Source organism: Cnephaeus nilssonii (assembly GCF_951640355.1).
Source record: "Cnephaeus nilssonii genome assembly, chromosome: 5".
Lineage (NCBI taxonomy): Eukaryota > Metazoa > Chordata > Mammalia > Chiroptera > Vespertilionidae > Cnephaeus > Cnephaeus nilssonii.
The window spans coordinates 17651908-17787125 of record NC_137076.1 but is presented as its reverse complement, the minus strand read 5'-3'; the positions used below and the strand labels follow the sequence as shown (position 1 = coordinate 17787125).

The window sequence follows — 135218 nt, the reverse complement described above, 5'->3', positions numbered from 1 at the left end:
TTCCCAGGGCGGACATTTTGGAGTAGACCTGCCTTCTCTTTGCTCAAATACAGCTGAAAGCCCTGTATATGGGCATCTGTCTACATTTTACAACATTTCTATAAAAATCACACCCTACTTTGCCTTTATCCTCCAGGATCAAACTCCTTTTTCCAAAGCTCCATCATATTTCACATCCCAAGTCCCCTCAAGTTTTCCCTTCTTTCCCTCTATTTGCTTTGTCCCGGGATTCACCAGCAAGCAAGGCTCCTGACACATCTGTGGACATCAGGACTCACACCCTGGGTTGACCCCCGTGGTTTGTCTCATGGAGCAGAGGGGCACCAGCCCAGTGGAATAGTACTCAGCCATAAAAAGGACTGAAGCACTGAAACATGCTACAACATGATGAACCTCGGAACATCATGCCAAGTAAAAGAAGCCAGACACAAAAGACCACGTGTTGTCTGATCCCATTTATATGAAATGTCCAGAACAGGCCAATCCATAGAGACAGAAAGGGGAGTAGTGTTTGTCAGGGGCTGGGGAGGGAGGATGGGAAGTGACTGCTTATGGGAGTGAAGTCTCTTTTTTGGGTGATGGAATGTTCTGGAACTAGGTAGAGGTACTGGTTGTACAACATTGTGAATGTGTTAAATGCCACTGAATTGTTCACTTTAAAAAATGGGGAATTTGCCCTGGATAGTGTGCTCAGTGGTTGGAGCGTCTGCCCTCACACCGAAGGGTCTCAGGTTCGATTCCTGGTCAAGGGCATGTATCTGGGTTGCAGTTTTGCTCCCTGCCCCCAGGCAGGGCTTGTGTGGGAGGCAACCAGTCGATGTGTGGGTATGTTTCTCTCTCTCTCTCTCTCTCTCTCTCTCTCTCTCTCTCCCTTCCTCCTTCCACTCTCTGAAAAGCAATGGAAAAAGGATCCTCAGGTGGGGATTAAAAAAAGAGGCGAATTTTGTTATGTGAGTTTTACATCAGTGAGAAACTAAAAGGCTGGGGTGATCCTCATGGACGCCAGCAAGCACAGGTGTTAGCAATTCTGACATTTCTCTGGGCTCTTGTCAGCGAGGGGTTGCTACTTGGGCATTTATTGTTTCGCTGCATGGCTTTCCTCTGAATTCCTTTCACATACACTCTTCTCAGCTGATACTCTGGACAAGAAGAACATCCACATGCTACAAATAAGAAAATTGAGGCTCTAAGTGGCGAAATGAATTTGCAAGGTCATCCATGGCGGCCCTTCTATCGTGTCATGGGGTTTAGGTAAGGACTTGAGAACTTTATTTTTAGGAAGACAATTGGGCTGATAGAAAACCTCAATGACAGCTTCCCGGTGACACAGAATGGTGGAAATGGAACATCTGACATCTGTGAGCTTCATGGAGTGCTGGCACTGATTCTCAGAATCCTGGTAGCAGTACTACTATTCTCCCATTTTACAAGAGAGGAAACTGAGGCTTACAGAGGTGGATCACTTGCTCTAGGTCACACAGCACAGTGAGGACATGTAAAGGCTGAGGATTCAAACCCTCAAATTCTGTTTTGCTCTGAGCTTTCTCTGGGCAAAAGCAAGTCATCAAAACGTAAATGCTGAAATCTCCAAGTGGAACCTCACTCCTGGACCAGGAATTCCAGGAACTGTGAGACTGTGCTCCCAAGACAACCTGGGAAATCTCTGGAGAAAAACCAAGCAGAGGAAGGGCCAACTTGTGAGGTCCCCCTCCATGGGCCTGAGGGAAGTGGTTGGTGCCAGATTCATCATGGAGCTGCAATTCTTGAGAGTCAGTTCCCAGGGCTATGAGCATGGGGTTGGTGGGAAATAGGAATGACGTGTATGCATGTGCATGCATGTCTACATGTGTGCATGTATGTGTGTCTTTGAGCCAGCAGGTGCACATGTGCACATCTGTGTGCGCACATATTTGTATGCATGTCTGTGTGCGTCTTCGAGCCTACATGTGCACACATGTATCTTTGAGTATGTGCCTGTGTATGTGCACGGATGTGTGTATGCATGTGTGCATGCGTAGGTGTCTCTGTGTGTACATCCTTGAGCATACATGTGCATACACGCATCTTTGTGTCTGCAAGTGTGTATATACAAGTTTGTGTATCCATATCTGTGTCTTTGAGCCTGTGCATACACGTTTGTGTATGTGCGTGAATGTATGTGCATGCATAGCTGTATGTACACAAGCATGTGCTGCACGTGTGCACGTGCTTCAAAACCAGATGAGACCAATGGGAGATCCTTGAGAATACAGGTGTGGAGTCAGAGTGGCTTGGGCCTCAGTTTCTCCACTGGGAAATGGGCTGGCTTCTGCTGGATTCAAGGATTAATGTACAGAGAGGCCATTGACTATCAGAAGATGTCAGTTTATAGTCTGTGCTATAGGCTCTGAAGTTGACACCTGTCATCTCCTTTGATTCTGAAAGCAAACCCAAGGCTGAGTTTATCATCCACAATATTTTGTCATTCTAAAATCATAGAAGCAAAGATGTCAAACCACACAGAAATGTGTGAGGTAAATAGTGAAAATTCCACCCCTGGCCGTGGTTTGTGGTAGCGTGCTTCTCGGGGGCTATGGCTCCCATCATGTCCCAGGCAGGCACAGCTGGGAAAAACAGGAGCTTTGACAGGGTCAATCCCCCTACCCCCTGCTCCCAAGTTGGACTGCACAGGCATGCTGGGGAGGGAGAGCCCTTTGGCCCCAGAAATGACACTTCTAGGGCTTTATTTACAGTGTTGTAGGGTATAGGGACCAATCTTTAGAACATTTGTTAGATAAAGGACAGTCCATGGCAAAACAATTTTTTGAGGGGAAATTTTTAAGTAAAAAAAAAAAGCAACAGAGTAGCATGTGCAGTGTAGTTTGCATCTTTAAGGTCATATCTGAAATGTGCCTGCTGATAATCTACATGTAGGGACCTGAGACCTGGGTGCTGCAGGCCGGGTAAACAGAAGCCATTATCTGTACCTTTGGATTCTGGCCAGTTATTTATTCACAAATAGCACCTGAATATTTACTCACATGGAAAGACTGCTGAGACCTCCAGTCATGTGAGGAAGCGAGTCTCTAGGCAGCATGCATGATGTGTCATTATTTAAACAATTAATTTTTCTATTTAGTTTTCTTGATATGTGAGAATGGGAAACCTCTTTCATTCTGCATATATCTGGGTGTTTTTCTTTTCTTTTTTTAAATTTTATTTTTTTAGAGAGAGGGAGAGAGAGAAACATCAACCTATTGTTCCACCCATCCATGCACCCACTAGCTGACACTTCCATGTGCCCTGATCAGGCATAGAGCTCGCAACTGTGGTGCATAGGGATGAGCTGCCCACCGACTGAGCTACCTGGCTAGGGCTGAGGCTTTTTTTTGGCTTTTACAAAAAAAAAGTACTGGCATTGCTTGATCATGCATGTTTGCATATATTATGCATGCATGTATTATACACATGCATGTACATATGCACACACACATGCAAAAAGATACCTGTTTTTTTTCTTTATTGATTTTAGAGAGAAACATCAGTTTGTTACTTCATCTATCCATGCATTCATTGGTTCTGTTTTTTATTTTAAAAATGTTTATTTCTAACTAGAGGCCTGATGCATGAAATTCATGCAAGGGGCTTGGCCCTCACAGCCGCAGTGGCTGCCTCGGCCCTCACAGCCGCAGTGGCTGCCTCGGCCATCACAGCCTCGGCTTTGTCAGGAAGGTCGTTAGGTCATCTGGTCTAATTAGCATATTATGCTTTTATTATTATATATTACATATGTAATTTCTAAAAATTTTATTGTTGACAGTATTATAGATGTCTTATTGATTCTTTTTTTAAAAATATATTTTTATTGATTTCAGAGAGGAAGGGAGGAGAGAGGGATAGAAACATCAATGATGAGAGAGAGCCGAAACCGGTTTGGCTCAGTGGATAGAGCGTCGGCCTACGGACTCAAGGGTCCCAGGTTCGATTCCGGTCAAGGGCATGTACCTTGGTTGCGGGCACATCCCCAGCAGGGAGTGTGCAAGAGGCAGCTGATCGATGTTTCTCTCTCATCGATGTTTCTAACTCTCTATCCCTCTCTCTTCCTCTCTGTAAAAAATCAATAAAATATATTAAAAAAAACAAACAAAAAAAATTATATTAAAAAAAAAAATGATGAGAGAGAATCTTTTGTTGGCTGCCTCCGGCACGTCCCACACTGGGGATTGAGCCCACAACCCAGGCATGTGCCCTTGACTGGAATGGAACCTGGGGCCCTTCAGTCCGCAGGCTGACGCTCTTCCCACTGAGCCAAACTGCCTAGGGCTCATTGGTTCTTGTATGTGCCCTGACATGGGATTAAACCTCCAACCTTGACGTATCAGGACGCTCTAACCAACTGAGCTACCTGGCCAGGGCAACAAAGGCCTGCTTTAAAACTGAAGATTGGAGGCCACCAAGACCAAGATGGCCGGGAGACTTGCTGCTTTCCTCAAGAACACCTGGGCCAAGGAGCTGGTGCTGGTTGAGTTCTTCACCATTGGGGGCCTTGGTATTTTTCTGCCCCCTTCAACCCCTACACCAAGCACGAGGCCATCATCAATCAGGATACACCCTACAACTACCCAGTGCTAGTTGGAGATGATGGAAACATGCCTGACACCCCCAGCCATCCCCAGGACCCCTAGGGCCCAAGTTGGAGTGACTGAGAGCATCTCCACTGACAGGCCCCTCCCCTGTGGCCCCCAATAAAAATGTGACAACGGCAAAAAACAAAACAAAAAACCCACCCCAAAACAAAACTAAATATTAGAGCCTCTCCAGCAGCATGCTCTGCTCCTCACAGTGCCCTGGGGCATTCAGGAGGCTTCCTGGAGGCGAAGGTGGGGAGAAGGGAGAGGAGTGGGATACTTAGGTCCCAGTTAGCCCTAAATTACAGGGTAGCAGAGGAAATGGTACCTTCTGAACGGAAAGAAATCCTTCCCAGATGGCAGAGGGGAAAGTGAGGCCTGAGGTGGAATGACCAGCCGGAGGTCAAAGCCTGGGCCATCTCCCAGGCTGGAGACCCCCATACCCTATGCCCTTGTCTAAGTGATCACCAGTCTGCTGGTGAAAGGGAGCTGGGGGGCTACTGGAGAGCAATTCTGATTGCTGCTCATCCCCCACCTCCAGTCTTCCCAGAGTGGGTGGGGTTGTAGGTTTTGGGTGACTTTCTCAGGTCATGGCACTAAGGCCCATATCACACACCCACTTCCCAGGCTCTGGTGAAGATGAAGGCAAATGTCAGGGAGGTTCTGGGCTGACAGCAGCTCCCATCATTGTCAAATGGGCCCTCACCACTCCTGAGTGTCCTCCAAGACACAGTGGCGAGAAGGAAGACTCAGGGGCCCCATATCAGCTTCTTAAGGAGCCTTGTCTCATCTGTCCCCATTTGATTTGCTGACAGATCCCCTCCCCAACCATTCCCCACTTCCCTGGTGCCCTGGGTACGTCCGAAGCCTGCCTCCTGCCTGTGCCATGCTCAGGTGGAAGCCCCTGCAGGCCCATGTGTTCAGCCACCTGCTGTGATCTTTGCCCTCTCCCCCAACCTGAAGGGACAGGGGTAGCTGGAAGAGGAATCAGACACAGGCTGACAGCACAGAGGAACAGCAGGGAGCTTTGAAGACACCCACAGGCTGGCTTCTTGGTCAGGGGGTGGTCTAGCTGCACCTTGGTCTATCTCTGGCAGCTGGAACCCCAACCCTGGGAGTCGGCAAGGCCTTGCGGGGGGTGGGGGTGGAGGGCAGTCGGGGCAGCTAAGACAGGGCTCCCAAGTCACAACACCCTCTCAAAGGTAGGTTTCTGTTCCTAGCACTCCCCCCCTCCCCCAAGAGAGTCTGCCTGCTCCCCGATGTACTGGGTCCTGACCACTGCCTGCCCTCGTATCAGCACCTTCGGGGCTTTCCCAGTTACTGACCAGGCTCCCACCCTGGCAGGCAGAGGACATGCCCTGAGGCAGGGTGTTTATGATCTGGTTCCATGTAGGCACCACATCTACCATATACCCCAATGGCCTGATTTTATAAATACATCAATGGAGACCATGGAAGATCGGGTTCCTCTACATTTATTGCAACTGCTAAGTGATTAACATTCACAACTTCTTAGATTAAAAACAAAAACAAAACTTGCATTTTGTAACATCACAAACGTCTTCTAGGTTTTACCAAGGACCAAAAACACTAAAATTCTCTATTTGATTTCCAGTGATGGAAACAAGCCAGAGACAGTAAGCACCCAAAGTGGCGAGTTAGCACTTTCCGGATGCCTGTTGTCCTCACGGGAGAGACCCTGGAACTAGAATGACAGAAAAGACGCTGTGACTTTGACAAGGCCACACACCCGCACACGCACTCACAAGTTCCCTGCAGAGCATCCTTTGCTGAGAGAGCAAGATTGCACAGAGGGCCAGCACGCACTGGTCCCCGGCCAGCAGCTGGCAGAGGACACTCCACCATGCTCCACCCTGGCACCTGCGACGCCTCAATATTGACTCCACAGGAGAAATGTCACTTAAGTGCTCAGAAGACTTTGCAGGCTCAAGAAGTAGGTGTTTCCTTTAATACTTGCCAAAGGTTCATGTCCCCAGGACGAGGAGTGGCAGGAGGTTGTGGGGACAAGGCTCACATCCTGGGAATTCCTAAAGCATTTTACTTGTGAATAAAAGTGGAGAAAGCCAAGAATGAACACACTAGGCCAGAGCGAATATGACGTTCAGAGCTACGCTCCAAGAGAAAGAGAAATGTGCTGGGGGATGCCCGTCTCACTCAGGCCAACAGGTACTTTGTGACCAACGCCCTGTTCTCAGAATTCCGTCCTGTGGCCCAACCCATAGCCAACATGGAAGGCTGACGGAAGGACTGGGAAAGAGAGGAGTAGAAGATGAACTTCCACAGTGTGCATCTCCCAAAACACACCACCCTTGCAGGCTGGTTCACCTCTGCTGAAGGACCGCCAGCATTGCCATGGCCATAAAGATGTGCTGGATGCCAAAGCAATAGAAGTGACCAGAAGCAGGCAGAGATCTGGGGGCTATACCTGACATGTAGAGAGTTGGTACCAGGCAGGCGAGATGCCATGGTGAGCAGCAGGACAGACATAGATAAGACAGAACCACAGAAGCAGGACTATAATTGGGAGGTCTGTGCTCTGAGAATGCAAGGGTTTCTTGGCAGCCAACACAAGCAGCTGACAAGGTAACTCACTGCTGTGTTCCTCAAGCATGTACCATCAGAACGACCAAGTTATCTAGATTTTAGCACATATTTAAAACTTCCACACTGCTGTTTTAGGAAGAAGCGCCGAGATGATCACAGCCTGAGAATTTAACATGTAGTTGCAAAGCACAGGGAGAAGCTGGAAGGGGTGGCAGCCATACACCTCGAAAGAGCAAACAGCTGTGGAGCCCACCCCAAGAGGATCCTCCCCGTTCTGTAAAAGGGCCCTAACAAAACAATTATTTCCACCGCACACATGCAAAAAATGAAGAGTCTGGAAGAGTTTATCCCCACCCCTTTGTAGGAAACCTCATATGTGGTTTAAAAAGAAAACACGAACTGTAGCTTTCTTTGTGGCTTCTAAAGAGAATTAAAAATGTGGGGAAAGTTTCATCAGTGTCGTGACTACTCCCCACTGAATACAGCTGTATTATACCGTTGCTAATTTTTGTTAAGTCTCTTGGGATGCATTTAAGAGATGAGACTCCATAAATAACACATTCATGGAATCAAGTATCTCCACTTGTTCAGAGCTTCAGTGCTCCACCGACAGGCTGTGGTGCCAGAGTACAGATTACATCCCGTTTAAGTTCTGGAAACAATAAGAAGACACAATTGGTAATCATTTCAGCATCAAGTTTGCTAAGAGAACACTTCTGGAGAGCAACGTGCCAGGCCAGCACCACCTTCTGTGGGAACCGGGAAAGACTCGGAGAGGACTTGCTGCCCAAAGCAGTTGGAAGAAGAGGAAAGGCAAAAGCAGACTGGAAGTGGTGCATTCTTTTTTCTTTAAGAAAAAGAAAAGCCAGCAGAACCTCTGCATCAGAAACTGCAGAGACATTTGTTTTTTCATGTACACACCGAACTGACTTGGGCTCTGGCTCCAGGGTGGATCCGGGGCAGAGGTGGCGTTTTTAGAATAATTGTTGCTTCAAGGCTTATCTTTCTCACCAATGGTTTTCATCTATTTAAGGAGAGAACAATTTTGTTCAAAACTGAGTTGGACATTATGAGTGGGGAGGGAAACTAAAGAGAGAGGAGAAAGATGAGGATATTCATAGGGCCAAGACCCTTCGGAAGGAAAAGGATTTGAAGACCCCCAGAGAGGGAAATGGTCCTCTGCGGCCAGCTTCCAGGTCACCCTTACACTGGTGGGACACAGGCCGCTCCTGTGGCAGCCTGGGAGTCCTGAACTGAGGCCCCGCAAGCAGGCCACGGGCAGCTGTGCTTGGCGAGTGTGGTACTCACTCCTTCAGCCAACCTGGAAGGTGAGAGGGGGGGACAACATCCGCATCCAAAGACTCCTTTTGTTTCCCTCAAAGGTTTTTTTTTTTGAGGTCTGGTTTTGGAGTGTGGGGAACACCAACTTTTGTGGAGGAACCGTCGCTGCATATCAAAATGCCAGCTTAGGCAGGACGCCCAACGTTCCAGCTCATGCACCTACCTATTTGTTGGCTCGTTTGTGTCTGTACATCTGCATCATCCTCTGACGGAAGACGTCAAACGTGTCTTCCTTGTGCTCCTGCCCTTCGGCGCCCAACCCCTCCCCTTCGGAGGCTGTACCCCTAAGGAGCAAAATGGAGAGTTAGCCACACCTGTACCCAGACCTGGCCGCCAAGAGATTGGAAATGGCTTGAACAATCAGAATGGACAGAAGTATGTGGCGGCAAAGGAGAGGGAAAGTGCAGATGTGATCCCCATGGGAACAGGGCACTCACCTGTGCAGGTGCTCAGGAGCCTGGATTACAGCAGAAAGCCCGCCCCCCCCCCCCCCCACAGGTGCCAAACTTAGTTATCAATGAAATAAATGCTTGGATGTTAATGGACTTAACCAATTAACACGGTTGGCCCCTGGCAGGGTTGCATATGGGTTTCCAGAAAAGGAAATGTGCTTCTTGGTGTAACTACCTAGAATCACCACTCAGCTTTTATGACAATGTGGCCAAATGCCAGGGGCCAAGAAGCCATTTAAGAAATCTGCACAAGCACAGCAGGGAGCAGGGTGAACAATTAATTGCCTATGGAAATGTCTGCTTCTCATCTCATCTGCAGACTCCCTTCGCTAAAAACAAAAAATAAAACCACCTCCCCACCCACACACACACACCAAAAAACTGCCAACTTTAAACCATGTTCACCGTGAGGGGAACCAAGAATTGGGCTGCAGGTGGAAGGACTTAGGACCAGAATTCCAAAGGAAGCCTCTTCTAGGCACAGGCACACCACCTCACCTCCCTCCCCAGCCCCCAGTGCCTGATGCATACATGCCAACGGGCTCCCTGATGCCCTTCCCACAGGAGCCCAGGCCGTGGCCTTCCTTCCAGCCCATCTTCTGCAGCATCTGGAAGCCCAGGTTCTTGTCGGTCAGCTTTTGCTGAGTGAAGTCAAAGTCCTTGGGTTTCTAAGGAAAGAGCAGAGTGCAACATGTGGGTCACAGCAAAGTGTCCAGAGCGAGAGTCTCCAGCATGGCCCAGCGCGACACCCTGACTCCCCGGACACTCACCATCAAGCCATGGTCACCTTCCCAGTTCTCAACCTAGAAGGGACAAAACAACCTAGACAGGCACTAAGAGTTCAGTGACAGGAAGGGAAGTACACTCTGAGGTATGAAACAGAGTGTGTGTTTGTGTGTGTGTGTGTGTGTAAGTGTGTGCATGAGATACTGACTGAATCTGGGGGAGCCGGGAGGTGAGGGGGTCTTGACAGGATGATGGACCGAAGTCCACCTGCAGGGCATTGAAGGAGGGACGCAAAGGAGGGAGGAGCTTGATGTTGGCTGGGGCAGGAAGAAGGGACAAACAGCAGTGCAGGAGGGATAGTGCAGGCTGAAGGCCAGGGGAACGATGGGCAGGAGCTGCTAGCCCTGGGGGCGCCAGCTATCATCAGGAAATGACCTAAGAACAGAGGAGATGGAACCTGCCACTGACATGACAAGGGGTGCCTGTCATGCTCTCTCTCCCAGGCCCAGAAAAGAACAGCTGGGTGAATATGGTCAGGGCACATACCTGAGTTGTGGGTTCAATCCCTGGTCAGGGCACGTACGGAAGGCAACTGATCAATGTTTCTCTCTCACATTGATGCCTCTCTCTCTCTCTCTCTCTCTCTCTCTCTCTCTCCTTCTAGTTAAAGCATGTTGGGTGAGGATTAATAAAAATAAAATAAATTAAAAAAACCACATTATAGTCCACTAAATCTGAACCTCTTGAGGACCAAGACATTACTTGTTCATCTCTCCATTCCACTGCACATATCAAGCCTCAATTATCTGTTAAATGGACTACCCATGTATGTGCTTTGGACAAAGCTAAACATACTGTTTTAAAAAGCTGCTGAAGAGAAAAGGCCTTTGTTGTGCTTTGTACATTTACACCCAGGCTGAAGCATAAGTACAGCTTAATCACAAGCCACAGTGTCCTTTGAGACTCTGACAAATTCACACAAGGACTCACAAATAGTCACACCCACCTTCTTTTTGGACACAGGACGACCCCGAGGCCTGTCATAGGCGATACGAACTGGTTCGTGAACTGGAAGACAAAAGAAGTATATCTACATCCTAATACATATAAAGAGCTAGGTGGCATCATGACCGAACGGGCGACTGGCCACCATGAAGTGCATGGAGCACCTCTCAGTCCTCCCCTTTCCCGGCCCCCGAGCCGCTCACCATGGGGGGGGGGGGGGGTTGGCGGTGAGGCGGGACTGGGGACTGTTGAGCAGCAGTAGCGGCTGCTTCGAGGGGTTGGCTGTGAGCTTAGCGGAGCAGTCACCCAGGCAGCAGCGAGTTTCGCGGAGACTCGCGGAGCAGTTGAGGGGCTGCGAGCATCGTGGAGTGTCCCAGGGCAGGGAGCTTCATGTGGTGTCGCAGGGCGGCAGAGGCCATGCAATGGGGGCCAGGCTAGGCCTAGGGACCCTAACTGTGCACAATTTTGTGCACGCCGGGCCTCTAGTATATATACAAAAGCCTAAGCGACTGGCTATAGCTATGATGTGCACTGACCACCAGGGGGCAGACGCTCAACACAGGAGCTGCTGAGCTGCGGTCACTTGGCAATGGCGGTTCTCGGGTGACACTCCGAACCAGAAAGGAGGGAGCCTGATTCTGGGGTGTGTCACCTCAGAACTGCCCTCTTGCAACCCAGGACATCTTGGGGGATGTTTTTTTTTTTATTTCTTTATTGATTAAGGTGTCACATATTTGTCCTCATCCCCCCATTCCCATCCCACACCCCTCCCCACGGATGCACACCCCCCCCCCCTGTTGTCCTTAACCATTGGTTAGGCTCGTATGCATGCACACAAGTCCTTTGGTTGATCTCTCCCCCCTAACCCCACCCTCCCCTACCCTCCCTCTGAGGCCCGACAGTCCGATCGATGCCTCCTTGTTTCTGGGTCTGTTCTTGTTCATCAGTCTATGTTGTTCATCATTTCCCCTAGATGAGTGAGATCATGTGTCACTAGAAATATACTTATAAGAACCGAATGTGAGACGAGCAATAATAGTTATGCTGACAGGCAAATGAATCAGTCTGTAGTGAGTTTCTTTCTGGACCAACAGTTCTTTTGAGACCCAATTTCAATGTCCACCAGTTCCTTATGTGTACATGTCGGCACTGACTTTTCAGCTCTGGATGGTGGACAAATGGTGGTAATGCAGGTCCGACTCCCTCTGGTTTGGTCTCGCCCGGACCCAGGGGCGCGGCCTCACCCGGACTCAGGGGCACGTGGCCTCATCCGGACCCGGGACCCAGCATCACCCGGGCCCCGGGGCGCGTGGCCTCACCCGGACCCAGGTGTGCGCGGCCTCACCCGGACCCGGGATCCAGCCTCACCCAGACCCGGGGGCGCGTGGCCTCACCCGGTCCCCTCGGGGGATGTTTGAGAGCTGGTTTTGGCCCGATCCCTGTAGGCCAGGCCAAGGGACCCCACCAGTGCACAATCAGAGCCAGCGAGGGACCGCAGAAGGGCTCCAGGGTGTGTCCGGCCCATTTCGCCCAGTCCTAATCGGCTGAACCCCAGCAGCAAGCTAATCTACTGGTGGTCAGTGCGCATCATAGCAACTGGTTGAAAAGTCGGACACTTAGCATATTAGGCTTTTTTTATATAGGATATGTGCTTTCCCCATATTTGAGAGAAAATGAGGGCTCTACAATTTTGGCTAATAGCCTTTCTGCTGATAGAAGGTGTCTACGACGTGCACAAGGGCAGTTGCTTGGCTTAGCTCCTCTCAGGAACTGTGTAACCCTGGAGCACGGAGGCTGAACACAGGGGCTCAACTGAGGGCTCCTTGCTGTGGGAGAACCGCCTTAAAAATAAGATGCCCATGTTTATGATGAAGGACCAAACACATGGATCATCCTCCATGACTACAGGACTACACTTTGCTTCACAAATGAACTATGTGCAATGCTATGTATGCCCTCCAGCATCACTGTGACTATCCTACTTTTTAAAATATATATTTTATTGATTTTTTACAGAGAGGAAGGGCAAGAGATAGTTAGAAACATCAATGAGAGAGAAACATTGATCAGCTGCCTCCTGCACACCCCCCACTGGGGCTGTGCCCGCAACCAAGGTACATGCCCTTGACCGGAATTGAACCTGGGACCTTTCAGTCCACAGGCCGACGCTCTATCCACTGAGCCAAACCGGTTTCGGCATGACTATCCTACTTTAAAGAATTAAAGTCCACACAGAACTTTCCAACAAAAACAATTGTGCTTCTTATACAAAGCTCCAAATCACATTATTATTGTTATTATTTAGTGACGAAGGGGAGATCAGCAGGCCTTGTTTTGTCTCATCAGCCACTCAATTAAAAAACTGAGAGATTCCGAAATAGAAAAGGACTCCACTTTCCCCCAGGGAGGACATACTTAAGCATTGTGATATGCTACCAACACCTGCAGTAAGAGTTCAGTACAACAGTTAGCAATCCATTGCAATGCCAAAATTAACAAACACAAACCATGGGACTGTTCTATTAGTGGGAAACTATATTAACACTGCTGGGTGTAAATGTGACAGTCTCAAGAACATACAACAACACAGGTGACAAATGACAGGGCACTGTTTACCACCACCGCCACCTTACACACATGTATCGCAGCATCAGTCCCACACTTGAAGCACAGCCCAGGCTTGGCTGTGTGGACACTTGGATGGATAAGGCCATGAGGAGTAGCCTGGGCCATGATCAGCACATCAAAAGGCCACAAATAATAACATTCCACTTACTGAGCCTAGACAAGGCAAGGCCAGAAAACAATCAGTGGTTGCTGGGGGCCGGGTAGGAGAGGGGACTGTAGACACTTTCTGGGGACAGGTTCCAGCTCAACTACACTGGTGGGTTCATGCCTGTACACATTTAACAAAACTCCTCAAACTGTCCACTTAAAAGAGATGCATTTTATTGCTGGCAAATTGTACCTCAAGAAACTTAACACAGGAGAGCAGGAGATGACCTCCACAGAGCACATGGCTCCTGCTAATGGATGCATGAGACCAGCCCCGTCCCATGTCCTCCCACCTCACTGTCACAAAGCAAGTGTCACTACCCCCGGCCTTCCTTGGCTCAGAAGGCTGGGTACCCCTTCTCCCCCAAGGCCATGGGCAACAAACAGCTGAGATGACTCGGGCCAGTTCTCCCATAGTCAGGGCTAATCTGCTGGAATCAGCAATAAGGGAGACCCTGAGCAATATGTGGGATGCTAGAAGCCAAAGACTACTCGGCAGAGTCTCTTTAGAGTGCTATCATTAGACAAATGGAAAAAAAGTGAGTTTCACACAAACATTGGCAGTGGTATACAAAACTACTAGGACTGTTTTAGGTTAAAAAACACAAAACCAAAGAACTCTATATTGAGGAGGATTTGGGAGGTAATGTCCAGTTTGGTGGGTGGAATCAGAGGTGGAAAGGTAACGGGGCGGGGGTGGGGGGAGGCCCTGGTGCGCGTTCGAAATCCCGGCGGCGGCCACGGGAAGATGGCTGCTCAGCCATGGCGGCATCGCTCTCGGGGTTACAAATAACGTTATTTTGGAAGTTCCCTTCCTTGTTGGCATTGAAGGTTTACTCAAAGGCAGCACTTACAACCTTTTATTCTGTAGTTCCTGTGGGATTCCCATTGGTTTCCATCTGTATTCTACCCATGCTGCCCTGGGTGCATTGAAAGGTCCCTTCTGCCTTTCCAGTGACAAAATGGAATGCTATCTCTTAAAAACAAAAGCCATAGTAAATGCATCTGAGATGGATATTCACAACATGCCTCTACCAGAAAAGATTGCAGAGCTAAAAGAGAAGATAATACTAACGCATAATCACTTAGTTCACTGATGAAGATGCTGAAGGAAGTGACTCCTGACCAGTCCAACACAGAAAACTGATCTAGAACCAGAGCTTGAGTACCAGGGTCAGGCCTTACTGCCACCTTCAAAGACAGGTGCTGTTCAATCATTTCTTGAGAAAGATCAACTTTAAGAACGGACAGGAAATGTGGTTTATTATGTTTACATCTAGGCTGATTTTCCAAATGATTTGTGAAGCTGTTTATAGAAGATGAGAAATTAAGGAGCTCTCTGGCCAAGATTCATATCTATTTGACTTCTGAAATTATTTTAGCTCTCTTATCAGTTTCATAGTCATTTCTGAAAACACCTTTAACTGCATATTTAGGGATTAAGGGGCAATGTGCCATGAATGATCTTAAGAAATATATGGTAATAAAGTTGTACTTAATGTTGAAGAAAAAAAAAAAAGGCAACAGGGGTCATCGGGTTATCTTGTGGCTGAGGGTCAGCAAATTCTTCAAAACAGGCAGGTAATGTCTCTACCTGTTCCACAACCAAGTACCACTAACTCCTCTTCAAGTGCTAAGCAGAAGACTATGCAGGGCTCTGCACCGATGCTGGCACTCACCTTTGGGCTCTTGGATGAGACACAGCCTCTTGGGAGCCGGAATCATGCCGACCTTCAATGACTTGCTGCTGACCCTCTTCCGGGGAAAGCAGGCCTGGGCAGACGTGCCAGCAGGGCCATCCTCGGCTGCCTCGCTTGGAAGGCCATCAGTCGGGGGGCTGCCCTCGGAGCCCTCAGAAGTGGCAGCCCCTCCTGGAGCCCTGGAGGGCCCTCCAGGAGTGAGGGCCTCCTCCTCTTCATCTTCTTCCTCCTCATCCTCCTCTTCCTCTTCCTCCTCCTCCTCCTCAGGCATCACCTCTAGGCTCTCCAGCTCAACCTCCTGGTGAGGAGGCTCATTCGCAAACTCTCCTTCCCCTTCCACGGACTCTAGGGCGCTCTCGCTGGCATGGAGGTTCAGCGAAGGTGATGTAAAACAAATCGATGGGCACAGTTCAAATACCTTCTTTCTATAGAATTTGAAAGCTGAGCTATTTTGGTCTTGTAGAAACCTGGGAAAAAGATGATACACATTGGTTAACCAGACAGTTCTCTGAACATTCTTATTTGCTCAAACTGTCTGAATGGACCTGATGAAGCTGGGGGTGGGACCAGGGAGTGAATAACCGGACCTCTTTCTACCACCTATGGCTGGTGGTGCAGCTTTGCAGTGAGATAGAAAGTTTGAGGAACCAGAATGTGAAGCCTAATTGCTTTTCAGGGGAGGGAGGTGGAGGAACAAGGTATGCAGTGGTGACCAGGGAATGTGCTGGAACGAGCTCTGACACTCAGCCCGGATATCCAACCTGGCCTCACTCATCCCTTTCTAGTGAAGCCACTAACCCTCTGAACCTTTGAGCGCTCTCTATGACTCTAGGGTCCCTCTCACATTTCCAGGTACAAGATGGAGGAAGCGTGTCACCCACAGAAACGCCTGTCTTGTGTTCTGCACAGAATCTGTTTAAACATGGTGGCTATAAAGCCTCTCTGAGCCTTCAAGTTCGAGGACCACTTAGACATGTAGTCATAGCTGGGGGAGGGGGTTGGCTGGTGTGAAAAACCAAAACATGCATGAAGATACAAAATACACTTGGACCAAAGAAAAGACAGCCCTTGTTCTTGGACAGGACAACTCGACCTCATGAAGATGTCACTTCTTCCCTAGTTAACATATTAATGTTGAAAAGTATCTCAATAAAAGCATCATTTGTTTCTGGATCTGGACAAGATGATTCTAAAGTCCACACAGAAAAATAAATATGCAAAGACATCTGGAAGAACTCTGAACTAGCTCCACCAGATATTACAAGGTGTGTGATGCCTCTACAGTTAAAACAGCATGGTACTGTGATTAAGAGGTACAAATTGGTAGCTGCAAATTAGTCACAGGGATGTAAAGTACAGCATAGCACATATCATCAATAATATTGTAATAAATATGCATGGTGCTAGGTGGGTGCCAGAATTATTGGGGATCACTTTGTAAAATTATATAAATGTCTAATCCCTATGCTATATACCTGAAACTAATAAAATAATATTGAATGTCAACTGTAATAAAAATAAAAAAAAGCATGGTACTGGTCCATGAATAGATGGACAAACAGACCAAAAGAAGAGCTAGAAACACAGCATCTGATGAATGGGGCCTCTCAAACCATTCCACAAAAGAGTCTTTTCAACAAGTGGTGTTGGGACAACTGGGAAACTTTTAAGAAAAACATTTAAATTGGATTCATGCTGCAACCCCTGCTCCCAAATAACCCCACACAGATCGGGATATAAATGTAGAAACCAAGCCGTACAAGTTATGTCAGAAAGTACATAAATGTCTATAACCTGAGTGTGGGGAGGTTCTTTCTATGACTCAGTACTAGGGGTAATAAAAAGAAAAACAAATTGAGAAATCTGAACTTCTGAAGAACTACCCATAGGCAGAGTGAAAGATAAACATCAAAATAAGAAGGAAATATATACAATTACATCACAGATAAGAGCTCTTAAAAAAAAACAAGAAAAAAGAAGCCCAAAAAATCCAACAGAGGAAAGGGCAAAGATGAAGAACTTCTACCCTCCAAAAGACATTGCTGGAGCCTGGCCAGTGTGGCTCAGTGGTTGAGCGTCAACCTATGAACCAGGAGGTCATGGTTCGATTCCCGGTCAGGGCACATGGCTGGGTTGCGAGCTCGATTCCCAGTGGGAGGTGTATAAGAGGTAGATGATCAATGATTCTCTCTCATCAGTGATGTTTCTCTCTCTGAAATAAATTATATATATATATATATATATATATATATATATATATATATATATATATATATATATGTATATATGACATTGCTGGAATGAGAAGTCAAGTCAGACTGGGAGTAAATGTCTGCAAATCATATTTCTAATAAAGAACTTGTATGAAGAATATACAATGAAAAAAAAAAAGTCGCCCTAGCCAGTTTGGCTCACTAGATAGAGCGTTGGCTGTGGACTGAAGGGTCCCAGGTTCGATTCCAGTCAAGGGCACATGCCCGGGTTGCGGACTTGATCCCTAGTGGGAGGGCGTGCAGGAGGTAGCCAATCAATGATTCTCTCTCATCATTGATGTTTCTATCTCTCTATCCCTCTCCCTTTCTCTCTGAAATCAATAAAAAAAATTTTTTTAAAAAAAGTACACACAATGAGCCCAGCTGGTGTGCTCAGTGGCTGAGCGTAAACCTATGAATCAGGAGGCCTGGGTTGTGGGCTTGATCCCCAGTAGGGGGCATGCTGGAGGCAGCTGATCAATGATTCTCGTCATTGATGTTTCCATCTCTCTCCTTCCCACTCTGAAATTAATTTAAAAAAAATACACAATGAACTCTCAAAATTCATTACTAAGAAAATAAACAGCCCAATAAAAAAAAATGGGCCAAAGATCTGAAGAGACACTTAAAAGAGATATGGGAAGTACATGAGCACACTAGAAGATGCTCAGTATCATCAGTCCTCAGAAATGAGAATCACAGTGCGATACTCCTTCCCCCTCCCGTAACTGGGACAATAAAAAGACGGACACCAGCAAGTGCTAGTGAGGACAGGGAGGAAATGGAACTCTCACCCAAGCTGTTGAAAAGGCAAAATGATGGAGTCACTTGGAAAGGAAGTTTGGAAGTTTTCTCAAAAGTTAAATGTGGACCCACCATGGGAGCCAGCCTTTCCCCTCCTCGGTATTTATCTGAGAAATAAAGGCAGGTGTCCACAGAGGTCCTTATACATGAATGCTCACAGCAGCTTTATCTGTAATAATCCCAAAATGAAAACACCTCAAATACTGTCAAACAGGTGAACAGGTGAGTAACATACAGCGGTCCCACTTCTCTCAGCTAACCTATTATAATTTTTATTTTACTGCAAATGCTGTACTTATTTTAAAAGTTAAAAAAAAAATGCCCTGGCTGATAGTTCAGTTTGTTGGAATGTCATCCTGTACACTAAAATGTTGTGGGGTCTATTCCAGGTCATGACACATAACGAGGTTGTGGGTTTGAACACAGGTCAGGATGCATACAGGAGGCAATTAATCGATATTTTTCTCTCTCACGCTCTTAAAAAAAAAATCAATAAAAAGCATATTCTCCAGTATGAATTAAAAAATAAAATGTAGCCTGGCCGGTGTGGCTAAGTGGGTAAGTGTTGACCTATGAATCAGGAGGTCACAGTTTGATTCCTGGTCAGGGCACATGCCCAGGTTGTAGGCTCGATCCCCAATGGGAGGCATGCAAGAGGCAGCCGATCAATGATTCTCTCTCATCATAAGGCGAGGACAGCATGTTCTGAAAAACATTGCTCAAAAAAGGCTACACAGCCCTGACGGGTTTGGCTCAGCAGATAGAGCGTCGGCCTGCAGACTGAAGGGTCCCAGGTTTGATTCCAGTCAGGGGCATGTACCTTGGTTGTGGGCACATCCCCAGTGGGGGGTGTGCAGGAGGCAGCTGATCGATGTTTCTCTCTCATCAATGTTTCTGACTCTCTATCCCTCTCCCTTCCTCTCTGTAAAAAAATCAATAAAATATATTTTAAAAAAAAGGAAGGCAACCAATTGATGTCTCTCTCTCATTGATGTTTCTCTCTCTATCCCCACCTCCCTCCTTTCCACTCTTTCTAAAAAACAATGAAAAAAATATCCAAATCAATGAAAAAAAATATCCTCACATGAGAATTAACAAAACAAAACAAAACAAGGGCTTATGTAACACTCCCAGCTTCCCTGTACTGAGCTGTCCCCTCACTGGCTTTGCCAGGGCAAGATCCTACATGACACAGGCAGCCCCACTCTGAAGCCTGCAGGTGACCGTTCCTGAGGTCATCATGCCTGTAAAAGGCAGATCCAGGCAGAGTATTTGCAAAGCCATCAGTGCTCTAGGCAACTGGTCTGGGTCTCCCAAGAAGCAGAAGGTACCCTCAGTACAGTGCCCAGTCAAGGTCCAAAACAAGCTAGAAGAGCATGCTCGGTCATCTCTGGGTCCAAGAAATGCACTAGTTAATGTGAAGTTTTAAACTGCATTCTTTATTAGACTAAGGCACAGCTCTGCAGCACATTGGAGCAGGGCAGAGCCCCGGCAGACTGTAGGATACAATGTACACAGCAGGAAACCTACCTGCTCCCTATGCACTCCCCACTAGCTCTGAGGCGAGCCCATAGGGTTATGGTTCAGTAACAGGAACCCTGAAGGAGAGAATTTGTATCCCAGAGGCAGAGCTATTCCCTGACTGTGTGTGCTGAGTCTGAGAAATGGAGAGGATAATGGTGCACCTCCAAGCCCGAGGGTGCCAGGCTGTCGCTGCATGGAAGTGCTTGTTGCCCACACTTAGGCCAGGGACCACTATCACTCCATGAGCAGCAAATTCTCATCAGCCCACAGCAGCCAGTATGACCAGGGGGCAGTGCCCTCCTCCTCCTCAGGCCCTTGGGTGAGGATACACCCTCCCTCATTCCACCATTGTTCTGACTCTGCTCAGGTCCTGGGGACACTGCCCCTCTGCCCAGGGAGCTCTCTCTCTTCCCCGGGAAAACTCCAATTTGGCTTTCAAATCCAGTCCCTCTGGGGAGCTTCTCCCCATCCCCTCAATATCCCAGAACAGATGCTCCTCCCTCCAGCCCTGAGCTCAGCAGAAGTTACAATTTATCCCGCGTGACCTGAGGTGTTTGTCAGGCTACCTTTTGTGCTCTCAGGAGATCTGTGGGGTGAATACACTCAAACTAGAAGGGTGTGGTGGGTACATACCACAGGTCAGGGTTGTCGGTGCTGTTTTCTATGCTGAATTGTTCAATCTCTGGTCCCACCTGAGCAACAAATTTGGCCAGTTTCTCTGCAGTCTCCATAGTCTTCAAGTCAACTATAAAACAAAGCAACTGTCACACGTAAGAGCTGCCACTTCCCGTGTAGACATCATGGGGCTGTGGAGACTAATTACAAAGACAGCCCCTCATGTCCCCTCCTGCATATTTGCCTTTTGCCCTCTGACTCTGCAGCTCTGTCCAGCAGAGGTGGACTCTCCTCTCCCTTGAACTGGGACTGGTCCCAAGACTCCAACAGGTATGGCAGAAGTCCTAGGGCCTGATACCAACCTCAGGTGAACCAACCCCAGCAGGCTGCTGGGGGATGACAGGCACATGGCCCAGTCACCCAGATCACCTCAACCAGCTTCAGACAACCAGCTGCTGCCTACAAACACATGTGTAGGCCCATTCAGGCTTAGCTCCTGTGTGAAGCCACAGTTTGGAGCTGCTTGTTCTGTAGCAGCACTTGGGTAGATGGTTTTCCCCCCTCTATGTTCCCATCTAGTGCTGAGTGAGAAGCACTGGTCAGGGGGCAGGCCTGTTGCAGAAGCAGAAGGTAACAGCTAGAAGACACAGAAGGGGTACGTTGGTAACTTCAGAAGAAACTGCAGGTCAGCTAATGCTGAGGAGGGAACATAGAGGCCTAGGGGAAGAGGCAGAACAAGAACAGCGCAGCCCTGTGGAATGTAATCAGGGCAAGAACAGAGAGAAATGGATCAAGGAGTTCAAAGCCCCAGGCACAGGCACACAGCATAACCTGGTGGTCAGCAGTAGGGAAGCAGTCACTGGGCAGTAACCCTCAGGACAGGAAGAGTGCAACCGAGCTCTCAGGCTGCCCCCTTGAGGAAGCAAAAGGAGAGAAAGCACCATCTCATACACCCATCCTCGCCAGGTCACCATTGCTATTGCCCACTGCCCACTGCCCAAACCACTGAGGCCATCCCAACTCTGCAGAGACCCCTAGAGATTGGATATTCAGGACTGGGGCTCAGAGGAGGGAGACACGAGTGAACACCCACCATCAGCAGACAAGCAGGGAGAGGAGCTCTGAGGGGCTTCAGATATGTCCACTCCCGCTGGCTTGGGGGATGGGCCTGCAGCTTCTGAGCTCAGGTCCTGAGGAGAGGGCCCGGCGGAGTCTGGTGAGCAGTCCTTGGCAGCATCCTTTCCATCTGGCTGGGGCGGCTTTCCCTGCAAGGAGCCTGGAGCTTGCCGGATGTGGTGTTTCAGCCTGGTGCCCGAGGAGAGGAGGGTCTGGGTCCCGATGGTTGCTCTCCTCACCTTCCAACCCTGGAGCCCTGGAGCTCGGAGCAGCCCCCGCCGTCGCCCTGGGAGGAGCCTCTTCTTGAGGCTCTGGACTGCCCGGGCGTACAGCATGGCCCGGACTGCACACTCTGCAGCCATTGGCTTCTGACCCACTCCTGGCGAGGTCTGGCTTATCCGCTGTGCTTCTGCCAGTTTCAGCTTGTAATAGTTATACTCCAGACTACTGTCATCAGACAAAAACCTATATAACAAAACAGGCACAGCAGGACATTGCTAAAACACCAGCACGGTCACATCATTGCTGCAAATACACTTCTTTTTCTTTTATTAAGGTATTATATGTGTACATATCTTACCATTGCCCCCCTCCCAACTGCAAATACACTTCTGCAACACTTTTTCACACGATGGCTTCTCTACTGTTGAAGGTTCCAGTTGGCTCCACCAAGGATTCAGAGCTGGTCCCAAGTCACCCATTTTGTCCAGTGACTGCAGGGCAACCAGGAGCTTTGAGCAGTGGTAGAATCCTCCTCCATTTCTGTCATCAGCAGCCATGAAGGGCCTCATAGCTCCTGGAGGCTTAGCTACACAAAGCAGTTACCCTGGAGCCATGGAAGCATTTTGCTGCCAGCACACGACAGGCATTGCTCCTGGACTCCATTGAAATGGTGGGCGCTCAGTGACCTTTTAACTACATCATTTACTCTAATAAGCAAGTACTGTATTTATGATGAAAATTTTAATTTTAAAAAATCCTATTCATGTGAAGAGGCAATAAGGCAAAAGGAAGACAGCAATAAATCACAAATAGCTGCTGTGACATATCCCTCATTTTACACATATTCTTTGCATGTATATTGCAGCTCATTCTTAAGCCAGCACAGCAGGGATGCAGACTTCTAAGACTGAATGAGAGGGGACCACAGGGCAGGTCTGCAGCAGGGCTGGTGCTTGAACCCTGGTAAACCTGATTCACCCTAATGTTCTTCCTAGTGGTCAACACCACCACTCAAAATAAACACCTTATCCTTTGCTCTGGACACCATAAGAGCGACATAAATATTGCTGTGTGTTCTATGGCAGGGATTTGGAGGGCTGAATTTAAAGACCTACCAGTAAGCAGGGTCTTCCTTGAGAAGAGCTCTCTCTTTAGGAGACAAGCTGCCTCCAACGACACGTGTGACCAGCTGGTTGATGATGTCCACCACCTTGTGATCTGCTCGCTGGGGGACAGCTAGAACACACAAAAGGGCTTTTCTGAGAAACACTGGACCACATGATGCCTGGGAAGACCAGGACAGAGTCAGGGGCTTAGGATGGAGCCTAAGCAGGCACTAGCAACTGAAATTCTCACTCATGAGAGACCAGCTTTGAAAAGAGGAAAGCAGAGTGTTATTCTAAAAACCAATATATACAACTAGAGGCCCGGTGCACAAAATTCGTGCACAGGGGTGTGTGTCCCTCAGCCCAACCTGCACCCTCTCCAATCTGAGACATCCCTCTCACAATCCAGGACGGCTGGCTCCCAATTGCTCGCCTGCCTGCCTTCCTGATTGCCCCTAATCGCTTCTGCCTGCCAGCCTGATTGATGCCTAACTGCTCCCCTGCCAGCCTGTTTGCCCCTAACTGCCCTCCCCTGCAGGCCTGGTAACCCCTAACTGCCCTCCCCTGCAGGCCCGGTCCCCCCCAACTGCTCTCCCCTGCAGGCCCGGTAGCTCCCAACTTCCCTCCTCTGCCAGCCTGTCCTCCCGTGCAGGCTTGATCACCCACAACTGCCCTCCCTTGCAGGCCTGGTCCCTCCCAACTGCCCTCCCCTGCTGGCCTGATTTCTCCCAACTGCCCTCCCCTGCTGGCCATTTTGTGTCCACATGGGGGCAGCCATCTTGTGTGTTGGAGTGATGGTCAATTTGCATATTACTCTTTTATTAGATAGGTTAGAGTCCTGGTGCACAGGTGGGGGCCAGTTGGTTTGCCCTGAAGGGTGTCCCGGATCAGGGTGGGGGTTCCCTTGGGGAGTGGGGTGGCCTGGGTGAGGGGCCTGTGGTGGTTTGCAGGCCGGCCATGCCCCCTGGTGACCCAAGCGGAGGCCCTGGTATCTGGGACTTATTTATCTTCTATAATTGAAACTTTGTAGCCTTGAGCAGAGGCCAAGGCAAGCCAGGGCTGCCGAAGCTTGGCTTCCTCCATCGCCGGGGGCAACTCAAGCCTCCTGCTCTCTCCAGCTCCGTGGCTGCTGCCATTTTTATTGGGATTTATTTATCTTCTATAATTGAAACTTTGTAGCCTTTAGCGGAGGCCTGGGCCTGCCAGGGCAGCAGGGAAGCTTGGCTTCCTCCATTGCCGGGGAAACCCAAGCCTCCTGCTTGCTGCAGCTCCGTGGCCGCAGCCATCTTGGTTGGGTTAATTTGCATACTTGCTCCTGATTGGCTGGTGGACGTGGCTTGTGGTTGTAGTGGAGGTACAGTCAATTTGCATATTACTCTTTTATTAGATAGGTTATCCTCCCAAAAGCTGTAACAGCATAACCACCAGGACAGAAACAGTTACAGACTTACAACAACACTACAGAGTAATGTATGTATATGTCCTACAGAAGGAAATGGTATGCAGCACTCCATACCACTTGTGTATCATTTAACTTGAATGTTCACAATATTAAGGGGAAAATATAAAGATATAAAATGTATTTCAGTATAAAATATATAAAACATTTGTCTAAATTATGATTCCCAATAGTAAGGAGGGAAGAAAAGACACATAAATATGGAAACATAGAAAAAGAAAATATACCAGAAAGTTAACAGATGTTATCTATGGGTGGTAGATTTATCAGGATTTCATTTTTTGTGTGCTTTATCTACAAAATATAAACATACATGTGTTCTGTAACCAGAAAACATACATATCTAAGTTTACAAAGAAAAATTTCCCAATTAAAAAAGTCAATGGCCCCAAAATAGGTGTTCACAGAAATATTTGCTAAATGTATGAAAACATCTTTAAAGTGTGAACTTCTTCCAATATGGCTATAATTTACGATGTCACCAGTAACACAGAACATGTGTCCTCAAATAATAAGTTTGTGTAGTTTTCTGATATTTGCTAGTTTTAATAGGACAGAATGGTCTACTTGTTCACTCTTCAATAAAAGCTACCCCTGAACTGGAGGTTTTCATTTGTTCTGTGGAGTAACTGCACTGTCCTGTTCTTGCCTATGTCTGAGTTATAGCTTTAAGTTTATTTTAAACATCAGTGGGAGCTCCTACACAGAATAAATCAATCTTGCAACTGCTATGTTTTTGCAAGAATTTCCCTTTCGAAATTGTTTTCCTTTCTTTTTGTTATTGGCTCTCATTTTCTAGAACTGCTAATTGTATATGATTTTACAGAAAATTAAGAGTTCTAAAATCAGCAGCTTTCAGAAACAAATGCCAATAAGTTGGTCACTGCAACCATCTCTAGAGAAAATGACCATAGCAAGGGCCAGAAAGTGGGTCCCAGCAATCCTTTTCCTGAGAGTATATCCTTGTAAAGGAGGATTTAAAAATACAAATTAAAAGTAGTAATAATCAGCAATCTAACCAAAGATGTCCTCCCAGTGTTTCTAACAGACTGTAATGAAAACAGCGGTGGGGCAGTGCTGGTGCCGTCCACCAGCTGTCCAGACAGCCAAGGCTTACAGATGCCAATTACAAGGGGACCAAGCTCTGCTAAGCCTCAGAAGCCTGTAGTAAAAGGCAGCATGAGTCCAACATCAAGGGAAAGGTGAGATAATTTATGTTAAGTTAATATCACGATGCAGTGAGAGCTGTAAAAACACAGCAAGAGCTTTTGACAATCCTGTCAAAGAGTAGGTGGTAGCATTTTCAATACAGCAGGACTGCACCGGCAGACCCACCTGCCTACCAGCACCACGAGGGAACAGTGGTGAGCAACTTTAGGTTACGGGTGACTTTTTCCTCCAGCATTACTGTTACACTGACTTTCTGTTCCACCACTTGGGGGCTGTACAGAGGAAAGGGGCCTGCTTCTGGAAGGCTCCCTCTCTGGGAGTAGGAGTAGCCAAGCACCTGTGGTGGGACCTACCAGTGCTAGTGCAGTAGGTGCTCCACAAGTCTGTAGAGGAATGAAGAGATTCAGGAACAAATGGGTTGGGGCAATGGAAGTGGAAAACCATGTCAGGAGGAAAGAGGACATGACCACTACCTATGTGCATGAGCCCTGGGAGGTTTAGGCTTAGAGCAGTCATCCTGAGAGCTAAGGAGTAGGGACAAGGAACACCAAACAGCCAGTCATGTCTATTGCCTCCTTCCTGGCCTGCCCCCTCCCCTGTAAGCCAGCTGTTAACTGTAGATTATCAGGTGTACCTAAGTGATCTGTCAACCTCTAGCCAGTCTAGGAAAGCGAGTGGGTGACTCTGTCACCCGGATCAACCAGGTTGTCCATCCCTCAATGCAGCTCAAATACAGCCTCCCTTTGGCTTCCCTAACTCCCCAGGCTGGGACCTCCTACATCCCCTTTAATCCCAGCACTGGAGGGGCTGATTTTAGTGATTTCTTTCCCTCAGGAGTCTGGGGCCTTCTCAGAGACAGTGCCTAGCGTTTCCTTTTCCTTCTAGGAATACCTGAGGGGGGGTGGGTGGGGCTGTTTGAACAGAGCTGCTTAACCTTGGCTGCAGGATAGTAGAAACCCCCAGAACACGCAGGCAAAATTGTTAAAAATATATGTTGGTGGTGCTTTTTGTTAAACCTCACCTGAGGATGGAGATATATATATATATATATATATATATATATATATATATATATATATATATATATATGTATGTATATTTTTTTTGAGGATATATTTTAAAAAATATTTTTATTGATTTCAGAGAGGAAGGGAGAGGGAGAGAGATAGAAACATCAATGATGAAAGAAAATCATTGATCAGCTGCGCTCCTGCACGCTCGCCCCTGGGGATCGAGCGCACAACCCAGGCATGTGCCCTGATTGGGAATTGAACCGTGACCTCCTGCTTCATAGGTCAACACTCAACCACTGAGCCATGGTGGCTGGGCTGAGGATATTTTTTCCATTGCTTTTCTTTTTCTCTTTTTGTTAATCCTCACCTGAGGATATTTTTCCATTGATTTTTTTTTTTTTTAGGGAGAGTGGAAGAGAGAGGGAAAGACAGAAAGAAATATCAATGTGAGAGAAACACATCAATTAGTTGCCTCCTGCAAGAGCCCTGACCAGGGCACGGGCTGGGGAGGAGCCTACAACCCAAGTAAGTGCCCTTGACCGGAACTGAATCCGGGACCCTTTGGTCAGCAAGCCGATGCTCTATCCACTGAGCCAAACCAGCTAGGGCTCCATTGCTTTTCAGAGGGTGTGAAAAGGAGGAAATGTGTGTTGGGGGGAGAGAAACGTTGATGTGAGAGACACATTGACTGGTTGCCTTCCGCATGTGCTGACTGGGAGTGGGGAGCAAACCAAAAAAAACCCCAGGTACCTGTCCTTGACCAGGAATCGAACCTGTGACCCTTTGTTGCACGGGCTGACACTATAACCACTGAGCACTCTGGCAAGGGCTGTATGTGCATTTTTCATGGTAAGGGCTGTGGCTTTTCATCAGATTCCCAAAGGAGTATCTAAAGACTCCTGTGTAAGTTGAACATTCCTCATACATGCTCATGGACTGAATGCAGACAGACATGTATACTAGCCAATGCAAGTTTTCTGCTAAAATTCTGATTTGTTTGCAGTTGGCTAAAGAATTTCTTGTAAAATCTCAGAGAATAAGAGATATTACAAAAAAAAAACAACACGCCACCATGAGCTGTGCCTGGTGTGCTCAGTGGTTGGAGCACTGGCCCGAGCACCACAGGGTCACAGGTTCAATTCCCAGTCAAGGGCACATGCCTGGCAAGTTCATCCCCAGTGGTGCGTGCAGAAGGCAATCAATTGATGTGTCTCTCCCTCTCTCCCCCTCTTCCACTCTCTAAAAAAATCAATGGAAAAAATATCCCCGGGTGAATATTACAAAGAACCCAAACTACCCCCCAAAAAAACCCATACAAAAAAACCCAACACCCATGAAAAAGAAACAAATCACAACAAATAGAAACATTTGCTGCTTTCCTTACCATCACTTAGACCACTCAGAGCTTTGGCCTGAATTTCAGGTTCGGTAGGAGGAACCGTTTTCTCATCTTGAGTTGGCGCCGGTTCAGCTTTCTTGACCTGGAGTGGACACCCACTGTTGACCAGCCAGGCCTTCAGATGATCTATGTACTCTCTCCCAAACAGAGTGGAGTCTTCAAAGTTGGGAAATGCGGCAGGGGAGGGCGCTATATCTTGAAGGCCGACAGCTTCTAAGATTTTCTCTTGCCGGAAAGAAGAGGCCAAGGAGAACGTCTGTCCCAAAAGGGCTAAAGACTTCCGGCAGAGAGAATTGGTGGTCTCTAGGGCAACGGCCAAGTCCAGGGGGTTACTAAGGGTCTTCATTTTGACACTCAGCTCGTAGGCATTGCAGGCCATGAGCAGGGGCGTGACACTCTTTAGAAGCCGGTCTTGAAGCCTCATTATGTACTTGTCAAAGGGCTTTATGATTTCAAAAAAGCAATTTTTGGTCTTCACAGCACCTTTGTCTAAAAGCATGTTTAAAAACTCATTATCAACTCTGGGTGTTTTCAAAGCAGAGTGCTTTAAAAATTTGATAGTAAAAAAGCAAAAATCTCTGTGCTCTGGTTTTAAGGAGCATTTAAATGAGGCAAGCATTTTAGCACAGGTTTCAGTTTCAAGTTCAAAGAGAGTCTGGAAAAGCTGGGAAAATTTAACATCATCTTTTATGGTGTGAAATCCTGCCCATTTGATTATTTCTATCCCAAATCTTGAAAAAACATCAGACTTATCTATGAGGTCAAAACTCATTTTTCTTCTTGGGAGACGAATGTCCTTTAGATTGAGCCCCAGAGGGATCTTCTGAGGGGGGAATTGGATATCTTCTGTCCCTGGGTTTGCACCTAGGGTCACATCAGAACTTGGGGTGGTTTTCTGGATTTGATTAGTGCCCTGAGTTTTGGGAGTGATGCGATTTATAGTGGGTACTTTTTTTGTGCTCACATTCCTCAGTGTGACAAGCTTCCCAACCCCCCCTTTAGGTGTAAGCAGGCCCTGAGACTCCCCCTTTCCTAGGAGGGCACCCTCCTGATCAATGATGTTTAGACCTCGGCCTCTGCCCTGGACTTGGCCACTGGCCCTGAGCACAGAGTCTGCCTCCCCTGGACGGTCCACGTCATAATCCCGACTCTCTTTCTCCAAACACTCTTTCTCAATCAGCCTGGAGGACCCAAAGTCCCCTAGTAGTGCAGAAGGACCAAAATTATACTCCTGTGACCAAGACGATTCTTGAGAAACTGGGTGGCCAAGGTCTTGTTCCCAAGAGCCACGAAGTGTAAATTTCCAGTCTGGAGAACGGAAATGTCCCAATTTCCGGTGGCCAAAGACCTGATCTCGGGAATCAGGGTGGGGAAATTCCAGATCCCGGCCACAGTCTTTGCGAAAGTAGTTGTCTTCATTTACAGAAGGATTGTTTGACCTGAAGGAAGGTCCTGGGAATACATCACCTCTCAGGCCTTCTCTCCCAGCATCTCGAGAGTGAGCTACAGATCCGCCCAGAGTGTATCTGCTGTCACTGTGAATGTCATCATACATATCTGCTCTGACTCTTGGCAGTGTCCTTATAAGATCTGAAATAAACAATCCAAAAGGAAACACAAAGGTACTTTAGACCAGAAGGTACAAATGGACAGTCCATAGACTACCAACCAGCTGGAGTGCTTTATCTGCCTGAGTGCATTTTCAAAATTCTTATTTGTTGCCATTATTTAAAATGTGTGTGGTTTTCCTTAAACCTGGAATTACTACTTTTTATTCAAAAAGAGACCTACAAGCACTGGGCCTGCATCTATCCTGACGATACTGCATCAAGGCTGGGTAGCAGTGCCCCTTAATCACTCAGGTCTCCTGATCTTGCTCAGCAGGCATCTGGTTTACAAGCCCTTTTTTAGACTCAAGGAAGGGTGTTTGGCCCTCAAATAACCTGGCTTTTAAAAATATATATTTTTATTGATTTCGGAGAGGAAGGGAGAGGGAGAGAGAGATAGAAACATCAATGATGAGAGAGAATCATTGATTGGTTGCCTCCTGCACACCCCCTACTAGGGATGGAGCCTGCAACCTGGGCATGTGCCCTTGACCAGAATCGAAGCTGGGACCCTTTAGTCCGCAGGCCGACACTCTATCCACTGAACCAAACCAGCCAGGGCAACCTTGATTTTTTTTTACTGTAACGGGGACACTTGTGTATTTCTACCTCTATCATGAAGCACACAGGCTTTTTAGAGGTTGCCACCCTCCTTGCCTTCTAGTAGGAACTCTTGGCCCATACTGCCACTGAGGCAAAAGCCATGTCTGACACTGTACCCTCTACAGCAGACTGGGCCAGAGCTGAGTATCTGACCCAAAGCTGGCAGATACACTCCCTCTGAAAGGTTCACTGGGCCAATGATCCTCTGAAAAAAACAGAGGCTAAAGCAGATAAGAAAGAAGGCAGAAGCTAAACAAGCCATCAAGAGAGGCCACAATGGGAAGTGAATAATATGTGATTTTGTCCTCCCCCGTGTGTAGAAATTAGGCAAATAGGACTCTATATTTGCATTTGCTTATTCATGTACAAAGAACTCTCTAAGAAGGTAGGAACATAAGCAAACTATGAGCCTCAGGGAAACTTTGCACAGATCGCCTTTCTAACTTTTTTTTTAAATATGTTTATTGATTTCAGAGAGAAAGAGAGAGGGAGAGAAAGAAACATCAATGATGAGAATCATGGATTGGCTGCCTCCTGCACGCCCTACACCAAGGATCGAGACTGCAACCTGGGCATGTGCCCTGACTAGGAATTGAACCATGACCTCCTGGTTCATAGGTCAATGCTCAACCATTGAGCCGCGCTGGCCAGGCTCTTTCTAACTTTTAAATCAGAATCTATTACCTAGTCAAAAGTCAAATGAAAAGAAAAGGGAGAGAGAGATGCCATGAGGTAATGGGGTGAAACCGAAGGAAGCAAAATTTTTTTTTTTTAAATATATTTTACTGATTTTTTACAGAGAGGAAGGGAGAGGGATAGAGAGCTAGAAACAATGATGAGAGAGAAACACCGATCAGCTGCCTCCTGCACACCCCCTACTGGGGATGTGCCCACAACCAAGGTACATGCCCTTGACCGGAATCGAACCTGGGACCCCCTTCAGTCCACAGGCCGACGCGCTATCCACTGAGCCAAACCGGTTTTGGCCAAATCTTTAAAAAAATATATATTTTATTGATTTTGTACAGAGAGGAAGGGAGAGGGATAGAGAGTTAGAAACATCAATGAGAGAGAAACATCGAGCAGCTGCCTCTTGCACACCTCCTACTGGGGATGTGCTCACAACCAAGGTATATGCCCTTGACCGGAATCGAACCCGGGACCTTTTAGTCTGCAGGCCGACACTCTATTCACTGAGCCAAACTGGTTAGGGTGGAAGCCAAATCTTTATACAAATCTAAGTTTATTTGGTCAGCAGTACTTACTGAGCACCTACTGTGTGTGGGCACTGCTTTAGGCACTGAAGTTAACAATATACCGGGGATGCTTGGCATGAGGGGTCACACTGTGGGGGAGCCTTCTAGGCAGAGGGAGTGTAGGGACAAATCCCTGATGTATGATCAGCAGGGAATGAATATACCAGAGGGAACGAAGGGCAAAGTGGTAAGAAGGCAGCTCCTAAACTCTGTTGCATATTGGAGTCCCTTTGGGACCCCCAGGCATCCTAATTTAATTAACTAACTAGCAGGGGTGTGTGACCTGGACATCAGGGTTTTTTAAAGATCCCCAGATGATTCTAACATGCAGCAAATTTAGGGAGATACCGATGGAAGGAAGGTACAAGATCAAGTCTGGCCCTAAAAGGGATGCTGGAATAGTTTGAGTAAGATGGAAAGCCACAGATAGGCTCAGAGCAAAGGAATGATCTCACTGGCTACTGTGAAGGCAATAGACCAAAAGGGAAGAAAGTCAATGTCGATGTTCCAGCAAGGAGTCCACTGGGATGATCTAAGTCAGTGATGGCGAACCTATGACACGCGTGTCAGCACTGACACGCGTAGCCATTTCTGATGACACGCAGCCGCTGAGGCGGCCGCATGCCGAGGATGAAACATTTGCTGCTCCTGAGGATGAAACATTTGCGAAATAATGTTTTTCCCTCAAAGTGACACACTACCCGAGTTATGCTCAGTTATTTGGCGAAGTTTGACACACCAAGCTCAAAAGGTTGCCCATCACTGATCTAGGTATTAATGACTACTGATGATGTGATGAGGGAGGTAGCATTAGAGGTAGAGTGGTGGCTGGTTTCTGCACAACAGGATTTTCTGATGCACTGTAAACCAAGGCATTGGAAAAGTGCAGAGTAGAACAGGGACAGAGAAAGTCCAACTGAACCATCTAGCATCCTGCTTGGTTACTAGTTCATCCCTTCCCAAACTTTCTTGAGGTAACAATATATGTATTGGTGTTTGAGTCTCTAGATAAAGATACCAAGATTTATGTCTCTGTATACAGTGTGTCCCCCAAAAACGTATAGAGACATAAATCTGACAAAATCAGCTGATAGCTCGATTTCAAAAATGAAGTGTATCTTAATAAACACTGCCTTTATAATTATATAAAGTGTGTGTATATTTTTTGGGGGGGCATCCTATATACATATACATGCACATATAAGTACATATAGGTATATGTCTCTGTGTGTATATATATATATAACACATAAGTATTCTGGATTACATATTGCTAAAAGAATTGAAGGATGCACAGACTACTACAAATGTAGTTACTTCTGAGGGTTAAGAAATCAGCTAAAAAGACTTTTACATTTTACTCTTAACCATTTCTCAAGTCTTTCAATATTTTATAACAGGTATGTTTCTGTGCACTACTCATATAATTTTTGAAAACCAATCAATTGGTTTCTCCAGGTCCAAAGCATGTAACAATTATCCTTACTGCAAGCACTTTAGACTCACTCAACCAATGCTAAGAAACCCTCCTCCATGCCAAGGCTGGCTCAGGGCTGGTGCAGCAGCAAACAGCACAGGCCCAGCGATGAGGCCTGAAGGAGGCCAGCCCATAACAGAGGAGTGAGCACACAGTATACTTGGGGCCGGGAAGGGCAACCAAATCAACCTCAAGTCCTGCTGGGGCTTCCTGAGGAAGGCATGCTGGAGGGAATCAACCAGCAGAGCTGGGATGAGGAGGGAATCAAAGCACAGAGAGGTGGCACAGTATCACTGAAACAAAGCCCAAGGCAAAGAGTAAGGGTTGGGAGCCTCGTGCATGGTAGTGAGGGACCTCCATGTCATCCTGTAATCTGTGTGGGCACCGTTGTTGATTCTGCTGGCATAGTATTTCAAAATTTTCCAAAGGGAAACATTTTCAGGCAGGGCCTATTCTCAGCAGCTCCACAACCCCTTGCACCACCCTGCAGTCTTTTGAGGATGTAACCCCAAAGTGGGAAGCCCCGAGAGTCCAAACAGGGCCTTGGCCCAGCAAGGTTGGCATTAATAGATCTGTAGTCAGGGCAGATTTGAGAGGAATGAAGCCAGAAGCTGAGAGACCGTTCAGTAGGAGATTATTGAAATAATCCAAGCCAGAACTGGTAAGAGCTCAAACCTGAGCAGTGGTGGTGGGGATGGAGCCAGAAGATTGATTCAACAGCCTTTCTTTAGGTGAGGGAGGCTTTCTGGGGAGAAGCTCCTGGTAATGATAATACCTTCTTCTACACAGTGATTTAACATGCAGATCCAGAGAAAACTTCATTTCCCCTTAACAAATAGGAATATAGGGATTGAAATCCTCCTGCTCTGACCCTAAAATGCCTCCTTACCTGCCCCCCACCTCCCCCATTGGTTCCCAATCAAGCACTTTAATTTACCTTGAGCTTTAAATTGCAGAGCTTCACCTACAGCTTCACCACTGGGGTCCATGTGATACCTGTTAGCTTTTTCTTGTAGCACGGCATCAAAAGTCTCCTGTGCAATTCGCCTTGTAGCCATGTTTCTCTGACCTGCAGTAGAGGGAAAAAGACACTAAGAATGACAACTAATGCTCAGAGAGCCGGCTCTCTATGCCACCTCATCTTCAAAGTAAGGAGGCAGTAATCCATAATCCAGCCAGGTACAGCAGAGGAAGGTTATATTATTTCTAGGGGCCTCTGCTCTCAGGAAGCTCACAGGTGTGTGTTGACTGAAAAGGAGCAAGACAAGCATGGTGATCTTGGACAAGTTATTTTGTGTCTCTAAGACCATTTCCTCAGAATCCTTCGAAAGCTCTCTGAAAAAAAATCCTTATCGCCTGGGGTTGCTGGAGTTCTGCAAGAAGCAACACGCATAACTGAAGATAACAGTAGGGGCGTGGGAGCATAACCCTCTCACATGGTAGTTAGGAAAGATGTGACTGTTCCCATCTTCCAAATAGAGCCAAGAGGCTCTAAGGGCCAACGACCCTCCAGAGAGAAGCCTCCCGCAGGGATCCCTGTCTAGTAACAATGAGCTCGTGACAGTTGTAGGGAAGGAACTCCCATGACCTCATTTACTTGCAACAACCCAATGAAGTGGGTCCCGTTATGAATGACATTAAACAGAAGAGGAAATGGGAGCCTTAAGCTAAGTGACTCACCCAAGGTCAACCATCCAGGGCTGAAACCTGGCAAACAACACTAGTAGTTGGGGACAAAGCCTGAAGAGTAAATAGAAAAAGACTAAGAAGCAACACGGAGGAATCCCGTGGCGGCCCGTCCTTAACCACCAAGATATTCCTTCCACCTTGAAACCTCCAACCCAAGACCCAAGCCTGCGCCTGCCTTGCAGTCTTCCTTATACCCATCGCCTCCTTTTCCATCCTTTAGCCCTTTTCCTAGGGCGCCCCTTGTTCTCTACTGGCCAAGGGAAGGGTCTTCGGGCCAGGCGGCCCGGGACCAAATCAAGCGACCTAACCTTTCTATACCTCCGTTTTGACCAGCTGTGGAATGGGCAGCTAATGATGGGGGTTGCTGTAGGGATTGAACCCGTTAAAAATGGCAAAGGGCCGTATACAGCGCCCTGCCTCCGTGATCGCCATTCGCGAAAGGCCGCTTCGGGCTCGGGTGGAATGAATGAGCGAGGAAACGAATGAACCCCTTCGGGTGCGGTCCGCCTGCTCCCGGCCTCCGAGGGCGAAGAAAAGGGGGCCTCGGGCCCCGGAGGCCGCAGACCGTCCCACCAGGCCGACCCGTCCGGGACGCGGCCGTCGTGCAGCCCGAGGGCCGAGCCCGCGGCGCAATCGGGGGCGACACGGGGCCCGCTTCGGGCCGAGCCCGAGCCCCCAGACCCCGGGGCCCACCCACCGACAACGCGCGGGGCCGGGCCTCACCCCGAGCCCACCGAGTGCGGAGTCGCCCCCGCCGACGCCAGAGATTCAGCCACCACCTTCGCCACCGCCCCCGCCGCCGCCGCCGCGCGAGGCGGGGACATGCAAATGAGCCAACGGTCCCTGCAGCGCCGCGCCGCGCAGGCGCAGGTCCACCCCGCGCCCTGGTGCGCAAGCGCAGGTGGCCACTGCCGCGCCTTCTCGTACAGGCGCGCTACCTGCTTCTTCTGGGCGGAGGCTCCGAAGGCGAAAAACTTCCTCGCAGGGGGCGCCGATAACAGAGACCAACCTGGAAAAAGCGGCAGAGACTCCGCCGCCGCACACCTGTTTGCCTTTTTGGCTTTACTTGCGCTCGCAGTCACCCTTGGTCAATCTGGGTGCGGGTCGCTTAGCTGGGGAAGGCCGAGGAGAGGCGGCGCCAGCGAGCCTGCGCGCTTACGGCGGCCAGAAGGGGCCAGAGGCGGTGCCGCCCGTGACAGACGCGAGCCCCACCTTTCCCACGTGGCCGCGAAGACAGGGTGAGAAGCTGCAGCCGCTGAGACCCCCTCGCGCGCGGGGCGGGGAGTGGGCGCCGCAGGGTCGGGCTGGTGACTGTGGACAGTCCTTGAGGACTTGCTTTTGGAGAATGACTCTTACAGAAGCCGCCGGGGGACAAAACTGCCCCCTTCCCTGGCCTCCGAGGGTTCAGGCCTGTGTACTGAGTGCCCGCTGGTACCCGGCTCCGTCCTAGACAGTGAGAAAAAGGTGAAGAATAAGATGGATTGGGCCCAGCTTTCCTGGAGCTTAAATTTCATTGGGGAGGAGGCTAGACAGTAGGAGCAAATAAATAAATGAACCATGTCGCTCTTGATACAGATAATATTCAAATAATAAAAGAGATGCGAAAGGAGGTGGAGGCTGCTAACCAGAGTGATTATGAAGGATGTCCCTTGGATAGCTGGGAATAATGAGAAAGAGGCAGGAAGCACAGGTGAGGAGGTCTAGGTAGGAAAAGAGCTGGTAAAGAGACTGGGTTTTGTTTTCCGAGGGTTGGGACACCACTGCAGGATTTTGATCAGGTAAGAAGGTGGTCTCTTTATGGAGATAGATGCTCAGGGTATGGCTGGGAGGAAGCAGGCCAGGCCACCCATTGGGAAGGATAGTGCCTGAATAAGGGTGGGTGTAAAGGGTGGAGGAAGATGAATCATTCAAAGTCTCTGATCTTTCCATGTACCATTTTCTTGAGCAGAGCTCTGCCTGTCAGATAGGATCTTGTTATTTCTCTTCCTCCCCCCCACCCTCCCCCAACACCTTGGACCCTCTCTTGGCCCTGGCTTTTCCCCAGGTGACTCTCAGATGACCATCCTCAGGCACCATCTTTCTCATTCGTTCTAGATTGATACTTTTGTGCCCCACCCAGCCTGGTGCTGGACCTAGGAGATCCCATAGGATCTCAGAGATGGTCCCAGAGCCAGACACTGATCTCCCAGCTCAGGGCTGGGCAGAGGGAGGTTTGTGGGGTGAGGTGGGGTGGGGGATGCAGAGCAAGGTCAGAGGGCACAGGCTCTATCTGAGTAGCTAGGGAAGGCTCCCAGGGGGAGGTGGCCTGGAAGGGCTGGTGGAGATGCAGGAGGGACAAGTTCCTAAAGGGTACCCGAGCCAAGAGGGTTCTTAGCTTCGCACAAAAAATAATTCAAGATACGAGCCAGTCAAGAGGTTAGAGTGGAAGCCATTTTATTGAGCAGAGAGGACAAGCAAGAAGAGCTACTCCACAGGCAGGGTGGTGGACTCTCCTTAAAAGAGAAGGAAGAGAGACCCCCAACTGTCTCTAGAGGTTGAGCTTATATGTTTGTAGTTTCTATGGAAAATACTGGTATGGGGAAATAAAGAGTGGAAAAACAGGATTAACTTTAACCTTCACAAGGTATATTTTGTGGTCTGTTTTTCTTTTATGGTATGGCTAAATGATAATGTATGGGTGAGTAGATATTAACCAGTCTTCGCAGGAATTTTTTGTTCCAGCGGCTCCTTGTGGTCTGCTTGCATCTCTGGTCAGCCAAGTTCTGTCAAACAACATGTAGGAGGCCCCTGACTTAACTTTGACTTTAGTTAATTTATGAAGTTCTCGTGTACCTCTCCTATATTAGAAGTTCCTTAGACTAGAGGACCAGGTGAAGGAAAGATGTTATGAGGCAGGATAGATAGCATGATGGCCAGGCCTTTTACTGCCTGTATGACCAATGGTGGGTTCTTCCCTCTCTAAGATTCAGATTCCTCATCTGTAAAGTATGCATCCTCCACCCACCCACCCCTTTTAAAATTATTTTGAGAAAGGAAGGGGACAGAGAAACATCAATTTGTTGTCCCACATATTTATGCATTCATTGATTAATTCTTGTATGCGCCCTGACTGGGGCTCGAACCCCTAATCTCGGAACGATGTTTTAACCAGTTGACCTACCTGGCCAGGGCAGTGTGCATTCCCTTTTACAACTGTGCCTTTGTGACAGGGTGGCTACTCACCGCAGGGTCTGAAGCATGATCAGTGTGATGGAAGCAGTGTCGAATGGCAGAGTCAGGAGTGGCAGGCACCAGCTTGGAAGTTTCTGGTTTCTTGGAGCTGACCATAGAACACCATCACCAGCCTGGACTTGCCACTGAGAAACTATCTCAAAACAGAAAATCCTTATTGTTTTCCTTCACTTTTGACTTTAGCAACCCCTGAACAGACTACTTGTTCTGGGGCAGAAAGGAGTGGGAACTATCTGCAAGGGAGGGAAACAAGGTGGGCTATTTGATGCCCTTCCACTCCCTACATCCACAAATAAATTGGCTACATTACCTCTTAAGCAACAAAGGAAAGGAACTAATAAGTAACATTTATTAAGCTCTTACTCTATGCCAGATCCTGTTCTAAGTGCTTTTTAAGAATTGACTGGTTGAATTTTTACTATAGCCCTATGAGGTAGATTCTGCATTTATCCCTGTATCACCCATGAGGGAATTGAAGAAGGAGGTTACATGGAGGGTTTGGGATTTGAGTGCTACCCCCTGCCGGCCCCAGAGCCAGTCTTCCTTCCCGCTGGCGTGTCTGCACAAACAGAATATTCACATCCTGTGCCACCTCTGTAAAAAGGAGCATGGGCTAGAGTGGCCTGTTTCCACAGAGCCCAATTTGCCCTTGGATTTTTGCCACAATCCAGTACCACTGTCCTAGTGCCCCGTATCTTTGTCCTCCTAACACACTTTCTGTGTTGTGTGATTCTAGATTGGACCTGTGATCAGAAACAAATTGTTTTAAAAGACCGTATTAAGGCAATTGAGGAATTCGATCAGGGATTGTTAGATCTAGAGCTGTGCTGTTTAATAAGGCAGCACCGCATCACTTAAAGCTATTTACATTAAAATGAATTACAAATAAGTAAAGGTACACGTTCAGTTTCTCAGTTGCACTAGCTACATTTCAACTGTTCAATCCCACATGGACTGCACAGATATATAACTGTCATTGCACAGAGTTCCACTGGATGCGTGGTCAGATTCAGGTCAGTTTTTGGCAGGATGACTTCACAGATGCATTTCGTCTGGGCAGGAGGTAGGTGGTGTTGGGTTTTTCTTTTGATATGAAATCATGCAGTGACACATATACTGTGCACCTGATGTCAGGTTCCTCATCAGTTTTACACCTCATAGTTTTGCAGCCTTCAGGGATCATTGTCTAGCTCTGTTCTGTTTGGTTGATTAGCTGAGATTCAGTTATAAGGCAGAACTTTCCTTCATCCTCTCTTTATAACTTGGTACCCACTTGTATGAGTGAAGCAGGATAAATGCTGAATTCTTGCCAGTTTACAGAAGAATGAGCTGGTTTTGTTTTAGTACTATTATGAATGCACAGATTTTGATTTTGATATCTATTGAGCTTTTAAATTTTTATTATTATTATATTTTAATCCTCATCTGAGGAGTGAGGGTATTTTTTCCATTGATTTTTTTATAGAGTGAAAAGGAGGGGATAGAGGAGGAGAGAAAGAGAGATAGAGAAAGAGAGAGAGAGAGAGAGAGAGAGAGAGAGAGAGAGAGAGAGAGAGGAACATTGATGTGAGAGAGAGGTATGCACCCTTGACAGGAAATTGAACCTGAGACCCTCTGGTGAGTAGGCTGACACTTTAACCATTGAGCACACTGGCCAGGGCTGGACTTTTTTTTTTTTTTTAATGCTCACTTGTCTCATCTTTAGCTAGTGGGCACCGCTTAGGGTTTGCTCTCAAGTCCTTTAACATGACTTCTTTATTTTATTTTATTCTTTTTTAAAATATGGAACACTTGACAAATTTGCATGTCATCCTTGCATAGGGGCCATGCTAGTCTTCTCTGTATCATTCCAATTTTAGTGAGTGTGCTGCTGAAGTGAGCACTGACATGACTTCTTTTATATATATATATTTTAAATATATTTTTATTGATTTTTTACAGAGAGGAAGGGAGAGAGATAGAGAGCTAGAAACATCGATCATCTGCCTCCTGCACACCTCCCACTGGGGATGTGCCTGCAACCAAGGTACATGCCCCTGACCAGAATCGAACCTGGGACCCCTCAGTCCACAGGCTGACGCCTCTATCCACTGAGCCAAACTGGCTTTGGCTGACATGACTTCTTTAGAAGCTTCCTTACATTCTGCTCTCACAAGATGCTCCTGGTTCCCTGGCCTATTTCCTGCCCAGAACTGGAATCAGCCATTTCTCCAGGAGTCCTGGTTATGGTAGTTTGTGTTTAGAGTGCTTATTGCTGCTGTGGTGTCATTTCCTCTAGGCATTTTCAGTTGATATAACTATAAAAATGGGGGGGGGGTTACTTAAAGGAATATATATCATAAGTTTGTATTGATACTTCCAGTTCAAATTTTAAAATTCTGAGGGTTTTTTTTTTTAGAATTAAAAAAAAAATATATATTTTTAATAAATCTTTATTGTTCAGATTATTACAGGTGTTCCTCTCCCCCCCTCCCATAGCTCCCCTCCACCTGATTCCCCACCCTACCCCATACCCTGACTCCCCGCCACTGTCTTCATCCATAGGTGTAAGATTTTTGTCCAATCTCTTTCTGCACCCCTCAGACCCCCTTCCCCCTGAGAATTGTCCGTCCCCTCCCTTTCTATGTCCCTGATTCTATTATATTCAGCAGTCCATTCTGTTCTACAGATTTTTTATTCACTTGATTTTTAGATTAACTTGTTGGTAGGTATGTGTTTGATGTCTTTTTGTTGTTCATAATTTTTACCTTTACCTTTTTTTTTCTTCTTCCTCTTCTTAAAGAATACCCTTCAGCATTTCATGTAATCCTGGTTTGGTGGTTGATGAACTCCTTTAGCTTTTTCTTATCTGTGAAGCTCTTCATCTGACCTTCAATTCTGAATGACAGCTTTGCTGGGTAGAATAATCTTGGTTGTAGGTTCTTGCTGTTCATCACTTTGAATGTTTCTTGCCACTCCCATCTGCCTGCATAGTTTCTGTTGAGAAATCAGCTGACAGTCATAAGGGTGCTCCCTTGTAGGTAACTAACTGTTTTTCTCTTGCTGCTTTTAATATTCTCTCTTTGTCTTTTGCCCTTGGCATTTTAATTATGATGTGTCTTGGTGTGGTCCTCTTTGGATTCCTCTTGTTTGGGGTTCTGTGCGCTTCCTGAACTTGTAAGTCTATTTCTTTCACCAGGTGGGGGAAGTTTTCTGTCATTATTTCTTCATATAGGTTTTCAGTATCTTGCTCTCTCTCTTCTTCTAGCACCCCAAAAATTCGGATGTTGGTATGCTTAAAGCCGTCCCAGAGGCTCCTTACGCTATCCTCACATTTTTGGGTTCTTCTTTCTTTCCGCCTCTCTGGTTGGGTGTTTTTTGCTTCCTCATATTCCAGATCTTTGAATTGACTCTTGGGGTACGGTGATCTACAGTTGAGTTTCTGTATATTCTTTATTTCAGACAGTGTATGCTTAATTTCTGACTGGTCCTTTTCCAGTTTTTTGGTATTCTTATTAAGGTCCTTGAAGGTCTCTTCAAGTTTCTCAGCAGTTTTTAGAAGATTCTTGAGTAACCTTATAAATGTGGTTCTGAACACTGTGTTGTCCAGTAGTTTACTTTCCTCCATCTCTCCTATTCATGACATGCTTTGGTGTCTCCGCATTTTGGCTGCCTCCCTGTGTTGATGGAGTGGTTTTGTGTGGTCGGTGACCTATAGGGGCCGGTAGCTCAGCTTTCCCAATCACCCTAGGTGGTCACTCTTGGTACACCCCTTTGTGGGCTGTGTGCAAAGTCTTGGTGTAGTTAAGCCTTGATTGCTGTTGGTGTCACTGGGAGGAATTGACCTCCAGGCCAATTGGCTGTGAGGACCCGCTGTGTCTATAATGGAAGCACTGCTGCGCTGGAGACACGCTTATGGTACAGGGCTTGTTTGAGTGGGGCTTTGGTGCTCACTGAGTTCGCCTCCCGAATGTGTCACTTATGGATGTGAGGAGTTGAAATCTGGTGTCTCACACTGACCACTAGGTATACTGGCTTCTGGAACTCCAATGGAGTGCAGTTCAGCTGCTGTCTGAGGCCACCCTGCAGGAGCTACAGCGAGAACTGCTGTCCTCTCCTCCCTGCTTGGAGCTTGGAAGCTTTGGAGCTGTCTGTACCGGGTTGCAAGTTTACTAGTTTAAACTGCAATAGAGAAGGCCATTCATATGCAAAAGCCGCTGCTAGGAGCTTGGGTGTGTTTGTAGATTGTGTGGGGCGGAGTCTCAGGGCGTCACTAGGCTAGGGCGTGGCAAACAGCGATGGCTGGCAGTGAGCCACCTCCAACCGCATCCCGTGTCTAGCGCCCGGCACCGCCAACAATTCTACCTCCATGCAGCTCTGCTAGCAAGCCACCCTCACTCTCTGATCCGATGGCAGACAGCCCAGTCTCTCCCCAGAAACTGGATTTCAGAGAGATTGGGGGCTTGTCTCTCTTCGGATTGAAGAAAGCAACGTCCACCTCCAGCTGGGCTCCGCCGCCAGCCCGTTTCGCACGCGCACTCCCCTGTGCCTCAGTTTTTCAGCGTTTGTGCCCTGATTGCTCCCGTCTCTTTCGGTCTAGTTGTAGAGGTTCCGCTCAGCCAGCTTTCCCGTGGTTCTGGGTGATAGACGTTCTGTCTTTTAGTTGTAGTTTTGGAAATTGTTGTGGACGGCAGCAGCCCAGATGTTTATCTACGCCGCCATCTTGGATCTCCTTCTTTGATTTTCTTATTTTAGAATCTTTTTTCTTTTATGCTGGCACCTACTGACATAAACCTTATTACTTATTTGCTACACCTACAATAGTTTCATAACATTAATAATGTAGATTTTCTTTTGTATTTTATACTATCCTTAGCTTATCTATATATATAAAAAGGCAGTGACTGTAACGACGGAAGGCTCCACTGAACACCGGAAGTCAGTCCTGCAGTCAGTGCTGGGTTGCCTTGGTGACCCAGCACTGACTGCTGAGGAGGCTGCGGATCAGGCCCAGAGAGAGGCCTGGAGAGAGAAGCAGGGTCTGATCCATAGCCTCCATAGCAGCTGTTGAACAGCCCTTGCCTCTCTCTTTCTCTCTGGGCCTGGCCAGCAGCGTGCCTCTCTTCCTCTCCAGGCCTCCGTGTGGGGGCTGCTGATCAGCCCCGCCTCTCTGATCAGGTCCGGAGATAGACCCGGAGACGCTGACTGGCATAGAAACCGACCAATCAGAACCAAGTCTGGGTGAATTGTGAGGAGCCAATGGCTGCCTAGAAGGCAGAGTTTTTGACACTGACTGGCACAGAAACCGACCAGTCAAAACCAAATCTGGGTGAACGAGGAGCCAATGGCTGCCTAGGAGGCGGAGCTTTTGACACTGACTGGCATAGAAACCGACCAGTCAGAACCTAATCTGGGTGAACTGCGAAGGCAGAACCTAAGGTGGGGGCTGAGGAGGGGTTTTAAGGCAGTTGGTGGTGAGATCAGGCCGGCAGGGGAGGGCCATTGGGGCGAGATCAGGTTGGCAGGGGAGGGCAGTTAGGGGTGATCAAACAGGCAGAGGCAGTTAGGGGCGATCAGGCCGGCAGGGGAGAGCAGTTGGGGGTGAGATCAGGCCGGCAGGGGAGGGCACTTGGGGGCAAGATCAGGCTGGCAGGGGAGGGCAGTTGGGAGCGACCAGGCCTGCAGGGGAGGGCAGTTGTGGGGGAACCAGGCCGGCAAGGGAGGACAATTAGGGGTGACCAGGCCAGCAGGGGAGGACAGTTAGGGGTGACCAGGCTGGCAAGGGAGGGAAGTTAGGGGTGACTGGGCCAGCAGGGGAGGGCAGTTGGGGGGGGACTAGGCCTGCAGGGGAGGGCAGCTGGAGGGGGACCAGTCTGGCAGGGGAGGGCAGTTAGGGGCAATTGGGCTGGCAGGGAAGCAGTTAAACATCAATCAGGCTGGCAGGGGAGTGGTTAGGGGGTGATCAGGCTGGCAGGCAGAAGTGGTTAGGGGCAATCAGGCAGGCAGGCATGTGAGCGGTTGGGAGCCAGCAGTCCTGGATTGTGAGAGGGATGTCCGATTGCTCTCGAGGGGTCTCAGATTGGAGAGGGTGCAGGCTGGGCTGAGGGACACCCCCCTGCCCCATGCACGAATTTCGTGCACCGAGCCTCTAGTATATATATAAAAAGCCAATGTTCCCAACGACTGGAACGACCAAATGACCAGTCGCCATGAGGTGGCATTGACCACTTCTCGGTCCCTTCTCTTCCCCCGCCGGCCTGTGAGTGGGGGCAGGGCAGGACTGGTGACTGGTGAGCGGGTTGAACTGCTGACCTCTTGGTCCCTTCCCCCAGCCCGCAGGCTCCAATGGATCAGCGATGGTGAATGGGGGAATTGGGGTGGGTGGCGGGAGGACTGGCTGGCTGTCAGACCTTTGGGATCACCAGCTCATCCCTGGCTGCTTGGGGGCTCAGGCCTGTGGGAAAGTGGGTGCCATCAACTTCACCTCCATGTGTGTGTGCCAGGCCAACCGCTGATGGAACGCGCTGCCAGCTCGGGGCCGCTCACGCTGGGGTGGGTAGGTTGTGGGCCCACCCTGCAGCCTCTGTCAGTGCTTCAAGCCCCAGCAGCAGTGGCAGTGGTGGTGGCAGTGGTGGCGCCTGTGTGAGTGGCCCAAGCAGGCAGTACATTCCATCAGCGGCCGGCCAAGCACATGCGCATGGAGGTGAAGTCTCCAGTGCCTGCTTTCCTGCAGGCCTGAGCCCCAGAGCAGCCAGGATGAGCTGGTGATCCCAGTGGCCTGATAGCCCAGCAGCAGAGGCGGCGTTCAGCCTGGGGACTGGCGAGTGGGCAGAAGATGGCCCTCATTGCAGGAGGCTAGGCCTAGGGACCTTACCCACATGATTTAATCATGCACTGGGCCTCTAGTATACTAATAAGAATGTACGGTCATATCACTGTGTTTTAAAATTACATGAAGTGGTCTGATCAGCACAGGTACACTCTTAGATTTATGGGCTTCATTTTATTCTTGCTTTTTTCGGATTGCTTTTATTTTTATTGGTTTATCTCTTTTTCTAACCACATGAAACATTTATATGGGTTCCAAATTCGAACCTGTAAGACAAGGCAAATTCAGAGAGAACAATCCAGCTTCTAGTACTGTCCTCAGCAACCTTTTCTCTGCCTCTCTTTTCAAGTAACTATTTCTATTAGTTTTTTATTTAGTTTTCCTCTTTGTTATTAATTTTTATTTAAAAACCTTATTAGAATAACAGTAATTATTATAACAATACTGGAAGCCCAGTGCATGAAATTCGGTAGCTGCAGGCTACCGGCCGGGTACTCCCTCCCTTCCACCCGGAGGCCTCTGTCCAACTAGTTGAGCCACACTGGCCAGGGCAACATTCTCCCTTTCTTATAAAGTACTAGAGGCCCGGTGCACAAAATTCATGCACTGGGGTGGGGTCCCTCAGCCTGGCCTGTGCCCTCTAGCAATTCGGGAGCCCTCAGGGATGTGTGCCTGCCAGCTTAGAGTGGGTCTAAGTTGGCAGTCGGACATCCCTTTTGCTGTCCGGGACCCTTCCTTACTGCTTGGCTCCTGTTCCTTAGCGCTGCCACGGATGCAGGAGAGGCTCCTACCACTGCTGCTGTGCTCGCCAGCCGTGAGCCTGACTTCTGGCCGAGTGGTGCTCCCCCTGTGGGAGCAGACTGACCACCAGGGGGCAGCTCCTGCATTGAGCATCTGCCCCTTGGTGGTCAGTGCGCATCATAGCGGCCAGTCGTTCTGGTCGTTCCACTGTAACGGTCACTTAGGCTTTTATTATATAGGTATATAGTAAACTACTTGCCCTCTTCTGCACTTTTAGAAGTTCTAGGGGTGTTGGGATATCACCCTATCCTGTGATCCAGGTTGTAAAATTTTTTTCCAGATGTTCGTATGGCTGCAGCCCCAGTAGATACTCCTTAAATGGTGGCCAGGCTCCCAACTGCCCTCTTGCCCTCAAAGAAGCTTTCTTCTCACCTTAACTTCTCAGCTCAGGAGCATCTGTTGGGTGCCTACAGCCCATGAGGAAGGGATGAAGATGGCCACCAAGCGCATCACCCAGGAGACTTTTGATGCAGCTGTTCGTGAGAACATCGAGGAGTTTGAGATGGGGCCAGAGGAAGCAGTGACAGAGGCTGTGGAGCAGTTTGAATCACAAGGTAGGGTGGTATGGCTCGGTCACAGTGCTAATCCAGCTCTTTCCCTGACAGTCCCTTCTGGTCCACTGCTCTTAATGTGTGAGAGTGCTGTCCTGCTGTGGCCCCACCTCACCTGACATGGCAGCCCTGGGCCCCGTACCCTCTCCAAGTTCTGACCTGGGCAGGCTGGCTACCTGCTTCCACCTCCCTGGGTGCCTAACCTCTACTTGCCTGGGCCTTACCCAGACATCTGCAGGGCTGGATACTTCAAGGTGGGCCTCATTTTAATTGTTACTTGTGTGAAGAGGCTTTTCCTGACCAGGTCCCAAGAAACAGGGCCACCTGCCTCCCCGCACCCTGGCTTGAGCTCAAGAAGGCATAAGTGGGTGTCAATCACCTACCTACCTATAGAAACAGGTGTCATGCTCAAACCAGGCAACAGAGGGGAGTGGTTTCAAAAAGGGTTATTTAGCCCAGCCAGCTGTGGCTCAGTGGTTGAGCATCGACCTATGAACCAGAAAGTTTGACTCCCAGTCAGGGCACATGCCTGGGCTGTGGGCTCCATTCCCAGTGTGCGAGGCAGCTCATCAATGATTCTTTCTCATCATTGATGTTTCTATCTCTCTCTCCCTCTCCCATCCTCTCTGAAATCAATTTAAAAAAAATATTAAAACAAAACGGGTTGTTTGTAGTGGCGTGGTTGGGAGTTAGGAGACCCTATAGGCCACGGTAGGAAGCTCTCCCACCCTAGGACAGGCCATGGTCGGGGGCGAGGGTCATTTGACAAAGGGTGAGTCAGGGAGTTGGAAATGAACGCCAGCCCTATCACTCCAGACCAAGAGTCGGATTCCCCACTGGCCAAACCCAGTGAGATGCCAGAGGGCAAGGGAGACCAGGTATTCAGCCTCAGAGGTCAGAGGCTGGTCCTGGGCACAGAGTGGGATATAGTCACTGAATAATGGCTGGAGGAGTACCCAGAAGTATCCTTCCAATGAGGGCAGGGATATAGCCCAGGTGAGGAATAATAGGAGCCCCAAGGGAGAAGGATGTGGGATCCCCTCCCCTCTTAGCCCACCAGGCAGAATGTGCCTCTCGCTGCAGTGATGGCATGCAGCCTCACTACTGTTCTCCCATTGGCTGGACAGGGCTGAGGAGTAAAGACCCACCCCCTTCACCTCGCACCTCCATATGGACATGGCTGCTAAGTCTGGCCTCTGTGGGGAGGGGATGGATGGGGACCTACAGAGATCTCAGAAGTCCTCCTGAGTGGGTGGGACCAGCAGAAGGGACATGAGGTGTGATCCTGGCAGACCCGCCAGGATGATGGCTGTAACTTGTTTCCTCACTCCTCCACCCCCCTGCAGGGGTCGAACTGAGCAACATTATAAAGATGGCACCCAAAATCTCTGCAGATGGACTTCAGGAGCCTATACACGACATCCTGCAGGTAGGAGGGAGTGGCCCATGTGGGCAGGGCTGACCTTACGTGCCTGTTCCCATACACGTCACCTTGTAATAGTCTGTCAGAGGCACCTTTTCCCTGGTTTCCACTCGGCACATATAGGCTCTGAAGGTCAGGGAATGGCCAGTGTTTGCAGGTGGGCCTGAGTTTGCATCTAGGGCTCCCTGAGTCCATGTCTGAGAGTCTCTTGGGAGTGGAGGGCACCATGGAGGAACCTCTTTTTAGCTTTACCACCACCAAGTTTGCTCAGAGAGAGTGGGATAATAGTAAGGCTGTCATCTATGACTATTTACCAGAACATTACAGTCTTTCCCCTTAGCACTTAAACTGGCCTTAGAGTAGGTGGTATTGTTCCTGAATTACTGATGGGGAAATGGAGACTCAGAGCCTGCCCTGGCTCTCCAGCAACCCAAACAAGGAAGGTATAGTTTACAGTGGTTAAGTCTTTCCCTTAACGTCATCCATCAAACAGTGGTAAGCTGTTGTAAAACAACAGAAGGTTCTAGTGTTTATTGAGAACAGGCTGTGGACTCAGTGCTGTGCAAGGTGCTTTCTTTGTGCTATCTCAGTTATTCTCCCAAAGACAGCTGCAAGATTGGGATTATTATTCCCATTTTTCAGATGGTGAAATTGAGATCCAAAGAGAGTAAAATGACTCCTGGCAGCAAGGGAGTGTAGTGATAAAAGAAGAAATTGGAATAGCAGCCCTGGGTGTCATCCCAGCTCTGACTAAGGCAAGGTGCTTATTTCTCCCTTTCTCAGTCCTTACCATCACCTGCCTTATAGAGGTTTTGTGAAAATCATCTTGTTTCCTTTTGACTTTGCTAGTAAGGATGAATGTATTTTAAAATGAGCTTGTCTTCTGGCAGTTTTTATATTTGGTGTTTTATCTTTTTTTTCTTATTGATTTGTAGATGCCCTTTATATATGAAAGATCTCAGTAACAATGATCTCTAGTAGTCATTGAGTACTTTTGAAGTGCTCAGCATTGTGCTAAATGGTTAAAACTCAATCTGTGATTAGCCCATTTTGCTGATCAGGAATATGAAGCTTGCCAAGAATAAATGACTCACCTATGGTCACAGCCACTGAGGGGCAGAGCTGGGACCCAGACCCAGGTCCTTCTCCTGGGGAAGCCAAGCTCAGAGAATGGCTTGGAGGTCTACTACTAGCAGTGTAGGAAACTACTTGTTTGTTTGTAGCCTTTGCTCTTTTATTATTCTTAATTTCAGTTTTAAAATTTTATTCTTCATTACAGAAGAAGAATGTGAATATGTTCTTGGCATAAAAGTCAAGCAAGCTCTAGCTGGTTTGGCTCAGTGGATAGAGTGTTGGCCTGTGGACTGAAGGGTCCCAGGTTCGATTCCAGTCAAGGGCACATGCCTGGGTTGTGGGCTTGATCCCCAGTGGGGACGTACAGGAGGCAGACGGTCTATGATTCTCTCATCACTGATGTTTCTCTCTCTCCCTCTCCCTCCATCTCTGAAATCAATAAAAATAAACAAGTATAAAAAAGTCAAGCAATACTCAAGCATTTATAGTAAAATCTGAAAGTCCCTGTCCTATATATCCTACCAGCTTCCTTCTCACCCTTTCCTGTGAGTGGTGCCACACATTGGGGTTCGAATCTCCTAGCCTTGTTCTCACCTTGCAACTTAACCAAACCCTTCTCACATGCCATGGCGCCATTGAGCTGTGCTTGTGTGTTGTGGTTCTGATGCATGAAAAATGCTTATCTGTGGAGGGATAAAAAGTCAACTTTGTGCTGCCTGTTGGAATGAATCTTCTAGAGTTATGAAGTTTGTTACAAAGAGATTTGTAGAAATAAAATCAAGATGAAGGATTGGAACTCTCTGAGTAGAAAGTGAGCCCGGCTAGTTTTATGTGTGGGGAGTTGCAGAATAAATCAGTCACAGAGAGAATGACCCCATGGTTGGTGGGCAGAGCCGTCACCACATTGAATTGTCACATATGGAACACAACAGACTCTGCCACCTTTACATTAGCAGTTGTCTGCTCAGCCAGCCTGCAGGGTGTTGGGGTTGCAGGCAGCACCTAGGAATCAAGAAGACAACCAACCCCCTTAGCCAGCTGACTCAGAGACAGTGTTATAAGATCCAGGACAAGAAGAGATTTCTAGTAAATTTAATGGATATCAGTGTACAGATATTGATCATTTTCTTTTCCTCTCTTACCTGACTAAATATAGAGTAATTGTAATTCCAGTATTATGTGTTCTCAATGGCATTTGTGTCATATGCTTTTCAAGTTTCTTGTAGGGTTTCTGCTAAATGCCACAACCTCTGTTTTTGTAGTAAAATATACATAAAAATCTACCATTTAACCATTTCTTATTACACAGTTCAGTGGCATTAAGTACATTCACATCATTGTGCAGACATCACCACCATCCATGTCCAGAAATTATCTTCCCAAACTGAAATTGTCCTCCTTAAGCACTAACTCCCCATACTCACCTCCCCTAGCCATGGCCATTGGCACCCACCATTCTACTTTCTGTCTCTGAATTTGACTACTTGTGGAACTTTGTGTAAGTGGAATTTTGCAGTATTTGTCCTTTTGTGTCTGGCTTATTTCACAGAGCATAAAGTCAAGATTATGTTATAGCATGTGTCAGAATTTTCTTTTCTTAAAATTTATATTTTTATTGATTTCAGAGAGGAAGGGAGAAGGAGAGAGAGATAGAAACATCAATGATGAGAGATAATCATTGATTGGCTGCCTTCTGCATGCCCCACACTTGAGATTGAGCCTACAACCTGGGCATGTGCCCCGATCATAGGTTGATGCTCAACCACTGAGCCACACCAGTCAGGCAGAATTGCCTTCCTTTTTATGGCTGAACTAGAGGCCCGGTGCACGAAATTCATGCACGGGGGCGGGGGGTGTCCCTCAGCCCAGCTTGCACCCTCTCCAATCTGGGACCCCTCGAGGGATGTCCAACTGCCCGTTTAGGCCCGATCCCACCAGACATCCCTCTGACAATCCAGGACTGTTGGCTCCCAACTGATCGCCTGCCTGCCTTCCTGATTGCCCCTAACCGCTTCTGCCTGCCAGCCTGATCACCCCCGATCCCACCAGACATCCCTCTGACAATCCAGGACTGTTGGCTCCCAACTGATCGCCTGCCTGCCTTCCTGATTGCCCCTAACCACTTCTGCCTGCCAGCCTGATCACCCCCTAACCACTCCCATGCCAGCCTGATTGATGTCTAACTGCTCCCCTGCCAGCCTGTTTGCCCCCAACTTTCCTCCTCTGACGGCCTGGTCACCCCTAACTGTCCTCCTCTGCAGGGTTGATCGCCTCCAACTGCCCTCCCTTGCAGGCCTGGTCCCTCTCAACTGCCTTCCCTTGCAGGCCTGGTCCCTCCCAATTGCCCTCTCCTGCTGGCCATCTTGTGGTGGCCATCTTGTGTCCACATGGGGGCAGGATCTTTGACCACATAGGGGCAGCTATCTTGATCTTGTGTGTTGGAGTGATGGTCAATCTGCATATTACTCTTTTATTAGATAGGATAGAGGCCTGGTGCACGGGTGGGGACCAGCTGGTTTGCCCTGAAGGGTGTCCTGGATCAGGGTGGGGTTCCCTTGGGGTGTGGAGAGGCCTGGGCCAGGGGCCTGTGGTGGTTTGCAGGCCAGCCACGCCCCTGGCGACCCAAGCAGAGGCAGTGGAGGCCTGGGCCTGCCAGAGTGTGTGGAAAGCTTGGCTTCCTCTGTTGCCGGGGAAACCCAAGCCTCCCTTCTGGTAGCCATCTTGGTTGGGGTTAATTTGCATACTCACCCTGATTGGCTGGTGGGCGTGTCTTATGTAGCTGAGTGATGGTTAATTTGGATATTACTCTTTTATTAGAGAGGATAACATTCCATTGTATGGGTGGACCACATTTTGTTTATTCATTCATCCATTGATGGACACTTGAGTTGCTTCCATCTTTTGATTATTTTGAATAATGCTGCTATGAATTTGGATATGAAACATATCTTTAAGACCCTGCTTTAATTCTTTTGTGTATATACCCAGAATCAAACCGTGACCTCCTGGTTCATAGGCAGACACTCAACCACTGAGCCACGCTGGCCAGGGCTGTATTATTTATTTTATTTTTCTTGATTTCAGAGAAAAAGGGAGAGAGAGAAACATCAATGATGAGAGAGAATCATTGATTGGCTGCCTCCTGCATGCCCTCTCCTGGAGACTGAGGCCACAACATGGGCATGTGCCTTGACTGGGAATCCAACTGACCTCTTGATTCATAGGTCAACCCTCAACCACTGAGCCACACCTACCGGTTGTGGCTCATCTACTGATTGTCACTTGGGCTGCTTCCAAATCTTGGCTATTGTAAATAATGTTGCATTGAACATGGGGGTCCATCTATTCTTTCCAATTATTGTTTTAGGTTTCTTCAGGTAAATTCCCAGAAGTGTTATTGCTGTGTCATAAGGCAGTTCCATTTTTTTTTTTTTTTTGAGGTAACTCCATACTGCTTTCCATAGTGGTTCCATCAATCTGCATTCCTACCAACAGTGCACAAGGGTTCCCTTTTCTCCACATCCTCACCAACACTTGTTTGTTGATTTATTGATGATAGTCATTTTGACAGGTGTGTATGGGTTTGTCTTAAGGCTCCTGTTCAGGCAGGCACTGAGGTCATGGAGTTGAATTGCAGCTAGACTATTCTGTCCTGTTCAGATTTTTTTTTAAAATTATTTTCCCCCAGGTGCTTAGAGTTGAATTTGAGTGAATCAGCTGTGTGTACAGTATGGTTTTATTTGGCAGATGCTCAGTAAATATTTGTGGAGTGAATAAGAGAGATAAACAGGAGACATGGTGTGGGCATTGGAGAGCTGGCCATTGGAGGGTGTATCAGTTAGTTATGGCTTATAACAAACAACAGCCATTTTATTGTTTCTTATGATTTTACTGGGTTGACTGAGTTCAGTTGGACAGTTCTGTTTGTTTTGCTTGGGACCTCACATGCAGTGGCAGCCATGGCTGGGATGTTTGATACGTCTGCACTGGTATGTGTGGCTCCTTGCAAGGACCCTGAGAGGCCTGGACCTTGACTTCTCTGTGGCCTATGAAACTCAAGGCTCCTAAAAGCACAGGCATAGAAGCTGACATGGCTGGAACTGGCCCCACAGAACTTCCAGTGTAGGCCCAGACCTCAGGGGTACAGCACTGTCACTATGGCCCTCTTTAGACTGAGATGATACTGAGGTTTCTCCCATGTTTTCTAGATCCTGGAAGACCTGCGGAAGTCTGTGGCCTGCTATTACCCCCAGGAGGTGTCAGCACAACTTACCCGCTTTTGTGAGCAATGCAAGCAGCACAAGGCCTGCCGCTTTCTGGCCGCTCAGAAGGGTGCCTACCCCATTCTACTTGCTGTCTGGAAGCTGGCTGCAACGGGTGACCAGGGACTTCTGCTCCAGGCTCTCAACGCCCTATCAGCACTGATCAATGGCCAGCCCGACCTCTTGGATACCCAGGGCCTAAAGCTGCTGGTGGCCACTCTGGACCAGAATGCCGATGTGGCTGATCTGATTTGCTCTGGGATCCGCTGCATACGCCATGCCTGCCTGAAACATGAGCAGAATCGGCAGAGTCTGGTGAAGGCTGGTGTGCTGCCCCTATTAACTGGTGCCATTGTCAGGCACAGCGGCTGTGCCGACGTGGTCAGGGAGGCCTCTTGGGCCCTCCGCATCATGACTTTTGATGATGACATTCGTGTGCCCTTTGGCAACTCCCATGACCACGCTAAGATGATCGTGCAGGAGAACGGAGGCTTGAAGGTACTCATTGAGGCTGCCAAAGGTAGGAACAGGTGTGGTAAGAGTTAGAGTCAGGGCCTATAGCTGCTTCAGGCATAGCATGGCTGGCTCTAGGCTCCACTTGGGTCTCTTGGCTTCATCCTACCTGCATGGTAGCCCTTATGGAACAGTATCCTTACTCCTAGTTGTTCCAGGAGAGCCAGCACTCTTTGGCCAGGACCAAGTCCTGTGGGCATGTCTAAAGCCATTTGGGGAAGGGACTCAGCTCTGTCCAACCAGATTGAGAGTGGGGAAGAGCTCCCCAAAGGGAAAACAAGGGTGTTTCCCAAAGATGGAAGTATTGCTGGCATTCACTATGGGCAGTTCACACTTTGGATCACACTTGGCCACAAATTCTTGTGCACATATGTGTTCCTAACTCCAGGGTAACCATGAGCCCATCATGGGAGGTTGCAACACTGACATTCATACCTCAAAGCACCAGCTCCCATCCACTGCACCCACCAAAAAAGGCCTGACAGGTCTGGTGTACTGAAGGTGCTAGAAAAATGAGTTCCCTTTCCCCACTGGCTCTTGTCTTGTCTGCCAGAGAGATGGGCCTGCCTCAGTCTCCCCTCCAAACCCCTGGAGAGAGTGGAAACAGGTCTTAATCATCTTGGAAGTCAGGCTGCTTTTTTGAGGGGTCATTTGCATTTTCCTGTTTATTTACAGGAGCTCATTTTTGTCAGGGTTCTATCAGAGAGACACAACCAGTAGGATATGTGGGTATATAAAGAGTTATTGCAAGGAGTTGGCTAATGTGGGGCTTTCGAGTCTGAAATCCGTGGGGCAGGAACCGACACCACACTCCACAGGGGTGCTTTTTCCTACTCAGGAAGACCTCAGTTTCTCTGGTAAGGTCTTCAGCTGATTAGACCATCCAGGGTCCACTCCTTTACTTAAAGGCAGATGGATATCACCATGTCTAGAGAACACCTTCAGGGCACATCAGATTAGCGCTCATGGAGTCACTGGGGCACACGAACTCACTATCACATTAATTCTGCATAGATTATGGCTCTCCACCCCTTCCCCAGGAGAGGCCTCAGTGCAGCCTCCTCCCTGTGCCTCTGAGCTTGGTCTTCACAACTGTTCAGTTCTACAGTCAACTCTATCCATATGTCTCTCTACAGTTTATGGGTTTCCTGTTATACTTAGAAAGGTCATTCCCACCTCAAGATCATAAAAAATAGCCTCGATGTTTTATTATGGCATTATTATGGTGTGTTTTATTTTTAGGTATTACCATCAGTTGGTCTGGAATTTAGCTGGGGCACAGTGAAGAGGTGGGGGGAGCAGGGCATCCAGTGTCTTACACAGCAGCCAGCAGGGGGCACTGCAGGTCCATACTGCCCATGGTGTTCACTGGGGCTCTCCTGGTTTAGGAAGCCACCCTGCCAGGCAGAGAGAGGGTGGATCAGAATTCGAACCAGGACTGCTGGCTCAGAGCTGTGGCTGGTCCTCTGCTCCTTCCTCATCCCCACAGTTCCTCTCCCTCTCTCTCTGCAGCATTCCATGACAACCCCAGCGTCCTGAGTGAGCTCTGCAGCACTTTGTCCCATCTGACTGTTCGCAACGAGTTCTGTCAAGAGGTCGTAGACCTCGGGGGCCTTGGCATCCTGGTGGCCCTATTGGCCAACGGCAACAACCATCAGGTGGGCATCCAGAGCTGTCTTAAAGTGCAACGTCCCCTCACCCTGATTTCAGTTTGACATTGTTCTCCATGCCTGGGAAAGTCTTCAGCCTCTCAGGGAACTTGTCCCTTTGGGCTCCTGCCAACCATACAAGCCTGTATGAGGACAGGCCTGGCCTGTCTGCTGATTCCAAAACCAAAATGTGTTTCTACTTCTCATTGACCCATAGGTGGGAAATAAAGTTTTGGGGCAGACAAACCCACCCCACCCTTCCTACTGTCCTCTAGTACCTTTACTAGTATATTTTCTACCAGGAGTAGGAGGGACAGGAGTGGGTGTTGCCAGGGCTAACCCAGACCTCAGCTCAGCTGTGTGATACTTGAGTGAGGCCCACTCCTCACTTCCTGGGCTTTCCTCTCTGTTAGGGACCCCTGACCATCGTTAATTCAACCCCCTCACCACATGTCCAGCCTAGGGCCAGGGATCCTGGCTGCTACCAGCAATGATCTTGCTGTCTCTGACCCAGTCAGTGACAGCAGCCAGTCAAGTCAATCACTGCAGCCAAGGCCAAGGAGACCTGGTATTCTGATTGCTGAGCTGAGCCATTGCTTTCTCTGTGGGGGTTAGGGGAGGTATCAAAGTCATTGGAACAACAAGATCTACTTCCCCTGCCTTTTCTATACAGTGAGTAGTAACACAGCTGTTACATGCCGCCTTTGTGCCCCAGGGCAGCCCTAGCTATGGTTCAGACTGCTGAACAGCCCCAGACCTACCCTCAAGACCCCCTCCCACAATACAGCAACTTAGGAGTTAGCACCTGGTGCAGCAGGAGGGGGGCTGGCTACACCAGGGTGTGACCCCCTTGTGCCCTCCATATAGGACCTTGTGAAGCAAGTGCTGAGTGCCCTGAAGGCCATTGCAGGCAATGATGATGTGAAGGATGCCATTGTCCGTGCAGGTGGGACAGAGTCCATTGTGGCTGCCATGACCCGGCACCTGGCCAGCCCTCAGGTACCTCCAAGGGGCTCATGAGGTGGGACTGTGGATCTGGAATCCCAGCTCAGTCACTATATTTGTGTGATGCTCTTTCCATTTCCTCAACTAGAGATGAGGGAGGGGTAGGGGTAGGGAGAATGAGGGTGGGCAAGGGGTGGGATCAATCAGGCAAGGTTAGGGTAGAGGGGGGTTTGGTGAGTGAGAACCAGGGTAAGCAGAGTGGGAAGGGGGACAGAAGAGCTTGGTTGATGTTTTTGTCCCCCTGTTACTGTTCCTGCTATTGCTGGTCCGGCACACGCCTGGACTGATAGTGGTCTGTTCAGGTGGGGTCTTAGGACACTCACCTGGGAAGTGGGTGATGGCAGGGGTCTGTTGGCCTGGTCTCAGCCATTCCTGTGACCCGTCCTGCAGGTATGCGAGCAGAGCTGTGCAGCCCTGTGTGTCCTGGCCCTGCGCAAGCCAGAGAACAGCCGGATCATTGTGGAGGGCGGTGGTGCTTTGGCTGCACTGGAGGCGATGAAGGCACACCCGAAGGAGGTCGGTGTGCAGGTGGGTACGGAGGAAGTAGGAGAGGCAGAAGCCCGGCATGCAGGTGAGGGGCCAGATGGAGGCCCTCCCAGTCCCTGTCCCCATTCCCATCATGGTCCAAGCCTTGTAGGTTCCTATTCCTTCCCAGCTCCTATAGTTCTGCAGCTACATGCCATCCTCCAGAGTATATTGTTCCTGCTCCTTTATTCTGTTTGATCTTTCCTTATAGGCTCTTTATTGGAATCTGGGGAGGAGGAGGGGATGGGGGAGAGCAGATGGGGCTCTGCTGGGATTTGGGGTGGTTCTGCCCGCCTCACTGGGGAGTCTTCAGGGCTGAACTATGCATGGAGCCATGCGTACACTGTGGCCTGAAACCCACACTCTTTTTGCAGCCCCTGGTTCTCCCACCTCTCACATGCACCCCAGCACTGGGGCCTCCTCATGATCCTTAGCTACCCCAGGCTGTGGTTCCTATAGGGCCTTGCTCTCCTGGTCCTTCCAGGTCAACATGCCCTTGTCCTTTTCTGACCACCCTGGCTAGGAGCCCCCACACTTCACATACTCATCCACTGGTGGTAGAAGCCTTGTTGGGGTGCTTCTAGATATCCACACATGGCAGATATGCAGGGTATACTGAAGGAGTACCAATGTAATTGACAGATGGGCTCTGTGCACACCCCCTCTTTATCTTGCTGCCCTCTTCCTCTGTGACCCCTGCCAGACTCTGTGAGACTGAAGATCCATACCTGAGGGATCAGCCCCACCTGCTGAGCATTTGGCCACCCTGGGAAATGGGGGATTAGCTATGCCTTGGGCTGTGGAGATGAAGTGAAGGGATGCATCTGGCCTGATGAGTCATAGCATAGCACCCACCAAATGCTGGTTGTGGTCATCGTTGTGTTATGAGGATAACCCCAAGGTCAGAGTGGATCCTACCCTGGGACCTCAAGCACCAGCCTACAGCCTTCATCTTCTGCTCTCCCTTCTAGAAACAGGCCTGCATGCTGATCCGAAACCTAGTGGCCCGCAGCCAGGCCTTCTCACAGCTCATCCTGGATCTGGGGGCCGAAGCACTCATTGTGCAGGCCCGTGTTGCTCACCAAGATTGCGAGGACGTGGCCAAGGCAGCCCTGCGGGACCTGGGGTGCCGTGTAGAGCTCCGAGAGCTGTGGACCGGCCAGAAGGGCAACCTGGCACCATGACCCAGCCTCCTTCTAGATTGCGACTCTGGGTGAGTCGTGTGACTCAGGAAATGGGGAGATCCATGTCCTGCCACTCTGCCTCCCAGATTCCTCCCCCAACTCAGTGAGAGCTTCTTTCTGATGGGTACCAGCTACAAGCTTGGGAGTGCAAAGGGAGCACTGCTAAGGCATCTGCACTGGGTCTTGTGCTCCCATCACCAGCCAACAGTGTTGGTATTACCCATCCCGCCCCCTCCCCCAAGCCCTTTCCTACCAGAAGGACCTTCTCAGCATTGCTTGGGGTGAAGGGCTATCTGAAATTTGGCAGACACACCAGCCAGTCTCAGAGTGGGGCAGGGATCTCACTCCTGCCTCTTCAAGTCAATTCTTGCCTTGATCCTGTTTTTTCTCACCTGTAAATGGGTCGAAGACACCTTGTTCTCCTGGCAAGAGGGCAGGGACTGAGGCTGGTCCAACTCTGGGGCCCCAGGCCAGCCATTTCTGTGTGGTAATAAAAAGACCTTGCTTGCCCTGGACTGTGTGGCTCAGTTGGATGAGTGTCGTCCCATACACCAAAAGGTAGCTGGTTCAATTTCCTGCCCAGTAGGTGTGTGTCTTTTATCGATAATGTTTCACTCTCTCTCCCTCTCCCTTCCTCTCTCAAATAAATAATAAAATATATATATATATATATATATATATATATATATATATATATATATATATATATATTTTTTTTTTTTTTTTTTTTTAAAAAAGACCATTGGTTGAAAAATGGCGGACTCTCTTCCAAGGTCCTTATGCAGGGGTATGGGGCTTTGCAGCCAGTGGTCTCAGATAATGGGAGAGTGGACGTTTGGGCAGGCCATGGGGTTGCTGAGGAAAGTGAAGTTTTGAGAACAGCTTGGGATATAGGATCTGATGTTGCTTTCAGACAGGCATGTTGCTGGGGCCACAGTTGGCATGAGCCTGGGGTTTGCAGGCACCTAGGTTGCTGCTTCTGAGTGTACATCTCCTTGGGGAGCTGAATTGCTTAGCATCCAACCCCCACTCAACTATGTGGCCTGCAGTAAGTGATGTAACCTCTCTGAGCTTTGATTTGATCCTCCATAAAACAGGGAGTGTGTGTATGGGGAGGCGCGGGGGCGGGGGGGGGGGATAGAGAGCTCACCTTCGATGTTGGAGCAGAGCTGAGACATGGGAGGTGCCTGATTGTCTTAGCTTCACCTTGGTCACCCAGGAGGATACTCTTGTACTCCCCCTCCTGACCACATTGAGATCCTTGCTTGCTAAGTGGCTTGGGCAGCCTTCCTTCTCTCTCTGAATCTGTTTCCCCATCTGTAGGATGGACATCACTTTTGGTACCCCGATGCCCACTACATCTCCCAAGTGTTCTTGGGTCCCCAGGCACTGGTGCCTGGCAGACCCCAGCTTTCTCTGTAGTCACACTCAGGGGGCATCTTGTGGTCATCTGGCAGCTCATGCATTCCTAATGGCCTGGTTAGGGTCAGAGTAACCTCAAGACCCTGGTGGGCTCGGAATACACTCTCTACTGGTCATTCACTTCCCTTAGCCTGAGGAGGGACTCATTTCCACTCTTAACATCAGTTCAAGCCCTTTTCCCAGAAGGCTCCTGGTTTCCATGGAAATCGGCTAATACAAATAGCTGTGAGGTCAGTACCCTGGCTCCACCTCCCTGTGGTGTCCAAGTCTCCCCTGCCCCCAGCTGGGCGAACCCTGCCTGCTCAATTAGGCTGACATGACCCTCTGCCCCAGTACCCTGCCCTAATCTCCCCTCACCAGGGACTTGGCAAGGGTGTAGGAGAAGGATCCCTGCCTGCTCTAGGTTGCCCTGACTTTGATTTCTGGTTCAGCCAAATGTGTGACCTTGGAACAGTCCTTCTGTTACCAGCAAGACAAGACTTCAGTTCTTATCTACTTGAAGGAAAGATTTCAAGCAAGAGACACAGTGCAGCAAAGCAAGCAAGAATTTGTTGGCTGCAGCAAAAACACACTCAGGACAGTGAAACAACGAAGGACATAGTAGAAGCAACAGGAGAGTCTAGGCTGGCTGCTTTGGCTCACTGGGAAGTCAGAGAAAAGGGGGCCTTGGAGACAAGTTCAGGGAGTTTGCCCAGGACGAGCTGCTGCTGCCCACTGCTACCCTGGTTGCAAGTCTTGTGGGGTCCCTCAGAGTTTAGGGAATATGTGCCTGTGGAGGAAGGAGAGGGGGAAGGGAATGGCACAGGCATGCTCCCCTTGGGGAGAGCATGGGTTGGGTCCTTTGCATTGATGGTATTTATCTCTTGCAGGTGGGAATCTTAGGGGAGGTCTCAGGGGAGGCATTCATCAGCTTTCCAGGTGTGCTTTTTCAGGGTCCTGGTCACCACTGATTGGTTGGCGCCTGGGCAGGGCATCAATAGTCAGTGCAGCTGGTCCTGAGACAGCCATGGTGTCAGGTGTCTGATTTTGCTGCCATTGTGAGCTGTGAGCTGAAATACAACTGAGGCCTAGATGTTATCTTTAGGGAGGAAAAGGTCAGGGGGTCTAAACCCCATGACTAGCCACATGCTAGGGAAGGAAAGGTTACCCTGGGGGTGAGGTTATTATTTTCCTAGTTTTGCCCCTTGCTAGGCACCCAGGGCTTTTGGTCTTGGTGACCTTCTGTACCTGGTCCATTATCCTTGCTCTGCTCATGTCTGTCTAAATGACTATAACACTGTGACCTTGGGGAGTCCTCAGGCCCTGTAACCCTTATGTTACTTCATCTGTCACATGGTCAGGAGTGGGGTAGGGGTGAGTGGGAGGGTGGATGCTGCCAGCCAGTTTCTGAGGAAACCTGAGTGCTGCCCTGTGATTCCTGCCCCACATCAGCTCTCAATCTGCTCATGGCTCCCCATTGGCCTCACCATAAAACCAAACTGCACTCCAGGTCCTGCCCACTCCCACCCTCATCTTCCTCATGCTCTCCTTTAATCATGATTCCAGCCACACCAGCCTCTTCACCTCAGGGCCTTTGCCCTCCTTTTGGAGTACCCTTCCCTCTGTCCTCTCCCTTTCCCAGTCCCATCACCCCTTGTGCTATGCCTCTGACCTCTGACGCTATCTGAGGTCCTCTTGTTTGTATGTTTTCCTGTTTGTCTGCCTCCCACTCTGTGTGGGTAGGCTCCTGTTTTCCCCACTCTGCTCCAGCTTGCTGTAAACGTTTCTGAACATATACCGGAGTAAATTAATAAGTACATAGGGTGGTTGGAGAGAAGGCCTCCCGCACAGCCCATGGCCTACCCCTGGGCTCTTTGCCAGCTTTTCTATAGCTGCAGGCCTCTTCGGGGATGGGTGGCTCCCGTTTATCAGTTCTTCCCACCTTAGCCAGAGGAAATGGTTGTCTTCAGGGGGTGCACTTAGGGACTGTTTAGATGTCCTCAGCCTGGTTATCCCATGTCCAGCTGAAGACCCCACATTTCCCAGAAGTTGGCCATGCCTAGATTCTAGTCCCTGCACTGCCACCTTGGCCTTGGTTAGCCTTGGCCAACTCAACTGAAAATGGACTGTCACAGCACTGGGCCATAGCTCCCTGCAAGGCCCAGCACAGCACCCTCCCGCCCCAAGGAGTACTCCCTGACCTTGTTGATGACATCAAAACGTGGGCTGAGGGGAACATGACTGCAAGGGAGGTGCCAGCACATTTGGGCTGTGCCTCTGTTGCTGGGTGCTCTTGGATGAGTGGCTAGGACTCTCAGAGCCTCTGGGAGACTGAGATTGCCTTGAGACCAGTCAGGCTTGGCTGTAGTCACTGTTGTGTCCCTCCAGCCAGGGAAGGGCCTAGGGTCCTTGGTTGCAAACATCTCTGAGAGGCATAGCCTGTGAACCCCATTTTTCCAGATGAGAAATAGACTCACTGGCATTTGGGGGGCTGAAACAGGATGAGAACACAGCTCGGCCTGCCTCTGCCACTCCTCTGTTGCCAGTGTTGCTAACCTGACCTTGGGCAAATGGCTCTCTGGTCTCGGTTGATTAAGCCTTGTCCCTAAGCCTAGTTCATTGCTGGTGTGAGAGATGATTCCCGGGATCCCAGAGAAGTAGAGGGAACTAGGGGACAAAGAGGGAGTGGCCTGCGCAGGGCCAACCAGGCCAGCTCAGAAGAGCTAGGATCCTGAGCAAGCTGGCCAGTCACAACCAAGGTGCCCATGGTGGGGTATCTATCAGTTGCTGGTGCCAAGGGGCTTTGCCTGTCATTGTTGGAAGGGTAGAGGAAGGTTGGCTGGTGCCAGCTTGCTGACAAGCAAACAGAAGCCAGAGCACAGCCAGTGTTTCTGGCACTAGAAGGAGCAGTTGGGTGCTAGGATGCTGCCTGACCCTTGCCTCAGTTGGCACTGTCCCTGGGGAGTACCATGGGACTTTCCAGGAGCTTGCTGCTTCCCTCACAGGGCTTGGCAGATGGAGACTGTGGGTGAGGACTCCTTCAGCATTAATATCTCCCTCTTCGGGTGGCAGATTACACTCATAGTTGGTCTATATCCACATTCCATAAAGTGCTATTTATAAAAAAGGAAACAGTCCCTAAGAACAATTTGTCCATCACAGATGATCAATGAGTTCTCACTGCAGACCAATGCATTTGAGTTTTACTTCCATTCAATTCATTAATGCTGCCATCAACCCTGGGAGTTAGTTGGAAAAACTGAGACAGGGAGTTTGAGTCACTTGCTAAAGATCCTGTGGCCAGCAAGTCAAAAAAAACAGGGATCAAACCCAGCCCTGCACCCTTCCAGCAAGGAACATTTGTTACATGAGGCTAGGTTTTCTTGTCTGCAAAGTGGACACTGTCACCCCCGATCTGGAAGTCATGTGACATGGTGTTTGGGAAGGCCTGGCAAGGACCTGACACTTCAGTAGGTGTTCGGCAGACTCTGGTTTCTCCTTTTCTCTGGAGGGCAGAATGGAGACCATGGTCTTGAAGTTTCAGGGAAGCTAAACACAGCTAGGAGGTATGGAAGGGGAGGGGAGGCAGGGATATCATGGGACTAGCATAAGTCAGATGGTGGTCTTGGGCTAGTGACTTCCTATAGTATGAGCCCCAGTCATTTCCTCCAAGAGACGTCATGGATTAAGCACTTACCAGCGGCTAGTACAACCCTGGAATGTGAACCCTTATTAACCTTTTGCACTCGGATGTCGAGTGTGACTCGACACAGCATCGGTAGCAGCTCGTATGTCGAGCCACACTCGACATGTAGTTTCACCGCGGGGGGAAGGGGGATTTTTGTCTATTTTTCCAGTATCTTTTCTTGTTTTCATTAGCATGAAAGGACAAGTAAAATGTAAATGCCGTCTCAACTGATGCCAAAAAAGAAAAAATGAAAAACCGATAACGCATGTGAAATTTATTAGGAAACTAGTACATGATCTTGTTGGAGAATTCAGAGATGGTACACTAACTTCCAGGGGTAGATTATTATCCACTAACTTAGAGCAAAGTTTAGATGGAAAGCTCCATATAATCACACCTCACCCTAACAAAAAACACAAAGATTGTGTTGTTTGTTCTAACAGAAAAATCAAAGGAGGAAGAAGAGGGACGATTTATATTTGCGAAACATGTGAATGTAAACCAGGTCTTCATGTGGGTGAATGTTTCAAAAAATATCACACCATGAAAAATTATAGAGATTAAAATTACTCTTTGAATGTATCAATAATTTGAAATATAAAAAAATCCAAATAAATAAGTTTGTATGAAAAGAAACTCCAGTTTTTTATTCTACTGCCGTGCTTTGTAAAATCTGGGGTATTTAAAAAGTTAAATCCTGAGTAGAATAAAGGAATCGAGAAAAAAGCAAGCGAGTGCAAAGGGTTAAAGCTTAGCTCAGCCTTGCTCCCGCCCAGGACTCCTGGTTCTGAACTGAATTCCCACCAACCCCAACCTGAACCTGGTGTAATAAGAGCCAGTATCTGGGAACATTTGTAACCCTCTCTCTCCTGGAGATTAAGGGAATCAAAGAACAGGTGGGCTTGGGGGAGGTGCCAGTGACAGCAGAGCACTGGATGACAGATGGCTCCCTAAACTGCTGGTGTTTGGCTGCAAAGAATTCCATGAACCACACCTCACAGAGAAGCTGAGGCTCACAGTCCTGTTGTGACCTCTTGTGGGTCAAAAGCATTCACCAGAGGATCAAGGCAAGGGCTGGAATATAAATTCTCCAGGTGTAAGAATCATTGTCCCAATGAGGAAACAGGCTCAAAGTGCCCAAGGTTGTGCGGTGGGTGAGTCAGTGGTTGAACAGGAATTGGAACCCAGGTCTCTCAGGCATCCAGAGCTATTCTTTTGACACTGCCTTATCCTCTTCCAAAAAGCAGACTGCTGGGTTCACACCCAGATCCAGCCACCGAAGTGCGTTGTGGTGTTGGGCAAGGAGCTTGACCTCTGTATGCTCTGTAAAAGGGGGGCAGTGGTAGCTTTAAACTCACGGGATTGTGGTTAAGATTTACAAAGGTTTATAGCAGGGAAGAGGCCAGACTGAGATGCCATTGGATCGAGGGACAGAAAGCTGAACTCGGAAAAGTCCAACACTTCCAGAAAACCACAAAGCGCACGAGTAGGATTCCACTTCTTTCCACGTCTTCACACCAACCAGGAGCCGCAGAATGCCAGCCTCAGTGAACTCCAGCGAGTTCCCCCTCTCCCTGTCGTTTGCAGCGGAATAATAGGGATTGATTATCCACGAGTCCTTCCGCCAAGATGGCCCAAGTTCACTCCACGGTCTCTGGGGACTTCATGTGGGGCTTAGGAGGGCACCTCTAGCCGCCATGCTCCGGGCCTGACTGCACCTTGCACACTCGAGCTCCGCCCGTGGCACACCGCCCACGGCCCCTGCGGCTGGCCACCCGCCCTACCCTTCGGCTTCGCAGCCAATCCTCGTCGCCCTCCAGGCTACTCCCTCAGTTTCACTGGAGCCAGTTGCTCCAGCCACCTCGGAGCCCCGCTCTTGTTCCCCAGCGATTGGTCGTCAGGGCTGCTTGTCTTCCGCCAGTGCTCCAATTCTCGCCAGCCTCCAGGCCCTCACCACCCAGCACCTCTGCCGGGCGGGACCACCCTTGACACTCCGAGTCTCTCACAACAGTCCCGCCTGTACCCCCGCAGCGATTGGCTTTAGGGGTTGCCCGTCTGCTTTATGCCCACCAATCATTGCCATCTCCAGCTCTGATTGGTCATCGCACAGCCAATCGGGGCGCGTCATGGACCCCTCCCGCAGCGCGCGCAGGAGGGGTACGCGAGGCGGAGTTGTGGTGACTGGAGGCGGCAGCGGCGGCGGTGACAGCGACGCCTCCCAGCCGGTGAGCGGGCGCGGGGGGCGCGCGGCGGCGCAGGCATCGGAGGTCAGGGCGAGGCACGGCCCAGTCATGGGTCCTGGGGCGGGGGTGGAAGAGGTGGGGAATGACCGCGTCACGGGGGCAAGGAGAGGACCAAGCTCCCCCCCCCCCCCCCCAGCGTCTGGTGTGCTCTGGGAGCCCCCATAGCCGGATCTGACACCCTCACCGTCAGCCCACGCACACCTGACACCGCGTCAGTTCTCATTGAGTCCCTCCCTCCCCATACACCTGAGCCTGTCCGCCTCGCTGACATTCTCCGGGACCGCGTCCCCAGGCGCCCAGAACAGTTAGGTCTATATGCAACTGAGTCTGTGCTCCCACTTACGGTCCCCCTCACATACCTGACCGCGCCCCCACCCATGGACACCTCCCACATCTCCTGAGACTGTATCTTTTGATAATGCCGCACACCCGGAGCTGTCTCCTCCTACACTCCACCCTACCCCGCCTCCACAACTGGGCCTGCACTCCCGCACCAACACCTGAGCCTGTGACCCCAAACTCAGGGCCCTCCACTAACATCTGGGCCCGTTGGTATCCCTTCACTGACTTTGCTGACATCCAGGTCTGTGCCCCTCTCGCTGCCCTTCCCTTGAGCAACTTTGGTCAGGGCCCTCAGGCCCCCCCATCCCCCCCCACACACACTACCTGCCCTGTGCCCCTAAGCAATACTCCAGTGGCTTCACACCCCCAGTCAGTGCACCTGCAGGTACTTTCTTCTACATGCTCCTGTGATTGCCTCCCTCTATAATCCTCAAAACACCGCCCCCCCCAACATTCCAAACCTTGAAATCTGAGGATCACTGCACCCCCCTCCCAAGAAAAGCCCACCCACATACTGTCTTTTCATTTATGGTAGTCTATTAAGTGATTTATGGACTTAGAATAATCCCATCCCAGACAAAACCAGAATTACTCCCATTTTAATTTAATTTAACAAACCTAAAGTGACTTGAATTGGGGAGGCAGAGCCCACCCCTTCCTGAGCATGCTAATCCTTCTCTGTGGACTTCCACCATTTTTGCCCATCTGTTGTGTTTATTTCTGAAGGGTTGGCAGGGGAGGGGACCCCCACCCTCTCTGCAGCTGTTCTCCAGGCGTCATGACTTTGGGTCCAGAAAGACTGAGCTGGAAGGGTAGCCACTGGTTGCTGCTGGAAAATGAGTCTGCCAGCCCTGGGTTGGGGATGGGGTGCTGGGTGTGGCTTCAATACCTGGGGTGCTGCCTCTAGCAAGGTCACTTGGAAGGAAGTTGCAGGGCCTCTGGCCCCCACTCTTGCAGACTGAAGCCCCTCCTTGACCCAAGGGAGCTCCTTGGACCCTTAAAGCCGATGCATCCAGAGTAAGCCAACACTCTTCAGAGTGAGAGAGCTAATGTTACAGTTAGAGCTAAACTGCTCAACTGGAATCTGGTGTGGTGCTGGGGATAATGATTTTTCTGGAACTTTTCAATCCTGGGAGTATGATTTGCCTGTGTGCAGCAGAGGCGACCAAGCCTTTGTTGTTAAAAAAAGCAATAAGGTGCCCTTTCCTGTAAGGCTTGCATAGAGCCTCTTACACGACCACTCCATCCCCCCTTTGACTGGGTCCCACCCTTTCTCTCCCTGCAAAGATGTTGCTGGAATGTTCCAGAGGGTCATGTCACTTTCACCTTCTCCTGAAACTGAAGCTATTGGAGTTTTCTGTTCAAATTCAAAAGGAGTCATTTAAAATGTGTGTATGTGTATATGTAGATGTTATAAACAGATATAAATGTCATATACATTTAATTACAAAATTTTTAAAATTAATTTCAGAGACAGGGGAAGGGGGGGAAAGAGAGAGAGAGAAAGAAAGATCAATGTGAGAGAGGCATATCAATTGGTTGCCTCCCAAACATGCCCTAATCTGGGATTGAGCCTGCACCAGATGTGTGCCCTGACCGGGAACTGAACCTGGACCTTCTGATGCACGGGACAATGCTCCAACCAACTGAGCCACACCGACCAGGGTCATATACACACATTTATATATACATATACTGTACACACATTCTCTCTCTCTCTCTCTCTCTCTCTCTCTATATATATATATATATATATATATATACACACACACATACACACACACACACACACACAAATATATATATACTAGAGGCCCAGTGCATTAATTTGTGCACAGGTGAGGGCCAGCTGGGCTGGGGCTGGTGGGGGCGGGGGGCCACGGGTGGTTGATGGGCCAGCCCCGTCCCCTGGTCGAGCTCTGGTCAAACACCCGGTCGAGGGGACAATTTGCATATTACCCTTTTATTATATAGGATATATATATAAACTAGCGAGGTAATTCATGTACATGGTAAAAAAAAAAATCAAACAGTTGTAAAGGGCATACAGTAAAATAGGCAGGTCTTCCCATACCTGAACCCCATCCCCTTTCAGAGGCACCATGGTTAATTTCTTCTGTTTCCTTCAGAGATAGTCTATGTTGGGGGCGGGCAGGGGAAGGAGGGGGGAGTATATCCTCTGCCCCTTTCAAACCACTGGTAAATTTGCATCCGATTTTATCAAATGGGTATGTTGATTATATATCCAGTTGTTTTTTTTACCAAGTTGTCACTCATATTTTTTTTTACAAACCAAGCTGCACTGAACAAATAGACTCATGTGTGAGCGAATATGTAGTGAACGTGTGTGGTGCAGGCACTTTGAAACCTCTGACTTCATGGAGCTTACATTCAATGCAACAACTTCCTAGGAGTGGCAGGCCAAAGGGCATGTCCATTAAAATGGTTAATGTTCCTCCAGAGATGTCCAGTCTCTCAGCTGTAAAGTTGGAATGCCTGTTTTCTCCTCTAGTAGCCTGGGTGTTGTGTGTGTGTGTGTGTGTGTGTGTGTGTGTGTGTGTGTGTGTGTGTGTTTATCAAGTATTCTGTCTCCAATCTGATAGGTAAAAAATAGCCCAAAAGATCCTTTGGAATGTTGCTTCTTTGCTTCCTGTACATCTCTTAGGGATTATGGCCCATGTGGTGGTAATTAAACGACAGATTTCTGTTTCTCTTTCACAGTCAGAGTATAATTCAATCCAAAACATATTTAAGTTCCTACTCTGCAAAGCTCTGAAGGAAATCTTGTGCTTGATGGGGCATCGCCTGGAGTCCCAGGAGGGCACATCCTGAGATGTTGGCACAAGGTACCTTGACAAGCATGAGGTACCTTGACAAGAACAGTTGGCTAGAATAACTGTGTAACTGTTGCTAATTTTTTTTTCCACTTGGATCCAGCAAAAGAATGAAGACATCAGATGAGATTGAGAGAAGTCAAATGCTAAATCTATTTGGGAAGCTGTCTCAAGGTTCAGTTGTTGGCAATTGCCCATTATTGGCGCCTGGTGGAGGGTGTCATCAGACTGAGGTCAGGCCTTTTCCCACATGCTACCTTATTTTTTGTTCTTTTCTATTTTGGCAGTTGGACAACAGAGGGAACACTGTGATGATCAAAGATATTAGCTTCTTTGAGTTTTATTCGGGCTTGTTTGGGTTTTATTATTGCTTAATAAAAAGTATATAGTGTACACATGGAAAGAACCAAGGTAGAAAGAATAATGAAACTAACACTCAGCTCAAGAATTAGAGTGACTCCCTGTGTCCCGCAGCCCCTCCCTGGTCACTGTGTCACTGTGCTATTTTTAAAATACACTTGTCAACGTCTTGTTTTTTTTCTTCTTCACTGAGTACCTTTTGCTGCAGCTGAGTGCTGGGACTTCAGGGTCTCAACAGAGTTCCCCAGAAGCCAAGTTTTATGCTGAATCTCTGCCAGGAGAGTGCCCTTGAGGTCCAGAGAGGAGAGCAGTGACCTCAGGGCCAGACACAGGTCACTAGCGAAGGGACAAGCCAGCATTGGCTGGTTTGGTCTCAGAGACTCTGCCATGTTTCCTGGGGAACTGTAACAAATTACCACAAAATAGGTAGCTTAAAGCAACAGAAATTTATTCCGTCATAGTTGTAGAGGTCAGAAGGCCAAAATCAAGGTGTTGGCAGGGGCTATAGACTGAATTTGTGTCTTCCCTTAAAATTCATATGTTGTCGCTCTAGCTGGTTTGGCTCAAGGGTCTCAGGTTCGATTCCGGTCAAGGGCACGTGCCCGGTTGTGGGCTTGTTCCCCAGTAGGGGGTGTGCAGGAGGCAGCCAATCAATGATTCTCTCTCAGCATTGATGTTTCTAAGTCTCTTTTCCTCTCTCTTCCTCTCTGAAATAAACAAAAATATATTTTAAAAAGCAAAATAGCCGAGACCGGTTTGGCTCAGTGGATAGAGCGTCAGCCTGTGGACTGAAAGGTCCCGGGTTCGATTCCGGTAGAGGGCATGTGCCTTGGTTGCGGGCACATCCCCAGTGGGGGGGTGTGCAGGAGGCAGCTGATCGATGTTTCTCTCTCAACGATGTTTCTGGCTCTCTGTCCCTCTCCCTTCCTCTCTGTAAAAAATCAATAAAATATATTAAAAAATAAAAATAAAAAATAAAATAAAATTCATATGTTGAGCCTGGCTGGTATGGTTCAGTGGTTGAGCTTTGACTTATGAACCAGGAGGTCATGATTTGATTCCCAGTCAGGGAACATGCATGGGTTGCTGGCTCAATCCCCAATGTGGGACATGCAGGAAGTGGCCAATCTATGATTCTCTCTCATGATTGATGTTCCTATCCCTCTCTCCCTCTCCCTTCCTCTCTGAAATCAATCTATATATATAAAAGCCTAAGCAACCAAATAACCTAACAACCACCAGGGGGCAGACGGCTCAACGCAGGAGCTACCCCCTGGTGGTCAGTGCGCTCCCACAGCCAACCTCCCATGGCTGGCCAGCCTCCCACAGTCCCTCTCCCCAACCCGCTGGCCGGCTGGCTGGCTGGCCCTGATCAGCCCCAATCACCGGCCACACTGAGGGACCCCACCCGTGCACAAATTTGTGCACTGCGCCTCTAGTAAAAAGATATTTTAAAAAATTCATATGTTGAAACCTAATCTCAATACGATGGAATCAGGAGGTAATTAGGTGATGAGGATTAGTGGCCTTATAAAAGGGACCCCAGAGAGTACTCTAGACCCTTCTACCATGTCAGGACCCAGTGAGAAGACAGCCACTGTCTGTCAGAGCCTTGATTTTGGACTTCTAGCCTCCATAACTATGAGAAATACATTTCTGTTGTTTATAAGCCCTGTGCTATTCTGTTACATAAGCCCAAACAGGTTAAGACAGCAGGGTTGGTTCCTACTGAGGGCCCTGAGGGAATCCATCCTGGCTTCTGGCTGCTGCTCACAACCCTCGGGTTTTTTAGCTTGCAGCCCTATCACCTTGATCTCTGCCTCCATATCCACAGGCCTTCTTTCTTGTGTGTTTGTGTATTCTACTAAGGACACCAGTCATTGGCTTTAGGGCCCACCCTGAATCCAGGATGATCTCATCTCAATATCCTTAATTATATCTGCAAAGACCCTATTTCCAAATAAGGTCACCTTCTGAAATTCTGGGTGGATATGAACTTTGTGGGACCCAATTTAACCCCTACAGCTGTGAAGCCAGCATTTTCATCAGAGCGTTATCCGAGGAAGTGCTTGCCCAGCTGCCTCTGCTGTTTCCAGCAAGGTGAGGCCAGCAGGGTGGTAGTACATTCCCCAGCCCCCTCAGATGGCCCCTGTGGGCAGCCCCTGTGGGCTCCCTTGATCACCCAACTCACTTCCCTCAGGTGGGGGCATCTGCCCAGAGCTAATAAGGATCCGAAGAAGTGAATGAAAGTATACATCTCAGTTTTGCTCTTTGTCACCCCTTGGCAAGTACTTACTGGACTGATAGCTTGGTCCTAGGTCCTCCCAGTGTTACTGAAAGGAGACCAAGGCTTGAGGAGGCTTTTGCCCAGAGACACACAGGAGCCCAGACAGGTGTTGGTCGGTCTGAATCCAAGCAAGTAGCTGTAGCACTGTGCTTTCAGTTGCTGTTAAACACAGATGCTGCCATCAGTATGGCCTCCAGGAGTAGAACAAACTCAAAGCCTCATTCTACAATCTAAATATTTGTGTGCCAGGACTCGGGACAGGTGCAGAGGGAGCAGACACACTAGAGCTCAGAAGGGAAGGGTACGTGGATGTGGGTCAGACCCTCACTAAGTGGTTAGGGTACTGTAGTTGATTGGTCCTGATCAGAGGCTGTGGTACTAATTCAGGGGTCCAGGAAGGTTCCCCAAGATCTGAAGCCATTAAGGATTTCATTCGATGGCAAGGTGTTGTGAGCAGAGGGAATGAACAAGCCTGGACGTGTGACTCCCAGGAGAAAGCTAAGGGGTTGGGAAGCCCAAGGGGGTCCTGAGAGGGACGTGGTCTGTGATGCTGATGAGAGAGGCAGGAAAAGCCAGCGGAGGAGAGTGCTCAGGTTGAAGCCACTGTGGACGAGTGGTCAGCAGACCTAGGGCTCAGAACCTCTGATGGCCTGTGCCTTCCCAGCTGTGACTTGGGTACCTGGACTGGAGACCATGCTTGAGAAGGGTTTCAAGGCTCCATGATGAAATGTGCCCTGCAGATGTCAGAGCTGTTGCTCCCTCTCCAGGCCCTGTGCCTTTGCCGCAGGATGAATCGGGTTAGTGACAGCCATGCTGACCCAAGACCTACTAGGTCTTCGGTCTTTGTCAGCCCAGTGTGTCTCTCCCCCATCCTGTCTAAAGGGCTGATTCCTGGGCCTCACTCTGGTGGCTCTGACTTCAGTCTGGGATGGGGACTAGGAGTCCTGTACAGGTGTCCCCAGAGATTCTGGGACAGGCACTCCTGGAAACACCTGGTGGAATAGTTCAGTGCCGGGGGGGGAATGTGGGAGACCCTCCCCCTACCCTGTTGTTGGCAAATCCCTGTGGCCATGAGCGGGGAGGGGACAGGGTGGTGCTCCTGGCTTGCAGCACTGTGGGGAGGTGCTACCCACTGCTGCTCAGACTTCAGTCTGTGGCTGGTCTATCCTCGATCTGGCAAGGGGGTGCATAAGAGCCAGGCCTTAAAGAATGAGCAGGTTTGGGGGCTTCTCACGGCCCCTTTTCCTGGAGTACATTGGCCAGAGCCAAATGATGGCCAGGCCTGAATGTCAGTCAGAGATTGCACCACTGTTGTGCTGGGTAGTGAGGATGATGTGGTGGAGTGCTTGGTGGGGAACAGGCGCTTCCTTTTGATGGGCAGCGGGGCACCTCTGTCCACGTTTGTTCAACAGTTTGGAGAGATGAACCTGGAGGAGGGAGAGTTAGGGGGCTGGATTCCAGAGGTCGGTGCTCTGCTGGATGGTGAGAGCTGGGAGATTGGTGGTGTTTTGTGGGCTCCCTCCCAGCCCCACCTGACTCCTTATTAGGCAAAACAGTACTTACCGTATTTTCCGGCGTATAAGACGACTAGGCGTATAGAAGATTTTCCTGGGTTAAAAAGTCATCTTCTACGCTGGAAAATACGGTACTAATACCTGTGACCCACTCTAGCAGCACCAGCCTGGGAAGATAGTGACAGATTGGGAAACTGAGGTCCAGAGATGTTTAATCCAAAGTCACACACTGAAACCCGCCTTCTCACAACACCAGCATGGCATGGCAAGAAGCCTGGATGGGCTCCTGCTTGGGGGGTGAGGCAGATTGAGGAGGTGCCCTTCCCGGGGCGGGATGATGTCTACAGGCGTGTGTCTCTGCCTCCTTGCTAGGCATGAACACTGAGCACGACCCAGGCCCAGGCCTTCCTGGGACCCCCAGCCTAGCAGGGGAAGCAAATGAAAGTGGCAGGGAGCTATGTAGTGTTCGGTGAAGGACAGAACAACTAACTTTGGGGTGGTGCGGCCAGAATGTTTAGGATGGCTTTGAAGGATGCAGAGGAGTTTGCCAGGTATAAAGGGAGTCTAGCCAAAGCAGAACTTGGTATGTCCAGGGAATTAATTCATTCACCCAGCAAATAATTAAGTAGGTGTAAGTGCTATGCTAGGCTCTGTCTGTGTGGCAAGAACACAAGGCTTTTGGGGTTCGGCCATTACACAAGTGTACCCCCTTCGTACCATTGAGTGCCTCAGTTGTTTTAGGTTACTCCAAGTGCAGTTGGCAACAAGTGTGGCAGTACTCACTGAATGCAAAGACCAAGGACAGTGATTAACCTTAGAATGTTCCGGATCTTTTTGTATGTGGATGCTTGTGTGTCTGACTGTAGCACAGGGTTGCAGTGACCAGAGTTTGTGTGGAAGTGTATGCAGCCAGGAGAAACACACAGCAGCTGGCTGGGTTGGGGTTAACAAGGAGCAGCGGTTATGTAAGATGCTTCAGCTCTCCTAGGTGAAAGTTAATGCCCATTAACTGGAAAAAGGAAAGGCCTTTATCAACAGGCAGATAGGATGTTAATTGGTTTCTGTTTACCAAGACATTAAGGTATCTGTTCCACAGCTGCTTGTAAACTCCATCAACCGAGAAATTGCTCCCGTTTGTGCAAACATGTCCCAAGAGGTGTAGCACACTGCTGTGCACAGCTCCCGCCACACACTGGCATGAGCGGCGGCCTTGGGCAAGAAACTTCCAAGGAAGTCTGGCATGAATATGTGTGCACGTGTGTGCTTGTGTGTATCTTCGTGTACATACAGTCAAACCTCATTTCTCGAGTGTCTCCCATCTCAATTCAGTTCTTAGAAAAAAATAACTTGCCCTGACTGGTTTGGCTCAGTGGATAGAGCGTCGGCCTGAGGACTGAAGGGTACCAGGTTCGATTCGGGTCAAGGGCATGTACCTTGGTTGTGGGCACATCCCCACTGGGAGGTGTGCAGGAGGCAGCTGATCTATGTTTCTCTCTAATCGATGTTTCTGGCTCTCTATCTCTCTCCCTTCCTCTCTGTAAAAAATCAATAAAATATATTTAAAGAAAATAAAAGGAAAATTTTTAAAAAAAGAAAAGAAAAAATAAATCTCGGTTGTTGACCAGAGCTTCAATTTTTGACCTGACAACCCTTTCATGCTGATACCTCAGCATGACAAAAAGTGTTTCTCAGGCAACAAAGGAGAGAATGCTTTTGATGATTAGCACAATTTTAAAACATAAAGAGTGCTAATATTGCTAAGGGTGTGAAAGTGCTCACAAAACAACAAACACAGGCAATTGAATAGGTAGAAAAACTTGTTTATTGGATAAAGGAAAAGCAGTTAGCCCATGATAGCATTTTGAAGGTAGTGATATATGAAAAGTTCGTTTAAGGCTAGTAGGGATGGTTTGATAGATTTAAGAAAAGACGTGTTTATTTATAGATTAAACTATGCATTAGACATGTACTATATATAAGAAAGGTTAAAACAAAATAATTTGAGGGTCTGGAACAGATTAATTCAATTTACATTCTTTCTCATGGGGAAAAATGATTCGATTTTCGAACAGATTGCTTCTCGAACAGCCTTCTGGAACAAATTAAGTTCAAGAAACGAGGTTCTCCTGTATCAGGACAGTCATGCACAAGGAGTGGCTATAGCGGGGGGCTCACAGGCTGGGCTCCCCAAGATCCTGTGACCCCAGGTTCACAGTTTTTAGACAATGCTGTTGAGTCAGTTATATCGCTGAGGTAGTCCCCTACTCCACCCCACTTCACTTTGGATTTTCGTTTGACAGATGGAAAGATTGCCAGAACAGAAATACTGTGTGAAAATATAAATGTTCACTGGGGCTGGTCTGCACTTACCACCCACCTGTGGCAAGTGGGGGGGGGGGGGGCCGGTAGTGGCCCCATTGCACCTGGCCCTTTTTTATTTTAAATATATTTTTATTGATTTTAGAGATGAAGGGAGAGGGAGAAGGAGAGATAGAAGCATCAATGATAAGAGAGAATCATTGATCAGCTGCTCCCTGCACGCCCCACACTAGGGATCGAGCCCGCAACCTAGGCATGTGCCCTGGCCAGGAATCGAACCATGACCTCCTGCTTCATGGGTCAGCGCTCAACCACTGAGCAACACCAGCTGGGCTGGCCCCTGGTTCTTTTTTTTTTTTTTTAATTTCTTTATTGATTAAGGTGTCACATATTTGTCCTCATCCCCCCATTCCCATCCCACACCCCTCCCCATGGATGCCCCAACCCCCTGTTGAACTTAAGCATTGGTTAGGCTCATATGCATGCACACAAGACCTTTGGTTGATCTCTTCCCCCTCCCCCCACCCTCCCCTATCCTCCCTCTGAGGCCCGATAGTCCGATCGATGCCTCCTTGTTTCTGGTTCTGTTCTTGTTCATCAGTCTATGTTGTTCATCATTTCCCCTAGATGAGCGAAATCATGTGTCACTAGAGATATACTTATAAGAATTGAATGTGCGACGAGCAATAATAGTTATGCTGACAGGCAAATGAATCAGTCTGTAGTGAGTTTCTTTCTGGTCCAACAGTTCTTTTGAGACCCAATATCAATGTCCACCAGTTCCTTATGAGTACATGTCGGCACTGACCCCTCAGCTCTGGATGGTGGACAAATGTTGGTAATGCAGGTCCGACTCCCTCTGGTTTGGTCTCGGCCGGATCCAGGGGCACGGCTTCACCCGGATCCAGGGGCCCACGGCCTCACCTGGACCCAGGGGCGCGTTGTCCCCTGGTTCTTATCCACTACTGGGAAAGACACACCTGAATCCTAGTTCATGGTACTTGTCAAAGGTGCCCTGGAGAGTGTGATGAAGCTGAGCCCACTGGGGCCACAGGATGCTGTGTCTGTGCTTGGAAATGCTGCCTAGGGCTGGAGGAGGGTAAGGGTCAGGCTTCTGCAGGAAATGGAAACCCGTCCTGAACTGGCTGAATCAGAAAGGGGGCTTCATGGGCTCCGGGGTGGGGAAGCCCAGGTTCTTCCCACATGTTTGGTCCTTGGACATCCCCAGTCTACAGACATTGCCTCCCGCTCCAGGCCTTGGCTTTGCCCTCAGGCTGACCTACTTCCCCTCCCTGGGGGAAAAGGACTTACCTGGCCCAACCCTCTCCCCCCCCCCCCCCCCGCCAAAAAAAAAATCTCTTTGGATCCAGCACCCTGAACCCAGGAGTATGAGCCCATGATCTAGCCAGAGTCCCCAGGTTACCATGGAGTCAAGGGGAGGATAAGCCCCTCTTCTTCAAGGTGATAGAGGGCAGAGGAAGTGGGTGCCCAGGGTGCTGTTTCTAAGACGGGGGCTGGACATCCTCTACGAGTGTGGCCCACCTTCCAGCTTAAAAGCCCTCCAAACTTTCAGTCGTTGCCAAAACCATCAGCAGCGTTCTCCACAGGTGAGGAAGGTGAGTGAGAGCGACTAGGGCACATTGTTCCCCTGGTACCATTAGAGTTCCTTGGGAGTTAGGAACACAGTGCTCAGGGTCAGTGGGCCTGGGAGGGGCTGGGCAGGTATGGGTGGTTTTTTCTTGCTGTCTAAAATTATCTTTTAAAAATATAAATGTTTTTGCCCTAACCGGTTTGGCTCAGTGGATAGAACGTCGGCCTGTGGACTCAAGGGTCCCAGGTTCAGTTCCAGTCAAGGGCATGTACCTTGGTTGCGGGCACATCCCCAGTGGGGAGTGTGCAGGATGCAGCCGATCGATGTTTCTCTCTCATTGATGTTTCTAACTCTTTATCCCTCTCCCTTCCTCTCTGTAAAAAATCAATAAAATATATTTAAAAAAAATAAAAATAAATAAAAATAAAAATATATATGTTTTTTTATTTATTTTAGAGAGAGAGGAAGGAAGGAGAGAGAAAGAGAGAGAGAGAGAGAGAGAGAGATATCGATTGGCTGCCTCCTCCTGTACACAACCCATCCGGACTGAACCAGAAACCTGGGCATGTGCCCTGACCAGGAATGGAGCTTTTCGGTATAAGGACAATGCTCAACCAACTGAGCCACACTGGCCAGGGCTAAAAATTTCTTTATTACAGTATAATTTACATACAATAATCTGAATAACTCCTGAGTGTACAACTCAAGGAATTGTTACACGTGTTCACACATGTAACCAGACCAAGATACAGTGTGTTCTAAGCCTGCAACTGGCTCCTCCGCGCCCCTCCCTATTAACCATCAAAGGTAACCCCAGTCTGATCGTTATTGTCACTGCTGAGTTTGGGCTGTGTTTGAATTTTTTAAATTGTGATTGGATATATACAACACAAAATGTGCCATCTTAACCATTTTAAAGTGCACAGTTCAGTGGCATTAAGTACATTCACAGTGTAATACAACCATCACCATCATCACCATCCATCTCCATGACTTTTCATCTTGCAAAACTGAAACTGTTACCATTAAACACTAACTCCCATCCTCCTCCCCCAGCTTCTGGCACCCACCCTTCTACTTTCTTTTCCTTTTTTCCCAAACTCTAAGAGAAAGTTTACTTAGAAAGTGACAGGGGCCCTACCTGGTTTGGCTCAGTGGATAGAGTGTTGGCCTGAGGACTGAAGGGTCCCAGGTTTGATTCCAATCAGGGCACATGCCTGGGTTGTGGGCTCCATCCCCCCGCCCCAGTGGGGGGCGTGCAGGAGGCAGCCAATCAACGATTCTCATCATTGATGTTTCTATCTCTCCCTCTCCCTTCCTCTCTGAAATTAATAAAAAATATATATTTAAAAAATAAAAATAGAATGTGACAGGGGGTAGGGGAGGCTGGAGGAAGGTCTATGGGGGAAAAAAAGATATATGTACTACTATATGTAATACTTTAAACAATAAAATTTAAAAAGAAACACAAAAAATAAAAATAGAAAGTGACAGAGGTAGAAGAAATGGGCTCAGGAAACAAGTTACAGAGGCAAAAGAAGTGCCCTTAGAGCTTCAAGTTTCTATGAATCTGATTACTACTGTAGGAATCATACCGTATTTGTCCTTTTATGAATGGCTTATTTCACTCAGCATAACATCCTCAAGGTTCATCTGTGTTGTAACATGGGTCAAAGCTTCATTCCTTGTGTTAGTGTGTGTGTGTGTGTGTGTGTGTGTTTCACTTACTAGTAGATGGGGCCACTTAGATGGGGTCATTAGTCTTTTGTGTCCGGCTTCTTGCACGCAGAGTGATGTTTTCAAGGTTCATCAGCACTGCAGCATGAATCAGTGCTTCATTCCTTATATTATGGCTGGGTAATATTCCACTGTATGGATGGACCACATTTTGTTTATCTGTTTATCCACTGATGAGCATTTAGGCTGTTTCCACCTTTTGTGAGTATGACTGGCTGCAGTGAACCTGGTGTACAGGGATTTGTTAGAAGACTTGTCTTCAATTTTGGCATGTGCCCAGGAGCAGAATTGCTGGGTGATATGGTAACTCCACATTCCACCAGGAGCCTGCAGGCTGATTTGCATAGTGGCCGCCCTATCTGCATTCCTTGTGTCTGAGGACTCTGGGTTCTCTGGGCAGGTGTAGGCAGACCTTGGCAGGATGAGTCAAGAGAGCGTGGTCCTGTGTTTGGCTCCCTCACTTCAGGTGGTGCCACAAGGTCCACAGGAGCTGGTGAAGGGCAGAGCCAGCCTTGACCCTGTGACTGTGCCTCCCCAATTGTGCAAGGAGACATTTCCTTGACCAGTGAATAAGAGGAGGTCAGGGTGTGGCCTTCCACCACTACAACCATGAGGAACTATCGGGATGATCACTGTGACCTTCTTATCAGGGGATGATGAAGCAGGGGTGAGTGGGCGAGGGTAGCGACCCCTGGACAGGGCCCACATGGGTGGTTTTTAGAGTATGTTTAAGTAAACTTAGGTGCTTTGTATGTTTTGCTCTCATACCCTCCCTGGTGGTGCCATGGGACCAGGTGGTTCCAGAAGTGCTGACCACCTCGTCTCATTTGGGAAGTTCGGAAGGGGCGGGGAGCAAAGGCCACTCACCCCTTACAGGGTCATGAGGCCCTCACACAGGGGCCTACTGCTCCCGCATTGGTGCCATCTGAGCCTGCCCTCCTGGAAAACAGCCCCACCACCCGCAGGTCTCAGGCAGAGCTTGGGCGGACTCCGGAGCCCCTCCTTGAGACCTCACGCTCTGGCCCTCCCTGCCTTGCTGCACCCCTCCCCCACTGCAGCCCCAAAAGACTGACCCTTGCCTTCCTCAACCCACAGTCTCTCCCTGGTCAGCTAGCTCCAGCCCCAGGGCCTTTATACTTCTTGTCTCACTGCCAAACTCCCTGCCCACTCCCTGTTTATTGGGGCCTTGGCTCCAACACTTCCCCTCAGGGAGGCTGGCCCAGCCACCCAGTCTTGAGTCTGAACCCCCTTCAGATGGGCGTCTCCTTGTTTGCCTCCTTCATAGAGTGTTCACTCCCTGGATCGTCTTGCTTGCTGTATGAAGGCAGGCAAAGTATCTATTCACCTCTGTGCTCCTAGGGCCAGCAGGGCCTGGCATAGAGATTGTGAATGACCATCCTCCCTTAGGCCGCTGTGCTGGCATTTCATTGTTTACATTGACCTGGAATCGGCCTCCCTGTGACTCCCGTGAGCTGTCCACGGGGCCCTCACCCCAAAAAGCTGTACGTCTTCCTTGTGACAGCCTGTGTCAGTGTCCTGTGGCGACTGTAAAACAGACTGTCACACATGCGGAGACTGAGAGCAACACGGGTTTATATTTTCAGTTCTGGAGGTCAGACTCTGTAATGGGTGTGCAGGACCGTGCTCCTCCTAGAGACTACAGGGTTTAGTCTGTGTCCTGCCTGCTCCAGCTTCTAGAGGCACCGTTACAGTCTGGCCAGTGGCCCTTCCTCCACCTTCAAAGCCAGCACTTCACATCTCTGAAGTCTGCCTTGGTTCTCACTTTTTAAAATATCTATATTTTTATTGATTTCAGAGAGAGGAAGGGAAAGGGAGAGAGGGATAGAAACATCAATGATAAGAGAGAATCATCGATCGGCTGCCTCCTGCACACCCCACACTGGGGATCGAGCCCACTTGACCAGAATCGAACTATGACCTCCTGGTTCATAGCTCAACGCTCACCCACTGAGCCACATCAGCTGGGCAGTTGTCACATTTTTTCTGACCCTTCTGCCTCCCTCTCATGAGGACCTTATGATGACATTGAGGCCATCCTGATAATCCAGGACAGTTTCCCATCTCAGGATTTTTAACGTGATCACATCTGCAGAATCCCCTTTGCCATGTAAGATAGCATGTTCACAGGTCCCGGGGGTTAGGACAGACATCTTTGGAAGCCATTATTCAGCCCACCACAGCTCTCTAAATATTGGACCAAGGTGGTCCTTAGGGCTCCCTTTCCTAGACCGTTTCCCCCAGTGTCAGAACAAGAGGATTCCAGGACCTTCATAAAGCCCCCACTCGTGGACCTCCCAGCCTGGTCCTGCTAACGGTGCCATTCTTCCTGTGTAAGGTCCTCTCATCAGGAGTGAAGGAGTAAGTTCCGCTCAGTGGCCACTGCTCAGGCTCCAGGCCCTGAGTGCCCTTCAGAAGTCTGGGCTGTCACAAGAGGCGGGGCAGCACAGTGAATGGAGCAGCAAGGACCAGGATGCACAGCAGGAACATGTATCCCACCTTGAACTGCCACACCGCTGCGCTCACACCACCCTGTCCTCCGTACACAGTCAGGTTTCAGACCCCCAAGGCACACCGTCTACCCCCTTAAGCTCACCCAGACTCCTGTAGCTGCCGGGATCTTTTGGCTTTGATAGTGCCTTCAGGGGACCTCTGATTGCAGCTGGACCCTCACATCTGCCTCCCTTATCACTGGAGTTCCTTCAGGATAAGGAAAGTCACTCTCTCTATGCCAGGCCCTGCTGGCCCTAGGACCGTGGTCGGCAAACTGCGGCTCGCGAGCCACATGCGACTCTTTGGCCCCTTGAGTGTGGCTCTTCCACAAAATACCACGGCCTGGGCGAGTCTATTTTGAAGAAGTGGCGTTAGAAGAAGTTTAAGTTTTAAAAATGTGGCTCTCGAAAGAAATTTCAATCGTTGTACTGTTGACTAATGAGTTTGCCGACCACTGCCCTAGGAGCACAGAGGTGAATAGGTACTTTGCCTGTCTTCATACAGCAAGCAAGACAATCCAGGGAGTGAACACTCTATGAAGGCGGCAAACAAGGAGATGCCCATATGAAGGGGGTTCAGACTCAAGACTGGGTGGCTGATATGCTGTTGCGCTGTCCAGGGGCTGGGCTCTGTGCAGAAGGACGTAGCCATGATTTTGAAGCTTGGTTTTCTGGTGTATGTCAAGACTGGGATTCCCTCGGGTCTTGGTCTAGTCAAGCTTCTCCAAGTCTCATTGCCAAAATGGGAGATAAGCCAGCAGCACCCCGGTGGTTAGCGGCGATGGTTATCACCATAGCAGTCTCAGGCAAGGACTCTACGGCAAGGGCTTGCGCTGCCTCAGCAACCCCATCTCTGAAGCAGGGGTTAGGACTGGCTGGATCAGAGAACACAGGGCGGAGGGATTTAATAAACAATAGCTGCCATTGTGTAGAGCATCCCTCTTTACTCCTTCTTACCTCGTGTGCAGAACCAGAGAGAGGCCCCAGTGAAGGCCAAGGCCTGAGGCACTACACTTGCTGACCCCCAACACCCCACTCCAAGGAGAAGCCAGGGTCAGGGTGTACCTGCCAGGAGGAACACTGGTCACCTCACAAACCACGGCTGCTGGTGCGTTTCCTTGGCCCATCCTGCTAAGCCCCTGACTCGGACACACGGACTGGACGGAGAGGAGCCCAGTCACTGGGCCAGCCGCTCGAGAGCCGCAGGCACCTGGAATGTGTTTCTCTGAAGGCTTTGGCACATCCTAGAAGCTCCTGGATTTCTCAAGGCATTTCCCCCCCCCCAGTTTTTTTGGAAATAATTTTAGACTTATAGAAAAAAGACAAAAATAACTGAGAGTCTCTTTATGCACTTCATCTAGCTGAGCATCTGTGTCATCACATTAGTTATCTGAACCAGAAACTTCACACTGATGCAACACTGGGAACTCGTCTCCAGACCGAATTCGGATTTCCTGTTTCCCGCCCCCTCCCCACGGTTTGCCGTAGTGCTCCCATGCTGGCCCAGGCTCACGCTTCCACTTAGTCTTCTGTCTCCTCAGTCTCTCATCTGTGACGGTTCTCAGTCTTTCCTTGACCTTCACACCTTTGCTGAGAACTTCTCAGCCGTTTGTAGCTCCAGTGTGGTCTCGCCGATGTTTCCTCATTAGACTGAGACTGTGTTTTTGGCAGGAATCCCATAGAAGCGATGTTGTGTCCTTCCCAGTGCCCCCAACGTGCTGCTGTGGGATTTCCCCACTCATTTAGTTACCTGTGGAAATAAAGAAGGCCTCCCAACTGAGAGCAGAGCCTGCTGTCCGGAGTTCCCTAGAGCCACGGAGCTAGCTGCCACTCCTGCACTTGGCAGAGACTCAGGCAGGCAGGGCAGAGGGGGCTTTATGATGGAGAAGGGAAGTCTTAGGGTCCCTGTTGGAGGCTGTTGGTATGAGGAAGTCTATGTGATTGGTTAGGGGGTATATTTGGCGTTCTCTGGTGGGTCCTGAGTTGAAAGCAGGAACAAAAATTAGGGAGGCTTTAGTCACTGACCAAGTTCCAGCTGTTTTAGGCCGGTTGCTGCAGGGATGTGGTTTGCTCCCTGGCTGGTTGCTATAGAGGTAGCCGGGAGAAGTCCCACTGTCATGCATCGTCTGTCCTTTGTCCTTGTGTGTATTGTTTTTCTTACCTGAAGGATGGAGCATTTTTGCATTTTTTATTGAGATATAATTGACATATAACATTATGTTAGTTTTAGGTATACAACATAATCATTTTATATTTGTGTATACTGAGAAATTATTTCCACAATAGGTCAAGTTAAAATCCATCACTACACATAGGTACAGATTTTCTTGTGCTGAAGGTATTTTTAAGAAACAATCCCAGACCAGTGATCTAACCCTTGTCCCCACCCTAACCCCTCACATAAATCCAGTTCCCCCAGTTGTTCTGCATGAGCATGAACCACCCAAGACCATGCAGATGGCTCATTTCAGAGGACCCTCAGACCCTACCCGGTTTGGCTCAGTGGATAGAGCGTCAGTCTGTGGACTGAAGGTCCCAGGTTCAATTCCGGTCAAGGGCACATGCCTGGGTTGCGGGCTCAATCCCCAATAGGGGGCGTGCAGGAGGCAGCCAATCACTGATTTTCTCTTATCATTGATGTTTCTATCTTTCCCTCTCCCTTCCTCTCTGAAATCAGAGGACCCTCAGCTTTCACTCTGAATTGAAGAATGTGCAGTTCAACTTTAAAACAGATTTTCTTCTGGAGGGAGAGAGCCACAAGGCAGCACTATAGCCACCATGCTGTACATTACACCTGCAGGACTTATAACTAAAAGTTTGTGCCTTTCAACCCCCTATACCCATTTCACCCCCTCCCCCCATCTCTGGCAACCACCATCTGTTCTCTGTATCTATGAGCTTGGTGTTTTGTTTTGATTCCACATATAAATGAGATCATATAGTATTTGTTTGTCTGATTTAGGTCCATCCATGTTGTAAATGGCAAGATTTCCTTCTCTTTTATGATTGAACTATGGCCTGGTGCATGAAATTCATGCACGGGGGGTTGGGGAGAATGTTCCTCAGCTTGGCCTGCACCGTCTCACAATCCGAGACTGCTGGCTCCTAACTGCTCGCCTGCCTTCCTGATCGCCCCTAACCACTCTGCCTGCCTGCCTGATTGCCCCTAACCACTCGCCTGCCTGCCTGATTCCCCCTAACTGCTCACCTGCCTGCCTGATCGCCCCTAACCACCTCTGCCTCAGCCCCCCATCACCACAGCTTTGTCCAGAAGGACGTCTGGAATGACATCCGGAAGGTCGTTCGGCGGTCCAGTCTAATTAGCATATTACACTTTTATTATTATAGATAATATTCCCTTGTATATGGTATGTGTACCACATTTAAAAAAATTCATTCATCTGTCCATGGACATCTAAGTTGCTTCCATGTCTTGACTGTTGTGCTGCAATGAACATGGAGGTGCAGATATCTTTTTGTTAGTGTTTTTGTTTCCTTCAGATAAATACCCAGAAATGGAATTGCTGGATCATGTGGTATTTTTATTCTCAAGTTTTTGAAGAGCCTCCATACTGTTTTCTCCATAGTGGCTACCCCAATATATAATCCCACCCAACAGTGCTCAAGGGTTCCCTTTTCTCCACATCCTTATCTTTTTTGTTATATCATCTAACAAGTGTGAAGTGATACCTCACTGTAGTCTTATATATCCTCACTTGAGGATATGTTTTTATTGATTTTAGAGAGACAGAAAGGGAGGGAGAGAGAGAGAAAAAAAAATCAATCAGTTGCCTCCCCTATGAGCCCCGACTGGGATGGAACACACAACCTAGGTATGTGCCCTGACCAGGAATGAAACCTGCAACCTTTTGGTGTATGGGATGACGATCCAACTAATTGAGCCATCTGGCCAGGGCTGATATGTTTTTCTATTTATTTGCCTAATAATTAGTGATGTTGAGCACTTTCTCATTATCTATTGACTATTTGTATGTCTTCTTTGGGAAAATGTCTATTCAGATCCTCTGCCCATTTTAAAATCAGATTGTGTTTTTTGGTATTTGGGTTGTATGAGTTAAAGTTGTTTTTTAGGAGCAAACATTTACAACTGGCTTAATGTAATGTTCCATTTCCCCCTGACCAGATACTCTTTATAAAAATACATCTATGGATGTATTGAGCTATGGATGACTTGTTTTGAAAAAGCCAACTGTGGGTTTTGAAGCAAAACCAACGGTCTTGTGTTCCCTTCAAAATGATGCCTACAAGGTACCCTCTGGGTTTTGCCTCTTCCTAAAAGTCCTGGCCAGGTGTGCAATTCCTTGTCATGGAGCATCTAACCCTTGTCCCCAGGGCCCGGCCATGACTAGCTCCTCTCCCTCATGCTCTTCAGCCTCAGAGAACACAGGGCACTCGTGACCCCAGAGAGCATCTTTCTGCTGTGACAAGTGACACAAGAGGGCAACTTCTGGGCCCAGTACCTCCGAGATCCCGGGGACCTCTCCCAGTTCTGAAAGCTGCACCCTCATTCTAGAAGTTATTTTATGGTGCATACATATACTATATAATAAAAGCCTAATATGCTAAGTGTCTGGTCATCAGGTTGGCCATTCAGTCAATCAAAGCGTAATATGCTAATGATATGCTAAGGCCACTCAACTGCTCGCTATGACATGTACTGACCACCAGGGGGCACATGCTCTGACTGGTAGGTTAGCTTGCTATTGGGGTCTGGCTGATCGGGACTGAGTGAGACAGGCTGGACACACCCTGGAGCCCTCCCACAGTCCCTCCCCGGCTGGCCAACCTCCCGCATCCCTCCCGGGCCCTAATCACGCACCCGGTGGAGTCCCTCAGCCTGGCCTGTGCCCTCGCAATCTGGGACCCCTCGGGGGATGTCGGAGAGCCAGTTTCGGCCCTACGGCGGAACGACCAGTCACTATGATGTGCACTGACCACCAGGGGGCAGGCGGTCAATGCAGGAGCTGCCACTGGTGTTCAGTGCGCTCCTTCAGGGAGCCGGGCTCAGTGGCAGTGCTAAGGATGTCCAACTGTCAGCTTAGGCCTGCTCCCTGCCTAAGCCGTCAGTCGGACATCCCCCGAGGGCTCCCGGACTGTGAGAGGGCGCAGGCCGGGCTAAGGGACGCCCCCCCATCCCCAAGTGCACGAATTTTGTGCACCGGGCCTCTAGTATTAATATGTGATACAAAATATATAATGTTAAAAAACAAAATTCAACTTCAAATTTTAAAGATCTTATTAACTTTATTCAGATTCATGAATCAGGCAGCATCCCATCTAAAGAAGCCCTGAGGAGCTGTACAATTTTATAGGCAGAAGGAGTGGGACAAGGAGGTTAATAGCAAAGAGTAGATTGTTTGTGGAAAGATCACCTTCCCTAAGGGGATAGCAGGGGTGTATCAAGCAGATAACCTCACTAGTGCTGACCAGGTGATTCCAGATCGACTGGTTTAACATTCTACTCCTGGGAGAGGTTGACTGGTTGAACATTCTACTCCTGGGAAACTGAAAGTTAGATATTAAGTCTTAGTTTGGTGATTTGGGCTTAGCACAAGTGACTACATTTTGGGCCTGTTGTCTCTCTTTTTTTAAACAATAAAGTGATGAAGATCGCCTTTTTAATCACAGCCTATAGCACAGTAGTTTGAGTTTGCTGGTTGAGTTCCATTATTTTGACATAAATTTAGTTGGTTGTGATCAGCTTTATTGAAATTAAATAGAAGAGAGGATAAGGGGAAATGGCAGAGCAAATAGTACTTTTAAAAAGGTATCTTTTACTTTCTGAAACTTCGTTTTCTTTAGGGCATGCATGCATGAGTGTTTGTGAGTATAAGTGAATGTATGATGTAAAATGTATTTCCTAGTTTAAAATATTTCTTAAAATAAATAACTGTTGCCCAGCCAGTGTTGCTCAGTGGTTGAATGTCCACCTATGAACCAGGAGGTCACAGTTTGATTCCCAGTCAGGGCGCATGCCCTGGTTACATGCTCCATCTCCAGTAGGGGTTGTGCAGGAGACAGCCGATCAATGATTCTCTCTCATCATTGATGTTTCTCTCTCCCTCTCCCCTCCTGTCTCTGAAATGAATAAAAATATATTTTTAAAAGAGAAAAAAATTTTAAAAAGAAATAACTGTTCAGCTAATAAACATGAAAAATATTTTTAAAAAGAAAGAAATTCGGTATTACTAGAGACAAGGTATAATAAAACAAAAGGACATTAAGAAACTTCCTCTCCCAGTTGCCTACCTTGGTGCAGAACCCTGGGCTCTTGCTCTGGAGAGGGGGAGGGTAGCAGGTCCTGTAGGGACTGAAGGAAGTCGGCATGGGAGCAGGTGGCTCTGGCATGTGGATTGCTTGTGCCAACTGAGGACACTTACCATGTTCCAGGCCTCATCCTGGGCCACGTGGGCTGTTGGTCTCTATTTGACTGACGATGAGCTCTGGATGATGCTCCAGGAGCCCGTGTTCTTGAGCACAGATGTAGAGGCCCAACCTGGGGGGCTGGATACATGCAGAGAAGACCCAGCCAGGTATCCCCACACCAGCAGTAAAAGCGAGCGACCTGGTAACTATTCTGAACATGGATCCTGTGCAGGGCAGTAGGAGATACAGTTCAGTGAGGGGCACCTCCCTAGGGTAGGTGCGAATGAATTCAGAATTATGTGGCCTCTTAAGGGGAGGGGGCCAGTGGAGAGCATGGAGGGGGTCCCTGAATGCAGTAGGAGGGGCTTTGACCACAGAAGAGAGCTGTGTGTGTGTGTGGGGGGGGGGGTGGTATCCACACATGGCTGGTGTCCTCCCTCTGTTACTGAGGGAGTAGGCGTACAAGTTGACAATTATAAAAAGTCACGGGGAGCCCAGCTGGCGTGGCTCAGGGATTGAGCGTCAACCTATGTACCAGGAGGTCATGGTTTGATATTCCCGGTCAGGGCACATGCCCGGGTTGGAAGCTTAATCCCCTGTGTGGGGCGTGCAGGAGGCAGCCAATCAGTGATTCTCTCTCGTCGTTGATGTTTCTATCTCTCTCCCTCTCCCTTGCTCTCTGAAACCAATAAAAATATTTTTAAAAATAATAATAAATAAATAAATTAATTAATTAATAAAAATAAAAAGTCATGGGGACCCTTTTTACGAAGATGGCGCCGAAAGTGAAAAAGGAAGCCCCTACCCCTCCCAAGGCCAAAGCAAAGGCTTTGGAGCAAAGAAAGAAGTTCGAAAGGTGTCCATAGCCACACACAAAAAGATCAGCACGTCACCCATCTTCTGACAGCTAAAGACTGAGGCTCCGAAGGCAGCCCCAATATCCTCAAAAGAGCGCACCCAGGAGAAACAAGCTTGCCCACTATACCGTCATCAATTTCCCCGACTGCTGAGTCAGCCATGAAGAAGACAGAAGACAACAATATACTTGTGTTCATTCTGTGAAGAAGCTCTATGCCATTGACGTGGTGAAGGTCAACATCCTGATCAGGCCTGCTGGAGAGAAAAAGGCATATGTTCGACTGGCTCCTGACTATGATGATGCTATGGATGTTGCCAACAAAATTAGGATCATCTACACTGAGTCCAGCTGGCTAATTCTAAATATAAAAATTTTACACTGTAAACATAAATAAAAAATAAAAAAAAGTAATGGGAATGACAACTACAGTATAGGGCAGTGGTCGGCAAACTGCGGCTCGCGAGCCACATGCGGCTCTTTAGCCCCTTGAGTTTTTAGCAAAGGCCAGATTAGGAGTACCCTAATTAAGTTAATAACAGTGTACCTACCTATATAGTTTAAGTTTAAAACATTTGGCTCTCAAAAGAAATTTCAATCATTGTACTGTTGATATTTGGCTCTGTTGACTAATGAGTTTGCCGACCACGGGTATAGGCTAAAGAGGCAGATGACTCAGAGGCCAGTTTGTGACAATCAAATAAAATACTTTTGTAAATGATTAAGCCCTCAGCGGAGGGGACTGTGGCATTCTTTCCCTGCAGGGAGACAGCAGCAGGTCAGGAAGTCACACTCAGTTCTTTTTTTTAAATATATTTTATTGATTTTTTACAGAGAGGAAGGTAGAGGGATAGAGAGCTAGAAACATCGATGAGAGAGAAACATCGATCAGCTGCCTCCTGCACACCCCCCACTGGGGACGTGCCCGCAACCAAGGTACATGCCCTTGACCGGAATCGAACCTGGGACCTTTCAGTCCGCAGGCCGACGCTCTATCCACTGAGCCAAACCGGTTTCGGCAACACACTCAGTTCTTGCTTCAGGTGAATGGGGCATGAGGCAGCTGGGGAGGCCCTTTCTCATTGGGTTTCATGCCCCCTCTTGTTCCTCAGGACCGGGTCTCCGCTGTCCCCAGCAGCCTGGAATGGGTAATGGTGTGAAGGAAGGCGCGGTGCGATTGCGTGAGGATGCCGACACCGTCCTGCCCTCATCCGTCCCTTCAAAGGCAAGTACCTGCCCTCATGTGTTCTCATGGGTCCCTCTCCTGTGGGTGTGCACCCATCACAGATCACCCCCTACACACACACTGGTGTGGGGCTGCATCAGTGTGAGACCGTGGGTGGGGGAGATGCCGGCTGCCCCATTTGTGATGTGAATCCGGCCCCCAACCACTTGGCAAGAGCCAAAACCTTACCCAGATTTGGCTGGAACGTCCGAAGTTGTCCTGGAGCCCCTTTTCTCTCTCGGATTTGCAAACACAAAAGCATCGGCAAACCCAGGCTCATTTGTGAGGAGGGCCCTCGCGGCCGATCCTAGCTCTCGGGGCACGCACGGCTCAGGTGCCTGCGGGCAGGTCTCAAAGTTTACAAGCTCCAAGGCTGAGGTGGTGATCCTCCCAACCCTCCAGACCTTTCCCAAATTCCAGGTGGCCCTGCAGAGCGCCAGGCAGGTGGGAGGACTGGTTTGTGGGCCAGTGTGGTGGGCCACCATCCCCATACCATGTGGAGCATCCAGGGTAAGCCTACAGCAGGCATGCGTGTCCCTCCCAGTTTAGTGAACTTCCCAGCAGAGCACGAGGGAGACTCAGCCCCTGTACTTGCTGGTTGGATCCCAGCAAAAGGCCTGTCTGTTCCCAGCTCATGTCTGGATACCCAGTGCCCATCTTCTTCTGTGCCGGCCACGCATCTGACATCAGCCTTGGTCCACTTGGCCAGCCGATGTGGGCGCTCACCCTGTAAATCTGTTTCTTTGGTTAAGAAGCCCAGAGTCTTCTCGCAGTGCTCACGGCTCTTTGGATCTGTGATGGCCCTCGTTCTCCGTCAGAGTGCAGGATCCCTCCATACAATGGACAAGGACACATTGACCACTTGATGATGCCTGTGTTGAGCTCTTCAAAAAATAAGCTGCTGTGGTCAGTGAGAGCCCCTGGGCAGCATCTGCTGAGCCAGGAAGTGGACTTACAGAGCGTCAGGAGCCCCCGCGAGAGCAGGGCTTAAGAACACGTGTTCCAGAGCTGGCCTTGGGATTGTAAGAACCACAGATTACACAGGAAGTGACCTGCAGAGGGAGGCACAAAGGACACATCGGCTTCGCCTTCAGTGCCGACAGGCACATAAGCTGTTGTGGGGTGTTCCCTTGGCTCACAGCGGGGTGAGCAATTGCTCATTGGTTCACAGAGAGGAAACTGAGGCAGGGAGCAGCTGCTAGGAGTACCACTGAACCTTCTAGCACCTGACATTCACACCTCTCAAAGCCAGCGGGACCAGGCAACCAGAACCTTGCTGTGTGACCCAGAAAAGGCAGGGGTCCCAGTGACAGGCCTGTGTGAATCAAGGAGCAGATGGAACCCTCTGGGGAAGTTCTGCCTCAGAAACACAGGAGGAAACCACTTCTCTAGGCAGGTGGAGGGGGTGCCAGGGCGTTAAGGGGAAGGAGCTGGGCCATACAGGGCTGGGGCCGGGTTGCAGGGCACACAGCCCCTGGGAGCACCTGGGACACACAGAAGAGGATCTGGGAGTGGGACCTGGACCAGGAGACACCACTCAGCGTGTCAGAGATGAGGAAGGAGAGACCAGAGAGGCCATCCCTGGTCACTACAGTCAGGACAGAGTCCAGAATCAGGCCAGAAGTGTGGACAGACCCCGGGCCAGGCCCTTCACCCCTGGGCCACCGCTGAGCTGAGCAGACTTGGTGAGGGGTTGCCCTGAGCTCCACCATATCCATTCAGACCTAGGCTGCCAGTTTGACCCCCCAAATGCCCTCACAGTCTCCCCTGTTGCACCCTCTGTGGTCTCAGTCTCTGCCGCTCCATCTCGATTACTGCAGGAGCCACCTCTTCCCTGGTCATGGTGAAATGGCCTGTCCACTCTGTGCTTCTCCATGTCTCTCTGGGCAAAAGCCAGCCTCTTTGTGGCCCCCACCTGGATTGGCGACTGTGCACCTCTGTCTGAAGATTTAGTTCATGTCTTGCTCTCTCCGTAGGTCATGGGGGGTGGCCCTGAGGGGGCTGGTGGGGCTCATACATACCCCCACTCTGCACCGCATGTCTCCAGACCCCTCAGGGCACCTTGTCTTTGTGGGACTTCATGGATTCCTGGGGTCATTGAACGACCTGATCCTTGCCATTCTTGCTCATTGCTGACGAAGGAGAGATGAGGGCACCTCCAGTCCAGAACATTGCAGAGTGCTCACCGCAGTTGCTTGTGCGAGTCAGGTGGAGGAATATAGACTCCAACCTAGTGAGACTGCCCAGGACTCGGTTGGACATGGAAGGGAAGGAAGGCGGGAGAGAGGCTGCACAAGGAGGACTTGGAGAGCCTCTAGAAGACGGGGAAAGTGCTGGCCCTGAGGCTGCCATGGGAATGGCAGGCCAGCCACCGTCCCCATCTCCCTTGCCTTGGCTGAAGGGCCACAGACACCAGTCCCTGAAGTCCTGACAGAAAGATGTAGAAAGGGGACATACTGACACAGGCAGGGTCCTCTTGCCAGCACCCCCTGCCTGTCCCCCCACCACCACAAGGGCCCTCATGACTTTGCCCTGAAACACTACAATGCAAGACTCCGGCACACGTGGGTGGACAGAACCAAGGCTTACAGGATGGGTCAGGGGTGACTTCTGTTTGGAGTCAGTCCCATTGTGGCCCAGACAGGGCATCACCTCTCATGGATGGTCCCTGGCAGCGGGGAGGTTTTTCACCGCATCCTGTGAGGGCGCTGAGGCCTGGACCCACCTCTGCTTGTCCAGGGCCCGTGAGGGCCAGGACACTCACGCTGCTGTGCATGTCTCCGCCCTGGACCAGGGCAGGGGGGTGAGGGAGGGTGAGGAAAGGGGATCTTGGTGCCACCCCCCGGGGAGCAGACCTCTCCCTCCTTCTCTGACAACAGACGTGTGTTCATGTGTTTCTTGCAGAGCGATCACAGGCAAGTTCTCAGCTCCCTCTTTTCTGGGGCCCTGGCTGGCGCTCTTGCCAAAACGGCAGTAGCTCCCTTGGACCGAACCAAAATCATTTTCCAAGGTAAAAGCTGTCTGTCTGTCTGTCCCTCTGTGATAGAGATGCTGCCAGGCAGTCACCCTCTTCACAGCTCCCCGAACTGCACTGTGAGGTGGTGGCCTGGGGCGGCCAGCACACAGAACCACACACCAGGCAGCTTAGAACGGGAATTTATTCCCTCGCATTTCCAAGGCCAGAAGTCTGAACTAAGGTGCTGGCAGAGTTGGTTCCTTCTGGAGGCTCCAGGAGAAGAGCCCTTCTGGCCTTTCCCAGCTCTGGGGGCGCCAAGCATCCTTGGCTTGTGGCTGCATCGCTCCAGTGTCTGCCTTCCCTTCTTGCCTGTGTCCTCTCCTCTCATGAGGACACCGATCATTCGGTTAGGGCTGACCCCACTCCAATACAACCTCGGTTTAATTTAATGACATCTGCAAAGGCCTCATTTCCGCAAGGTCCCGGGGGTGAGGACATGGCCATGTCTTTTTGGGGAACACAGTTCAAGAAACCATCTCTCTCTCCTGAGGGTTAAACAGGCTCCGGGTCCCCTGAAGATGAGGCCTTTCCATCCTGTGCAGTGGCCAGTGCCTGCTCGGCACCAGGCAGGAGCGTGGCCACAACCTGAGACCCCCGTCCTTCAGCTGTTTTGAAAGAGAAGCCCTCCCCAATTCCTTGAGCTGGTACCTTAGCTTCTCTGTGCCTCGGTTTCCTTATCTAGACAACGAGGACGATAACATCAACCCCCTTTCCAGAGGCTGTGGAAAGAGCAGGCATGAGGGAGCTTCCCTGTGTTCCTTCCTCCGTGTCAGCTGCGTTTTTACCTGGTGAACCTGAAGTGTAGCGCCTGCAGGGACTGCTGTAACTCTGAAGGCAGTGCGCGTGCACACGTCCACGCAGACGAGAGTGCAGGGGTGTGCTGGAAACAAAGTAGAGGCTCAGGAAGTGAGGAGCGGGAGGCTACAAGACAGAGACCTCCCTGGCCTTGTCCTGGGGGAGTTGGATCCCCTGGACTGATCCCCACATGGCTAAGGACTGTGACACCTTCCTCAAAGGGGTTTGGTTGGGTGGGGATACTGTCAACCCTCCAGAGGCACGTCCTCCCACAGACCCCTGGGCAGTTCACCCCCACTTCCTGGGGACAGGTTGGCATGAGAGTGGCCGGGTACAGGGGATGAGGAGGTTCCTGGGAGGAGAGTGATCCTGCTCAGGACTCTACCGCCTCAGCCCTTTGGGGGGTAGGGAACATGCTCAGGGGCTGCTGTCATTTCCCAGCTTAGACCAGTTTCCTGCAGTAGGGGGTCATGCAGACTTGGGGGGGTCCTCTCCTTCGCATCTAATGGTCTGTTTTGTGTTGTTTTTTCCTCCCCCAGTATCTTCAAAAAGATTTTCTGCGAAGGTGAGCCACTAGGTCACCAACTCCTGGCTCTGGCTCTGGGACTGTCGCCAGCTGCCCTGCTGGGCTGGCAGGAGGCTGTGGAGGCCTGGGGGTGGGGGAAGTGGGGAGATGCTTTTCCCCTTTGGTTCCCCCCGAGGCTGGAGCCCAGGTGTCCTGGCACCCTGAGCACTGCCTGGATGCAGCCCACTGGGAATTGACAGGAGGGTGCCTGTCCTAGGGCCGGGGGTGAGGTGACTTGATGTTTTAAACCCATATTTTCACATTTATTTTTAAACATAGAGCAGGTGTTACTTAATAAAGAAAAGAAAACATTTTTAAAAGCTAGACTACCAGACAAACATCAACAAAACACCCTGTGTGGGGCTCTGAGCCTGCTTTGCAAAAACCTGGCGTTCCCCTCTCATTTTACAGTTCCCAGGGTGGAGGGCTGTGTGGGCAGAGAATGTAGGGGGTAGGTGGGGCCCCCAGGCACAGGGCTGGACAAAGAAGCAAGGAGCTCACGGAGCAGGGAGAGGAAAGGACCGTGGAGGTGTTGACCTTGCCCCCCTCTAGGAGGCCTTCCGGCTGCTCTACTTCACCTACCTCAACGAGGGCTTCTTCAGCCTGTGGCGCGGGAACTCGGCCACCATGGTGCGCGTGGTGCCCTATGCTGCCATCCAGTTCAGCGCACACGAGGAGTACAAGCGAGTCTTGGGCCGCTACTACGGCTTCCGTGGAGAGTGAGGCCCCCACCCCCCCTAACCCTCTCAATGCCCCTGTCCCCTGCGCTTCTGTCTTCCTTTCACATGCTCACCATGTTAGAACCCAGGTCCCTGCCATTCACCGATTGAACCGTCCACCGAGAGACTCCACCATCTCAGCTACCAGAAAGCCGACCCCCCTGTCCGTGGTTGCTCCGCACTGAGAGCTGTGGGCCTTGGGCTGGGCCTCCCTCCTGTGGGCCTTGGGGTCTCACCGTCTCTCCTCCCCCTCCCCCCTTTCAGAGCCCTGCCCCCTTGGCCTCGCCTCCTGGCAGGGGCACTCGCTGGAACCACAGCTGCTTCACTTACCTACCCCCTGGACCTGGTCCGAGCCCGCATGGCCGTGACCCCCAAGGAAATGTGAGTCCTACCATGGTGACCTTCCCCGGTGCCAGGAGCTCTGTGTCCATTGGGGCCCCCAGGTCGAATCCGTTCGTCGTATCCTTGGGTTTGGGTCTGGGCCTCTGTGTCCAGCCCACAGAGGAAGCTGTAGTGTCAGCACCCACCACATGGACTCTGCCTGGTGCACAGGGCAGGCCATTCTGCAGCTTCCAACACGTTCTCTAAGCCTGGGGGTCAGTTCTGCTTCCGTAAAACTTGAGCCTTCATTTTTAATTGGTCACAGACACATTAAAAACACGGGAACACTAGGCGAGGGCTGAGTCCACAGCCCACCCTCCGGTCCCTCTGTCCTGGCAGGTACAGCAACATCTTTCACGTTTTCATCCGCATCTCCCGGGAGGAGGGGCTGAAGACCCTCTACCATGGCTTCACGCCCACCGTGCTGGGGGTCATCCCCTATGCTGGGCTGAGCTTCTTCACCTATGAGACACTCAAGAGCCTGCACAGAGGTGAGGAGGGGGTGGGGCAGCACCCACGGGTCACACAGACCCCCAGGCACTAGGACCCCCAGGGGCAGGCAGGCTGGGGGCTCAGGGTCCAAATCAAGAGAAGACACGTGACGTCAGGAACCCAGGAAACGTGAGAGGAACCCAGACGTAGGACCTTTAATGCCCAGTTTTAGAGCAGCCTTGTAAAGGTCAGTGTGGCCCAGACTGTGGTGGCCACTTGTGCAGCACAGGCACCTGCACAAAGCCTGTGAGTGGCCTAGATGGAGGAGGAGTGCCTTCTTGTGTTTAACTTTGAGAAACTTGGAAAGTATAGGGAACATTATAACAACCCCCACCCCCCACAAGTGCCGGCGGCTTCCTCTCCGTGGTTGGGAATACTTGTGCACGTAATATGTGGCAGCAACAATCCCTCATCTGGTTTCCTGGTTATAAAAGGTAAGGAGCTGAGTCACCTTCCACACCTCTGGGTAGTGCAGCTCTGGCTCAGCCGGTATTGAGTCATCTAAGTAAGGGGAGGGGCATTTAAGCGGTTGGCAGATTTTCTGTGATCAGTGGACATCCAGGAGTGCCTCCTTGGTGGGCGGGGGATGGGGGGGGGCGTGCAAGACCCCGTTTTCAGTTTTATGCTGCACTTGCCTGGGCCCTGGCCCCACATTCACCCCAAGTGGTATTGTCAGTTTACTTAATGTTTTCCTAATGTGGTGAGTGAACAGTGTGTCTCCCGTTTTTAATTCCTAGTTATAAATGTACAACGCATGTTGGAGAACCCCTGTTGATGGGTTGCACATCCTCGGTCCCTTTGGACCCGGGAGGCAGTGCTGGGTGTTCACAGTTCTGCTGGCTCTCAGGCCCCTGCTCTCAGGCCCCTGCGCAGGACGAGCTGGGGAGGGGATGTGGGGGGAAGAGTCGAGGAAACCTTGATGTCTTTACTGGAGGGAAGACAAAAGTGATTCTCTGGGAGCTCATCCTGGGTCTTTGGAATCATGTGCTTTTCTGTCTTAAACAACAACAACTTTATTTCTCAATTTAATAAAAAGACCAGGAGGTGAGGAAGTGGTCCCAGGTGGGAAGGTGCCGGGGACCCCCGTCAGGTCCTGAAACACAGGGACGACACTGTGCGGGTGTTTGTGGGTGCAGGGTGCGCCTGTGGGTGCAGTGTGCGCTCCGGTGGCGCCCTCACAGCCCCTCCTGGCCCTCCCCGCAGAGTACAGCGGCCATCGGCAGCCCCACCCCTTCGAGCGCATGATCTTCGGGGCCTGCGCTGGCCTCATCGGGCAGTCGGCCTCGTACCCGCTGGACGTGGTGCGGAGGCGCATGCAGACGGCTGGCATCACAGGCCACCCACGCACCACCATCGCCCGCACACTGAGTACCATCGTGCGGGAGGAGGGCGTGGTGCATGGCCTCTACAAGGGCCTGAGCATGAACTGGCTCAAGGGCCCCATCGCCGTGGGCATCAGCTTCACCACCTTCGACCTCATGCAGATTCTGCTGCGGCGCCTGCAGAGCTAGGGGCCCGCACTTGGCCGCCCTCAGGACAGGGAGCCAAGCTCCAGCGCGCGGAGGACTGCTGACCCCTAACAGTTTGGAGCCTGGGGACTGAGGGGGCACTGGGCTCTGCCCCAGAGCCACGTGGGAATGCTTTGTGGGGGCCTGGGCTCAGTGCCCGTGGGTCCGCGAGGAACGCCAGAGGCCCTTGAAGTGCCGTGTTGGGGGCCATGAGCCCACAGCCTCTTCTCTTCCCTCCTCCCTGGAGCTGGCCCTGCTTCCCGGAAGTGCCCCTCCCCCCAAACGCCCTGACACAGGAGTGACCAGCGCCACCTCCTGGTGCTCTGTGCCCGTGGACCCGCTCCTGGTTCTAGTGACCCTGTCCCTACTAGGCTCAGAGCCAGGCTCCGCCTGCCCCTTATTGGCCCCGGCTATGCTCAATGCTCAGGGTGGAGTAGCCCGGGAGTGGGGAGAGGCCTGGCCTCACCTGTTCACATGGGACCAGTCTCCTGCTCAGCTGCGGCTACAAATGCAGCCTCTTGCCTGCCCTTCCCGCCCCCTCCCCGCTTTACTTACCAGGTGACATGACTCCTCAGCCCCCAGAGTCTTCTGCTGGTAAACAGCCTTCTCCAAGTGATCCTGATCCTGACTTCATGCCAGGGTGGGGCCCTGGAGCCAGTTTTACCCTCTGTTGCCCACCCTACAGCTGCACCCGTGGAGGCCGAGCCTCCGGCCCTGACCTTCTACCGACAGGCGCAGAGGCTTCTGGGGGGACCTATAGCATCTGTCACATCCTGGACTCCCCACCTGAGTGGGCGCTTGGCCTGGACATGGGGCAATTTAAGGCCTGCAGGGTTGTCTGATTTCCATGAGTGGAATGCATGGAGGTGGTTGGTAGCCTTTTTCTTCCCCAGTTGGGAGCCCGTGACAGTGTGTGGCGTGGGGTGGGCAGTTCAGAAGAGTAGTTACCACGGGGCACCCCCAGGGAGCCGGTCTCGAGAGAAATTCCCGCCTCCCCTGGGTATCACACGGACTCAGAAACACCCATTTCCTAATGACATTGGAAGGTGTTTGACTCTTTTGGTTTTAAAATTTGGCTGATCTTGGGTCTAGTCACAGTACACCCTCACCAGCCCCCTCTGGCTCCAGCCCCATCATGTGTGAAATGATCTGTGTGCTTGCTCCACACTCATTTCCAATCATGACCCATTTCTTACCTTCGCTCTGTCCCATGTCTGTCCTTGCCTTGGACCCGTGACCTGTGGTGTGCCCGTCCTTGCATGTGTCCACTGGCCGGCCCCCGTGTCATTCCCAGGCTCTGGTACCCAGGTACCCAAGCAGCCTGTGATCGCTGTCCTGTTGGGTGTTTCACCTCCTCTCCCAGCCTTGCCCAGCACTCAGGAGAGGCAGGGCATCCCTCACAGGGAGACAGCATGGGGGCTCAAGGGCCCCAGGCCAGAGAGAGCACCAGGGACTGGGGGTCCACCCCAGGTGGGTGAGACCAGGTGGCTGGTTGGGCGGCACCCTCCTTTGAGCTGCAGGCTGGGCAGGAGCAGGAGGGTCCTCCAGGTCCTACTGGCCCATGTGCCTCCCCAAGGTCGCTCCCAGCCCCGAGGGCCTTGGCAGCACCATACCCACTCCCCAACCCCACTCACAGCCGGGCTGGCACCCTCCGCGGTCACCCCCTCCCCACTGGCTGCCTGTCCTGGTCTGGAGTTATTTTGATGCCATGAAGAGACTTTGTTAATATATAATGTTTATATATTTTAAAGATTTGTGCCAAGAGAGTATATTTAATAAAAATTAAATTGACTTTTCCTCCTGCTCATGTCTCTTTTCTTAGGCTCTGACCCCCACCCACCACGAACCAAAAATAGGGTTGAGGTTATTTTGATAAATTTTTAAATAAAGTCATGAATAAAACTTTTTTTAAATGTAATTTTTATTCTTAATTCATACTGTGATTTTCTAGAAAATGCAAACTGCGTGAAAGGGTTTACCAAGTAGGTGGGTCTCCCAGCTCCTCTGCAGGGGCATCCCACTTACCAGTTTGTGTAACAGGGATGTCCTTCCAGACATCAGTCAGGATGGGCCGTGTCCTGCTCAGCAAGTGGGCCCCAGAGAAACCCTGAGGTTTCTCTCTCTTGCTCCCTGTCCTGTGCTGGGGGCTCCGGTCCACAGCTGGATGAAGCCTTGGACTCAACGTTGCCATCTTCAACTGCAGGAGGTGAGGGCACCAGAGGTCTGTCTCAGTGGCCATGGCATCCAGGGCACACCAACCAGAGGCAGGAAGTGGGAGCCTTGTGTGTAGGTGGTGAGCAACATGGTACTTACTTATTTACTACTTAACCCCATCTATTTATTCATTCCTGGGCCAGCTTCTTGCGGTGAGAAATAATGCTGTGACCGCCACCTTGGCTCCTGCACCCACAGGTGAGAATCTCCCAGGACGTGTCCCTGAGGGACCAGCCAGCTGTGGAGTCACCTCTTCCAGGTACAAAGTGCTCTCCAGTGCAGTTGTGTGAACTTTGGTACCCATAGGCATTGTGCAAGGTTCAGCCACAACCCAGCTGGCGGCCTCTGACTCCCCATTTGGGGGTGCCACGTGGTACCTCCTTGTGATTTAGTCACATCTTCCTGTGATCCTTGCAAGGTCAAGCATCTCTTCATGATTGTTGGTTATTTCCCTCCTCTTAATCATTCTGTACCCTGTAGACCAAGACACCGGCCTGGTAGAAAGGTGAGCTGTTCTCAAGTGACCTGAGCAGGAATCGTGTGTTTTGTGTTTTTATGCCCCAGCAAGGCGGCGATGGGCGTGACACAGACACACTGGAGAGAAGTGGCTGCAGCTTCTTCATGCAACTCCGCCCAGCCCCAGTGTGCCATGGGCCTCAAATGCCTCCGGTGAGGGGTGAGTCAAGGTTCCCAGACTTGGGTGAATCCTGGTGTTCTGCTTGGGGTGGGCAACATGATGGGTGTTGCTGTTCTGGCTCTTGGTGTGAAATACATCTAAAAAATACGCTGTGGGGCCCAGGAGAGTCAGGTGGGAATCCTGGGGGGAAGCTGAGGGAGGGAAGGACCCCACCTGAGGAATTGGGAAAAGCCCCCCAAGGCCTGGGAATTCCCTGCAGAGTGGGTGTCAGGCAGCAGCCCCAAGACTGGCACTGGGAAGCCATGTAGGGTGTTCAAGCAGATGAGGGAAGATGGAGGGGGGAGCTCAGGCAGGGAGCCAGGCTATCTGAGCAAGGGGATGGATGCAGGACCTGTAGCTGAGGTTCCAGAGAACTCTGGTGAGGAGTGGAACCAAGAGCACCCCAGGGCCCAGCCCGGGCACCTGCCTTCAACCTGGGAGACCAGACCCAGACTCAAGTCCCTGATTTGTATCTTCCTAAGAAATTGTCACATTCAGGTAACGTCTGATAATCCCTAATGTTCCCTTAAGATCTTATCTTTGCCGTGGTTGTGATTCTTCTGCCTACTCAGCTTGGTGTGTGTGTGTGTGTGTGTGTGTGTGTGTGTGTGTAATGGCATTGTGGGGAGCCCAGATCCTGGCTATTTTATCTTCAAGGCTGTCATGGACTGATGTCTCCCCTGTCTCCCTAAAGCCCTATGCTGAAACCTAGTGGTGTTAGGAGGTGGGACTTGGGGAGGTGCTTAGGGTCAGATGAAGTCATGAAGGTGGGGCCACCATGATGGAATTGGTGCCCTTCTAAGAGTCACACCAAAGAGCTGGCTCTCCTCTCCATCCTCCACTGTATGAGAAGTGGCATCTACTACCTAGAAGTGGGTCCTCTCCTGGCCAGGCCAGTGCCCTGATCTTGGACTTCCAGCCTCCAGAACAGTGAGAAATCAATTTCCTTTGCTTGTCAGCCCCTCGGGCTATGGCATTTTGTTATAACAGCCAGAATGGACAAAGCCACTGGCAGAGTGGTCCTTCTCTAAGTCATGGCCCATATCGCTTTCCCCAGCGCTGTCCTAGCAGTCTGCTTGGTAAGAATCTGGGTTTCTCTCTCAGGAGCTAGGTGCCCTTCAAAGCCCTCAGGCTCCCTAACTGAGGCAGCCCCTCAATTAGGGAATGGAGTCTGCCACAAACCCCTTTCTGGCTTCTGGGCAGAGCTGTGTGCAAGGGAACGAGCAGCTGTCGCCGAGCAGAGTGGTGGCAGGGGTGTGGGGTGTTGGGGTCAGGGTGGTTTTGAAGATGTTGCAGACAGATTTCTGAATAGGCTGGGTATGAGAAAGAGAACCGTAACAGAAAAATGAAGCTGATGTGCCTGAGGGGTAGTAGGGGAAGGTCAAGAGCACTGGACGTGCTGGCTGAGCTGCCCAAGACACTGAGGACCATAGAAATAAAATGGGACTTGCTGACAAACATCGAGAGCCCACAAGGAAGGATGGAGAGGAGGGGAGAGGGAGACAGGAGCCTGCAGGAGGGGAGAGCCATAGGGGAGGCCAGTGGTGGCCAGATAGTGCCTTGTGGGGAGGGGGCGGCGAGGGCAGGTGAAGGCTGGAGGACTTGACAGTGAGGCTGTTTCAGATGTCCGTGGCGCACCTCAGGTGCTGTTTCAGTTTGCAGCACCTTTTCTTTGCACTAGTTTTTTCCTTGGCTGACTTCTCTTGATTTGTTTTGGGGGGCTTCTTTTTTCTTTTTAATTCTCCTTTTCTTCAGGTGGTTTGGAAATTATACAGTCAATTTCTTGTGATGTAGGGTTTCTCAGCGCTACTGATGTCTGGAGCCAGGTTTTCTTTGTTGGGGACCATCCTGGGCACTGTGGGGTGCTGAGCAACATCCCTGGCCTCCACCCACCAGGTGCCATTAGCCTCTTCCCTCCCTCCAGCTGTGACATTCAAAAATGTCTCCTCCATTGACTGGTGTCACTCCGGGGCGGAATGATCCCCTCCTGGAGCAGCACCAATATGTGGTAATTGCCACTGATGAGTCAACAAAAACTAAAATACTTCTCCTCCTCCTGAAAACCCAGGATCTTTACCACCATCTTCCATCTTCCCTATTTCTCTCTCACCGGATTTCTTCTCCTTCTTACCTTCTTGGTGGGTGTGTGAAATGTGCACAGTCTGTAAATATCTGGTTTGATGCACGACAGCGAAGGCTGTAACTGTCGCTGGTTCTTCCGGCCTCGGCTGTCCCCCAGGTGCTGCACCCACTGTGCCTGCTGTGTGTCAGCCGCTGCCTTGCTTTTGTTTATGGTGTTTCCGCCTTCCTGTGTGCCCCTGGACCACATGGTGTTGAGCTCCAAAGCAGAGAGCATGCACAGCCATGGTGGGCAAGCAGGGGGCCAGGCATCCTAGGCGCCACTGCAGGAAGTGTGCCCAGTGGGCTCAGGGGCCACCAGGTGCCAGATGATGACTCCTGAGGTGCCAGGGGACAGTGTGGGTCCTGCAGCGCTGGGAGACGATGTTCCATTAACCTGAGGCATCCCAAGACACCCAGGGCTGGGCATGCGGCACCTGGAACCTTGCCTTGTTCCATGGAATGTTCTTCCTCTGTTTGCTTGGATCTCTTCTGCCTGAACTATTTTGAAGATCCTTCTTCTAAAACCAATCTTCTAATTTCCTCTTTGTTAGTTCTTGTTTTGTATATCTTTTATTTTTTTGTTCCTTCTGTAAGATTTCCACAATTTTATCTTCCATTTGCTTTTAATCTCCAAGAGCTCCAAAGAGAACAACAAAGGTTCGTCAGATGTTCCTTTTTAGCAGCATTGTTCTCATTTCATGAATCTCTTTTCTCTGAGAACATCCTGGACTGTTGTTTCTTTTATTGAATTTTTTTTGAAAGGAATGAAGAGGGAGATAGAGAAACATCCATGTGATAGAGAAACAATCGACTGGCTGCCTCTTGCATGCCCCCTACTAGGGATCCAGCCCGCAACCTGGGCCTGTGCCAGGAGCGGGAATTGAACCAGTAATCTTTTGGTGAATGAGACCGAAACTCAACCAACTAAACCACACCAGCCAGGGCATGGACTGCTTTTGTTTTGTAAGTTCCCTTCTCCCTGTAGAATCCATTTCCTGAAGTTGTCTTTTTTCTGTTTGGGTCTGTTTTCCACACTGGACATTCCTCAGATCCCTGGACAATCCTGGTTGTCGAGTCACAATGAAGAATAAGGGCTGAGACAAGCAGGCTGGAAGACCAAAGGAGTGTGGGGAACACATGGACTCACACCTGAGCTGGAGGCTGATGGGAACTCTGTGGTGCTAGTGTTATTAGGGCTTTCTTCTTGGACCAGCTGGATTCCCCAGAGGTCTTCAGTCTCATGCCTGGTAAGTTCTAGGATCTGCAGGCAGGATAGGGGTAGTGGCTCGCTCCATTTAGCATTCATTATGTATAGTCACCTAATCCCATTTGCCACCACATTCCCTACCACGCCTGGCTTCCCTCCCAGCAGTGGTGTCATGGAAGGAAATGAGCACCTGAGAACTTTCCAAACAACTCCCGGGCCAGCAGCCTCCGTCTCACCCCACCCTCAGCCTGGCCTATTGAGACCTGCTGGGGTCAGTGCCTCTGGAAGTTTCTATGGGTAAATCAAGCTGTTTCCTGGGCTTAGGGTTTGGCATCCATGAGTTTGGCATCCAATCATGGCTTCTCCCTTAATTACACCTTCTGGAACATACTGCAGCCTTGTACTTTAACTGGAGATTTGAGAAGGATCAAAATTGGATGATGCATTTAGTTTGCCTCAAGCCAGGTTTTATTTCTAAAATTTTTTAAAATATATTTTTATTGATTTCAGAGAGGAAGGGAGAGGGAGAGAGAGATAGAAACATCAATGATGAGAGAGACTCATTGATAGGTTGCCTCCTGCAAGTCCCCACAATGGGGATCAAGTCTGCAACCTGGGCATGTGCCCTGTTGGGGAATTGAACTGTGACCTCCTGGTTCATAAGTCAATGCCCAACCACTGAGCAACATTGGCCGGGCTAACCCTTGTTTTTAATATACTATTCATGTTTATCCACATAATAGAAGCATAAGATGCTGACTGGTTCATGAGTCATTCAATAAAGCCTATTAAGACCATTAAAATTTACTCAGTTGAATCTTGGCTTTTCAGCCACGTGTATGTTGTTCTACATACATGCATACATAGTGGGTTCCCACTGTCGCCACAGTGACAGAAAAATCCCAGAGTCAGAGAGAGCCCCTCATCCTCTTTGCCCTGGGCCTGTGGCCTCAGCACATACCCATGGCCTGTGTGTGACCCTTATCGGAAAGCAGTCCCCCTGTTCCTGTGACAGAGGGCAGTAGCCACTGTGGCCCAGCCCAGAGCCAGGGGCCCCCCCACCCCACCCACCCCACCCACCTCTCTCTCCCTCCAGATCCCTTCTTTTCCCCTTTTTAAAAAGCCGACCCTGTTATTGCTCTGCTGTCAAACCTGGTGTGCACATGCAGTCCAGGAACAATGGCCATGGGACTCCGCCAGCAGCCTCAGGAGATAGTTCCGAGGCAGAAGCTCAGGGTCCAAAGGGGCCCAGGCAGGCACTGCAGTGAAGGGCTGAGCACAGGCCTCCCAGGCCCTCTTGCACCTGGGGATCCTGAGGCGCACACAGAGGGCGGCCACGGGGTTCCAGGAGTCGCCTCAGTGGCTAGGAGCCTGCCAGGTGCTGATGGAAGTAGAGGCCGAAGAGGCTGGAAAGCAGCTGGCAGGCCGCAGTCCACCAGATGAGGAAGGCCAGGGCGCCACGGAGGAAGAGGGGTGTGAGCAGACCGCCCAGGGCCCCAGCGATCCGGGCCGCCGCCTGCTGGGCCTCATCCTCTTTGGGGCCCGCTGGACCATCTCGGGCTGCTGCCAGTACTGGGGACAGTGGGAGGGCCTGGCCCAGGCCCCAAGAGTAGCCACCTGTGAGAAGAGAGTAGAGAGGGACGGGTGTAGGAAGGAGGGGTGAAATAGGGGGGATATAGGGACAGGAGGATGAGGAGCGGAGGAAGCGGGGCTGAGACCAGGATGCCTCAGGGCCCCCCAGGCCACCCTCACCCCACAAGGCAGTTTCCTCTCACCCAGCGTCTTGAGCAGAAGCGTGCAATTGAGGGTGAGGATGAGTGGCGTCAGGTACTGCAGGCTCACTACCGTCAGGTAACAGTAGACCCGTACCACCTGGTGAGCAGGTAGCAGTGACAGGTGACCTTCTGAGCTCCAGCTCACCCCATGCTTGCAAGGCATGGAAGGCCTGCGCTGCATCCCAGGTTCCCTCCCAGACAAGCACCCGTACCCGCCGCTGGATCTCGCAGGCCTCAATGCGGCCAGCCTCCCGCCTCAGCTGCTCCACGCGGGCCTTGGCCAGGCATAGGTAGGCTTGCAGGTGGGGCCGGGTCACTGCCAGCCGCAGTAGGCACAGTGCCACCAGCACCCAGAGGCGCAGTGAGTCAAAGGCTGAGTCCGAGAGTCTGCACAGAAGAGGGTAAGGAGGCTAGTGAGGCCCCCTTCTGCCCCAGGATCTTCCCCCAGGACTCACAGCTCTCCCATGGCTCCTCCCTGGGCCTCAGACTGGAGTACACAGAGGGGTCCCCCAGCTACCCCCCTCCTGACCCCACCCCATGCACACAGGAAGAAGGATGTGCCCCCAAAGGGCTCCTGGTGCAGGAAGTTCCGTGCAATAGGCTTGGTCCAGAGCCACAGGATGAACAGCGGGGACAGGAAGCTGGTGTGCAGGAGAAACCTGGAGGCAAGGATGCAGCAGGGTGAGGCCTAGGCACCTACCATCCCCATCCGCTCCCCTAGGCTCCCTAACCTCTCACCCACCCATTCCCCACTTCACTGCAGCATGGGCCGGTCTTCTGACATGGTCAGTGCATCTCGGTGGGTCTGGGCCAGCCGCAGGCCCGGGAAGGTGAGGAAGGCACCCAGCATGGAGCCTACGATCGAAAGCCCCACACGGATGACCAGCTTGACTAGAGGAACCCTGGGAAGAAGAGACAGATCAGGGAACCCCACAGCCTGACAGCCGCCCCTGCCCCCTCTCCCTTCCCAGGACTCACATCCAGTCCCAGCCCTGCGTCTTCAGAAGTGGCTCCAAGGTCTGGATCATGCTGGCCAGGCCTGGGGAAGACAAAGAGAAAGGCAGAGTAGAGAACACCCTGCGAACTCAGAGCCTACTCTGCCCCCTCCTAGATGTCCTTTGCTCCTCAGGTAGGAACGCACCAGTGGCATCCAGGCCCCATGCCTGGCAGGAGGATCACTTAATGCTGTAGTGACGAGCAGCTCTTTTCAAAGAACAGGAGAATGGCCCTGGCCAGATGGCTCAGTTGGTTGGAGCATCGTCCGGTACACCAGAAGGTTGTGGGTTCAATTCCCAGTCAGGGCACATATCTAGGTTGTGGGTTTGATCCCCAATTGGGGTACGTATAGGAGGCAACCAGTTGATGTTTCTTTCTCACATCAATGTTTCTCTCTCTAAAAAATAAAAGAACAGGAGGTTGTATCAGGCAGACCCTTGATTGGGCTGGGGGACGTGGGAAAAACAAGGGAGCACCGAATGGGAGCTTACAGGGTTACACCAGGAACTGAGGGACGTGAAGGGCTCCCACAGGAGAAAACCCGAGTCCTGGAAAGGACCCTCCGTAGTGCAGACCCCCAGAGTTTCCACAGAGTGAAAGCAAGGAAATATCACTTCACAACCCAAATCACCAAACACGCAAGGAAACAAATCACCATAAAGGAGATTCGGCAGAAAAATAAAGGACAGTTTAGACTTCAGAAATTGGTATTATCAGCTTTGTATGAAATGACTGAGGGAAATAAAAGCTGGAATGACAGAACAGGTGACACAAGATTACCTCAGAGGATCAGGTAAATTTACAGAGAAATCAACCTTTTCCAAAGGAGAAATATCATTACTGAAATGACAGGACATTAAACATTAAATTAGAAACAGCCAAGGAGGAATTCGTGAATTGGATCTGAAGAAATCACTCAGATTCCCACTCAGAAAGACAAGAAGGTGGGGACTATGAAGGGAGATGGAGACAAAGAGGACAGAATAGGAAGTCCAGCATAAGTCAAGTCAGGGCCCCAAAAGGAGAGACTGAGAGAGAGAATGAAGGAGAACAGGAGATACTGCAAAAGAATGGTTGAGAAGTTTGCAGAATGGATGCCACACACACAAGACATCAAACCAGATACATACAAAGAAATCCACACCTAGACATCCTGGCGAAATTGCAGAATACCAAAAACAGAGATTGCAAAGCAGCCTAGGGGTTAAAACAGATCACCTATAAAGGAAGGACAGTTAGGCTGGCAACCACTATCAAAAGTAACCACAGGAAAGGAACAATATAAAGTATAAAAGTAAGATGGCAGAAACAAGGCCAAATATGTCCAATCACAATAAAAGACAGACTAAACTTCAAAGTTAAACAACACAGACTGACACACTTGATTGAAAATATCCATCGCCGAAACCGGTTTGGCTCAGTGGATAGAGTGTCGGCCTGCGGACTCAAGGGTCCCAGGTTCGATTCTGGTCAAGGGCATGTACCTTGGTTGCGGGCACATCCCCAGTAGGGGGTGTGCAAGGGGGTGTGCAAGAGGCAGCTGATCGATGTTTCTAACTCTCTATCCCTCTCTCTTCCTCTCTGTAAAAAATCAATAAAATATATTTTTTTTTTAAAAAAGAAGAAAAGAAAATATCCAGCTATGTTTTTTAGAGACATACCTCAACATGAGGTCACTGGAAGGTTGAGAGAGCAGAGATGTTAAAAAGACATAACACATACTACAAAAGAACACTATAAAGACTGTATCAAAACCAGACGAACCAGACGGAGATGGAAGTGTTACTAGAATCAGAAAGGGTCAATACATCATGACAAAATGGCTGATTCAGCCCCGGGCCAGATGTACAGGAAGCAACCTATCAATGTTTCTCTCTCTCCCTCTCCCTTCATCTCTCTAAAATCAATAAACATATCCTTGGGTAAGGATTAAATAAAAAAGACTGCTTCACCAGGAAAATGTAGCAATTCTAACCTTCTCAATCCACCTCTATATTTAAAAAACATTGACAGAACCTAGAGACATTGAGACTTCTGTCCCAGAGGGGGATTAACCCGTTAGTGACTAACAAAAAGTTAGGAAAGATGGAGACTTGAATTTATTGGATATATAGAAGCAGTGAATATATGTTGTTCAAGAACATGTGGAACAATCACAAAAACTGATCACTTTCTAGGCAAGTCTTAACAAATATTAAAGAACTTATTTCAAGTAGACCATCTTCTGTAACCAAGCAATTAAGCTAGAAATAAGAATCTTCTTAAAGTGCCATGTTTGAAGTATTTTAAAAAGGTTAAAAAAGAAATCACAATGGAAACTTTAAAATACCCAGAATTGCATGATAATGAAAACACAAGGCAAAACTTAGGGGAAGACAAAAGTGGGACTTAGGAAGTACTTATAACCTTAAATGCTATAAACAGAAAGAGAAAAGAGGCTGTATTTTACCATAACAATTTTTTTAAAAGGCATAAAACCGAAAGAAAAATGGGCAACAATACAAACAGGTTTTTGACAGAAGAGGAAACGTGAATCATGAATAAAGAGGAAAAGAGCACCCCCCCCCCCTCAGGTACCAGAAAAATGCATGTGAAGACCCAGAAGGCATTGCTCTACACCACCAGACTCACACCAGAGACCTTGATTCATTTAAACCACCCTGTCCCCTGGGAAGTTGGTGCAGTCACCACGCAAACCTAAAAGCAGGAAGGCCAAGGCCTTTGTAACCTCACCCACAGCCACCGCCACGCGGCTGGGACTCACCGGCAGCCTGCGCCCTGCGCCCGTGCTCTGGGCCCCAGGCGGCATGGCTGGTGGATGTGCTGGGAGAACTGCTCTGAAAATGCTGCGGCACCTTCTCAGAAAGGTGAACATGTCCCCATGGTTCCCAAGTCTGTGCCCCAAAGAAATGCCTGCCCATGTGTATGAAGAAACATGTGTAAGAATGTTCCCTGTAGCAACTGTGAAACTCTGGGAACCACCAGAATGTCCGTCACAGGAGAATGGGATAATAGAGACGAGTGGAGTCTCACCACATCATACAAGGTAACGAGATGAACTAAAGGAGCCCAGACCAAAAGCACCTAATTTGGAAACAATATTAGAGACAGAAAAGCACAGCTGGAAGACGACATGTTGTAAAACTACAATAAATTCTTTAGGGACAGAGAGATATGTGATGAAACTTTTGTTGTTGTTGTTCGATGTTCTTATTGATTTTAGAGAGAGAGGAAGGGAGAGGGAGAAAGAGATGTGAGATCGAAACATCGATTGGCTGCCTCCTACACGTCCCCTACTGGGGATCAAGCCCACAACCCAGGAATGTGTCCTAATTGGGAATTGTTGCAGGAGACGAAGCTTAACCAAGTGAGCTACACCAGCCGGGGAGAAAAAGAAATGATAACCCCAAAGTTTGAGGCCTTGGCCAGGAAGCTCAATTAGAGCGTCACACCTATACGCCAAGGATGCGGGTTTGATCCCCAGTCAGGACACATACAAGAGTCAACCAATGAATGCGTACATAAGTGGAACAACAAACTGATGCTTCTCTTTGTCTTTCTCTCTCTAAAAATCAATTTAAAAACAAACAAACACAAAACCTGCCCTGGGCAGTGTGGCTCTGTGGTTACAGCATCTGCCCACGCACCGAAGTGTCCCAGATTTGATTCCCAATCAAGGACATGTACCTGGGTTACAGGTTCGATCCCCAGTCCTGGTAGGGGCCCATGCAGCAGCAACCAATCTGTGTGTTTCTCACTTGGATTCTCTCTCTCTCTTTCTCTCTCCCACTCCTTCCCTCCTGCCTCTCTCTCTAAAAATCAACGGAAAAAATATCTTCAGGTGAGGATTAACAAAAAAAAAAAACTTAAACACAGTGTGAGAGACCGGTTGGGGCTGAGAATAGGGGGAAGGCAGTGGGATCAGGAAGGAGCACCAGAGACACACAGAAGTGTTGGGATCCAGTTCTTACTTGAGAGGTGGGTTCATGGGTGTTTACATGATTATTATCCTTTGTAATTTACATGTATGTGTTATTTTATGTATACCAAACATTGCATAACTTAAAAAATAGAAAAGTGGGGAGAATCCTATATAATAAAAGGGTAATATGCAAATTGACCCTAATGGTGGAATGACAGGTGGCTATGATGCGCACTGACCACCAGGGGGCAGATGTTCAATGCAGGAGCTGCCCCCTGGTGGTCAATGTGCTTCCACAGGGGGAGCGCCACTCAGCCAGAAGCTGGCTCATGGCTGGCCAGCGCAGCAGCGGTGGCGGGAGCCTCTCCCACCTCCACGGCAGCACTAAGGATGTCCGACTAATAGCTTAGGCTGGCTCCTCAAAGGGAGCCGGCCTAAGCCGTTAGTCGGACATCCCCCAAGGGTTCCCAGGCTGCCAGAGGGATGTCTGACTGCCAGCTTAGGCCCAATCCCCCAGGGAGCAGGCCTAAGCCGGCAGGTGGACATCCCCCAAGAGATCCTGGACTATGAGAGGGGGCAGGCCGGGCTGAGGGACCCCCTCAAATGCACGAATTTTCGTGCACCAGGCCTCTAGTTGGTGATAATAAAGCTCAAGGAATCAACAGGGCCCTGTAAGCCACAGTGAGGAAATTTGTCTTTATTCAAAGACCATTAGAGTCTGGTGTCAGGCTGAGAAGTTGCATGATCCAAATTATGTTTTTAAAAGATCAATCAAATAATAGAAAAAGTCAAAACAAAAATGAGAAACTAAGAAAAAAATAGAGAACTCATACAAATCAATAAAAGGGTCAACAACTCAGTAGAAAATTGGGCAAAAGAGCAGAACTTTTCTGGAAGGGAAATAGAAACAGCTTCTTCAGCATATAAAAAGATGCTCGCCCTGGTCGGTTTTGCTCAGTGGACAGAGCATCGGCCCTTGGACGGAAGGGTCCCAGGTTCAATTCCAGTAGAGGGCATGAATGGGAGGCATCCAATCGATGTGTCTCTCATACATTGATGTTTCTCTCTGTCTCTTCCCCTCCCTTCCACTCTCTCTAAAAATCAACAGGAAAATATCCTTGAGTGAGGATTAACAAAAAACAAAAGATGCTCAGCCTCACTTACATTTTCGCCCATTAGATCACCCAAGATGAAAAAGTCGGAGGAAACCCATTGGCGAGGATGTGGGGAAATAGGCATGTTCATACATCTTTTCCTGAAGGACAATTTGCAACATTATCCAAATTACAAATGCACTCTGGTGCACAGGGCTACAGGCACAAAGCTATTCCCATACCACATTGCTATATAACAACATGGTTTTGTGCCACAACGTTTAATAGCAGAAGACTTACATGTCCATAAATAGAGGCCTAGTTAAATAATAATAGGACATCCATAAAATGAAATACCATGTAGCTGTCACAAGAAACAGTACCATATGTAGCATCAAGGGACAACCTCCAGTATTTATTATTTTTAAGTGAAAAGCACAAGGTGTAGGAGATATCTGCGCTACTGCTTTATGTGAATAAGGAAAAGTGGCGCGTGGGTTTCCTCTGGGGATCAGAGCCAGAGTGGAAGTGTAATTTTTCACTCTTGTATTTATTTTATAAATTTTGTAGCATTACCCACTTCCTCCCACAAACTAAACAAAAGTAGGCAAATATTAAATTACTGTGGCTGCTGGGTAGAGGACAGACTAGCGGGGAACAGAAATGCCTGTGTGAAGAGCTACAGCCACCGGCGTCTGCCAGACAGTGAGATAACAGTCCTCTTATCCCAAAGCCCAAGGGGGCACCAAGGGTGGCAGAAACCCATAGACACTGTCTGGCCCCAGGAGCCCCCTCTTTTTTAAAATATATTTTATTAATTTTTTACAGAGAGGAAGGGAGTGGGATAGAGAGTTAGAAATATCGATGTAACATCGATCAGCTGCCTCCTGCACACCCCCCACTGGGGATGTGCCCGCAACCAAGGTACATGCCCTTGATCGGAATCGAATTTGGGACCCTTTGGTCCACAGGCCGACGCTCTATCCACTGAGCCAAACCGGTTAGGCCAGGAGCCCCCTCTTACACCTACAATGTGCAGTGGATCAAGCCACTTAAACGCCACAGTCGTCAGCTCACAGGAGGGAGTGACCAGTGTCTCCCCCACGCCCTGATGCACGTACCTGGCTCCAGGCCTAGCTCCAGGGTCTCCTCTGGCACCACCTGCACCAGCATGGCCAGCAGCAGGAAGAGGAAGGCGAAGGTAAGGCAGACAGAGCGCTCGCCCCCCTCCTCGGCGCTGAAGTACAGCCGAGTCACTGTCAGGAACATCTTCCTGGCGGCAGAGCTAAGGAGGCTTCCTCCTGTGATGCCCCTGCCCACTCCACCACCTCCAGCCGGTGACACCCCAAATCCAGAGCACCAACACCAGGTCTGGGTTTGGGGTCCTGGGGAACAGGGGGCTGACTGAAGAGAAGTGTGAGCCGATAAGCCCAGGACACAAGGTGCGAATGCTGCTCACGCCCGTGTCAGCAGTGTGGGGTCTTGCGCGTGGCAGGTGCGCCTGGGCTGGGCCCCCAGCTTGGCTCATCACACTGTGCGTGGCCAGTTAGAAATGGCCACCCAGTGAGTCTCTTCAGGAGGCCCCGCCTCCCTCACCCATCTAGCCTCCTGGCTACATCATGGCACGTCCCTCTGCGGAGCTGGCAGATAGAAGGGCTGTATCTCCAATCTGCCTTGGAGAGACCCAGGGCTTTCAGAAGAGTGGGGACCTCAAGATGGGCTGTCCTTCTCCCCAAGCCCACGGCACAAGGACATTCTCTCCTACTTGGGTCCCTAAAGTCACAGGTTCACCCTGTTCCCTGCGCAGCTTAATAAAGAAATAATGCAGAGCAGGCATCTCCCTCTCAGCCCCCGCCTCTGGGCGGGCCTGGTGACTTGCTTTGACTGAAAGGGTGGACAGGGATGGGGTGTGCAGGCTTGGGGCCTGCAGCACCCCATCTTCCTTGCTGCCTTTCTGCGGCTGCAGCGTGGGAACCTGGCCCAGCCTGCTAGAAGGCGGACTCCTGGGAGCAGAGATGAGGCCCCAGCTGAGCCTGGCCCAGGAGATAATAGGGACTGCTTTCCCCCACCGAGCTGGGGTGAGGTTTGTGTCACGGCAGTCCATAACCAACTACCAATATAGGGGAGACAGGAAGCCTCAGTCAGGGTCCCACACGCCTCCCGCCTGCCCACCCAGAGCTGGAAGGATACATGGAGAAGGCAACGGTGAGCAGACACCAAAACACAGCGATGTTGGTCTCCCTTGCCGGGCCCAGGACATAGTAGTAGGCCTCTGTGAAGAGGTACACGCCTCCCGAGTACACGGCGAAGTCCACGAACCACTGGTATTCCAGGAAGAAGCGCAGGACTGCGGGACACCCTATTCAGCCGGGCTGCCTCCCAAGGCCTTCTCCCAACCCTGCCCGCCCAGGGTCTCCCCCCACCCACCCACCCTGCCAGGGTGTGGGCAAAGTGAGGGGTGCTGGGGACCCACGGGACGGTTACCGAGGGCATCCACGGCCGTGAGGGGGCAGGTCTCCAGCTGGAAAGGGGCATCGCGGGGGACAGACAAAGTCTCTTCACTGTAGCCATTGGCCCACCTGGGGGGAGGGGAGAGTCAGAGCAGCGTCCCCCATGTCTCCCTCCCCAGTCCAGCCCACCGCTCCCCGCCGCAGCCTGAGGGCCTGAGGGCCACCCTCAGAGCACAGGAGCTGGCGGGGTGCCTTCGCCCCAGTTTGGGTAACCTCTAAACACCAGGTTGCGGGCACCACCCACCCACAGGGCCGGCCCACAGCAAACTGCCAAGCATTCAATGCCGACTGAAGGCAGCCCAGGTATGACAGTAAAAATCATTCATCCTGGGGTGCCTCATTCTCCTCTGTGCCCAGAGTGGTGCCCGAGAGCCGGCAGGGCAGGCCCTGTGCCCTGCAGCCTCCCCTGAAGTTGGAGGCTCACTCACCGCTCCCGCCTGCCTCTGGGCCTCTGCTTCCCGGCCAGGGCCCGCAGCTCCTCCTCCGAAGGGTGCTTGTATCGGAAGAGACTGAGGGCAAAGACAGGCAGGTGGTCAGGAAAGCTCGCGCACGGGGGGGGTAGGGCTCGGATGTCAAGGCAGTGAACCCCAAAACTCGGTACTAAAGTCAGAGGGAGGGCTGGGCCCTAGGACCCCTGGTGACAGGAGGAGCAGTGCCCATGGAAGGCCAAGGGAAGGCTCGGGAGGCGGGCTGGGCAGTGCAGCAGGGGTGCAGACACCCCTGAATCTGCTGGCGAAGGTGTGCACACTGTCATAAGGAGAGTGCAGTTTCCACAAGCCTCAGGAGGGGGCCCTGACCCAAACAGGGACCAGAAACATTTCAGGAAACCTCTACAGGGAGAGAAGAGTGGAAGGGAGGTGAAGGGGGAAGAGTGTGGACGTGGTCCTGTGTGTGTGCGCGCGCGCGCGCGTATCTGTCAGAACTGATCCAACTGTGCACTTCCAAAATATGCAGTTTACTGTACATCAACCTCATCTCAATAAAGTTATTTAAAAAAAAACAAACTACCTGCAGGGCCTGAGGGGGGCTGGGGCTCACCTGCCATTGCAGAGCAGCCAGCGTGCGAAGGAGCAGTGCGGCGCCAGCCGGTGCATGAGAGTGGCCATGAGCAGGGTCACCACCAGCTGCACTCCGAGGATCGCCTGGGGGCGGGACACGACAGGCAGTGCCAGCCAGAGAGGAACAAGATTACTCCCCGGAACCGGCTATTTATAGCGATGCGGGGCCAGGTGGGGGAGGGGCCTCCTTGGCTCCCCATGTACCTTGGGGAAGTGGACTGGGGTGAGCTCAGACCCAACCCTGGGAGACCCCACTGACCAGGAACCCCACACCTGGCTGGGGGGCGAGCGGGATGGAGAACAGGTGCTGGGGAAGGACAGGTCAGACACGTTGGCTCCCAGTCTGTGCCATCGGTTCCAGGCATTCCTCTCCCAGCCCGGTGCTCCTCTGGAAATGAAGGGCCTCCTATTCCGTTTCCTGTTCTGACTGCCTCCGGACCTACAGGGACCCTGGTACGTCCAGTGAGAAGTGGCTCCTCTCCAGCCACGGGCCCTGCCTTGGCACCCACTGCCTCGGACCAACTCCCAGCTCCAGTGTTCCCCGGGCGGCTCGGTCTTCATCTATCCCGATGGCTCAGCCACCCTCCTCCTCTCCACCTCCCTTCTCAGCAGCCTCCTCAGCTGGCCTCTGCCTGCTTCAGGGTAACAACTTAGACAGGAGTGGGATACCTTTTTTTTATTAGGAATTTTCTCACCAAATTCTACATAACAACCGTTGAAACAATAATTCATTCCTGCCGAAACCGGTTTGGCTCAGTGGATAGAGCGTCAGCCTGCGGACTCAAGGGTCCCAGGTTCGATTCCGGTCAAGGGCATGTACCTTGGTTGCGGGCACATCCCCAGTCGGGGGTGTGCAGGAGGCAGCTGATCGATGTTTCTCTCTCATCGATGTTTCTAACTCTCTATCCCTCTCCCTTCCTCTCTGTAAAAAATCAATAAAATATATTAAAAAAATAATAATAATTCATAACACATGTTCACACACTTATTCGTAAACATTGAAGGAGAAATGTTTTTGGTAATCAGTCTGAAGCTGAAGCTGCCTGAATACAGTAATTTTGTAATTGTGTAAAATGTGCTCAGGAGAGTTGCCTACTGATACTATGGCATTATAATGAACAACTAAAATGAAATAAAGATTAATAATTAATATGATCTTATCAGACAAAAAATAAGCTTACTTTATTTTTTAATATTTAAAAAAAAATATGTTTCTATTGATTTTAGAGAGAGGGAGGGAGAGGGCAAGAGAGAGAGAGAAACATCAGTCAGCTGCCTCCTACACATCCCCTACCTGGGATGAAGCCCACAACCGGGGCATGTGCCTGAGCAGGAATCAAACTGGTGACCTCTTGATGCAAGGAACCAAGTGAGCCACACTGGCCAGGGCAAAAATAAGCTAGCTTCAAAAGCAAAAGCTCTAGTGGGATAACAAATGGGGCCTAGCACTGTAATGCGGAATGACTGCTGAGAAATCCATCATTACAATAACCAGCTCACAGAGTATTTCCTCTAAGCCTGTGACTTGTAAACTGAGCCCATAAGTACTTTTTCAGCAATGAGCGTGGAGTGCCATCTTTCTGATCTCTTAATCTCACTGATCTCCTAGTCTCATTGTTCCCGCTCCTCCCCCCAAATACAAATTGGCCAGTAGGCACTAATGACCATGGCATTGTCAAGGTCTGAGGGCACCCCCAAGCCCAGAGGGCCAGGCTTTCCCACCCATCCTTCCTCCCAGCACCCCTTCTCCTCTCCTCTGGGGACCCCCCGTGCCTCCCACCAATGCTCTCCAAACCCCTAGGCGCCTTTGCCTGCTTTTCTCCTCCCTCTGCCGGCCTCTCTCCTATGTCCCCATCCTCTGCCAGGGTTTTAACCACTGACCTGGCCCAGCATGACCCCAACAAAGCAGGACCTCCAGCCCGGACCTCGCTGCCAAGCTCGCAGACCTGTGCTTCCCCAGGCTGTTTTGGGAGCCCAGCACCCGCCCCTCACTCCGGGGACACAGCACTGAGCTCCTCCAGTGGATCCAGGACCCTCCCCAGTCTCATAGTCACATGCAACTCCGCGCCACAGCTTGCAAGGCCTGTCAGGCCCAGATCAAGACCACCACACCCCACTGCCTGGCTCTCTCCCCAGTCCACCCTGTGTCCAACCACCGGGGTCTCAGAGGCCCTCCAGACCCAGGCCCTCCATCACTGACTCCATCACCCCTCTACACACACACCTCCCAGTGAGGGGACCCGTGGTTCAAACTGTGGTCCCAGCACCTACGACAGGAAGGAAGAACCAGTGGGAGGGAAAGAAGGAGAGAAGGAAGGACTGCGTCCTCCATCTAAGGGCTCTCCACCGAAGGCCGAAGGCCGAGAGGTCTGTTCAGGGATGTTTCTCGTGCCCCGCCCCCAGCAGCATCCGGTTCAGGGGTCCACGCTCTGCAGATCTCCGAAGATTTTCTAGAGCAGTGGTTCCCAGCATGGGGCACCCCCCCCCCCCCACACACACACACAGGAGGGCTATTTGATTTTTAAGGGGGGCAATTCGAGAATGAGTTATTAACAGTGAATTTGTTTGCATTTCTCCGGTTCTAGGGGCCTCATATACAGTATATAAATATATATTATGACATATTTATACATTTTAGTTCTCTATTATATGTTTTGAAACTATTTGCTATTCTTTCATATCACTTCATATTATTATTATTTTTTAAACAATTTCTTAGTGACTTCTTCCTCAGTACTTCAACTGTCCTTTCGTGTTTTTTTTTATTTTTCTCTTTCATGGATGCCATGTTCTTTGGAAGCTTGCTTAGACCAAGTTAATGGCCTTTTAGGCTTCCTCCACGGGAACAGGAGTTCACTTTTGAATAATAAAAATTGTATGTCACAGGGAGGCATCGGGATTTTAGAGATGCTTAGGTGGGGCACGGCCAAAAAGAGACTGGGAACCACTGTTCCAGAGCCTCCCACCCACCCATTCCCTCCCCTGCTCGGAGCCTTTCCCTGGATCTTTCCTCCATCCCCGTTCTGAGAGCCCTTCCCCCCATCGCCCACAGCATCCCGCACCAGCCTAGCACGCAGCCCACTTCCAAGCACCCCCTCCACCAGTGCTCTCACTTCAGGCTCATCTCCGGCGGCCCTCCCTCCTCGGGGACACCCCTCCTCCCGGCCCCCCGCCAGGGTCGGGTCGCCTTCTGGGCCCCTCCAGACTGCCTCTCCTTCTGCCCAATCCAACCCCTAGGGGCTCGGGGGAGGGAGGGCGCGAGGCAGACTAAATTTGAGAACAAACTCAAATTTTGGACCCGGAGCCGCGAGAGACCTGTAGGTTCCACTGTGCAGTCTCTAACCTGGGACCCCGCCCGCCCTGAAGCCACCTGGATCCCCTCGGCGTGGCCCCCTCCTTTCAGGGTTCTCCCTGGCGCTTCTGCGCATGCCTGTACCGGCAGGCACCCACCAGCGCTGCCCCCACGCTCCTCCAGAGTAGGCCCCAGCGGGACCCCAGACCTTCCTCGCGGGGCCCTGACGGTGCTCGGGTCCCCAGTCCCCTCGGCGGGATCCCAGACCCCTGGAAGGTACAACCCCCAGAATACTCAGGGCTTCCAGTCCCGCAGCGAGATGCTGACCCCCGAGAGGGACACAAGGCACTCGGTGCGACCCGGAGTCTCTCACAGCCCCCAACCCCGACAAAAGGACCTCCGTCCCTTCCGTGTCTCCCTGGACTCCCACGGCGGGACCCTGAGCCCCTGAGGGACCCCACCAAGCCTCAGGGCTCCCGCTTACCATGTCGCGGGCGGGAGCACGGTAAGCGGACCCCGGGCCCCAGCTCAGGCACTTAAGAGAACTCGACCAATCAAAGTCAGATGGTAGTCTGACAAGCAGCCCGTGCGACCAATCATCAGGCTGGTACGCAGAGCACAAACCGAGAGACCAGGGGTCGCTGGCGTTGCATGCCGGGAGTTGTAGTTCGAAGACGTCCGAGGAGCTCACCACAGTTGAATCGGGACTGTATCAGGGACACCTATGTGACCGCCTGCTCTTGGACTCAGTCTCCTCACCTGCACCTGTCTCACAGATCTGCGGCCAATACATTTATTCACCCAATCACTCACTGTCTCCGGTGGGACAGTTCTGAGCATGAAACTCTCCTGATCCAGAACATTAAATGGCCTGGCTGGCGAGGCTCAGTGGTTGACCTATCAACCAGGAGGTCATGGTTTGATCTCGGTCTGGGCTGTGAGCTTGACATGCCTGGGTTAGAGGCTTGGTCCCTAGTGTGGGCGCGTGCGGCATGCAGCCAATGGCTGATCCTCTCTCATCAATGACGTTTCTATCTCTCTCTTCCTCTCCCTCCCTCTCTGATATCAATAAAAAAAATTTTTAAATGACATTAAATGACTAGACGCCCAAGTGCTCATAGTAAATTCAGACCCCGCTGCCTAACTCCAATCTGCAACCAGTACTGTTGTGCCCACTGTAGTACAGCTTGCCACCAGCCATTCTATCTCATACCTTCAGCATTTGTAAATGCTGTCCTCCATCTCGGAATGCCTCCTTTCCGTGGAAAAAGTCTTATTCCTCTCTATCAGCCAGAACTCACACACACACACACACACACACACACACACACACACACACACACACACAATCCAACTCAAATGGGCTCCAGCAAAAAAAAGGAAATTTTGAGTTCCTTTAAAAAAATGCAAAAAGTAGGATCAGCTTCAGCCATGGCTGGATCAGAAACCAAATGTCAGCCTCAAATCTGATGTTTTATCCCCCACCCCACCCCCACCCCCAATACAAGTGAAAGGTTATTTAGAAAGTCACAGAGGTAGAAACGTGCCCAGCCTGGCTGCATGGGCTCAGGAAACAAGTTACAGAGGCAAAAGTAGAACCCTTGGAGCTTAGGAGAGAGAGGGCAAAGGTATTCACTTTGCAAGAAGAAGGGAAAAGGTGTCGGCAGCCTGTTCCAGAGAGAGAGAGAGAGAGAGAGAGAGAGAGAGAGAGAGAGAGAGAGAGAATAGAGCACAGGAATCTTATGTTTTCTGTTCTTAGGCTTGGAGGTAAGAGCTGCTAGCATAGTTACCTAAGCTTTGCCATCTGTTCCTATGGATGTGTCTGTGTAAGTGTGTACATACAGGTGGGTATGACGATGTCTTTATGGGGTTGGATACCTGTTAGCAGGGCCGATATGGTTGGTTGTCTCATCCCTGTGGGTGATTTTGTCTTTGTGGATGGCTGTTTGCAGGGGATTCTCTGTTCGTGACTTTGGTCCTCTGGACTCAGTGTCCCTTTGAAAGAGGATGGATGACAGTGGCAGTGAGGGTCAGTGAGATTCCCCAGGACCTACATGGGGGTCATGACATGCCCCTCAGGGCCAGGGCATACAGGTGGGACCCGGGGAAGGTGAGATTTGGGAAAGGTGTCAGAAAAGAGGGAACAAGAAAGAAAAGGTGGGGCGTGGGGGGCGTTTGCAGCAGGCCCACTGTATACCATGCTGGGAGTGCCTCGTGTGCTTCCTCCAGCAGGCCAGGGAGGCGGGACAATTGGCTCCATTTAATAGATGAAACTACTGAGGCCCTGAGAGGCCCCGATCTCCGCTTCTACCTGACCTCTCTCTTGGGCACCGGCTCCTGAGTCCAGGTGTCATAGGGCCCCCACGTGGTGAATCACAGGCAACTCACACACACCCTGGCCCCAGGCGCTCCCAATCTTCCCTCCACCACCTCCCCACCATCCTGGTGCTTATCCACAAACCTGGAGTTGGCCTTGACTCCGCTCTCACCCCACACCTAACCTGTCAGCTCCTCCTGATGGCTCCACCCTCCAAGTGTAACCCCAGTTCCAACTGGCCTCACTCCCTTCACTGTCTCCACCCGTCCAGTCTCCATCATTTCTTGCCTGAAGTCCCCTCCTCCCAGGTTTCTGGCTTCCATTTCCCATCCTCTCCCCCAGCCTATTTTCTCCTGAGGAGCTTGAGGGCACACACCTGTTAACACTTGAGCCAGACCATGCCCTCCTTTGCTCACAACCATCTATGGCTCCCAACTCATGCAGAGCAAAACCAGTCTTCTTTCCTACACTGGAAGGTCTCCATGGTCCATTCTTCAAAGTTTGCTCAACATCTCCGTTCTCCACTGGACACTCCTTGGTGTCTGTCCTCTCCATCGGGTATTCTATGCCCCCTGATCCTCACTGGATGCTCCCTATGCCGTGCACACTAATGTCCCACGTTCTCTGACCATACTGAGGCCCACACTCTCATTCCAAACTGACCGTTTCACCACGGTGCTCTAAAAAATGCATCTCTGAGATATCCCACTTCCGTCACAGTGTTGGTGCCCAGGACACAATCCCATGGTGCTTCCAACCAGGGATGGAGCTCCTGGGGGAACTTGGGGCCCTTTGATGTAAGATTGGCCCTGGCTGATGTCATCAGGGTGTCCTTAGCAAGGCTAGCGGTGGGACACTTCCATACAACCTTCCCTGCTTCCTTCCCAACAGAGCCACACGGGCATATCCGGGGTCAGGACCCAGAGGTGTTTCTAGAACCCAGTAGCCTGCCCACTGTCCCTTCAAGGGTTAGGACACCACAGGCTGTATATGTATAATCACACACACACACACACACACACACACCACATGACATAGCCTGGGTCCAGGCTGGGAGCCTAAAAACATGGGTGGAGCCCCTGGAAGCCAAGATGGATTTTATTTATTCATTCCTATCTCTATTTTAAAATGTTGAGTTTGGCTCAGTGGATAGAGCGTCAGCCTGGGGACTAAAGGGTCCCAGGTTCGATTCCAGTCAAGGGCATGTACCTTGGTTGTGGGCACATCCCCAGTAGGGGGTGTGCAGGAGGCAGCTGATCAATGCTTCTCTCTCAAGATATTTCTGTCTCATCGATGTTTCTAACTCTCTATCCTTCTCCCTTCCTCTCTGTAAAAAATCAATAAAATACATTTTTAAAAAAATGTTGAGTGGGGAGCACAGAATCCAAAGCACATTATTGGACGCCACCTAATGGCAGATGGCAAAAGTGCAGCCTCCCAGGGATGGGGGACACAGAACCACATACACAGGCCCTGGGGTTCCCCCAGCCTTTGAAAGCAGCCACGTTTTTATGACCCCACACTGAGAGCTCAGATTGTGGGCACAGACTTCAGAGACTGCCCTGCCTTCTCGTCCATTGCAAGGGTGAGATCCAGAGGTCGAGAAGAGACCCTCTCTGGCTGTGCCTCAGTTTCCCCCAGGGGTCCTGAGTCTGGTTGTGTGGGGAGCTGTGACTGCAACGTTTATACACCCTTATGCAGATGGCCAGGGTTCTTAGGACCTGAAGGAGGGGATCCCCAGAAGGGTAACCCAGGTGGAGAATTTGCATCCTCAAGGTGACCACCATGCCCGTGCTGCGGGGGGTGGCGGAGGTTGTATGCGCAGCCCAGATCCCTGAGTTCCCTGTCAGGGGCTGGAGTGGGGGCAGTGGTTCACCCCTCCTCTGAGGGTGGGCAGGGGCACAAGGGAGCAGGTGGAGAGGATTTAGGACCCGAGTCTGAGTTGGGTAAGAGGACTCCCCAGTCTACCTTGGGCACCCTACAGAGGCCCTGCGTTCACCCCCCACCCCCTGCAGTCTCTGCAAGCCTCCCAGCACAGGTGCCGGCTCCCCACTGCCCCCCCCCAGGGTTCCTGGTGGCTTTGCCCCCAAACACACCTCCCTCCCAGCCCTCAGCCTCCTGCTGCTCTTGCCCCTGGCCCCCCACTGCACCCCCTGCCACAGAAGCCCTGAGGAGGGGAGCTTCGGGAATGCCATGTCCCTCTCCTGGAAACGGGGTTCCCAAAGCCCCTACTTTGCTAGAGATGATGTGTCTAGGACTGGGAAGATCCATGGAGGACACGCCCTAACTGGGTCTGGCATGTGGGTAGCATGGTGCTCTGTGCACGGCCACTGAGAGCGCCCCCACCTCACATGAAGGTCTGTCCGATTCTGCCCTCTCCCCACCCCTGGAAGGAGTCAGCCCTACGTCTTGGTGACTACAGAGGAGGAGGCGGAGGAGGTGCTGAATTCCAGGGACGGGACTGACTTGGAAGCCTGCGGTGTGCCTGCCTCCCCTCTTTGTCCACCATCTGTGACTGTGTGCGCTCGTGGTGGGTACAGGGCATTGGATTTTACGGAAAAAGCTCCTCTGTGGGGCGCTGGGCTGAAAAGAGGGGGCGAGAGTCTTCAACAGCCAACCGGAACCAACCAGCTCTGGGTCTTTGTGGAATGGGAGAGGGGGAACAAATCTTTTAAGTGTTGACACCAACACTCTGTGTTCTCGGTGTTCAGTCCTGTTCAAATCGGTGATCCACACTCAGCAAACCCCCTGCTTAACTTAGCGGTCGGAGCCACTCGTCGGCGTGGGCAGTGCAGACATGGAGTTGGGCCTTGGGAGGTAGGAAGCAGTCTTTTACAAAAAGGTGATTGGAGGGTTGAGGGAGGTGGCTCAGAAAGGAGGACCAGCATGGTCCTGGGGTTGGACATGCAAGTGTTTCTAGACGGCTCCGAGCAGGGCATAGCGTGGGGGACACAGGCAGAGTGTGTGGGGGCACCCGAGGAGCTATGAAGGTCGAGGGTCTGATCTGACGGTCGTAAAGATCCAGCTGAGGCCCTGGTGGGGTAGCTCAGTTGGTTAGAGCATCCCCTGATATGCCAAGGTTGTGGGTTCATCCCCAGTCAGGGCACATGCAAGAATCAGCCAATGAACGCATAAATAAGTGGAATGACAAATCAATGTTTCTCTCTCTCCCTCCCTCTCTCTAAAAAAAACCATTTTTTTAAAAAGATCCCATTGAGACCACCTGTGGGGTGGTTGGAGGTGGGATGAGCAATAGAGCTCCCTTGGGCTCCTGGACCCCCAGGTTTGCCTACACATGGAACAGGCAAGAGTGAGGGAGGGGAGGCTGTGCACACCTTGGAGTAGGCGGGTAACCACCTGGCTCCCTCCGGTGGAACAAAATTGCTGAGTCAAGGGATAAGCCCATTTAAAAGAGGAACCGCATAGTACCTCAACATTCAAGATTCCTAACTGCTTCTTCTTTTATTCTTCCTTTTTATGTTTGTTAATCCTCACTGGAGAATATTTTTTCCATTGATTTTTAGAAAAAGTGGAAAGGAGGGAGGGTGGGGAGGGGAAAAGAGAGAGAGAGAGAGAAAGAGAGACACATAAATTGGTTGCCTCCCACATGCAGCCGGGAATGGAACCTGCAACCCAGGTATGTGTCCTTGACCTGGAATCAAACCCAAGACCCTTCCATCTGAGGGTCACCAGCCAGGGCCCCAACTGCTTCTTGCTGCAAGCAATTGTAATATTTCCCTCTGAGCCTATCACCTGACACTCCCAAAATCCGAGGGCAAATAGCCAGGCCCTTCGCAGTGGGACAGAACCACGCTAGGGGCAATGCTAGGGCAGTGGGTGGGACCACTCTAGGGCAGTGGGTGGGACCACTCTAGGGGCAAGTGGGTAGGACCACTCTAGGGCAGTGGGTGGGACCACTCTAGGGGCAGTGGGTGGGACCACTCTAGGGCAGTGGGTGGGACCACTCTAGGGGCACACTCCAAAAGATCCCCCAAGGCCCCAGGGGCCAAGCTGCCCACCATTGTCACCTGTTCATTTGTACCCCCTGCAGGGCCCCTGTCCTGCCACCCACCAGGGAACTTTCTCCCCGTACCCCACCTGAACCCTAACCCTAACCGTCATCTCAGGATGGAATTCTGGCAGGAGTACCCCAAACCCAGCCAAGCCAAGACTGAGGCCCCAGGGGAGGAGATGGGAGGACAGGGCAGGGGTGGGGATGGCTCTGAGCAGCGACAGATCACTTCATCCACGGAGCCCACGTGCTTTATTGGTGGGTACACACTCAGGAAGGGGCAACAGAGCCCTGACCATGGATCCAACCCAGCCTTCCTCCTCCAGGACCACCGTGGAGGGGAGTCACATCCATTGGTCTTCTCTAAGGACACCCGGAGGGGGGTTGGGAGTCCACGTGCCCGCGCCCGGCCTGGTGGGGGGTCAAGGCCAGTACCATCCCCGGGTCCACTACCGGGGCCAGCCATCTGCAGTGGGAAGCCGGCGCAGCGGGGGCCCGGGCCGTAGGGGCTCTGCCAGCGGCCGGGCCAGGAGCAAGGGGTAGGGGAAGGTCTTGGAAAAGTCGCCGGGGCCACCGGGTGCTGGCGAGAGGCGTTCGGACTTGATGCTGACGTGGGGGGTCAGTGGGGAGGCACCGCGGGCTGGAGGACCCTCTTCGCCCAGGCTTCGGCCCGCACTGCAGGGGGGAGAGGGGGGGGGAGAGGGGAGAGATAGAGAGAGAGAGAGGAGAGAGAGAGAGAGAGAGAGCGCATAAATGAGATGGGGGGCCGTGAGCTTTACGAGGAAGGGAGGGAGGGAAACCAGGAGGTGCACGGCATGGGCAAAGGCTTGGCGGGAGGACCTTGGGAAAGGAGGGGGTGGCCATCCCTCTTGGGGCCTCCAAAATAGAATCCCCGTCCCCCCACCCCGCCCCGCCCGCCCTCCGGTCCCAGCACTCCGGAGGGGCTGGGTGCAGAAACAGGAGTGGCCACCAGGTGTCAGCAGTGGCTAGGGGCTTCGGAAGCCTTGGACGGGCCCCACCTGGGAGCCTGACTCGGGTTGGAGAGGCATGGGGCACTTACCTGGGCTGGGCAAGGCCGGCTAGGGGCCCATCACCCCTCGAGGGCTGCCAGGGGGCCAGGGAAGGGGGCTGCAGCAAGCCGGGAGGCGGAGGGGGGTCTCCCAGGCCATATTCTGGGGGCGGGGGCAAGAGGAGAAAGCTGAGGCCCCCACCTCTGGGATCCCCTTGCCCAAGCCTGAACCACCCCACCAGCCAGTTTTCAGTGGGTAGGTGGGGGAGTGTGGCCTGCCCAGCAGGCAGGTGTATGGGTACCTCCCACAGCAGAGCTGGTCGGGGGTGCATACCTGGGGGGCCTGCTGGGAGGAAAGGGAAGGGTCCTGGAGCTGCCGTGGAGCATGGACTCTGCAGGCTACTGTAGAGGCCTCTCTGTGTGGAGAAAGGGTGAGGGGGAAACTGAGGCCCACACTCAGGCCACCCTGCCTGCCCCCATCAGCCTGGCACTCCTTCCCCTCACTCACTGAGGTGCTCAGTGCCCCTCGGGCCCCTGCCAGGCCGCCAGGCAGGTCTGGCCTCCTCCCGTCTGCTGCCAGGTACAGGGGTGGCGGGGTCTTGCTGGCAAGGTGGCTTGGCGAGAAGAGCGGATGGGCCAGGCCTGTGGAGCAGGAGACCCCCAGAGAGAGGGCAGGCAGCCGTGTCAGCTACGGAAGTCTGAGTCCAGAGTGAGGAACACAGCCAAGCGGTGCCAGAGCCAAGATCCCACCCCACAAGCTCCCCTGGGACCCCGCCCCCACCTTCCCCAGGGCCTACGCCCCATGCTTACCCGGGGGCCCAGCTTTGGGGGCTGCTGGCCTGAAGGGGGATGGGCGGCTCTGGGCGGGCAGGGCCTCCCCAAGCCCATTGGAGTCACAGCCTGGTGGGGGCAGGGCCCCATATACCATGTCTGGGCTGGGCATAGTGGGGGCTGCTGGCTGAGGGCAGAGAGGACACGAGTCGTTGGAGGACCAAGGAGGTGAGGATACGAAGTCCAAGAGAATATCCCAGTGAGTTCAGGGGCCAGCCTCCACCTTTGGAAGCCCTCACTACCCCTCCCTCTGGCCTAACCTCACAGGCCTGGGTGCCTGGCTCTGCTGCTCCTGGACAGCTAGGCCCAGAGCTGAGGCTTCTCACTCAGTATGAGCTTGGCACTGAGAGGGCTTCCCAGGTATTTGATGAATTAAAAAAATAAAATAGAAGGAAAGAAAAGAAGGAATGATCTGCCTTTTGAACTCCTATTCATCTTTCAAAGCCCCAGTTACAATGCCCACTCCTCCAGGAAGCTTTTCCTGCCCACCCAGGCAGAGACCTACCCCTGTACTCTAGGCTTCCTGGCCCTTTTCCAGTCTCGGCCTTGACCACTTGGGCCTCAGAGGTGGGGGGGGGGCACATTCACGGCAGGGCAGGGAGTCACTTACATAGAGCCGGGGTCGGGGCAAGGCTGGCTCACCCCCATCACCTGCCAGCCTCCGCAGCTTCTCTCCCGGGCCCTCAGGCCCCTCATCTGGCTCCAGCTCTGGCCCATCAAGGCCCACACCCCTCCGCTTCAGTGTCTGTGGGGAGGGGACACAACAGGATGAATCTCCCCCCATCCGAGCCAGGGAGCCTGGTTGTATGGGTGGGGCAGAGTGCAGGCACAGCCTGCTCCAGCTACATTCCATTGGCCAAAGCCCCCAGCGAGTTATCATTTGTTAAGTTCCAACTGTGTGCGAGAGAGGGACCGTCTTGCCCTGAAACCACAGATCCACCCGGCCTGCTGGCACTGTCCTAACACTCCTGAATACAGCTCTGGTATCTCCATTCTGCATCCATGTGCTGCTTTAGGGCCTGGCATGCAGTAGGTGCATAATAAATGTCAAGAAACTGAGCACCATGCCCTGACTGGTTTGGCTCAGTGGATAGAGCTTTGGGCCGTGGACTGAAAGGTCCTGGGTTCGATTCTGTTCAAGGGCATGTACCTTGGTTGCAGGCTTGATCCCCAGTAGGGGGCGTGCAGGAGGCAGCTGATTGATGTTTCTCTCTCATCGATGTTTCTAACTCTCTATCCCTCTCCCTTCCTCTCTGTAAAAAGTTAATTAAAATATATTTTTTTAAAAAGAAAAGAAAAGAAACGGAGCACCTGAAGACAACTTTATAGTACTTTCTGAGCTACCTGGGACCAGTGATCTACAGGGTCCTGGACCTCAGCGAGGTCAGCTTGCTCCACAGTGCCTTTTATTTTCTGTTCTGTACTCACCAAATGGGTGATAGGATTAAATGAGATAATGTGTGTAAGAGGCACATAGCACAGCCTTCAATCTATAGTGGTTGATTTTTTTAAAAAGGTTTTTTATTGATTTTTTTTTGAGAGAGAGAGAGAAAGTGAGAGGGGAAGAGAGAGAAACATCAATGTGAGAGAGAACATCAACTGGCTGCCTCCTGCACGCCCTTTACTGGGGATCAAGCCCACAACCCTGGGCATGTGCTCTGACAGGGAATCGAACCCACAGCCTTTAAGCGTATGGGACCACGCTCCAACCAACTGAGCCAGGGCCGGGTGATGTTTTTATTTCTGCTAGCTGGGTAACTACCCCAGAGGGACACTCTAATACCCTAAACCTGTGTTAACTGGCAGCAAAGCTAGACTGCAACACTCATCTTTTGTACAAACTGAGTCCCTAGCCTCTGAGCCAGCAGAGTGTGCTGGCTTCACGGGGAGGAGGGTGCAGGGCACCTCGAGGATGTCGGTGTTGGTGCGGCTCTCGTGGGGTTCGCTGTACTCCGTGTACTTCAGGAGCACGCGGTCCATGTCCGTGCTGGCGTACTGGAAGAGGCGGTTGGTGCTGTTGAAGATGATGAGAGCAATCTCGCAGTCGCAGAGCACGCTCAGTTCGTAGGCCTTCTTCATCAGCCCAAACTTCCTTTTGGTAAATGTCACCTAGACCCAGCACCCACAGGTGAGAGGGAGAAGACAAAGATTTGGGGGTGGGGTGGAGGAGATGGAGGGGGCTAACTGCTTTCTGAACATGCCTCATGACTCTGTGCCTCTGTATGTGCTGTTCTTTCTGACTGTTCTTCTCACTTCTCAACCTGGCAAACTTCTATTGATGCTTCAAAACCCATCCCACATGACCTCTCCTTTGGGACGTTTTCCTTGGTCTCCTAGGCAGAGACCACACTCCCTCTCTGAGCTTCCCCAGTTCTGTGCCTCCCTCTGATCCAGCCCTCTGAGTCGGGTGTGTTTGTGTCAAGGTCCATCTCCTCTGTGACCAGGACTTCAATAAATCATTAAGAAAATGAGCAAATGCTACATCTCAAACTCTAGACATGTCATCAAGACTCATTCCCCTACAATTCCCCAAAATGGCTAGGCCTTTGCCCAGGCTGTGTCCCCTGCCACCAATGCCTGCCTTCCCACCCAATGAACTCACTTGACGATTCCTTTGGTCCAGAATGCGTGAGATCTGTATTTTTTTCCTCCCCATTGTCCTAGGCTGGGCAGAGCAACCTTGGTCTGTGGGAGAAGGAAAAGAGGACAGAGTGAGTGGGTGGGAAGTGGGGTCAGGAACCAGCCTTCCTTCTGTCCTCCACTTCCCCCTGCCAGGCACTGAGGAGAGTTGATGGGGGAAATCAAGGCAGGCTGGGCCACCCCCATGGCCCCCATTCTCAACCAGACCAGGATGCAGTCGATATTCAGTGAACACCTTCGCACCAATTCCACGTGAGGAGAAGGCTGACCCAGGCCAACAGATGGCGGTACAGATGCGCCTGCCCCAGCTTCTAAAAAACTGCCCCCTGGTAATGATGGGGCCGCAGGGAGCCTGACCTCCCTGGGCACCTGTCTGCAGCAGGGATGGCAGTGTTGTGTGCTGCTCATTGTTGCTGGGGACAAAGGGAGCTAACCTACCTGCTTGGCACATAGCAGATGCCACATATGTATTGCCATTGTGAATATTGGCAACAGCCTGAGAGCCCTCCACAGGCCGGGTTGGAGGGACATCCGCTAATCGGTAATCCTGAGCCTCTGAACGTGAGCCTGACCCGCCCATCGGACACCTTTCAACTCATGCAACACGCAACAGCTCCTCAAACTAAGACCGAGGCCTGCGGTTACGGAAACAAAACAAGTCCGGCCGGTGTAGCTCAGTGGTCGGACGCTGACCTATGAACCGGGAGGTCAGGGCACATGCCTGGGTTGTGGGGCTCAGGTGTGTTTGTGTCGGGGCGGGGGGCGGGGGGGAGCGTGCAGGAGGCAGCCGATCAATGATTCTCTCTTATCATTGATGTTTCTGTCTCTCTCTCCCTCTCTGAAATCAATAAAAATATATTTTAAAAAATAAAGTTCACAATTCAGTGGCATTTAGTTATTCACAATGTTGTAGAACTATCACCTCTATCTCATTCCAGAAATTTTCATCCCCCAAAAAAGAGACTCCGTTCCCATGAGTAGTCACTCCCCACCCCCTCCCCTGACCCCCGGCATCCACTGACCTGCTTCCTGCCTCTCTGGCTTTGCCTGTTCTGGAAACTTTATGTAAATGGAATCATACAATGTGCAGCCTTTTGTGTCTTCTCCCCCTGCCCCTTTTTTGATTATCTGAACTTTCTAACTTTCCCCTCAGTGATTATGAACTATTTCTGTTTTTTTTTAAAAAAAAAAATTTAACTAAAAAGTAAAAAAAAAACTTTAAATAACAGAAACCCACCCTGCCCCACTTTCTCCCAGGAGGAGGTGAGGACGCCCTGGGAGGACCTTAGGCTTGGGGCTCTCAGACCCCGTTTTGTGCCCAGGGCAACGTGGGTGACACCCTGGACCCTTCTCCCGGGGATCTCAGATCTCCCCCGTGTGAGCCCCAAAAGTGAGAGTGGGCAACTCAGGGAGGACAGCATGTCCCCAAGACAAGCAGCATGCTGGGGTCCAGGCCTTCCCCAGTGCCCCCCTGCAGGGGTCCTTGGAACGAAGAAACCTGTCGTGAGGCACCCTATCATGCTGTCCAGTCAGCCACCCCAAGGCCCCGAGGTCCCTGACACCCCTCCACTGCTCTGTGACCACACTTGACCCCCAGCCACTCCCGTGTCACAGGTGACTGAGGCAGCGTCACAGGCCTGCCCAGGGTAAGGGGGCCAGCGCTCAGATCCCAGCCAGTCTCTGACCCCCGGGGCAGCCCTCAGCCAAGGGGGCCTCCCCGGCCTCAGACTGCTGTTCTGTGAACGGGTGGGTGTGAAATGCAGAGCACCTGGCACAGACCTGGAAACAAGCCCCGGGGAGGGGCAGGGAAATGAGGTCTGTCTCCGCGAGTAGCCATAGCCGCTTCTCAGACCTCAGCCTGAGGGTCTGGGTGGCCCCCCCCCCCCCCCCCGCGCATCCCAGAGGCCCAGGGCCCAGGAGTGTCAGATGCCTTGGCCATCGTAAGTGGTTCGCTGTGTGACCGCAGGAGTGTCCTCTACCCTCTCTGGGCTGGGTTTCTGAGCAGTCACACTATGCAGAGCCCAGCCGAGGAGAGCCCCACCCAACCCCCTAGCTCCAGATTGATTTGCTAAATTTAACCTCTGGGGCTAATTTTAATCCCTGGCTAGAGTCGGGCTGGTTCCCACGGCTGGGATGTGGTGCCCTCGCCCTGCTGGATCCCCGGGGACAGAAGTGGGGCACTGGTCCGGAGGTCCCGGTGCCAAGATGACTCCGGAAATGCCCCCCACGCCTGGGGTCCCATGGGAACATGGGACTTGAACCTGAGAATCTGAGCCTGGAATATCTGACTCCAGCCCCTTCTCAGCCTGTCCCCATTTTAGACAAGGACATCCCTGCTAGGGCAGGGGTCACCTCATGGGGGAGCTGCAAGAGCCAAAAGGCTAAGGGGGTTCTCTCTGAACTGAGACCCAAGAGCCGAGACAGGAAGTGAGTTCCAGCCAGAAGGGACAGCAGGTGCAAAGGCCCTGAGGAGGGACGAGACACAGCAACAAGCCTGGACGGAGGAGCCTGAGGGAGAGGCCTCAGAAGCAGGGCCCCTCTGGGTCCTCTGAGCTGGGGCAAGGCTGTGAGTTTGGGTCTAAGAGCAACGGAGAGCCATGGGAGGGTTGGAGAAGGCGGGATGGAGTTTTAGTTATCATCGAAAACCTTTCCATCCTGGGGGATGGCAGGGTAGAGATGGCAGGATACTGGAGAAGAGGCCAGAGCCGCATCCATCTGGGCAGAAACTGGGGGTGAAGTCACGGTATCCCAGGTCTCTTTGGGTCCGTCAGGAGGTCCCAGATCCTCTGCCTTCCCTGGGGCCCGGCCTGACAGGCACACATGGGCTCACACTCTTCTAACCTTCTATGACCCTGGAACTCCCCATCCTCACACAGGAACTACAGTCATCCCCAGCATTGGCCCTTGAGGGACCAACCCAACACAAAGCGTTGATCGTGATCCTCCCTGCTCACACACTCTTCATGGCTCCCTGCTACCATCAGGAGACAGTTTCACTTCCCAGCCTGGCATTCAAGGCCCTGCCCCGTCAACTCCTGCCCACCGTTCTCTTTCAACAACTCCTAGTCACACTTCAAAACCCAGCTCAAAAAATCCATCCCTCACCCTGGCCTGTGTGGCTCAGCTGGTTGAGCATAATCCCATGAACCAAAGGTGGCTGGTTCAATTCCTGGTTGGGGTTTCAGGCTTGACCCCTAGTAGGGAGCATGCAGGAAGCAGCGGATTGATGCTTCTCTCTCCCTGTCCCTTTCTCTCTCTCTGAAATCAATAAAAACATTTTAAATATAGTGTGTGTGTGTTTTTAATTCATCCCTCCAGGAAGCCCTCCTGATCTCAGTCTACAGCTGCCATCCTACCCTTCAGTTCTGACCCCATGGGGCTGGGGATGTGTACATCCGTGGAGCTGGGATCCAGACTGGAAGCCTCAGGATCAGATATAGGGGTTGTTGGGTAGAGTTGGTGAATGGAGCAGGTTAAAAGAGGCACATCTGAACTACCCCCAGTTTCCCTCAACAACTTCCTCTCAGACTCCCCCAGCTGACTCCCTACCCAGAAATACACGCGCATGCAAATCCAGCCGCTGAGCGGACCTGTCTCAGGCCCAGGTGTGAAGGGCCAGCCAAGGAATGTGGGGGTGGAAGACCCAGGGTGTGCATATATATTTGTACTCACATGCAAATCCCCACCCCGAGCCGCAGACAGACCAGCAACCAGCGCTCCAGATGTTGGCGTGATCGGAACTGCTGGGGGGGAGGTGGTGGTGGCTGCTGAGTGTGCCAGGCACGAGGGGGGAGGAGGCTGAGGTTTGGGGAAGCCTCTTCTGTGCACCCCCACACCCATGTCCAGCCAGAGAGCAGAGAGTTTGTGGCACCTGCCCAGCAGAGAGGCGGAGAGGTAGACCCATGGACAGGAAATGGAGCAAGGAAGAAGGGTCAGGAGAAGTCCGGAGGGCATCTCAGGGGAGGAAGCATGGAATTGGGCCTCAGTGGAGAGACTGGATGGGGCCTGAGCAGATGGGCAGTGGGGTGGGCATTTGAAACCAAGAGACCACTTCCCCACCCCTTTCTTCACACCCTTATACTTAACATTCATGAAGATCAACCATGCTCCGACCACCGGATAAACAGACCTCAGAGGTAGAAAGTGTAAGGACAGCAATGGCCGCGGAAGACTGGAAAAGTGACTGAGACCTACCACAGACAGACAATGGGCCCAGGTGGCTCTATGGCTGTTTTATCAAACCTTAAGGGACAGGAAAGTGAGGGAAGTCAGTGGTGGGAGATCTGGGGGAAGGTGGTCCTAGCTGTGGAACTGCAAGGGCCAAAGGTCAGAGTGATCATGAGTTTGGCATTTGGGGAAAAAAGACAAAAAAGCAAAGAAGTCTGTATGGCCAGACAGCATGGCCAGGGGGAGAGGTGGGGAGCATGGTGCTGGGGAGGATTGTGGAGGTTTTGGGTCGTTTAGGTATTTGTGGGCTTTACTCTGAGGACAACGGGAAGCCATGGAGAGTTTGGGGGGCAGGGGAGGGTCAGGATACGATTTTACAGTTTAAAAAACCCCCTTGGACTCTCATGTGTTGCTGGTGGGAGGGGAAAGAGGTACAGCCACTGTGGAAAACTGTCATTGACTAAACATGAGCATATGTCTAACCTGTGACACAGTGACCTCTCACCTCCGTATTCACCCAATAGAAATGGGCCTAGGTTTTACCAAAGGACTCAGCTTCATTCATCGTAGCCCCAAACTGGAAACGGCCCGGACACCCTCCGTGGGAGAACTGGCAAATGTGTTCTGGTAGACTCTACAGCGGACTGCTGCATTGCACAGAAGAAGGATGCACTCTGGCCCCATGCGTCCGCACGGGGACCCTCCTAGACCTGTGCCAGTTCAACAGTGTGGACGCCGCAGAGGAGACATGCCATGATGAGTCCATTTACAGGGCGTTCCAGAACAGGCAAAGCTCACTCACGGCGATGGATGTTGGCACAGAGGCCGCCAGGGCAGGGGCCGTGACAGGGCGGCAGGAGCCCTAGAGACCGGGTGTGCTGGTCCCCAGTCCAGGGTCTGGGTACAGGGATGTGTTCAAATCTGTGAGTTCTACTTGGATAGTTTCTGTGATTTGTCTCAAGCAAACGTGTTTTAAAAAGCCCCCGCCTGCTCCTGGCTGCCATGGGGAGCAGCAGCTGTCTAGGCAGGAGTGAGGCGGCAGGGAGAGGCCAAGGTGAGAGACAGGGGCCCTGAACTAAAATGGGGTGCAGGTGGGCAGAAGTGAATGGGTCCGTTGTCTACAGAGGGGACAGCACCACTGGAGCACACACCTGGGGTGGGGAGGAGCCCGGGTCCCAGGCCTGAGCACGGTGCCGTGCAAGCGCTGGGGGATGAAGGAAGATTTTCATGAGCTTCTGGGGTACCATAAACTCTCTGTGATGAGACTTGTGGTCACTAAGTCGATCAACAAACATCCCCAGGGGTCCTTCAGGCCATGACTGTCACTTCCCTGGCCTGGTGAGACCCCCGAGCCCCTGGTGATGGAGATGGGGCCGGAAAGGAATCCCACTCTCCCACTGACCCTTCAGCCTGGCCTCTCTCCACGTGAGGACTCGGGTTTTCTCACCTGTAAATGGGGGTAAGAATCCTTCTTCCACCAGCTGGGGAGGAGGGGCTGGGGGCGGGGAATGGTGCCCACAAAGTGTCTCTGGGCCTTGGGACTGGGGATGCTGAATCAGGTGCCATGGCGACAAGCACAGGACAAACTTGGCAACATTGAGCCCCCATTTCCTCCCCCCATAAAATGGGCCACAGAATGTGGCCTCACGGGCTTTGCAGCGAGGGTTTGAGAGAAAGGATCAGGGACGGAGCAAGTTCCTCTTCTCGGCTCCCACTGGGACTTTAATAGGGGGATGAGCGACAGCACGCTGCCAGACCCCTGCGCCCAGAGGCCACAGCTTGGTGGGGACCCAGGCCGGGAAAGGAGGGTAGGAAAGGAGAAGTGAGAGGCAGGTGGGTGGTGGGTGGTGGGGGGAGGTGAGGGCCCGCAGGGACTCTGCGAAGCAGCGGGGAGGGGGCGCTGCTCCTGGGCCACTGCAGCAAATCAGGCCAGAACCGCCTCACGCAACCCAGGCGGTGGTTTCATCACCTGTTCCCCAAGTACCTCATTACTGGCGACAGGAAGAGCCCCTTGGAAAGCCAGGACCCCCCCCCCCCCCCCTTGAGGGCTCTAGTGACTCTGACCCCAGCTGCCAATGACCTTCCCAAGCTCTGTGCCTGCCTCCTCCCTGGGACCTGGGAGATGGCGCCTCAGATGGGGGCTCTGTGGGTGACCTAGGGGCTGACTCGGCCCACATTAGCCCCTGGGGACAAGGCAGGCTCCAGCAGTGACTCTCTCGGGGCCTCAGTTTCCTCCCCTGAAAAATGGGGAGTCGGGGTGCCTGAGGTTGGTGGGGCTTCAGAATCGGTTTTCTGTAGATGCTATTACCTTCTTCCCCTGTCACTGGGCTCTGACCTTGGGGTCACTGCTCCTCAGCTGGAGGGGACCCTCAGCTCAGAATGAGGGCCCCAGGCAGATGGAGGAAGGCTGGGGGGACAGGGGACAGGGGGCAGGGACATATGGACAATGGGGAGAGGGTAGGGAGACTCCCCTAAACACACGCAGAAACCCAGGTGCCTAAAAAATCCACAGGTGTCTAAAACATACGGAGCTCCAGAAACATGCATTACCCAACACATGTGGCTCCTGCATACAAAATGCCCCAGAACATGAAGTCCACAATACATGCAGACTCCCCAAACCCACATAGCTCTTCAAACACCCATATCCCCAAACACAGATCGCCAACACACACAGAGCCTTCAGCGCATGCTGATCCCCCAAATGCACGCCGATCCCCAAATACATGCAGACGTTCCAAACACACCAGGCCCCTTGCCAACAATGTGCAGCTCTCCAAGCTCCCCAAATAGATGCAGACTCCGTGCTGATCCCCAGTACATTCAAGCCCCCAGACACAGGGAGGGCCCATCTCTCCAGTGGTATCACCCACCCTCTGGCTTCCTAAGGCAAGAGTCAGCACCCTCCAAGGGAACTGGGAATTTGAGGGTGGGGTGTGACACCCATATGCAGCTCTGAATCCTAGAAACCCAGAATGTTCCAGCGGGAGAAGACCCTTTGGGGGTCCCTTTGTTCCTAGCTCCCTCTGGCATACTTGGGGAAACTGAGACTCATTGGTGAACCTTCAGACCCACCTTTATAGACCCCTCCCCAGGCC

At 50.9% G+C, this 135218-nt stretch overlaps 5 protein-coding genes and 1 pseudogene across 12 annotated transcripts; 3 read left to right on the top strand and 3 right to left on the bottom strand.

Moving 5' to 3' along the window:
• Positions 1-6066: 6066 nt before the first annotated feature.
• On the bottom strand, positions 6067-35318 carry SUGP2 (SURP and G-patch domain containing 2). Of its 5 annotated transcripts, XR_013813538.1 has the most exons (12): positions 35207-35288; positions 33732-33863; positions 27837-29441; positions 22820-22940; positions 21460-21947; positions 20385-20496; positions 15151-15638; positions 10698-10759; positions 9497-9633; positions 8677-8797; positions 8094-8196; positions 6067-7824 (listed from the first exon to the last, which is right to left on the bottom strand). XR_013813538.1 is itself a non-coding variant. In XM_079771441.1 (11 exons), exons 2-10 carry the CDS (start codon positions 33850-33852, stop codon positions 8677-8679), a joined length of 3255 nt encoding a protein of 1084 aa, XP_079627567.1. In that variant the 5' UTR covers positions 33853-33863; positions 35207-35288; the 3' UTR covers positions 6067-8196. The 5 variants fall into 5 exon arrangements, 4 of the variants coding, with proteins under 4 accessions (XP_079627567.1, XP_079627568.1, XP_079627565.1 ...); XM_079771441.1 differs by having other exon boundaries at positions 6067-8196; XM_079771442.1 differs by lacking the exon at positions 8094-8196.
• Positions 14164-15144, top strand: LOC307100243 (protein Mis18-beta-like; annotated as a pseudogene). Its single transcript has one exon. The product of its transcript is annotated as a protein Mis18-beta-like (transcript).
• Positions 35319-35373: 55 nt separating the features above from the next.
• Positions 35374-58135, top strand: ARMC6 (armadillo repeat containing 6). 2 transcript variants are annotated; one of them, XM_079772340.1, is made up of 8 exons: positions 35374-35721; positions 45709-45877; positions 47221-47303; positions 52580-53153; positions 54659-54804; positions 55663-55794; positions 56191-56328; positions 57297-58134. In XM_079772340.1, the coding sequence occupies exons 2-8, from the start codon at positions 45751-45753 to the stop codon at positions 57507-57509; spliced, it is 1413 nt and encodes a 470-aa protein (XP_079628466.1). In that variant the 5' UTR covers positions 35374-35721; positions 45709-45750; the 3' UTR covers positions 57510-58134. The 2 variants fall into 2 exon arrangements, with proteins under 2 accessions (XP_079628466.1, XP_079628467.1); XM_079772341.1 differs by lacking the exon at positions 35374-35721 and adding an exon at positions 35771-35947 and having other exon boundaries at positions 57297-58135.
• A 6612-nt stretch (positions 58136-64747) lies between these two features.
• SLC25A42 (solute carrier family 25 member 42) lies at positions 64748-98075 on the top strand. Its single transcript, XM_079771437.1, has 8 exons — positions 64748-64823; positions 88691-88803; positions 91708-91813; positions 93154-93179; positions 93732-93898; positions 94163-94279; positions 94619-94770; positions 95975-98075. Exons 2-8 carry the CDS (start codon positions 88723-88725, stop codon positions 96280-96282), a joined length of 957 nt encoding a protein of 318 aa, XP_079627563.1. The 5' UTR covers positions 64748-64823; positions 88691-88722; the 3' UTR covers positions 96283-98075.
• Positions 98076-102942: 4867 nt separating this feature from the next.
• On the bottom strand, positions 102943-117669 carry TMEM161A (transmembrane protein 161A). Of its 2 annotated transcripts, XM_079771436.1 has the most exons (13): positions 117629-117664; positions 114112-114240; positions 113833-113936; positions 113223-113303; positions 112769-112863; positions 112475-112631; positions 111406-111557; positions 105251-105311; positions 105031-105174; positions 104818-104931; positions 104485-104659; positions 104273-104369; positions 102943-104114 (listed from the first exon to the last, which is right to left on the bottom strand). In XM_079771436.1, exons 3-13 carry the CDS (start codon positions 113898-113900, stop codon positions 103861-103863), a joined length of 1398 nt encoding a protein of 465 aa, XP_079627562.1. In that variant the 5' UTR covers positions 113901-113936; positions 114112-114240; positions 117629-117664; the 3' UTR covers positions 102943-103860. The 2 variants fall into 2 exon arrangements, with proteins under 2 accessions (XP_079627562.1, XP_079627561.1); XM_079771435.1 differs by lacking the exon at positions 114112-114240 and having other exon boundaries at positions 117629-117669.
• Positions 117670-123858: 6189 nt separating this feature from the next.
• LOC307100571 (myocyte-specific enhancer factor 2B-like) lies at positions 123859-128014 on the bottom strand. Its single transcript, XM_079773043.1, has 8 exons — positions 127916-128014; positions 127219-127422; positions 125924-126058; positions 125293-125440; positions 124991-125124; positions 124817-124898; positions 124534-124645; positions 123859-124148 (listed from the first exon to the last, which is right to left on the bottom strand). Exons 1-8 carry the CDS (start codon positions 127967-127969, stop codon positions 123923-123925), a joined length of 1095 nt encoding a protein of 364 aa, XP_079629169.1. The 5' UTR covers positions 127970-128014; the 3' UTR covers positions 123859-123922.
• Between the last annotated feature and the right edge of the window lie 7204 nt (positions 128015-135218).

Coding starts and splice junctions, on each gene's coding strand:
- ARMC6 (XM_079772341.1), top strand. CDS start 45,751: ATGAAGATGGCCACCAAGCGCATCACCCAGGAGACTTTTGATGCAGCT. Junction 53,154..54,658: donor ACTCATTGAGGCTGCCAAAG/GTAGGAACAGGT, acceptor CTCTCTCTGCAG/CATTCCATGACAACCCCAGC. Junction 56,329..57,296: donor CGAAGGAGGTCGGTGTGCAG/GTGGGTACGGAG, acceptor TCTCCCTTCTAG/AAACAGGCCTGCATGCTGAT.
- SUGP2 (XM_079771439.1), bottom strand. CDS start 33,852: ATGGCTACAAGGCGAATTGCACAGGAGACTTTTGATGCCGTGCTACAA. Junction 22,941..27,836: donor TCTGAGTGGTCTAAGTGATG/GTAAGGAAAGCA, acceptor TGTGTGTTCTAG/CTGTCCCCCAGCGAGCAGAT. Junction 10,760..15,150: donor TCTCATCCAAGAGCCCAAAG/GTGAGTGCCAGC, acceptor TTTGTCTTCCAG/TTCACGAACCAGTTCGTATC.
- TMEM161A (XM_079771435.1), bottom strand. Junction 105,312..111,405: donor GGAGCTAGGCCTGGAGCCAG/GTACGTGCATCA, acceptor TGTCTTCCCCAG/GCCTGGCCAGCATGATCCAG. Junction 104,932..105,030: donor GAAGACCGGCCCATGCTGCA/GTGAAGTGGGGA, acceptor CCTTGCCTCCAG/GTTTCTCCTGCACACCAGCT.
- LOC307100571 (XM_079773043.1), bottom strand. CDS start 127,969: ATGGGGAGGAAAAAAATACAGATCTCACGCATTCTGGACCAAAGGAAT. Junction 124,646..124,816: donor CCTCCCAGCAGGCCCCCCAG/GTATGCACCCCC, acceptor CCCCGCCCCCAG/AATATGGCCTGGGAGACCCC. Junction 124,149..124,533: donor GCCGGCCTTGCCCAGCCCAG/GTAAGTGCCCCA, acceptor TCCCCCCTGCAG/TGCGGGCCGAAGCCTGGGCG.
- SLC25A42 (XM_079771437.1), top strand. CDS start 88,723: ATGGGTAATGGTGTGAAGGAAGGCGCGGTGCGATTGCGTGAGGATGCC. Junction 93,180..93,731: donor CAAAAAGATTTTCTGCGAAG/GTGAGCCACTAG, acceptor GCCCCCCTCTAG/GAGGCCTTCCGGCTGCTCTA. Junction 94,771..95,974: donor ACTCAAGAGCCTGCACAGAG/GTGAGGAGGGGG, acceptor CCCTCCCCGCAG/AGTACAGCGGCCATCGGCAG.